The sequence below is a fragment of the Arvicola amphibius genome, chromosome 13, assembly GCF_903992535.2.
Source record: "Arvicola amphibius chromosome 13, mArvAmp1.2, whole genome shotgun sequence".
Classification (NCBI taxonomy): Eukaryota; Metazoa; Chordata; class Mammalia; order Rodentia; family Cricetidae; genus Arvicola; species Arvicola amphibius.
Window position 1 is genome coordinate 40,243,429 of NC_052059.1, and position 144,179 is coordinate 40,387,607.

At 42.7% G+C, this 144,179-nt stretch overlaps 1 protein-coding gene and 1 pseudogene across 1 annotated transcript; both read right to left on the reverse strand.

Moving 5' to 3' along the window:
- Positions 1-13,345: 13,345 nt before the first annotated feature.
- On the reverse strand, positions 13,346-69,433 carry Htr2a (5-hydroxytryptamine receptor 2A). The gene is made up of 3 exons (XM_038310687.1): positions 69,022-69,433; positions 65,868-66,068; positions 13,346-14,148 (listed from the first exon to the last, which is right to left on the reverse strand). Exons 1-3 carry the CDS (start codon positions 69,431-69,433, stop codon positions 13,346-13,348), a joined length of 1,416 nt encoding a protein of 471 aa, XP_038166615.1.
- A 49,365-nt stretch (positions 69,434-118,798) lies between these two features.
- LOC119799798 lies at positions 118,799-120,533 on the reverse strand (annotated as a pseudogene).
- Between the last annotated feature and the right edge of the window lie 23,646 nt (positions 120,534-144,179).

Sequence of the window (144,179 nt, forward strand, 5' to 3'; positions counted from 1 at the left end):
TCTGTGCATCTCTCTGACAACTTTGGATGTGGAATGAAGTAGGTTGTGTCTCTCTATGTCTGCAAGGCCTGTTAGATGTTATTGATCCCTCGTTACTCATTTCCATTTGCATCCTGATGGTAAATTCTACATTCTCTGAAGGAAGTAGAGGTTTTGCAATTTCTCTGACTAGCATGTCTAACACGTTTAAAATATGAATTGTCCACTTAAAATTCCTTTTTTCCCCCCTTGGTGCATGGAGTCCAAAGAACATATCAGAAAGTTATTTTTGAACCTACCCACTAAGATGATCCATAGAGTTTATGCATTTCCACTTTGTTTGAGAGGAACTTATATTGAGTATGCTTTCTGGGCAAAAAGCCAAGTCAAAAGGAGAGACAACAAGAGTATGCTACCATCCTGTCTATCCAGTCAAGCAATTTTTTTTTTTTTTTGGTTTTTCGAGACAGGGTTTCTCTGTAGCTTTGGAGCCTGTCCTGGAACTAGCTCTTGTAGACCAGGCTCGCAGAGATCCGCCTGCCTCTGCCTCCCGAGTGCTGGGATTAAAGGCGAGCGCCAACACCGCCCAGCTTCAAGCAATTCTTTGTGTAGAGAATTACTCACATTGATAACTAAATGGTGTTTCTTTAGCAAGATCTCTTTACCCTGAACAGGAAGTTAGAGTCACTAGGAAGAATTGTATCCTGCCCAAAGTTGGAACTTGGTGAAGCTTCACTCCATCAAATCAAACAAACAAATAAAATCAAGATCTGGTGTGGGAAATCCTTCTGTCTATGTGTTGCTTTTATTGGTTAATAAATAAATCTGTTTTGGCCATTGGCTTATCAGAATAGAGCTAGACAGGAAAGCTAAACTGAATGCTGGGAGAAGAAGGCAGAGTCAGAGAGACGCCATGTAGCCGCCAGAGGGGAAGATGTAAGCTGCCAACTGGAACCTTGCCAGTAGGCCACGAGCCTCATGGTAAAATATAAAATAATAGAAATGGGTTAGTTTAAGCTATAAGAGTAAGCCAGAAATATGCTTAAGCTATTGACCAAACAACATTGCAAATAATATAGTTTCTGTGTGATTATTTCAGTTCTCAGCAGCCAGGAACAAAGAAGTGGCCTCCACCAACAGAGATTATTTTGTGCTGCACAAATATTATTTGATGTGCACACTTGTACAGAAGAGTGGTCAACTTACCAGGGACTATACTCTTAAAAAAACTACTTCTCTCTCTCCTAGCAGCTGTCACTCGCCAATGGCTCCATGTCTTGAGGTAGGAGTGTGTGCCCAACTCTTCTGTTTGCTGGGATTTGGTCTTGTTTGGGCTTGCACAGGTTTTGAATGTGCTATTACAACTGCCTTGAGTTCATAAGTGCAGCTGCTATGCCCAGGAGATAATTTTTTTTTTATTTTTGCAATCACACGTCACCTCAGGATTTGACATTCTTTCCGGCACCTCTCCTGTAATGATCCCTGAATCTTGGAAAGGGAATTTTCAGTATGTATGTTCCTTTTAGTGTTGAGCACTCTTTTGTCTCTTATTCCTTGGCTAATTGTGGGTCACCGTGTTAATCACCATCAACTGCAGATAGAAGCTTCTCAGATGAGGACTGAGAGATGCAATGATCTATGTGTCTACCAATAGGGCATCAGCAGTCAATTTAATACTCTGTCCAATTAGAAGCATAATAGTAGTAGGTTCTCCCTTAGGTCTATGACCTCTCCGGCCATAGGATCTTAGTCCAGAAGTGGTATCAGGCTTGGGTTTCTCCTGTGCCGTGGTACTTAGATACAATGATAAAGCAGTTGGTTACTCCCATGACAGTTGCCTCACGATTGCACTCATGGGTAAGTCTTTCCAGGCTGGTCATCAGAGCTCTAGGGGTTCTTTGCTGGGTCTGACTGATGAATACTGTTATCCTATAGTGCTTCTTTGGAATCTTCCAGCACTCTGAAAAGCTATCCTGTATGGAATAAAACTGGTTAGTACCAGCTTGATTTCTCCATGTTCTATGATGATGCAAGCATGTGGTGTCTTCAGAATTAGGGTCTTATTGTCAACTTATGGAGGGTAACTAAAAGCATTGACAATAGTCTGTGATGTTTGGGGGCTATGGGACCTCACTGGCCGACAGCTCCAGCAGAAGTGTCATAGTTACCTTTCTGTTGTTGTAAAGAGATACCATGACCAAAGAAAGAAAGCGCTTAATTTGGAGATTGCTTACCTTTTCAGAGGACAGGTCCATGACCATTGTGGGAGGGATCATGGTGGCAGGCAAGCATGGTGCTAGAGTAGTAACTGAGACTTTCATCTGATCCTCAAGCTGCAGCTGAAGGGGGACTGGGCCTAGCATGGACTTTTGAAACCTCAAAGACCACCTTCAGTGACATGTCTCCTCCAACAATGCCACACCTTCTAATCCCTCCTAAACAGTTCCACCAGCTGGAACCAAGCATTAGATATATAAACCTATGGGGGCCATTTTCATTCAACTAGCACAAGTTGTAACTCATACTTGGTACTGTGTTTTGTTTGGTTTTGTTAGCCTTGAGTATCAACTAGGGGTACTATAACCCTGTTATAGGGTGACTCCAATTTAACTCTTTGTGTATGTGTGTCTCCCCCCCACTTCCTCTTCTACTCTGCCTTCCATTTCTGATGCCTTCTTGTTCCATCATTCCCTTTTAGTACTTTATGCCAGTGCATTCTATCTCCCTTCCCTTCCACGGGGACAGTCTTCTATCTACTCTTCAGCTTGGAAAAGTTGGTCAAACTGCCTTCCGAGACCATTTATTCATTGGCCGCCTTATTGTGATGGCATACGTGAGCTCTGCACAAAATTCTTGCTCAACAGATTTTGGCATCCATGTCTTGCTCCTGTGTGTTTCCTACTCTCCCTCTTACTGTAAGGGAAATAGACTGGGTGGTACTGAGCTTCCTATCTGCACTGCAAGAAAAGGTCAAAGCACTGCTAATTTCTACTGTTGATATCCATTATTTGCCCACCTACAGGTGACTATAACTTACCCAAATTCTTAGAATCTAGTCAGATCACTCCACATTTTGAACAACATAGTGATGGCCTCATCCAGATAGTAATATTCTTACCCAGGTGACTATCTAGTTCTCAGTCCTCAATGGGACATCTACATCAGCCCCCTTTATTCCCACCACAAGGCTGGGAACATGTGGAAGAGGGGCTAGAAAGGGCACAATAGCTGAGGGTTGGGGAGGGACGTTGTAAAATGCTGCCTTCGGGACAGGGCACTCATGAACTCACTGCAAATGTGTCACCCATACAAGATCAAGCCAATGAGACCAGACTACCTTCAAACAGACAGCATCAATTGGTCTCGGTGGGTTATTATTTATTTTTAAGGGGATGGCACAAATGGGGAATGGAAATGTTAGAAATGCCTACGATCAACATGCATTGTTTACAAATATAAAATTATCAAAGAATAAACTTTAAAAAATGTCCTATTTAAAAACTATCCGTACCCAAAGAACAAACAGTTCACTTATCTTTTGACAATCAGTAAGGCAAATTTCTCAAAGAATAATTATATTACTTTTCCTCTAACAGAAGTGTTTATCTCATCTTGTTATTGTTAAGATTATTTACATCATTATAGTGATTATGATTTCAGGTTTTTTTTTTTTTTTTGAGCTGAGGATAAAACCTAGGCCTTGGACATGTTAGGCAGATGATCTTCTGAGCTACACCCCCAGATTCAAGATTTATTCTTTTCGAGTAGTTCTAGTGAGTTCCTGAACATTGTCGGGCCTATCCTGTATATGGGAACAAGACGAAATGTGGGCCACAGCTTTTCATTCTGTGGAGAGAAGGTCAGAGACAATTTAGTCACAGTCGTGCTCTCTGTGTTCTGGTGGAAGCCTGAACAAACCATGACATTGCATGCAAATCATCCCAATTGCTCTCAGAAGCATTTGTTGTTTTAGTTTGTCAGACTCACATCACTCATATGCTAATGGCATATTTTCCTTCTAATTCATAAGAAAATCTTCTTCTAGAGATTAAATGCAAAACACATGTATCTCATTTTCAGAGCGCCAGAGAGACTGATGATTAAATATGTATGTGTTGGGAAAATTAGTTTTGGCTTGGTCACTGCTTTTTATGACTTTGTTATCTTATGAAATTCTTGTCTATGATGTTTCTAATTTTCTTTTTATATTTAAAATGCTTGTATGAATTCTATAACGATCTGAAGACTTTTGTCATTGGTCCATAAAACGCTGATTTTCACTACTGTCTAGGGTAGCTAAAGCAGTGATGGTCATCTTGTCTTGTGTACCCCTTCACCACGTATTACCTACATTAGTTTGTGACAAAGTTGGAGGACTGAATAAAATAAACACATATTCTGTAAAGTGCATCGAATAATCTCCCACACAAAGACCTCATTCCTTTTCTAAAAGGATACTGCTCTCCTCAGACTTCCCATATGTAATCCTGCTTTATGTAGAATAAACACACTGGGGTTTTCATTAAGAACTGCTGAGAGCCGGGCGGTGGTGGCGCACGCCTTTAATCCCAGCACTCGGGAGGCAGAGGCAGGCGGATTTCTGTGAGTTCGAGGCCAGCCTGGTCTACAAGAGCTAGTTCCAGGACAGGCTCTAAAAAAGCTGCAGAGAAACCCTGTCTCGAAAAACCAAAAAAAAAAAAAAAAAAAAAAAAAAAAAAAAGAAAAAAAAGTAAGAACTGCTGAGAGAATAAATGGTATCTTCAACTCAGCTTAGATCGATGGCTGCACGCCCAGCATCCACAGATATAATACACTTATGGACATTTTATTCTTCTCTCTCTAACCCCATTTTCTTCCTCTTATCTTGCACGTTGGCAATCTGAACCTCACTCTTGGCTCTGTTCTCAGAGTCACCCTAACTCAGACGTGATGAGTAATGGCATACATCACTTTTCAATATCAGAAAGAAATGTGGGACAGGAAGTACACACTGTGCTGTTCTCTAGGAGGCACAAAAAACACCATTTGAAGATCTCATAATTCTAATTATAAGTAAAGACCTAAGTGACCTTGGCTTCCTTTCAACAATAATCTAGTTTTAAAAAAATAAATAAAAAAGTTCTTTGTCACCCTGAGTTCTAAATCGATTTGGACTTTCAAACTTTAACCCTTCAAGGAAAATGATCTCAAATAAAAGGTTTAATTACTCTTTAGGAAGCTAGAAACTATTAAAAAGAGCAACTTTGTCTTATAGCAGCTATACAACTGTTCCCAGGAGGTCTGACTATGGGATAATGCCACAGCAAGACCCGCATATGCTGATATCTCACTTTTGGCTCCACAGCTGACAAATTCTTTTGATCATTGATTTGTCACAGGGTTGCCGCTATGAAAGTTAGCTGCCATTGCGTGAAGCTCATCTATAGAATGTAAGCATTCCAGAATGTTTTTTGCTTCGGTTCATTGAGGTCTGAAGGACTAGGCTTTCTAACATTCAGGTAAGTTCAGACCTACAACAGGCTCCTCTACCATTAGCTCTCAGTCTTCTATCCTACCTTCCAGGCAAAAGGAACATTTGCCCACAGTCAGACAAGAGAAGCAGAGCTGACCTGAATTTTCTGTCTGTTTCCTGGCGCAATTGGGCCATTTGAAGAGGCTCTAAGTGAGCAGGAAGCTTTCATGGTGTCCCGGGTCATGTGAACACAGGGGTGTTAAATTGCAAGGCTCTTGCCATTCCTCCTTGTTGCCCATCAGAACGAATTGATAAACCCTCTTGCTGAAGACTCCGTACACCATCATACGCCATCATTGGAGAATGCAGAGAAATCAAGCTCGAGCTGAACTGGATGATTTAGCCCCACTAGTTAGCTTTCATAGCCCCAGAAGGTGCTGCACAGAACACTGGGAGAATGTGATGGTTATTGTTGGTTGCCAACTTGACTGCTTATGGAATTAACTATAACCCAAGCATACCTGTGAGGACTTTCTGATTTACTGGAAGACCCACCTTAAATCCTAGTTCACTTGAGGATGGAGAACCTGCCTGAAATCTGGGCCACACCTTTGGGTGGCAGCCTATATAAAGGACAAGGACAAAAGAAGGTTTTGCTCTTGGCCTGCTCACCGTCAGTTTATTTAGCTGGTATTAAAGCCTACTTATTTAGGATTTCAACACACCGAAGACCAGCTGAGACATCAGCCCCGTGGACAGAACAATTACTGGCTTCTTAGGTTAAGGACTCTAATAATTCCCATATATGGGTGTATATTCCTTCTGTCTGCTCTGTTCCTCTAGAGAATCCTGATTAACACAGAGAGAAAAGGCATTAATAGTCTTAACCAACTGTGGACCCCATGAATTACGATGCCAACCTGGCAGTTCTTGTGTGCTCACTGGTGCCGTAGTGGCATGACGTTAGGGAGAGGGGAGAGAAAGTCTGGAGGGAGAAAGTGAGCCTTCAATGGAACCGTCAGCAACGATGATTACCAGACTACCTCTTCCATGACTGTGGAGAGGTCCAGAGCCAATAACATTTATCTTGGGTCATCTTTGGCCACCGAAACTGTTCCATTTCTGACCTTACATCGTATGACAAACAGATAAAACCTCATATTAACTTAATCCATAGTTTTCACTAATCAAAAGGCTGAGCATCATCAGAGAGCACATGAGGTCTATAGCTGAGATTTCTCTGCTGTTCTGTAACCACCTACTTAATGTTCTCGTCAACATATTTTAAAAATGCCTTGATTTATGATTTTCTTTGTCCCACTACTTTATAAAGTTCGTTACACTGTGACCACTGGGGTTTGGGGTAATCCAAATTAGTGTTCCCAGGTCAAAGTCATTTGCATTTGTTTAGCTTCGGGATAAACTACCTTTTATCCCCTTTGCAATAAAGGTTGTGTTTTTGTGTTAAAAAAGGTTAACCAACCAATCTCTGATTAGATTTGAGGCCCACTCCAAAGGAGGGAGTTCATGCTCCAGTACTGTAATCCCAGTAAAAATCTCATGACAACAGGTCTTAGGTCCAAGCTGGGAACTTCCTAGTGTGTAGCTAAATTGACATGGGTCTAAACTGTCTTCTAAATATTTAGTTCTAGAAATCAGTTATACCTATAGACAAATGCCAATCTTAGTCTCAATCAGAGAAACTTTTCTTTGTAGTGAACAAAATGCAATGCAATTGTGTGCTGGTTCATGTGAGTTGAGCTGGAAGCTTTAACCCTGCTTTGCATATGCAAATTATCACTGCTTTGCAGTGACCAAATGCAAGGATTTACAGCTGCTTCAGGTGCTGAGAATAAGCAAAGACTGAAGGCTTGGCCTTAAACTGACCTTATGTCATCCTTGGTAAGGCTCAGGGCACATTGGGGAAAGGGAGAAGGAAAGAATGTAAGAGCCAGGAGATGAGGCAAAAGGCTTTGAAATGTTACCTTCGGGACATGATAGCCATTGCTATCATGATCCCACAGTGGCTAAGGTTGGTTGCTTCCACTGGGCCTGCAAAAACTGGGTCAGCCATTAGTCCCTCATGGAGCAGGAAGGAACTTTCAGAATCCCATCCCTTCTGCTGAACTGTTGGCTACTTGCAAATTCTGGAGAAAAGACGGTCATTGGCTTCAGTGTTGTGACCATGGATGAGCCCACCAAGCTCCACCAAGTCCCAAGTGCATGATCATACAGAGGGGCTTGGTTAAAATCAGTGGGTTATAGAACAAAACAAAAAGACATGAATGTGAGAAAGGGCTTATAAACAAGAGGGGTTTAGCAGGGACAGGAGGGAAAGAAGACAAGAGAGCGGTAAGTGTAATCAGATTGTATATACTCATGTATGAAACTCAAAAAATTATATTATGAAAAGGAAAGTCAGAGTTTTTGTGTGTATATTATTAATATTATTCAGAAGATACCATTTGTTTTTTGCATATGCAATTAATCAGTCAATGACAAAAGGTGATGTAATTGTTGTGTATTTACTAGCGCAAATGACCATAAGTCATAAAACATGAGGAAGAATTTAGTAATATTTCTAATTTTCACAATTTACAATGAAATCTTAAGAGTTTTGGATTTTTCCAAGTCACTATGGATTAAAACTCAATGTCAGGTGATAATATTATTGAGATTCCATGGGGTGGGGCAGCTTCTGTGTCATATGTAGAAGACACTGTCTCACAGCAGACTAAGCAAGGCTTGCATAATGACAACAGCGGTTGACAAACCAGTGTGGACAGGGGAAATCTCAGAGAGGCCTCCTCTAGATGGAGAACTTCAGGCAAATGGTGGTTCCAAGAGGGAGATCCAGTCTTTGTCAGGGATGAGCTCACTGCCAGGTTATCCGGTCACAAGAGGTCATCATTTTACATATTCGTTTACAGTTGAGTAGTGCTACATGGACTCAGCAGGTCTCCTTAAGAGGAGTCCATTTATGTAAAATGAGCAAAACAAACAGCTTAACGCCTGGCATATTGCAGGTAGATGCTCAACACATGAGGCATGACAACCCGGGGAAAAAAAAACCACTCTCTCTGTAATTATCTCTGTACTTTCCTCATTTAAAATGTTTTGGAAACAGGGTATCATGTATCTCGGACTGGCCTTGTAATCTGGAGGCATCCCCCAGCCTCTATCTTTCAGCCTCCACCTCCTGAATGCTGGGGTGATAGGCATGCAGCTATGAAGCCATGCTCGGGGTGATAGGCATGCAGCTATGAAGCCATGCTCGGGGTGATAGGCATGCAGCTATGAAGCCATGCTCGGGGTGATAGGCATGCAGCTATGAAGCCATGCTCGGGGTGATAGGCATGCAGCTATGAAGCCATGCTCGGGGTGATAGGCATGCAGCTATGAAGCCATGCTCGGGGTGATAGGCATGCAGCTATGAAGCCATGCTCGGGGTGATAGGCATGCAGCTATGAAGCCATGCTCGGGGTGATAGGCATGCAGCTATGAAGCCATGCTCGGGGTGATAGGCATGCAGCTATGAAGCCATGCTCGGGGTGATAGGCATGCAGCTATGAAGCCATGCTCGGGGTGATAGGCATGCAGCTATGAAGCCATGCTCGGGGTTATAGGCATGCAGCTATGAAGCCATGCTCGGGGTTATAGGCATGCAGCTATGAAGCCATGCTCGGGGTTATAGGCATGCAGCTATGAAGCCATGCTCGGGGTGATAGGCATGCAGCTATGAAGCCATGCTCGGGGTTATAGGCATGCAGCTATGAAGCCATGCTCCGTTTCTGCTCTTAAAGGTGAAAAGATGAATCAGGTGACATTCTGGCCTATTTAATGATGCTATACATCCTTGATTAACTATGGTTCTTGTATAGGTGTATGTGTTTTCTCGGGCATATATGGGCATATATGTATCTGTACCTATGTACACCTGTGGGCATGCCTCTATATCTCTTAGTGGTATCAATAAGACACAGAGCATCCGTCCTCTGTATGTGGCTAGAAACTGACTCATGACCAATAAGCTGAAGACGTTGCTGTGGGACAATGGTCTTGTACCTTGTAAAGATGTATTATTTGTATTTTAATAAAACGCTGATTGGCCAGTAGCCAGGCAGGAAGTATAGGTGGGGCGACCAGGTAGGAAGAAGAGGTGGGGAGATGAGAATAGGAGAATTCTGGGAAGAGGAAAGGGTGAGTCTGCAGTTGTGACCCAGCTACAGAGGAAGGAAGATGTGACTGCCTCACGGATAAAGGTACCAAGCCAAGTGGCTAACGCAGACAAGAATTATGGGCTAATATAAGTTATAAGAGTGAATAAGAAGCCTGAGGTAATAGGCCAACCAGTTCATGGTTAATGTAGACCTCTGTGTGTTTCTTTGGGACTGAACGGCTGCGGGACTGGGCGGGTCAGAAACCTCTGTCAACAAGAAGTGAGGTTCTAGCTTTGTGATGTGGTGAAGTCAGAAGTCCAGGCTTTCTCTTTCCAACTGTCCTCATCTTGGAGAATCTGGAAGGGTTGGGCAATTCCTTTGAGCAAACACAGCTACCGACTCACTGTTTTTAATGTACTTTATTGGCAATTAGTCATTCATCCTTGAAATATTTTAGAATAGATTAAAATCAGTACATAAAATAAATCTTCACTATGTTTGTTACATATGGCACAGAATAACAACACTTTATAAATATGTTTCATCAGTGCACAAAATGGGAGAAGAACCCTTTTGCCAAAAGCATTACGGTTGCAATTTGATTGAACTATGGTGGCACTTCCCAAAACTGACCATGAGATGGCAATGTGGCCAAATAGATTATATAAGCTTTAACTGAGTTTTCCTTAACTATGGCATTAAACCCCTTAGGTCTAGAAGAAGCTATCATTCAACTTAAAGAAGAGTGACGTTTGTTACTCTTTTAATAGTATTGACTAGAAATGAATCCTTTCATCATGGATCCCTAAATCATTAGAGGGTCATTGCTCCCCCTACTGGAGAGAGGAGGGTATCTGAAAAGCCATAGAGGTCAGGAAGGACCCAGACTAAAGAGAGGCCTTACGCTACCATTCATTTTAAGATTAATTCATGGAACACAGATGATTGTTTTCAACACCCTGAAAGTACTGTGTGAAAATCTTTCCATAACATGAAAGTAACTTCCAGTTTATTTAAAGGGCATCTCTGTTACACAGTGACCTCCCTTGGCAGTCATGGAAGGTCATAGGAATAGTAGAACATGAATTCACATTTAGATCAACATGATTCAAACATGCACGTGTGTATGTTTTCACCGACTTGCTCTTCTTCCATATAAATATATAAATATTGAATAAAGTGCATGGGAACATGTCTGTACATATATACAGGCACACACATTTTCTTATATACACTTCAATAGATACTTACAGAGAGAAAACACACATACACACTGGTAATATATGTGTAGTCAAAAGACATCTGCCAGGCAGTATTTATGTTCATTCTGATGAATTAAGTCCGTGGATTTGAATCTGTAATCTTTTCCTTAATGCATATTGACACGTTTGAAACTAAGGCAAAACGCATTAGAGCAGACTTCTTCCGACTTCTATGTTTTAACAGTCATTGGGGTCTAGTCATTAAGGACTAACGCCTTTTAAATTCAACCTCCGTACAAGAGACGCACTATCAATTCTAAGTCTGAAGCAATGGCCGTCACCTGAAGTTCCTGTAAGGACAAACTTGGGAAAACCTTGATGCATTTCCAACTTACGCAATGAAGCTTCCTATATTCTTTAATTCGCCAAACCTGTAACATTTCCCAAAGACTTACAGCAAAACACCTTTACAGTCAATAAAAACCCTTCAGCATTTTATCCTGTATCTATCATCTGTCCCAACAGAAATGTGCAATTTACCCTTGGGCATCACAGTGTCAAGGTGGACTGACAGTGGCTGATTCTTGTTAGTCTGTAATAGCCATTTCTACAAACATTATGGTAACTGATATTTGCTTTTTTTTTTAAAAAAAATTAATTTATTTATTTTGGTTTTTCGAGACAGGGTTCCTCTGTAGCTTTGGAGCCTGTCCTGGAACTAGCTCTTATAGATTAGGCTGGTCTCAGAACTCACAGAGATCTGCCTGCCTCTGCCTCCCAAACACTGAGATTAAAGGCGTGCGCCACCACTGCCTGGCTGTATTTGCTTTTTCATTGGGAGCTAGTGTCTTTCAGAGGAAAATGAATGCAGTTTTAGAGGGAAGGAACAAAAATATTGCCTTAAGCCTTGATAGTCATGGACTGGATCCAGTATGAGGTGTTTATTTCTATACATCAGTTCAAATCCTTGATTCAATATTTTCCCCCCATTTCCTTGCCTGCTTGGCAAATGAGGAAAACTGAAATAAAACATTCTCTGGAGTGGATATAAACTCTTTTCTGAATCAGATAAAAAAAAGAAACTGAGCTGATTGATTCTCAAAACAAATCCGTTCATACTTTTGATAACAACCAATTAAGTTGTCCTTTGTTAAATGCAAAGATCTTATGCATTTCTTTTTATATCCTTAGCAACTAAGAAATTGCTCCACTCCTAAGATACACTCAGTAGATCACTGTCAAGCTAACCCGTTTTTAATAAATAATATAAATACATCAATCTCAAAGTATCATGTTTTTAAAGCCTATATTTATTTACTTACTTTTCGGAAACAGGGTTTCATGCTGTCCACACTGACCTCAAACTTGGTAAACAGTTGAGAATGACGTGGAAGTCCTGATTCTCTAACCTGCATCTCCCAAGGACTAGGATTACTGGCCTGTACCACGGTTTAACACAGCACTGGGGGTCCAAGGTAGGGCTTCCGGCGAGCTGGATGAGTGCTCATCATTGGAGCTACATCCCCTGCCCTTTGAAAACACCAGTTTTACCTGATTAAGTGTCAGTAGGAAAGTCACTTGATTTTTTATTTTTATTTTTTTAAATTTTTACAGAAATAGCCTAAGAAACTACTGCTAACAGCGAGAAACCTGAGTTTATTGCTTAGCTGGGACAGTCAACTCAATGTACTGGTCGCAGCTCAAAGGGCGCATGCGCAATGCAGTGGTTCCAGAGTGCGTGACCAAACACCTCCAGGATGCTTTTTTTTTTTCTGTTTTTGGAAGCAATTTCTAGAACTGTATTTCGAAAAGCGAAATTATCCTTTGATAGTTTACAGAGATGAAAATATAAGAAACAAGACCACATTGCAAATTCAGGTAAAGCCCAAGAAGTAGAAGAGAAAGCAGCGCGTCATCGAATAACATTAAAAACCCTTCCACATCTGAGAATTAAATGACAAACGCAGCAGATGCTAGCGATCTTGTGAGCATTTCAAAATGGCATCTATGAAAAGGCAATGAAAAATATTGTCAAGTATTTCAATTAATTGTATTAGCAGTACAAATTTCGTAATACTGTCTATTTTCTATTTTCAAAATATGCGTCATGGTGAATTTTAAACGCTTTTTTTTAAAAAGAGGCTATTCACTATTTTCATCATTTCTAGCTATTTTTATATACAATAATAGGTCACCAACTCACTCGCAAGCCACCCATCAACAACAGGGCTGCAAGGTTTCTATTTGATAATAGAAATTAGCTGGATTGATTTTATGCCTCATCATAATTGTACAGTAAAGGAAAATGGTTTTAAACATCTCACTGACAATGTTAAAAGGACAATGATAAAACCCCAACACTCCTAGCTCAGACGCTGTCAGGACATCGTCCCAGCGCACACTGTGACACGCTGCTCTTCGCACACAGAACACAATGAGGCATAGGCTGTTGAGTCACTGGGGTGGTCTCATTTGTCCCAGTCTCCTTACCCCTGCCCCCACATGCAAGGGTAAAACCTTGTTCAAGTGCAGTTGTCAGAGCAACCGGCCCATCACACACTGCTAATCTTTTCGTTCACGGTGTTGATATTGTCTGTACAGGTCTCTTCTGAGGGTTGTTTTCCTAGAGTAACCAGAGAGCAGTCGTTACCTGTTGGTTCAGCGTCTTCCTCTGAGTCCTTTTTCTGTCCTCCCTGGAGTTGACTAGACTTGTATGCCAATGTGGGTATAGTGTTCACTAAAATTAGCTGCAGGGGCTTTCTGTTCTCCTTGTACTGACACTGAATGTACCGCGAGAAAGCAGACCTGTAAGTCTTATTGAACAGTGTATAGACCAGTGGATTGACAGCGGAGGAGAGGTAACCAATCCAGACGAACACGTTGAGCAGGGCTCCGATGACATTCTCATTGCAGGACTCCTTGCAGATGACGGCCATGATGTTGGTGATGAAGAAGGGGCACCACATGACGACAAACAGAAAGAACACGATGCCCAGTACCTTGCACGCTTTTTGCTCATTGCTGATGGACTGCATCGTCCTCCTGCCTGCGTAGGAGCCCTGCTCCCTGTGGATGGACCGCTGGAAGAGCTTTTCGGAGGACATAGAACTCTGAGGGAGGAAGCTGAAGGACGCTAATTTGGCCCGGGTGCTGAGGTCGCTCACACACAAGGTGGCTTCTTTCTGAAGTGACTTGATAGTGAGGAAGTAGGTAATCACCATGATGGTTAAGGGGATGAAAAATGCCACGAAAGAACCTATGAGGACAAAGTTGTCATCAGCGAGCAGGCAGCTCCCCTCCTTAAAGACCTTCGAATCGTCCTGCAATCCAAAGACTGGGATCGGCATGGATATACCTGGAAGAGGACGGAAAGCAAAACACGTGATTAAGATACTGATAATGCTGGCTGGTCAAAGAATAAATACCAACTGACTGTAAGGGTTTAATAACGAGAGTTGGGCTAATTCTTACTCTATATGTACTTATTAAATAGCAAAAACATACACAGAGATAAAAGGTAGCAAATAAAAATGACCACTATCACCACTATTGGGAGATCAACAAACTGCCAGGGACAATTTCACGCGGTTTGTTTAAGCACATGTCACATATATCATGCATGCACTCACTGGGAGACAGAACAAGTTTCTACTTTAGCAACGATTTTGTAACTTTTCATTTCACATTATGTTATCAACATATCTTTCTTACTTTGTAAAGTTGCAAGCCTAATGTATTTTCTCCCAAAGGAGATAGAATAGTAAATTCTATTTACTATGACAGAGCAGGTGGCAATAATTTCTTGGTGGAATTACTCAGAAAAAAAAATCAACATTATTTTTTTCTAAACTATTTTGCTTAGTTTTTTAATGTTAGCTTTTATATAATAGAGTTCATGAACCAAAAGAGAGAAAAAAAAAAAAAAACCCAGTGCTTTGGCTGTTTACTATTGGCTATGTAAAAATGATGTAATTATTAGCTTCTGCCAGGGTCATGTGAGGTCTCAATCAATTTTAATTTGGTATGGCTAGCACTGTTGATTACTTTTCTAATGTGATGAATTACAGTCATTACTATTAGTCATGATGCATCTAAACAAAATATCAACTGTCCAAAAAGGTATATGATTTTGTTATTAAACTCTTGGGTGTTCATTTTATTGATTAATACGAAGGAAGTTCCCACCTTGAAAGTGTTTTGGCCTATTATTTATGACCCGGTAATTTATAATGAGTGGCTATGTTCAATGAACCAGAATGTAGGACAGTCTGAGACATCCAGTCCCTCAATCATTTGGAATTTGCTATTGTGTCTTGTGTTGATGAGACACACAAACTATACACATTCAGTGGGATGTTTTGATTTTTGCAACCTCGGAAGGAAAGGGTGATGGAACCATTCACATAGACACATAGATTCTCCCTCTAAAATGTCTGGGATAAGAAGCTTCCTCGGGAAGATACAGTAGAAGGTCATCGGCAGGGTTGTTGTGTGCTTGGAGAGGACACCTTGATTTAGATGGGGGACAATCACGTTCACAGGTCTTTAGATGGCCCATTTCTCTTCATGAGCAACAAAACTACCCTGATTACTGCTGATAACCATTTGTTTGTAGCGTTTCTTCCTGAAATGCTGGGGTCAGCAAATGTTTGTAAAATGCTGGTCAGAAAGTTAAAGCAATACTCTAGAAAGAAGGGAAGAAAGTTTTGTCAAAGAACTAAGGCATGTAGATAGGCTTTGTGCGCACAAAAAGGCACGCTAAAGCATGCTCCTACCAAGAGAAATAAAGAATGCTGGCTGACAGCCAAGAGTATGGTCACAGTCTTCTCAAGTGCATTCATTTTCTGGCTGCTTTGTTTGGTAATAGTGGGTTTTTTTGGAGACCTGACATCTCCTCTCACTGAAATTTCTGCAGATTAAGCATTTTGTTTTATGAACAAACAGTCAGTAGCTTGAACTATGTGACTCTGCATCTCGCTTAATAAGTTCTTCCCCCCGCCCCCAGGAGTAGAAAACAGCAATCAAAATTTACTAAAGGTATTGGATCTTCTGGGCACATTTTTTATTCCTCTGCACTAACATTCAGACAGTGACGTGAAAGGGGAACCACGGACACTGAGAACACAGAGGCTCCGGAGGGTGTTCTGTTTGAGCTCGGCTCTCTGCTTGCTTTGCAAGTAAAGTCCACATCGCTAGTTAGCGCCACATCGTGGACTAAAGAATCTTAATTCTGAGCTACTGGATGTGACAGGTGGGCTTCTCCTTTTAACCCTACACTTTTATGGTTTAGGGTCTTGCAACTAATGGTTCCTTTGTGGCAACTACTTTTCTTAAGATACAAGAAGTTTGAAGTACGAGGTAGTAAGGGTTTCATGGGATGTTGAGAGTTGGGAGGTGGGGCTTTCAGTGGATAGAGAGCAGAGATGATAGAGATGGGTATTTCAGGGATCCGAGGAATGTTTTGAGTCATGGGTTTCAATTTCCCTTAGATTGTTACCTTTTCTTTGCTTTTGAAAATCTGACTTTTTTTTTTTTTAATTAGGAGAGAGGATTTACTAGCAGTTTTGCAGAAAGTACCATCAACCAACACTACAGGGTAATCTTCAGGCTGCAGGTAAAAGGAAATTGAAGGTGGATGGGGAAACTGGAAATGGCACTCTTAAACCTGCCAGCTTCAGTTTGTGGTAACATTTCAAGATACTTTACACAATACATCCACTCTCCATTGGCTTTTTTTTTAACGATAAACACTACCCCAGACCACCCTAAGGGTTGATAAGAATTTTGCCATATGGAGATGAAAATTGGCCCTAGCCAGCTTATGCAACTTACTTAGAATTACACAGAAATTTAGAGACGAAATTAAGACTTCTACCAGTCTTTTAATTTTTATGGCTTGATATTTAAAAACCCGATTTTATAGTAGTTATAAAATCTATGACTATATCAGAGTTCATTAATGTTGGTTTGAGGAAGTTCCCAGTAATCCCAGAAAACCTTTAACTGGCACAGACACGTGTTTATATATAGTCTATGTTAAAGAGAGAACTTCAACAGGTTATCTGAAAACTTTTAGCAACCAACATCGTTAATTATCACTAAATCTCAAAATGTTGCATGTATAGCACACACGCACACACATACACACTTACATACCTACTCATATACCTACACACGTGTACATACATACATATATATATACCAACAATACAGACACATGTACACACACACACTTACATACCTACTCATATACCTACCTACACACGTACATATATACACACATACCTACAATACACACACACATACACACACACACACCCTTCTTCAGTGATTCTCTGAACTTTGAATCTTCACTCTTAATCTCAAAATAAGTTTCTTTTGGTGAGACATTGTGTTTTTGAGGCTAGAAATTAGGAAGACAATTTAAAATCCTCACTTGATCGCTGCCACTTATAACAGTTGTCTTCAACTTTGGTTGCACATTAGAGTCACCCAGGAAGCTTTTAAAAATGATGGTGCCTGGGCCTTCTTCCAGACTGATTTACAGAGTTTGAGAACTGTGAAGGCCCTGGCTCTGTCTTGACATTGAAGCAAAAACCATGCCAGTGACCTCTGAGAGCTAAGCGGTGTGCAATGCAGAGGCTGACTGCTCAGTTACCCCTTCACAGAGTCTTGGTCCAGTGGCTCCTGGTTCTGCTGGCCCTCTCTGTTTTGTAGCGAAGGGACCATGCTTGAAAACTGTGATGATCTCCCATGGGAAGGGCGGTAGAATTCTGACTTGGAGATGCAGATTGTCGGCTGCAACTCCAACTCCCAGAAGTCCATTCACATGCTTCTTGCTCCAGGCAAGCTTTATTTACATTTACCATTTTTGCCCCTTGAAAATATAAATCTCTGAATCATATCAAATAATCGAAATCATTAAAATTTATTCTTAAAAATTCCTATGTTACTATTGAGGGAAAGGCACATAGGCCACATCATGTGTGTGGTGGTCAGAGGATGATTCTGTGCAGTTGGTTCTCCCCTCCCTGCTGTCAGTTCTGAGGACCGAACTTAGGTCTCAGGCTTAGGTAGCAAGCACCTGATGAGCCATTCCACTGCCCCTGAAACAAATTATTATAACCTTGCTTTGCTGTTGAAACCACAAATCAGAAAAGAACTTTGGGTGATGGTTATGTAAATAAACCTGATTCAGTTATCCTATATCAGATATATCCATCAAAACTCATATTACAGTTATGATTGTCTAAGAAAATATTAATAAAAACTCTAATATATGATTTCTTTTAAATTAGCATATGACAGTGAGTGTTGTCCAGCATTACCAAGTGTTCTTTCCTCAGCTGAGTATCTAGCAAAATGCTCGTCAACAATGATTTATTCCGGCAAAGGTCATGTCTGGTCCAATATTATTGAACCCCCATCTTTTATTGCAGTTTCCCTGAATTTCTACTGGGGTCAGGTTTTTTTGAATAAATTTTACACGGGATACATCTCATTTTGGCAACTCCAGTCTGCAAGGTATGTGTAGAAACAGTCAAGGCGACTGGAAAACTAGACAGGTATGTGTGGCAGCTGTGTGCCCACAGAAAAGGTCTGATAGATGCCAAATCTGCCTATGGGTTAACACACCGGGATAACCAGACTACACAGTAGAGGACCCACAATGTTCCTAATGCTGAAGCAATTACCAATCACTCAGCTCACCCTAAGGCCTTTGCAATTTGACCTTCTTGTAATTCACAATTCTTAATTTTTTTTCCTAATCGTGTAGCCTTCTCGCTCTGGCTCTTGGTCTTCAAGTCTGGAGCTATTCAGAACAGCATTGCACCTGGTTTGTCTTTTAGGCTAGTTGCATAGTAATTCAAGATGTTCTAAGACCCATCTTTTTGCACATGCGTCTCCCCCCAGTGACTCAGCTGATATAATGTAGTACCCTGTTGCTAGTAAGAGACATTCCTTTTTGTGTACCTAGTGACATTGGAGGGTTGGCTTTAACACAAATTCAAGTGGCTTTGGATAGAGGTGGGTCCACGTGGACGTTGGTTATCATGAAAGAGGCCACAGGGAAAAGCTTAGGGGTGCTAGTCTGAGAGTAACGTGATACATATATCCTGGTATGCTCTTAAAAGTCTAGCATCAAGGGGCACTGCAAATAGGAATGAGTAAACAGACACTCACATCTCCTTTCTCCTCTGGACCAATTCTGATGCTCTCTACTTCTCCAAATGCTTCATAAATGACCAGGATTTCTGCTAAGCGGGATCTTGGGTAAGGCAGGAGGCTGGGTATCTGGGAGTGGGAAACCTGTCTCATGGATACATTTGCAAAGAAAGCAGACTTTTTATTTTGTATGGTTATCACATATGATATTGGGTTGCAGGTGGGGACTGTATTCCCAAGATGCAGCCAATCTCTTTCAAGACATTTCTCAAGGCATATCCCTTGTGAAACCTTTCCAAAATTATTTCTCTCTCTCCAATACAATCTCTTTCCTAACTTTGTATTCATCATTTACTCCCTAATTGTTTTCATGGTTCTTCCAACACCTTTGCATTTTTTTTTTCTTTAGAAGTTTCATTACACTCATGGGATGGTGACCTCATTAGCAGCAGAGAGGTTTTTCCGTAGAAACGAATTATAAATTCAGACCTCAGGTCTGGTGGGGTGGGGAACAAGCAAGAGAAGGGAGAGGGCATGGGTTGGGAAGCATAACACATTTGATAGACATATCTTAGAATTACTGAATAATTTCATAGTGTTTCCCCTCAGTTTTGCTGGGGAAGCACAATAATGAGGTTTTATTTAGTCCCAGTATTAGAAGAAAGCAAAAATGGACATTTATGTGAGGCGGAAGTCCTACCCATAGGATGAGGCAGCATGGACTAGACTACTCAGACAGCTAAAATCACAGGGGTACAGGGGTGTAGTAATAGGTGTTCCCCGTGCCATGTGGAAAGCAAGGACCTGGTTCAATTCCTTTCCACTCTGACTCCTGGGCTGGGAACTGGACCCTTATTTTCCTTAAATCTGTTTCTCAGATAAATTGATTAGTGGGAATTTAGGGAATCATATAATGGGGGAAAGGCAGGATTTAAGGTTTGTCTCCTGACGTTTATCACTAGCTGAGTGACCTCAGGCCATGAAATTTTAATGATTCTACCTGTAATGTAAGGAATGCGAGAGAGAGAGAGAGAGAGAGAGAGAGAGAGAGAGAGAGAGAGAGAGAGAGAGAGAGAGAGAGAGAAAGCTGATCTTCATGTGGCCTGTAATGGGGAAATAGTGATGTGTTGGTTCAGAATTATTGTGTAAACTTCTAAGATTTATTTAAATAAAAGTTACAATTCACTTCATGCTGGCAGGATCCTGTAGGTGACACAAAGGGCATATGAGAAGCTTCGGGAAACCTGGGATCTTATAGGGGAAATTAAATGTGCATACGTGATTTATTAAGGAGGTGGTGTAGCAGGAAATGAGATCAAGAGGCAGAGCAGGAGACCCGGGTAAGCACAGCTACATGGTGGCAGACTGCAATGCTCATAGTGGGTTCGCATTTTGGGGGGTGGGGAGTCATGGAGGAGACAGCCCCTGAGCTGGCCCTGTGGCTGAGTAACATCTGGATGGGTTTCGGGTCTGAAGGCAGGATCCAAAAGGTGATCTGTATGCACCCTGACTGAGGAATACCTGGCCTCATGCATCCCAGGAGGCAAGCGCCTGACCCTGTGTATTTTGGCATAGGTGTGCCTGGCCTCACTGTGGGTTAATGCAATCTCCAGTTCATTGTGAAACAGCAGGCTCAGAAGAAAGCACACATATTTCCTTTGTCTTGTTTCTGTTGTCTTTTTTTTTTCTTTCCTTTTTTGTGCTAAACTGAAACCCAAGGCCCTGCCTATACTCACCAAGGACGTCCCTACTGAGCTACAAACTAAGTTCCTCACGCACGCATATAGGGCCTCCATCTGGGTCAGCAATCAGTTTGGGCCATTTAGCCATCAATCAACTATTTAATGGAATCTCCACTGAATGAGGTACTTAGGAATGAAAGAGGAAGAAGGGGCTTTACTATAAAACGGTTATTTTATAATCTAAGACCTTTCCTGGTCATCAGATCATCAGTCCCAGAGAAGACTGGGAGGGGGGAGAGGGAGGGGGAAGCAGGCACACCCAGGGCTACCATCAGCATCACACGGCTATAAACATGACGCGTTCAGGAAAATCTGCTTTTACTTTGGACTTTGTCGTTGCTGTTGGAGAGTACTATAATGAATACTAGCACATTCGATCTTAAGACTTGTTTACACATTTAAAATTCATTAAAGAGTCCAGGAAGCTTTTTGTTTTAGGAGGTTTTAAGTATCTATTGTTTCAGAAATTCAAAAGAGTGCTTTATAAGCAATCATTCATTGATTCATTTAATAATAAAATATCTTATATTAACATGATAGCATATTTTAAACAAAGAAGCTCCTGTTTTTTTCCCAAACACATGGGAAGAGATGCTGTTTTGTAAATGAACATCTCTTCACCATTGGGTTTAATAGAAGATGGTGGATTGCCATGACTCCATCTGCTTTCAGCGTGGTGTTATCACACACCCCTGTAGCTGGAGACTGCACGCTGTCCTCATAAGAGGATGAGAAGGAAGGAGGCAAATGACATCTTGAAAATATCACTGATCCCTTTGAACTTCCTGTGAGTCTCTTGGATTCCCAAAGAGCTACGCAGCCCACTTAAAGCCACCGATGTGAAAGAGACAGGCAATTAGCTTACATCTGAAAAGCCCAGTTTGGATCCCCTGTTATTTGAAGAAAGCTTCTTCCCTTCTCCGAGTTTCCTCTGTAAAACGAGGGTTGCTCAGTAATGTCCCTTGAAAGGATTGTCCTCAGGAACAGAAATGAGCCTCTCTGTACCATTAGTGGCCATTGTGGCACTATTTAACAGCTGGCAAAGAGAAAAATGCTCTGTAACCCCCCTTAATGCTTAGAGTTAGTTCGTTCTGTCTGAAATCCCCGCTGTAGCCCAAACCTCCAGCCACCCTTGTCTGGTTCTAACAGAATGCTACCATCCTTACAACTTTGGAGACGTGTGCATGACTTCACTCTCTGCACAAATGTTTCTACTAACATTAGATATTAACTTCTCAGGATAGGGACTCAGCAGAGCAAGACTGTGTCATAGGATGGCCTGTAACAGAAGTGTTGAACATGACCTCTGGGGAGGGAACATTGGAGTCATCCATGAACACTGAATATGGGTGCAAATGCAAAAAATATGAGCATGACTTAAGAGAAGACATGAGGATTCAGATGTGCAGAATGAGGAGAAAAGAGATGCTCACTATGGCTTTTGTCTCTGGACCTTCTGATAGGTGGGATTTCTTAGCTGGCGTTAGGGCTCCTGGGAATTAGTACGAGTGACCCTCTTCCTAAGAAGCCCCCAATGAAAGGTCTGCCTTGCTTTCTTTGTTAGTGGAAGTCTTCGGATTTAAAAAAGGGTAGCTGATTCTGGCTGATGTAGCAGAAACTGAGCCTCATAAAGTGATACTGAGCCTATCAAGGAATGCGGGAAAGGGCTGGGCTCCGGGATAAAAATCTCAGGGATGAAAGTGTACTGCAAATGCAAGGGTTGGTTTAGAACATTAGCTAATTTGCCCACTCAGTGCTCATGAGACCACGGAAGTGTCCCTTCTGTACTTGGGCCTTAGGGGCTATCTGAACCAACACCGGGTAACTGCTTCATCCTGTCTATTTATTTTCCTCCTTCCAAAGTCAGAGTCTGACCGGTGCATTTCTCCTGGCTCTAAGTCTAGGTCCTAGGAAGATCTAGGAAGTAAGAATTCTGAGAAGCTCTGGAGTTCCCAGGAACCTCTTCCAAATATTGAAATCATGGTGAGAACAGTCGTAGCTCTGGAGTGCAGTGGCTGGCACCCACTTTCCACAACATGAAGTAAGAGAGGCTGTTGTGGAAATTAACTATGTAAAGTGTGTAACATTGGCTTGTACTGTGGACTATCACTTTAAGTGTGTAAAGGTGTGTTGCATTTGTTCACGCTGCCTTTGTTTAGTGCTGTAAGGATGCGTTACATTTGTTTGTGCTGCATTTGTTTGAACATGGTTAGATGTGTTGCTATTTCACTTTGCCTGCCTAAAGAACTTGATTGGTCTAATAAAAAGCTGAACAGTCAACAGCTAGGCAGGAGAAAAATAGGTGGGGCTGGTAGGCAGAGATAATAAACAGGAGGAGAAATCAAAGCTCCAGAGAGAAGAAGGAGAAGAGGACGAGGGAGAAAGAGAGGGACATGCCCTGGGGCAGAAGTTAAGCAGCTGCCAGCAGATACAAGAAGCAATGAAAGTAAGATATATAGAAGGAAAGAAAGGTAAAAAGCCTTCAGGCAAAATGTAGCTGAAGAGAAACAGGTTCATTTAAGTTACAGAAAAAATAAAAAGAGCCAGAGATGAGCCTAAGCTAGGCCGGGCATTCATAAGTGATAAGAAGTGTCCTTGTCATGATTTGAGATCTGGTTGGTGGCCTAAAAAAAGCCTGGTACAATAGACAACTGCTGTAATGGTCTATTTCAGAGGTGCTGATGGTAAAATTTCTGTTCCCCCCCCCACTCCCCACTTCTCTTGGATTTTATTCTTTTACAGTGGCCGCTGCAGTTAGCATAGGGTCAAGTAGTTAATACTTAAAAAAAAAAATAGGACTAGCAAGATGACACAGTTGATAAAATATGCCTCCCATACAAACACAAGGCCTAAGTCTCAGAGTCTGCTAAGAACTAGGCTCAGCTGCACACATCTGTAACCCAGAACTCCAAGATGGTGCAGAGATGGTAAGAGCCTTGGTGCTTGTTGGCAGCCAGCCTAGCTGAATTAATGGAATCCATGTTCTGCGAGAGACTCTGGCGGAGCTGGGGAGATGGCTTAGTGGGTAGGAGCCTCTTCTGGATGAAGACCTCAGTTCAAATTCCCAGCCCCCACCTGAAAAGCAGGGCTTGGTCACGCATGTCTGAAACGCTCGCACAATATTGAGGATGGAGACGAGAGGATCACAGGGACTTTCTGGACACCAGCCTAGCTTCAGGCTCAGTGAGAGAGTGATAAAGCAAGATGTCCAAGGTCCTCCTCCGACTTCTCCACATTCCCATGGCATATATACCTGTAGACATGCGCATGTGTGCATGCATACACATACATACATACACACACACACACAATCAAAGAGGACACTTGACATTGACCTCTGGCCTCCACAGGCACGTTCACACACATCTACAGCACCTCCATTCCTACATGCATGCACACATAAATAGATTTATAGACACACACGCACACATACACCAGTCAATCTGGAAACACAAACCACTTCCTGAGAGCTGTGAATGCAAACATATGTGGAGCCAGCATTTATAACTCAGGAACATATCTAGGCTCTGAGGTACAATGGGAGATGGCTGGTAGATGGGAATATCTGTGGCCAATAATTTCTGTGTTCAATTAAAAGGAAAACCGAGACACACGGTACAAGCAAAACAAAATGAATCTGTAGGCTAGAGACACTTTCCCATTTTGTTATTAGCTTGGTGAGCTTAGAGCTTTAGAGAATTTTTTCTCTTGAGTTCTTTTTAGGTCACATCTTTCATGGGTTTTTCCCCTTGGCCTTACTCTTGGGGTCACTGTCCCTGTACTGATAAACTGACACCATTTCTACCACCAGGCTCAAAGTAACTTATTATTTGGTTCCCAAATTTTGAGATCTCTGGGCTTGTTCTTGGCTTCATTTCAGATTCACGCCCTTGGGCTCAGAAAAGACCATTTTTACCCGGACAGGCAAGGTCTCAATTTGACAGTGCCCCTGGGCACTGTTTGGGGGCATGAAAAGTCCTTAACTAGTTTTCATTTTCTAACCCCAGCTACACTTCAGTTCCCTGCTGTCTTAGTTGTGCTTGAGCTCCTGGAATTCTAGAAGCTTCTCTACGGTTTTGTCTTTCAACACCTAGTTAGCTCAGACCCTCACATTTTTAATCCATCTAAGGGAGGCTCAGGATGAAGAGGTCGGGGCTCTGCTTTCTCTCAAGTTGCATTTGCTATGAGCTGAACAACAGGAACGCCAGTGAAGAGTTTATCATACTACTCTTGTCTTCTGTAAAGTTACTCACACCCTGACATGTTAGCTCAGGGATACGGAGGGAGAATTATTTACTCCTATATCTGAGCTCTAATCCCTACTTGTACATGCTCCATCTTCTCCAGTCTAAGTATGCCTTTGAGTTTGCAGGAAGAGGCACCGTCTTCAAATCAAAAATCACCGTTGATAGAATCTATCTGGTTGTTACCGAGAAGATCGTATATCGCTTTCTTGTGAAGAGCTTCAGTAGGGCTTAATGGCCATCAACGGAAGCGGCTTTTCTTTATATTCACTGCCTCATGCAAATAGACACGCAAAGGCAGCAAGCAGGGAGAAATGATCTCCCAGGGTCAGGCTCCGTGTAGGTCACCACAGATGTTCTACCCCACAAGGAACTGATGGGGCAGCAGGCGTTCTTCTCAGCCTTGGAGCGAATGAATGACTGAGTTAGGACAGGAAGTTAGATTTGAGCTATTTTCTTCCATAACTCGAATGTTCCAGGACCTTGGCCTGCTGGATGGGTGTTAGTCTTGTCTGGTTTAACTAGGCTGTTGTGTTTATAGACCAGTGGGAAGGAACTTTCATAGATCCCTTGGCGGTGAGAGGTTTATTAGCATTTTCATGACTTTCATTTTGAAGCCAGTGCTGCTGGGCTCTGCGGAGCAAGTGCATTCACTCCCGGGAGCATTGAGAGGCATATGGAAATTATTCAATATCTCAGAATACTTAAACATGGGCAAAGAAGGAACAGAAGGAAGAGTTAGGAAATAGAAACAGACAAAACCTCCACCCCAAGGGCAGGGCATTATCACAATCAGTAAGAGACAAGTGTGAGCGGCCTGCTTGGCCTCTCCATCCTGCACCTCTCTCATGGGCATTCCTACCTTCGCACGACCATAGCAGTGCTCTGGGCTGCACCCCATCCCTAGTGCCCTTAGCCCAGGAAACGGCACTGCACTCTGTGAACACTCAAGATCTTAGGAGAAACATCTTCATTATGCTCCCTCTGAGCATGCCAGTAATGTTAGGAACCTGTACACTTTCTACCCTGGAGTGCTCTTAATGGCCAAATTGATCTCTATTCCCGTTGCTATATCTCCACGGAAAGCTCTTTGGATGCATGTTTGATCTTCCCCATTGTTCTTACCACTTCAAGTCCTACCTATGTCTCCTTGAGTCTCCATGGCATGCGCTGGCCTTCCTCTCTCGCTCAGTTACCACCACTCACTGCCTTTCGTAGGATATCAGACCGGCACTGATGGTCTCACTGGTTCTTCAGTCCGTAAACTGCTTACCTCTTTATGGTCATGAGACTTGTTGATCTCCCCGCCCGGACACTTTCTCCGCCGGCAGCCACACAGGCATGTCCTCCCCATTCCGCATCCTCATACATCCCCTGTCATCAGAGGTCCCCTCCTGACCACTTAGTCTAAACCGGCCCGAGTCACCGGGGACCTTGCTTTCTGCTTGGCTTCCCCTTTAGCTTGTGCCACATTCTGAGGTCGCTCTCCTGGTTTATTTGCTTGGTGGGTGTCTGCACCATGAACGCGAGCTCCACTGAAGCAGAGGCTCTTCCTGAGTTCATGCCTAGCACCCAGTGCTAAAATCAAGTTTCTGGAGTAAGTGACCAAGAAAACGCAGCAAAGCAGTTATATGACGAAATGTAAACCTCATTATCTGAGGGACAGAGCTAAGAGATTGCCCAAATATAGGTCATTTGATGGTTAACAATTTGGGAAGCTTGGGCTTTGTAGAAGATTCAGTAAAGATTGAGAACCCTCTGTTGGTGTTGCTCCTAATGTCCCAATTGATAAAATTCCCTTCATACTTCTGACCTAGAACTACTCTGGAGAACTGTGTGGTAGAGGGGTGGTTATAAAACCACAAATATTCATGAAAGCCAAATGGGGAGAGAGGATGACGGACGGACAGGGTAATGGGGGTGAATACGAGCAAAGTACAAAGTTATACACACGTTTATGTACAAAAATGTCATAACAAAAATTATTTTATATAACTAAAAATTAGTTTAAAAAATCAGACTAGTAGCAACTATTTATGCAAAACTTACGCTGTTCCAGGCTCATCCTAAATGCTTTCTACAAATTAGCTCACTCATTCCTCCTAGTATCCCCGTGATAGCGCTATCTCTATTCGCTGCTGAGAAAATGGAGAGGCGGGTTAATCAGTTTGCCCAAGGTCACACATTAAGTGCTAGAACTAGAATAGAACTAGAATTTTGATCCACACTCAATACGCCTCTGTGGTCTTTGTTTTCCATGCTGTGTGACCTCAGCACGACAGTGTAGATATTAGGTGTACAGGTTCAGGGGCCAAATTCCCTCACTTTGAAGAGTTAGGTGATCAAGCCGGCTCTTGGGTGCTGAATCTCCAGGCTGTGAGGGATCTAGAAGTCACACGGAACCCTGTGCCATGTTTCTATGAGCTCACGTCGTCTTTTATGTGTGCTTGTGCCGTGGGGGCGATCGTTTCAAATGTAGAGCCATTAAGATGAAGTTGAGGTGAAAGCAGATCATGGCTTCCCAGAGGAGACAGATAAAGGTGATGTGGGGTGACTTCTGGAACTTGGTTTGAAGGGATACTTGTCTTTTACTATAAGCCTTTAATGCACATCTTCCAGGCCAACTTTTTTTTAAATTACCACTTCCTCCACTCTTGCAATGTTTAATGTGTGCCATTGGATTCCTGAGAACTGATGTCTCTATCTCCTCCAACTTCACCTATGGAGGATGTCAGAGGGCATGGTGAGCAGGTGCCCTTAAAGAGGGGGACCAAAAAGCGTTTACATGTTTATGTGTCCAAGTTTAGAAGAGGTGGATTCCACACGCACTCTAACACATAAGACATTCTGACTCACTGGACCTAGACGAACAGTGGCCTTTCTGATGGAGCTGCACGTGTGTGTGTGTGTGTGTGTGTGTGTGTGTGTGTGTGTGTTGTGTACACACATACTCATGCCTGGGCTCTGGGCTTCCCAGCTGCATTTTTTCTGGAGAGTCCTTTCCTGAGAGGAGGAAAACAATTTATAATTGGGCAACACTGTAAGAAACAAAAGTCACAGTCAAAAGGGAATGGGACAGGCGTTTATAAGAAAACGCAGAGGAATGATGATAAGCCTCTGGGGGGAATATGGCACCCCGACATCCCGGAAGAGGATAATTTGCTCACACGTTAACACAGAAGATGGAAATGTGTCAGGCAGGGAGGGCTCTGCAAGATGGGAAGCTTGTAGGATGGAAAAAGGAAGCTCTAGAAAGTTGCTGGAGCTTTCCACTTCATGGGGGCAGGTTTAGAATAATGAAACAATGCTTCTGGCAATATTGTCAGTATTGTGTGTGTGTGTGTGCGTGCGCGCACACGTGCGTGTGTGTGTGTGTGTGCACGTGCGTGTGTGTGCATGCATGTGTAGATCCAGCTGACCAAGCTGCCCACTTCTCTGTAATGCAAGCTAACTTTTAGATTTTGTGAGAGTAATAGAAAGTTGTTTAGTTTTCTTGCAGCCCGTTGAACACTTGCACCTGATGTATAATAATGTATTGCAATAAATGTATTGCAGAATAATGGTGGTCCAAAGATGCCCTCATCCAATTCCTGGAGCCTGTGACTATGTTATGTTACGCTCCATAGTAAAGAGGAATTAAAGTGACTGGCGGGAATAAGGCATCCAGATCAGTTGATCTTAAAAATAGGTTGCAAGCTCTGGACCCCCCAGGTGGGCCCAATGTAATCACAGGAGTCTTTGGAAGTGGGAGAGGCAGGAACGTTTGATCAGGGCTGCTTAGGGAAAGGAAGGCCCACCCGGTCCTGATTGGCTTTGCAGATGGAACAAGCACACAGGCCTAGCTTGTGTCTCTCCTGGGTGTTTAAAGGCAGAAGCCCCACCGCCAGGAAGAGCAATTCTAACGTTATTGTTGGCTACAAGGTATTATTTAGCCATATCCTGCCTGGGTATCTCCATTGACACGTGCCATGGCTCTCGCTCAAAGTCCTCTAACTCCTGTGCTTAGAAGCAGAAGAGAGAGTTCAGAGACTGGTGAGTGGCGCTTGCTCCTCTCTGTACTATCATTGCTTACTGGATACACATTGAGACCACCGACCAAGTTAAAAAACCTGAACATCTGGCTGATTCCATGTGGTCCGACCTTACATCCCAGGTAAGGCTGAGGGTGTGGACATTGGAATGTTCCACAGAGCCCCCTGAATGACTCTTATGTAGCATGAATTAAGCTCGTTATTCTTAAAGGCCAGAGAAGATTCTGGACCTCCACTGCTCTCTTTGCCTTGGGCAAAAGGTGGGCAGGCCCTGGCCAGGCACAGTATGGGACACAGTGCCAGGGCACTGATTACATCGTAGCTTTTTATCCGTTCTCCCCTCTGGTCTGCTTATGGGTCCTGCAGGATTAATGAGCTCTGGTCTGTAGACAATCTTTAGTTTTTCTGTTGGTTTTGAGTCTCTCATCTTCTTCCAGTCTATAGTCCTACCTAGTGTTCCTTCAGAGTAGGACAAGGAAGCCCCCCTTTACCTTTTTAATTTATTTTTGATTTTATGTGATGAGTGTTTGGTAGCATGTATGTCTGTGCACCATCTGTGTGCCTGATATCTGTGGAGGCCAGAAGAGGGCATTGTGTCCCCTGGTGCTGGGGTTACAGAGGGTTCAATGTCAACATGTGGGTTTTGGAATTGAACCCAGGACCTCTGGAAGAACAGCAGTGCTCTTAGCTGCTGATCCCTCTCTCCAGGTTTTCCTCTTTACTTGTAATTCTGAGAGAAGGGGAATCTAGCCTGATTCAGTCAGGTGGCTGTGGTTATTAGCACTCCTTAATCCCACCGTGGGCCTAGAAATTCCTCTGTTCACTGAGCCACGCCTCCTGCTCCTTCCCACTAGGCTGTTTTAGTAGATTTGGTCAGAATTGGCTTTATCAGAACTTTCTTCCATTATGTGACAGAAGAGGCACAAGGCTAGGTGCATCCAGGCAGTTCCTTTATGGGCTGGACCAGTGTGGTACCGATGGTTATAGGAAAGCCTTCTAAGAGGGGTTTGGGGCTGACACTGAAGAAAATACATCACTCCAGGACTGGACCTACCTGACTTCAGCTCTTTCTAGATTAAAAGTTGCCCCCTAGGCTTTTATGGTATACAAGGCTGATGGCCCGAGTGGGGAAAGGCCCTGGGCATGGAGATATGGAACTCTTGGTTGTCAGCCTGACATACCTGGGAAGAGGCAGCCTCAGCTGACTAATTGCCTCTATCAGATTTGCCTGTGGGGGAATTTCTCTATTAATGATTGATTTGGAAGGGCCTCGCCAACTGTGGGCAGTACGGCAGGTGGCCCTGGATGGCATAAAAAAACCAAGCTGAGCCAGCCCATAGTAGCATGGCTCTGTGGTCTGTTTCAGTTCCTACCTTGCTTTCCGTCAGTGGTGGGCTGTACCCTATAAAACAAATAAACCCTTTCCTATAAATTGATTTGGATCATTGTGTTTTCCAGGGATTATAGGATCAGAAGCAAATTAGAACAGTAGTAATGTAATTAACATTTTTTAAAAATCCCATTCAAGGTAGCAACAGAATAGTGCTTGTGGCTAGAGCATCAGTCTCTAAAGCCTGTTGTGGGCTGGGGCTGGTAGGCTTTCTACAACATGCTCCAAGTACTAAGAGTCCTAATCTCCAGCAGTGAGTATGATCTTACTTGGATATAAACTATCTGCAGATGATCAAAGTAAAGTCAGATTCTGGGGTAGGGGGTGGCCCCAGTCAAGTATTACTGATGACCTTATAAAAAGGGGGTTGATTAGAACCCAGAGGAAGACCTGCACACAGGGGTAATGCTTTATGAAAGTGAAGGCAGAGATTAAGCGATAACTTAAAAGCCAAGGGACACCAAGGATCACCAATATCCCAGCAGAATCTAAGACCAGGGCATCGCGAGGACCCCAGAGGGAAGAGGACCAGCTGGTACCCTGATCCTAGTCTCCTGCTGTGCAGAGGGAGGCGAGGACAGTGATGCAGCAGCCCTCGGACTCAGTATCACCCTTCTCTGCCTTTCAGAAGGGATGCTGTAGATTGGTCAGACACAGGAACGCCTACTCACTTCACAGGCTGAGATACAGAAAGACTGACAATAATTCTTATCTAGAGAAACAGAAATTCCACAGGACTGAACCTAGAATGTCTTTCAGCAAGAAGAGCTTTGTAGAGATCCCTCTGGAGCCAGGTATGGGCATGTCCCTTCTGTTGGCAGCTCCTCAGAGAGAGAGGTAAAGCGGTGGAGGTATCCCCAAATGGATACATATTTTCCGTTGCTTTTCCTTATGCTTTTCAGATGCTCTTCATCCCATGTATTCAGCAAACACATAAACAGAGGCAGAATCCCCAAACTCCTCTCCCTAATGAAGGTGGCAGGCAGGCAGGCAGGTGGGAATCTATGAGAACTTTAAAACCTGGAAAAAAGTATTGTCCAAAATGCAAAAAAAAATGCAGTCTCAGAATTAATACATTGAAATCTCTGTTAAAATATTCCTACCCACTGGGCAGATCAGTTCTAGTAGATGAATAGCTAAGGTATTTAGCATGACACATTAATGCATACAATAGGGTACAAGTGAACTCTCCATAAGGAAGAGGGGGCAAAGGTCTGAAGTGGCCATGGGCACCAGGAGAACTGCTTTCCTCTGCTCCTACCGGCTCACACCTAGACCTTCTTACAAGAGGACCTGCTTCCCAGCCTTCAATAGGGTGGAATGATGGCTTGGCTCTATGTGAGCCAATGACAAAGGGGGAGAGGAAAGCAGTCCCCTCCGGGGCTTTGTCTCTGCTCATGCACTTTGTCTTAGAAAACCGAGCAATTTAGCAGTGGGCTGAGAACAAGACTCGGACATTCTTGGACCCCTGCCAATACCCTCACATCTCTTGTGAGAGTACCCAGTTGAAATTTTTCTCTGTAGAAACTCATTAAAATAAAAGCAAAGCAGCAGTCCTTCATAGATTTATAATCAAACTAATATCCCATTTAGAAAAGACGAAGCCGAAGCTTAGGCACAGATTTCTGTCTTTCCAATGAAACTTCAATAAATCTAATTACTTTCACACACTCTTAACGGAGGCAGGTGGGAAAGGACAATGTTTAAGATACGTTGCTGGGAACGCTATAGGCTTCAAAAAATTAATGTGGTAGGGAAACACAGCAAAGAGAAATAGCAAAAGAGGTTTTAAAATGGATATGAGGATAAGTTGTCCCCAAGGGGGGTGGGTCTTTTAAATGGACATGGACACTGTGGTAGTTCGAATGAAAATGGTCCCGTAGTCTCATAGGGAATGACACTATCAGAACCATGTAGCATTGTTGGAGGATGTGTGTCACTGGGGGTGGGCTTTGCAATTTCAAATACTCAAACCAGCCCCAGTCTCTTCTCTCTCTCTCTCTCTCTCTCTCTCTCTCTCTTTTTCTCTCTCTCTCTTTCTCGTTGCCTGCCAATCCAGATGTAGAACTGTCAACTACCTCTCCAGCACCATGTCTGCCTGCAGGCCACCACGCTTCCCACCATGATGATAATGGACTAAATTTAACTGTAAGCCAGTCCTAATTAAATGTTGTCCTTTATAAGAGTTGCCTTGGTCATGGTGTCTCTTCACAGCAATGAAACTTTAACTAAGATAGACCCTTCAATTTTGTGGCAGTGAATTCAGCAAGGCCCATTAGGCTTCCTGAAGAAAATCCTAGGCAGGATAGATCATTAATGCAATCGAGGGTGGTGGTTATGTATGGTTTCACCCTTGAATTACATTTTTCGTAAGACTTAGACTAAAAGCCATACTGTTATTCAATTCCATGACTGATTCCTGGCTATATTTTACCCATGGGTATATTTTACTGAACATGTAAGGGTCAGACATGAGGTTAAATCCTGAGAAGTATAACCTTTGTCCAATATAGCAATGGTCCCTATTACTAAGCACCTCGTAGGTCAGCAGGAGGCATCTACGTCAGCAGAGTAAATACTAGCATGAGGATTGTGCAAGGTGTGAGACACACTGGATGTTACACCCAATAGGCTGCACTAACAAAATAACACCAACAAGGTCGTTTATGATTCATAGAAATGTGGTTCTTACAGCTCTGAAGACTAGAAAAGCAAAGATGGAGGCAATAACAATTGGATGTCTGATGTAGGCTCACTTCTACACACACACACACACACACACACACACACACACACAACTATATTCAGGGTATCTTCACACGGTGAAAGGACCAAGACAGCTCTCTGAAGCCCCTTGTACAAAGGCATTAATCCATTTGTAAGAGTTCTGCCCTCAGGATTTAACTGGCTCTCCCCAGCACATTGTTGATTAGGTTTCAGTCCACAGATCGGAGACACACTCACACATTCAGACCATAGCGTGCAGGGAGGGGCACTTGACTTGGATCTGAGAACTGATTAGGAAAGATTTCTGGGGAAAGTGATAGCCAAGCCTTCGAAAACACCAAGACTTTATCCAGACAAATTGGATAAATGCCCCAGAGGCAAGGAAGCCCAGCACATAATCAGCACTGAAAGGGATTCAATATGAGGTAAGGGTGCTCAAGAGAGACAGGGGCTCGGACTAAGATGCAAGAGGCACATCTCGAAGGGGCTTGCAAGCCATTTAGAGAAAAGATGACTTTATCCTCAGGGCAATGGGTAGCTTTCAGATGCTTTCAGGCAGAGACCAGAAAAGATGTAATGGGTGATTTGGCCGTATGGAGGATGGATTTGGACCAGAGCAGCAAAGAGGATGCTACTGCAAACAAGATGGGCAGAGACAGGGCGCTGGGGATAGGAAGCAGAGGGCTCCTCACATACTGGGAGATAGAACTTGCAGGACTTAGTGACTAACTAGGAATAGGTGCCAAGGAAAATACTGGGAGTTTCTAGCGTAAGGATCTGTGAAGGGAGAAGCTAGCTTTGAAGGGGAGGCAATGGCGCCACATGGTACATCCTGTGTTGGAGGTAAAGTGTACCTAAATGGATAGATGCTGTCTTAGTTAGGGTTTCTATCACTGTGACAAAATACCACGGGGGAAGCAAATTGGGGAGGCAAGAGTTCATTTGGCTTACACTCCCATATTGTTCATTACGGAAGGAAATCAGGACAGGAACTCAAACAGGGGAAGAACCTGGAGGCAGGAGCCTCTTATAGACTGCAGACTCACCAGCCCAGGGGTGGCACCATACACAATGGGCTGGACCCTGTTCCACCAATCACCAAGTCAGAAAATTCTTCATAGCTGGATCTAATGGAGGGATTTTTCCAACTGAAGTTCCTTCCTTTCAGACACTCTAGTGTGTGTCAAGTTGACATAAGACTTGCCCGCACACATGCTCGCTGAGTTCTGAGAAGGGAGCTGCTGGGAACGCATCTTAGAACAAGCAGCTCTGGGGCCCTCAAGAAGGGAGTGTGGAGCTGAGTCAGGAAGGATTAATGCTAGTGGATAGGAGGCAGAGGAAAGAAAACATGCTAGGAAGAAGTGGTACAGAGGGCTGGAGACACGGGGCAGGGCAGTCCTGATGGCCTTCTCCTTCACCTTTAATGTCTGGGCAAGCTAAAGAGCCAGAGACTTCAGACAAGAGAGAGATGACAACCTTTGTTTTAGAAATTAGACCAACACGGATGTGACCTGTCAGCGGGAAGAAAGCAGACCAATTTAGAGACTGTGGTATGAGCACATTCAAAAGATCAGCTCCCAAGCTGGGGCAAAGACCAGGCAGTAGAGAGGAAGGAACAGATTTGAGAAATGCAGTATTCAACTAGGTATGGCAGAAGTTGGCGAGGGTAGTGTTTGGGGTTCTGCTTTGGTGACCTGGAAGACAGAAAATACCACCTGGGGGCTAGGGAACCTTGGGTGCAAAAAGTCAGGGCAGACTGGTCCCAAACCTTGGTTTTTCATTTTAGTCTAAAGCCATCAGTCTCTAGAACAGTTGAACGTGTGTCCCTACAAGAAACAATGGCCACTGCTCCATCTGCACCAAGGACTGTGATGTCACCTAGCCCCTAGCCTTTCAGCAGTCTTCAGGCTTAGGAATTAGTTCCGCATTTGTGAAATGGTTTGGTCTTTAGACAGCAGCAGTGCGATTATTCAACATCCACGAGGCTGATGAAATCCCTCTGGGATTTAGCAGTTGCAGGGCATTGTTGTCAAACAGCCCAAAAGAACCAGGTGCTTCTCTGCAGCAGTCAGTGCCTTAAGTTTGCCCATGTCCCCAAGATGCCATATGTGGTGGTGGCTGCTCCTCCAAGTGTCTGCAGAGACAAAAAACGGGCAGCAAGGGCTTTCCTGAAGAATTTCTGCGCAGGTTCCATCCCTGAAGTCAGGGCATCATGCCCTGTTCACCCACAGCACCTCCCTTGCCACCATTCAAGGCTGTTTATTTACCCACTCATTGTCTTTCCACCCTACACAAGGTCCTGGGGGGGGGGGGAGCTTTTCAGCTTCTCCACTTGGGCCTAATCAATAGCAGCATTGTTTGCTGTGAAGCTGGGAATCCACTGTTCTGTCAATCTTGACTCTTGGAGATAGATCCCTGTTTGCAGGCTCTTTTAAGCCGGCACCCCTTTTATATGACCACATTGATGGTTAATGGTCCATTTCCTTTTGCTTTCCTTCCCAACCACCGCTCAGAGCCCTGGGATCCTTCCCTATTACCAATCCACATCTCTCCCTTCCCCTGGGAGTCTTTGATTCCCCCCCCCCCCCATAACCCACCACTTAAAGCTCAACAACTGGGTCAAGAGGCTCTTAACCCTGGTGCTAAAACTGATGTTTCCTCAAGTTGGTTGCTGTGCTGTACACGTTCATATTTTGACTACCATTCCCTCACTACCTTTAATTTGTTTTGCTAGGTAATGCATGGAAACTTTCACAGCAAGTAGATTACCGTAAGGAAGGATTCCTAATGTTAGCCATGAGCAAGCTTGTTTATGTGAAAGGGAACCCACAGGGTGGATTACTGCCAATAGATCTATGTATATAACTGGATCACTGCCAATAGATCTATGTATATAACTGTGACAGAGTCAAGAAATACAGGCTCTGGAAAGGGGTGGGGGACTGGAACCTCATCATGTTTACTCTATTTCGAATGGAATGCAATGTTTTTATTGCTTTCAAAGGAAGTTAAGGTTCATTGAAAGGAGTCTTAACTTGAAATGTGTTGATTCTGCGATACATTCTTAAGTGGACGATCTTGAAGGAACCTTCCTCTTTAGTTGGCTTCATTGGATTCCAACGGGGCAGAATAGATTCTTAATCAGAATGTATTTTATTTGCTTAAAATGAACACCACTGCGGTTGCCCCCTACTTATCAACAGAGGGGTCATTAAGAGCCATCAGCGGCTGACCTTGACAGATTCCATTAATGGAATAATGAAACCTGATGGCTTACTATTATTTGTTAATGGGTCTACATGGCAGAGAAAGCATGAAACCAGGGTGAAGTGAGAGCTCCTTCCTCAGGCAGGCTGACCCCGGGGAGGAGGTAAGGCAGGAATCAGTGAAAAGCACAGAGAACCTGATAAAACCAAATGCCTCTCCGGCAGAGTTTCTACAAATGAAACGCAAATTCGAATATCTATCTATCTTTTAATCACCGGACTGAAAAGGCTGATTACTTAAAATTCGAGTCTCCAGATGTGTTTGTGGGAGGCAGGAATGGGAGGCTGACGAAAGGGGGGAGGGGGAATGAGAAGGCAGCTTTGACAAAGCTCTGGCTACTTCATAACAGCTCCTGAGGGAATGCACGGATGCACTGAGGGTATCCAGGCTTAGGAGGGGAATGAAGGGCAAACCCCAAGAACCAGAAGGGAGGAAAAGCAAGTCGGACTCTTTTCAGCCTTATCAGAGCTTAGCAGTTCTCACATCTGGAAACCTGAGTTGGTAGGCAAAGGAAGTGATTTTCTTAGGCTTTTTTCTTCCCCAAAGGTATTCACAGGTTATTAGTGTTTTCCTCACTGACCTATTTTGAGCTCGTTAAAAATTCCCTTCAGAAGCACTCCGTGTTCATCAATTATAAATATCTGACCCACAGAAAACAACCTAGCTATTTTCATTTTTCTGGGCAGGACCAGCCGTGCGTACAGGAGCGTCTTTTCTTCTGTGACACAGCTCGGGGAACACCGGAAAGGCAGGCCTGTTCTAGCTCAGGTTCCGCCCCCCCCAGCCCCCCAACTCCCCCCTCCCCCCTCCCCCCCCCTCGCCTTTCTGAAATTTCCCATCAGGCATGCGTTTCTTCATGTCTCTCAAGCATTTTGATGTTTCTACCTTCTCACACAAAAGCATCGGAGGAGATAGTGCACCCCTTTGCTCTTAGCACGTGGAGTTCCAGCCTAAATGGAAGTCCTGTTGGGGCCGAATCCCGTGGAGTGGATCATTTTGGAGTAATTATCGATACTCGGAGGGAATGGCAGAAGCCACTTCCTCCCGTCTTATGGTTGGAAGAGGGAGGGACCAGCTCTGACTGCGCCAGTCTCTACCACCCAGACTTTGTGGCTCACAGATTCTCCAGCCAAAGTCAGCTTAGGCATTTCCATGCCTTTCGGTCATACCGGAGCCCACGGTAATGAATAATAAACACGTACAGGGGCAGGCACTTCATTTATCTCGAAGACAGAAATGGAGTCTGCGTGGCTACCCTTGTGTCCCTGAGTCGGTGGTCTAGGTTGCTGATGATTTCCTACACAAGACATTCGCTGTAGATCTCAGAATGACCTCTGTTTAAGAAGGCAAAACACCAGCTCTGACTAAACCCTTGGCCAGTGCTGACCAGCTGTAATCACATAAGTGCAGCAGCAGCCTTTGTAACTCTACTTGACCTTGATAATAGGGGCCCAGCATATGGGAAGTGCAGATGCAATTTTAGACACACACTTTAAAGCACGTAGCTCCTTTAAAAATACATTATTCTACCAGCCTCTAGTTCACAACCCCAGAGAACCTAGACAACAAAGGGGACCTTAAGAGAGATGTACCTGGATCTAATCTACATGGGAAGTAGAAAAAGATAAGATCTTCTGAGTAAATTGGGAGCAGAGGGATCATGGGAGAGGGGAGAAGGGGAGGAGGGAGGAAGAGGAGAGCAGAGAAAAATATATAGCTCAATAAAACAATAAAAATTCATACTCAAAATAATTTCAAAAAATACATTTTTCTGTATATCACTTTAAATACAGAGTATATAGCCTCTGTAGTTCTCACAACCTAAGACTACAAAAATGATCACCCTGCAGATGGTGGGCCTGAATGCAAATGGATGTGTTATTTGGGGATTTATGCTACATTGTATTACCAAGTTGATTGTTTTAATATTAAAATTTTATTTTAAGTATATGGGTGTTGGGGCTGCATGTATGTATGTACCATTCATAGGCCTGGTGCTAGTGGAGGCCCGAGAAGGTATCAATCCCCTAGAACAAAAGTTGTTTGTGAGCCACCATGTGGGTGCTGGGAATTGAACTCAGGTCCTCGGGAAGAGCAGCCAGTGATCTTAACCACTGAGCCATCTCCCCAACCCCCATACTATCAAATTTAATAAAACAAAGTAAATTTATTTGGCAGAAGAAAATTGTAGTATAATTCTTTTCAAGATAGATAAAATGACCTTGGGAACATAGTCCCCCACAGTGAGGAGCCTCAGAAACAGAAAAAAAACAGAAATTGACGACTCTTTCTCTGGTGATAATTAACAGCAACTTCCTAGTTCATAGAAAAACTCAGCTCTCACCTCAAAAGGGGTAACACAGTTTATTCTAGAGCCAAATGTAAATAATCTTGGCTTGGGGACACAGATCCAGGTCACCCCAAGTACCGTGTTCCAATGTGACAAAAGTTCCATCAAGATTTACAGAGTATCCGACCAAAGGCAGGTCGTCAAGCAAGATGCTTTTCAAACACGATGGGGAGCAGCGGCAAAAGGGGGACATCCCCACTCTAGGCTTAAGATCTTGCCTGAAGACACTCGCAGCCCGTGTATATTGGTTCCGTCTACATTAGTTCTGTTCCTGGTTATTTGAAAAGGATCTGCCTGATTATTTTCAGATGTTCGATCTAACAGAGGTGGCAATGAAGAGCTATTAAGGGGCTAATAATAATAATTAGGCCCTTGGGCCTGCACCATTACCAGCTCTCCCCGATTGTGACATCGTGATCACGTCAGCCTTTTACAGTCTTTCATTTTTCTTCCATGCAAACTACAGCTTACATATTAAATGAACTGTGAGGCAGAGTATAACTTGTGTTGTATGAGTTCACTTGGAAAATATCCTCGAGTTTCTAACAAACAGATCCAGTGCTAAACTGTGCCTATACATCCAGCTGGGAGCCCAGACCGGAAGGGAGAAGAGGAAACAAAGGGAGAGTGGGCATGAACAGGATATGAGTTTGGACCCCGGAAAGGGAATAACTGGTAACTGGGGGAAAGTCTCTGCCTGCTTTTCAGGGGGAAATGAGGAAGAAGGGTGCTGGGGCGGGGGATGGGGGGAAGCCAGGAAGACCTTTGAAAGCCATCCTAAGGGCAGTGAAAGACCACACTTCCAATAATAGAAACTAAGGAAATACACTCCCAGCTCGCATCTCGGAAGTCTGCAGCGTTGTCAAAAATAATGACAACTGCTTTGTTTGTTCAAGCATTTAAGGAATCAGATTAACTGGGTTAAGTGTATGTGTGTAGTGTATATATGCATGGTGTGTTTATATGAATATATATGTATAAAATATGATGTGTGCATATATGTAAGTTTCTCCTTCCTTCTCTTCTCCTCCTCTTGTATATTATATCCCGACTGCAGTTTCCTCTCCCTCTCCTCTCCCAGTCTCTCCCCATCTCCCTTATTCCTAGATCCATGTCTCCTCTGTCTTCCCCCCAGGAAAGAGCAGGCCTCCCAGGGACATCAACCAAACATGGCATAATATGTTACAAGAAGACAAAGTAGACCAGGTACATGCCATCACGTCAAGACTGAGTGCTCATTTTCCACCCAGTAGGAGGACAAGGGTCCCATATGTAGGCAAAAGTGTCCTTTTGTTTTTTTTGTTTGCTTTTTTTTGAGACAGCCCTAGCTATCCTGGAACTCACTCTGTAGACCAGGATGGTCTCGAACTCCCAGAGATCTGCTTGCCTCTGCCTCCCAAGTGCTGGGATTAAAGGGGTGCACCACCACCACCCCCCAGCGAGTCTTTTTTTCTAAATGCAGAGTTTTACTGTGTGGTCTTGTCCAGCCTAAACCTCACTATTTAGACCAAACAGACCTTGAAATTTTGACAGTCCTCCTGAGTGCTGGTATTACAAGGCATACATCACCATACCCAGCTGACTAATTGTGTCTTTTGTACGATTATTAAAAATCTTGGCAGTGCTCTGACCACTGAAGAATGAAATGAAGGAATAATACATGGACTGCAGCCAACTGGTCCTTGACATGAGTGATGGGCTTATTTTTTCAAATTAGAATCTTAATAAGGATTGAAATCAAATTTCTAAACCATGCGGTAGGGAGTTTCCCTAAGATGTAACAGAAGTCAGCAAGAGCGTAACATTGATATATGCAATATTTTTCGATAACTCAATGAAGGAGGCAAAAACCTTAAGCAAGGCAATGAATCCAAGACAAATTAAGTTCTCTAATTCACATGGTAAAAATTTATTTAAATATTAATTACTACTTCAAAACATACAAAGATAAATTTGCGCCACCTATAAAATGACACTTTAGAGACAAATAGCATAACTGAGCTTCGGGGAAAATAATCAGATGATTGGGTGGTTTTCAGGCACTTGCCTTCTGTTTCTAATACGTCAGCCATTAATTAAAAATGTTTCAATTCAGTCCTCATAGACGACACCGCAAGGACCTACCCACTGGTGTTTCTTTTGACAAACCAGCTCCTACATGCATCCGAAGGTGAAAAACCTCCAATTTTTCTAGAGTCTCCAATTTTTCTAGAGTCTCTCAAGGTTAGCTTTCTCAAAGATTAGTCAGGTGACACTACAGATGGCTGGACACACCTTGAGGGGACCTATTTTGTGATGTTCTTATGTGCGGATATGAGTGTGAAGTAAAGCAAGCCACGTGCCTGCCCTTTTGCTGACAGTGTTTTCCTTTGCATGCTTGTAATTACCAACTGCTTCTCTCCTCTTGGAAACATAATCTTTCTAAAACCCTCTTGCTGGTCTTAGAAGGTCTGAGTCTCTTTTTCCGGAGAGAATGGTGTGTGATCTCCAAAGGGACAGTATTTCTATCTTCTGTGTTTGAGGATGGGAGTGGAGCCCAGTCTCCTAGAGCTGCCTCTCTCCAAGTTACAATTACCTTATGCCATTCTGTGGTCCTGATCTTTTGCACGAAGCCAATTAGTTGGTACAGATGGTCACTCCGGTTTCTAGGAGAATTTAAAATGGCCTATGTGTGGCAGACGGAGCTGTCAGTCATCCTTCTTGAGGATGGTCTAGTTTTAATCTTGGAAATATGTGTGGCGCAGGTTGCATCGTCAAGGCTCTATAAAAAGATGAGATTTCTTCTTATCATTGCAATCTCTTATCTATTCCTATGTGTGTCAGCCCTGATTAACTGTGGGCCCAATGACAGCACTGTTTTCTGGACGATTCTTGAGGAGAAATTTTTTAGGTTGGAAGATGATTTTGTTTGACTCTCCCCTATGTGACCTTGTATTGATCATCTGGTTGGATCTCCATGCTCTTAAGACGCTCCCACAGCCGATGTTAGTGGTTTCAGTGTGTGGATTAACCACCGGTGTCAAACCACTTCCTCTCCCTAAACTCACTGAGATCATTTGGAACACACATTCTGCGGTTCTCCCTATCCTGTTCTGACCATATCCTTAATAATGTACTGAAACTTTAATTTAAATATGGAGGGTTAATTTTATATTACCAAGGAGTGAGCTGAAGAACAGGGTGGGTTATTGAAGCTTTGGGAGGCTGGGAACTCTCAGGCAGCTGAGCAAAAGGGGACTGATTACAACCAGGGGGGAAGGGGAGAGAGGCTCAGCTGTTGGCAGTTCAAGGTCAGTGAGGGGACGACAGGAAATAAAATATTTCATGATCCCCAACGGCATACTAGATGAAGCAATGACTTACAGTCACAGAGCGGAGAGAAGCAAAGAGGATACTGCCCTTCGTTCCTAGCAACAGAACGTGACGATGGAATTGCGGCTGTGCATGTCGAGGTCAGACCCGAACCAGCCCTTCGTGTTCACGCCATCCCGAGAGTGACATTGACCGATGACACTTTGCTTTCCATTCCTTTTGATAAGGTCATGCTGTGTGCTCCAGACCATCTGGCCTCAAACACCGAGTCTTCTTCCTCAGTCTCCTAAGTGCTGGGATTACAAGACCGCTCCCCCATTCCTCGATTTCTTGTGAACCTTCAGAAGTCAGGGACCCACGTGTGCCAGTTGGGTCATGTGACATGTGCATCACCACTGGATGTGACTAGTGTGACTGGAGAACGTTAAAGTTTTAAATTAAAAACTTAAGTTTTGAATCCACTGAGATGTATGTTGCGATATTCTACCTAGTTGTCCACTCTCCTGGACAGCACAGAATTAGGTGATTTAAGGGGGAAATGGAGGGGTCCTTCACTAAGAACCAGTTTTAGTGCAGCTGTGCTGTTAGAAGTAAGTCATACATGTGGGTGCTACCCATCACCCACCCCGACGGGGGCTGCTCAGGGCTGCTCAGGGCCGGAGCTCCTGAAGGGATGAGGTAAGCTCTCCTGGGCTCTTACAGCCTCTGCCTGAGACCTTTGCTGCCCGCTTTCATATGTTCCATTAGTCCCAAGTTCTGCTATCTTTATCTTGCCCACATCCTGGGACTCCTAAGAGGATTCATTTGCACAAGTTTTAGAAACAGCTTTGTAGATTAAAATTCCGCGGAAAGTGTCTATTACCACTGGCAGTCCTGGCTTAGAGAGATTAGGCTTCGGACAGTTCGTTGTTATAGGGCTCAGAGCCATGAATCTGTGTCATTAACCCAGGAGGCAGGCCCTTTTGGACACACCCTCAGAGAGAGGATGTTTACCCATAGAGCTAGCCATCTGCTCCTGCAGCCTTCCCACACTCCCTCATGTCTCTGCCCATCCTAGAGTCTCAGGCTCCTGACAGAACTGACTGACATCTGCCTGGGGGCTGTGCCAACAGGTCTGTCTGGGACCAGTGTTATCAGCTCTGTCTGAGGCAGGGAGAGGTTGGTCCCAGGGCTAAGCACCATCGCACAGTGAGAAGTACAGTCACCTGGAAGTCAGGAGACGCTGCCATGTTAGTTATGAAAGCATAACATAATCTCTTTGAGCCTCTGCTCTGTTGTTGGATGCATTTCAATGATCCATGACAGGCCACCTATTGTTTCATTGGGGACTGGAGTCATCACTGAACTGCTACTTCATGGCACGTATGTTCCCACTAGGAGATGTGAAAATAAAACATGAAAAATACTTTATAAACATGCTAGAAATCTAGGGAGAAAAATAAACCGCCAGAAAAGGGTGGGAGAGAATATCATTTCTGCAGTAGAATCAGGGTAGGTCTTACAGAGACACAGATCTTAGAGCAGGGGCTGGACGAAAAGAAGTATGTAACTCTATGGTCCAGATCTTCAGATAACAGAGTTGGCTTAGAACAAGATGGGGAACCCTGAAAGTACAATGTGGTGGCTCACTCTCACTGAGTGACAATAACAGCTACTGTGGAAGTGTCTAACATGTGCTAGATGCCAATAATTTAAAATTGTCTTTCCCTTTTCTTTCTCTTTCTCCCTATCTTCTCTGTCTGCTCCCGTCCCCATCCCAGTCTGTTTGTGTGTCACTGGAATTAACTCCAGCACTTTGAACATCTGTGTACACACTCTGCCACATGCCTCCCTCCAAATACTTTGCATCTGAAAGCTGGTATCAACCGGTCCCCCCCCCCCCCTTGGAAGATGAAGGTCAACAGTGAAGTTTCGAACTGTTAGTCTCAGGAATGAGGTATTTTCAACCTGAATCTGACTCTGCTCACCACTAGGGATTTATCTCGATATTAAGAACTGGCTAGCTATGCCGAGATGAGGAATGAAACACAGAACCAGCAAGAGCCGGTTCCCCCTGGGACCACAAGATCCAGCCTTTTCTGAGGATGCCTGAAGATTTAATAGCTTGAAGCCCAGATGGTGTCTATACCTGGAGTAAAGGGCACATTTGCTTTTTGTTCACGATGAAAGACCTGGTTTCCTTAAGCTTAGCTTCCTTTCCTGTTGTTTTCAAGCTGTGGGTCACCACCCCTTTGGGGGGGTCAAATGGCCCTTTCAGAGTGGTCACCTAAGGTCATCAGAAAAACAGATATTTACATTATGATTCATAACAATGGTAAGGGTACAGTTATAGAGTAGCAAGGAAAATAATTTTATAGTTGGTAGTCACCACAGCATGAGGAACTGTATTAAAGGGTCGCAGCACTGGGAAGGTTGAGAACCACGGCTCTAGTGTCATCAAGTGTTTGTAGCGGTGGGAAGTGACGGTCAGATGGCCAGTGGGAACACGTTACAGCAGTGTTATTACTGGTTGAATCTCTGACCCGAGAGTCCTATCCCTCGCTATCTAAGAAAGAGTGGCCGCCTAACTCACTAGTTGGCTAGCAGAGTATAATTTAAAGATCTAATCGGGGCACCTTTGCTCTGGATATCTGTGTGAGTTATTAGACTCTCAAGGAGAAAATAGAAGAGAATTCAAGGAGGGATGATAAAAAAGAACCTTCTTTTTGAGACAGGGTTTCTCTGTAGCTTTGGAGCCTGTCCTGGAGCTAGCTCTTGTAGACCAGGCTGGCCTTGAACTCACAGAGATCCGCCTGTCTCTGCCTACTGAGTGCTGGGATTAAAGGTGTGCACCACCACCATGTGGCTAAAAAGGATCTTCTAACCATAAGGTGTTGAACTCTTTGAGTAATGGTCCAGATTATAAAGCACACAAAGGAATGATGGCTCATTTGTTGTCCGGTAAAGTTGTAAAGAGATGGTTCTTAAGCAGCAGGTTTCTTTCGGCATTAGAAGAATAGATGATTTTGCGGTTGTATTAGGCCATTATTAGCTGTTCTGTTTCCATTTTCAAGCATTTACCTCAGTCCTGTCATCATACAGCTAGGGGAATGCTGTCTCCCTTCAAACACGAGACCTTGGGGAGCCCTGAACATTTGAATGAGAGCGCCCAACATCCTTGCTTTTGTGAGCTGTCAGAGCAGGATCAGAGGCAGGCTGGAAGGAGCAGGTGACCTGGAGTTGAGACAGACAGCAAAGCCCTGGGGCAGCACCTTAACATTTATTCAAGGTCCTGGAGGGTAACGGCCTGGGCAAGAACAAACACAACTGTCAAGATCATGGTTTCAAAGACTCCTCCACATGACTGAAAGCAAATGCCAGGACGAGGACTCACACACCACCCGGAATCCAGAAAATATCACTGCTGATTTTATTTTCTTTAAAACTATGGGATTAGCACCCTACAAATGATGGCTACTCCTAGCTCTTGGCAAGAACCTATTCATGGGGAGTTGGCTCTGTCTTTAACGGAGTCCCTGTTTTATCCTGTATGTGGCATGTGCCTGGTTTATCTTCATGTGATTTCAAAGGAGGTCTAAGGCAGATACTCATTTTTGAACAAACGTTTGTGTTGCAAGACTAGGGTACAGCTCACTTTCCCAACGTATGTGAGATTCTGGGCTCAATCTCCAAAAGCATCCTAAAGAATGTAGTATAAACCGTGTCCATGTTCTCCAGCTACTATTCCTAAGAGTGAGTGTGCTGGTTTGAATAAGAATGGCCCCCTAGGCTCATGGACTTGAATGCTTGGTCACCAGGGAGTGGCACTATTTAAAAGGATTAGGAGGTGTGGCCTTGTTGGAGTGGGTGTGGCTTGGTGGAGGAAGTGCGTCACTGGGTCTGGGCATTGGGGTTTCAGAAGCCCAAGTCAGGCTTGGACTTTCTCCAGAGGCTCTCTTTCTCTACAGCCTGCGGATCCGAATGTAGAACGCTCAGCAACTTCTCCAACACCATAGCTACAACATGCATGCTGCCATGGTCCCTGCCATTATGACAATGGACTAAAGCCATGAGACTATAAGCAAGCCCCAGTTCAATGTTTTGCTTTATTAGAGCTTTATTATTGCTGTGGTCATCTTTTCAGCAACAGAACACTAAGACAGTGAGCAAAATTTACTGCTATTATTGTCATACAGAAAACTGAAATAGTATATATATACATACATACATATACACACATCTATGAAATACATGCACACAATCATATGTATATATATACACACATATATGAAATACATGCATACACTCATATATGTATGTTTATATACATACACACATACATGAAATATACACACTCATATATGTATGTATATATACATACGCACATATATATGAAATACATGCACACACTCATTTATGTATGTATATACACACACATATGCTTAAGACAGGGGCAACTGTAATAGGAGAATTAAATGGAGAGGATGAGGGAAGAAAGGTGAAAGGGAAGGAATCTGAAGAGGGACAGATAACACTAAGGGCCATTTTGGGGGTTATATGTAAACCCACTACAGTAGAAACTTCTTAAAATATTTACATATATGAAAGAAATATAAAAGTACTCCTCAAATAATGGGGGAAACAAAGCTGCAACAAGACATCTCTTGTCAACAAGTGAAAGTCCTGTATCAGCAATGGGTTACATCTAATTGAGATGTTGGCCAATGGAAACTTCATGGAAACCCTCAAACAACACAGGCTATTGCCAAGGCTATTGATTGCTCTCCATAAGCTGATGGTAAGGCCTTATTGCTGAATGTTAACATATATCTTTAAACACGGGTAATTTGAGCTGATGCCTAAGCAGAGCCTTCACCCCTGCTGACTAGTGTGCACAGACCTGGAAGGGACTCTGTACACTGTCAGAGGAGAAAGGTAAGCACCAACCCTGCTACAAAATCTCTGATCTACAATGGTGACCTGTCTGCATGATATGCTCGTGCAAAAGGCGAAGATTTTGTGTTTTTGTAGGTTTTCTTTATGTGTGTGTCTTGGTGTGTATGTGTTTGGCGCTCTCTTTGTTTCCTTTTTGTGTGCTTCTCTATTTATTTTCGTTTTATTTTTAGTCATTTGTCTATTTTTACTTGCTTGTTTGTGTTCTTAACAGAGAGAGAAAGAAGGCCCGGCGTTGGAAGGCTGGGGAGGTGGGAAGAATCTGGGAGGAGAACTGTCATCAGAATATATTATATTGTATATATAAAAAAGCCCTTTTATTTTCAATTGAAAAGTTTAAACACAAAAAAAAGCAGACGTATTGGCCTCTTCAAAACTAGACCCATTTGTATATCAAAAGGTATTGCCAAGAACACGAAAAGAGCTTATAGAATAATGCATAGAATGCAAATCATATCGGCTAAGATCACACTTCCAGGCTAGATAAAGAGCACCCAACATTCGACAAGCTAACACCACCAACTAAAGATGGGCAAAGGGCTCAGACATTTCTGCAGAGAAGACATACAATTGGCTAATAAGCATATGAAATGATGCCAATTTCATTAATTAGTAGGAAAATACAAATTAGGACCACAAGGTCACAAGAGTTCACATGTAATTCAGTGGTCGGCATAGAAACAATGGGAAATATGAGTGTAGCTGAGGGCTGGGAAAATGAGAACCTTCTTCCATTGATGGTGGGGACCCAAAAAGATATAGGTGCTTTAGAAAAGACTTTGACACTGGATGGTGGTGGTGTATGTCTTTAATCCCAGAACCTGGGAGTCAGAGGCAGGCGAATCTCTGATTTCAAGGTCAGCCTGGTTTACAGAGTGAGTTCCAAGATGGCCATGGAAACACACACACACGCACACGCACACGCACACACGCACACACACACACTTTGGTAATTCTTTAAAAAAAAAAAAACAAAAAACTTAAAACCTATATCTACTAAAGAACCCAGTAATTCCATTCATGGGTACAAACCTGAAAGATGTAAAAACAAATCTAGATAGTTATTTGTGTACAAACTTTCACTGTAATGTTACTCACAACAAAGGACAGAAACAGCAGCTTAACCTTATCCATTCACCAATAAGCTGTACCTGCACAGAATATTACTCAGCAGTAAACAGCAATCTGAGGGAAATCGCTGAAAGGGAATGCATTGTGCAATCCCACTTACATAAAATGCTTAGGATACACAGATCATTAGAAAGTCAGTTAAGGATAACTGAGGAGCACGGCTGGAGAGAGGAAAAGGTTACTGATTAATGGAGACAGTTTCAATTCAGGTGCTGAGGGCTTGGAAACAGTGAAGACAGTAGATGGTACCCTTGGTGCCTTTAATGCTGTTTGACAATATGCTGAAGAGTGGTTAAAATAGCAAATTCAGTGTTTGATATTTCACCATGTGGTATATATTTTTTTTAAATTATACTTCTATCTTTGTGATTTTCAAGGATGTAAATTCTAAATTCATCAAATACAGGTAATGAAATTATTGCCACCCAAACACATATACCTGAGCTAATGATACAAAGGCAAAACCGAACAGGCCGGTGTAGACTTCTGTGGGGTGGAGGTGGCTGAAACCAGACCAAAGATGCTCCCTGAACACACTACTTTATTTCCCTTTTGCCAGGTGGTCAGGAGTGGGTTGGGGAAGGACAGTTAATAGAATGTGCTAGACCAACATGAGGGAAGAATCCACAGGACTGGAGTCATTGTGACCCCGAGGTGGAGAAACAAGGGCATTAGTGATGCCAGTTACATAGAAGGAGCCGAGCATAGACGGCAGGTGATGTTATTGCGACTGTAAGCTACACCACATGCGGCAGACAACACGTAAAATGGAAATCGCTGTGCTAGAGTTAAAATATTTCGAGTGCTGTTGTAATGGTCAGTTTTTTAAGAGAGAGAGAAGATAAAAGGAAAAAGGTTGACTTAATACATTGCAGCTCAGTGATGACTCGGTGCCCAATTAGATAGCTTGGGGGCTTCGGGATAGATTTCCTCTGTCCTAGAGTTGTATTGGGAATGTAAAATCTTAGTCCACAGATCAGGTCTAATTGTGGTGGCGACGTTGGAGTGAAGCCAACGGGTTTAGTTACAGATTTTAGAAATTCTACATTGTTTGCTACTTGAGAGCGCCCTAAATATTCTAACTGGTAAGACCTCAAGGTTCGGTTTCTGCAGCTAAGATTATGGGATTGGAGATGAGCTTTGGGCTTTGGTAGCCTGCAGAAGTCCAGGTCACTGGGTACTAAATCTCATCAAGGCAGTGTGATGGCTGATCTGTTCTCAAATTCTGCACCCGTGGTACAGACGCATGACAGTGAACTTGGCACTTGAGGACAACATTGAATGATGTCAGCGTGTGGCTATAAACCTGTACTAAACTAACGAAATTGAGCTGGGGGCTTTTCTTTCTCAGCCAGGAAAGCTGTATGCATGTGAGGACCTTTATTCGATCCTCATGTAAATGCCAGGCATGGTGGCACATGCTTATAATGCCAGTGCTGGGGAGGCAGAGACAGGTGGATCCTGTCAGCCAGCCGCTTAGTCAAATCAGGGAGACCCAGGCCAGTGAACATCTCTGGATGAGAGGTAAGGTGACCAGTTTCTGAAGAATAAGAACCACAGTTGTCCTCCTGCCGCCACATGGACCTGTGTACATACGTGCATTTCCCACAAATAGCATGTACACATGCACACACATACACAAGATAGACTATATATATCAATATTATATATTATATTATTAATATTATATATTAATCTAACTTATTATTATTATTAACCCATTGTGCCTTCTCATGTCCTAAGAGTGATATCAACTTAGCTATTCTTCGACTCTGACAAGAGAGGGGAGCCGACAGTATACAAATACAGTCCTACAAATACAGTCTAATTCAGTTTCCTTGTATCTTGCATCCCAGAAAAATATGTTCCTAGCACATAATTATTTGGGTCAATTCTAACTCCAAACACACCAGACAAAGCAGAAGGAAATCGGTGTGGAGACCCGCCGCCTCCAGGACTGCTCTCTAGGTTCACTTGGAGCAGGAGGTTGGGGAAGAGTAGAACCTCTCTGGCCCTCCAGTCTTTTCCTAGTCTAATGCCATGGCTGTTCTGTTAATTCAGTTTGATGAGCCCTGCCAGGCTGTCAAAGAGTCCATTTTCTGCTCTGCATTCAACTCTCTTGAAAAAGAAATGAAAATCGTCTTGAAAATGGACTCAGCATCACTCATTCAATAGGGTCTAACTATTGAATGAACTATTGAAGAACTAACCCCACTTGAGGATAACCCCGTGTTCATAACCTCTATAGTTAGAGAGCCAAAGGTGAAGCTGCCGTTAGTCAGACCTCTGAGAGGTTTTAGCATCCTCCCATGTACTGGGTCGCCTAGCTACCTTTGAACATGACTCTGAAAATTGCATGGAGACTTGAGATCCCATGCTACTGATGCCAAACATCCCTCATGAAGCTTGCTGACAGGCTGAGGTGTTGACGCCGGACGCTGTAACGAGAATCCTGGGAAGGATTACCAAAATGTAGCTTGAATTGAGACGAATTCCATGTAAGAAAACCTTGTGGTTTTCTGAGCTGATTCTAGTTTTCCTTCTGTTTCTCTGTTTCTGCCTGGAAGTAGTTACTAATGGACGGTGTTGTCTTTCAAATATTGTGGTACCATTAAGATGGGAGGAGACACCTTCCCACCTTCTCCCCAGCTTGCCATGAAAATTGCCCCTGGGTACAGACTTCAGTTCCAAGGTAACAGGAGAGGAGATTCTAAAAGAATCAAGGCCAGCACACAGGCTTGAAGAAATCATGATGGGCTTCTCAAAAGACATCTGTAGTATTGATTAAGCGTCTCTAGGTCACTGAGAGAAGCCCAGCCAGACCTATCCACGTCACCGTAGTGGTTGAAGGCACGTGAAGGGAGAAATTATTTCCTTCTGGTCGAGAGAATGGAAATCTCTAGCCTGGATAAAGACCTAATATTCCAGAGGCCAGTCACCTGGCTAAAGGCACCCCCAAGGAAGGTGGATCCACCTTCAGAGTATGCTAAGCAGGAAGGAGGTGGAACTATCTCCTTAATGAAGCAATGTCCTTTTCCTTTCCAGAATTCCCACCCCCCAGTGCAGTTGCTATGGGGCTGCTGGGAGACTCTTTTGGGTCTGCCACATCCTTTGGGCCCCTGAGTAACTTTCCTTTCTCTCCCTCCCTCCCTCCCTCCCTCCCTCCCTCCCTCCCTCCCTCCCTCCCTCCCTCCCTCCTTCCTTCCCTCCCCTTCCCTTCCCCCTTCCTCTCTGATGCTCCCAGGAGCCTAAGTATGCCTTGCCTTTCCTGTACTTTGGCTTCCTTCTCTTTCTCTGACCTCCATGCCTGGTTCAAAACACAGGGCTTTCTTTCTTTTTCTTACCCATCTCTGTGCACGGGACACCTGCCGAGATTGACAGCTTGCCTGCTTTGAGTTTCCCTTTTAAGCTGTGAGAAAACTGTCATAAAGCTTTCTTCTGAGCCTGTTCTTAAATTATTTTATTAACTAGACTCAAATCCCCAACACTGTACCCTGGTTTCTCGTAATTTGTGGCAATTCTGGCCAGGGCACTCCCCTCCCCACAATTTTCAGTAACATCTCTCGGCCCCCAGAGCCTAAAACTCTCTTAGGCTCTATGTCGTGGTTAACTCGACCACTCTGCATATTGCTGCTGGAGGTGCTTGCATATGAAACACATGGATAGGACAGAAACCCTGTGAGTTTAGAAAGAAGTGTATATCCCGTGTGGCTCATGCAGTTGGCCTAAATCTCTAAGCAAACATTTAAGGAGTGCATCCGAGTCTTCTCAATCCCAGATTGCTCCTCAGCTCCTATTGAATCAGATTCTCCGGGAATGGCCTTTAAGAAAATGCATTTTTCAGAAATTGCTATGCGCTTTGCGGAAAAGTCATGCTTCTCGGAGATAAAGGTTTTCACCAAAGGTCCAGAGGTCCTCAGAGGCTGTCATTTTTGCTTCTATGTCCTGTTAAGATTCATCTGGATCTTGAGCAAGCACTTGCTTATATAGGTCAGTCATATTCTCCCCATAGAGTCCCTCCTTAGAACAGTTTATCCAAACTTAATACAAAAATGCTTTGAAGCAGGCAGGTGTGAGCCTGGCCACAGATTCATTGTGGAAAGGGCTTGAGGCCAGGAACTGTGAAGGCTGTGGCAGGAGTCTAAGTTCTCTATTGCCCCACCCTCCAGGAACGTTCCCCATGAACATAGTTCCTTTAATTTCTTTCACTCAGAGGAGAAGCTGAAACGGTCCGAAATATCACCTCGTGAACACAGGGGAAAACATTCCTTGGTAGAATTAACGTGCTGCTCTCCTGAGTGTAAAGTTCCGGGTTACTGAACGGGCAGTGCAAGAGAAGCAGCAGCATGTACACACTTCCCAGGCTCCGTGCAAACTCCTGGTGCTATATGATTTTCATTCTTGGCTTCTGCCCGCATCCAGCATTGCCAAAACCATCTCTAAGGAAACCAACATCAAATCTGGGAAAATACTGGAAAAGCCACCGTGGAGATGTTCATCCAAACTCATTTGTTGTACTTTTCCAAGTATGGGCCCCTATGCACCCAGGCAGGCACAGGCAGACATTCGACTGTAGAAACCACTTCCTTATCAGGCAAACGCACAAGGGCCTCTGGGGAAACATTCTCTTCTGTCAGCTCTTGGTCGGCCCTCCTTATTTTCTCTCCCTTCTCTTCTCATTTGTCATTTATTCAACCTCATAGATGTGCTCCAATTTGTGGCTAAATATGTAATGTGCATATACTTCTATTTCTTCCTGTCTAGTTCTGGCCTGTGATACATAGCTTTAAGGGGAGCCAACCAACAAAGCTAGCATGTTTGAGTGTTTGTAGGGAAGCTGTTTATTAAACAGATAAGGATACAAAGGAACACTTGCTGTTGATGTCACTAACATCTAACACCTAATCATGCTGTATATATATTTTCAGGGTGACAGTTGAATAGGATGGCAGGTAGAGTGGGGTAGAGCTGCATTAGGGGTGAGGAGCAGTGGAGAATACAAAAGGCTCCTTGGTAGAGCTGTAGTTGACAGTGGCCTAGCTCCCTGCCCTCTTCAGGTGGACTCAATAAACTATTAAAAAAAACAACAAAAGGATCTTTGATTAACTGAAGATGCCTCCAGCATCATGTTAGGGATGGGGATGTGGCCAGATATTTCAAAATGTCATGCCTAAGGTAAAAGCAGGAAACTCAAAGTCACCATGCTTCCAGCACTCCTGGTAACTGGAGACTATCTCTCTTTATTTAAGACAAGCTTGAATATCTCTTTTCAGATGAAACAAATTTTAGTAAGGACCGTTTCCTATAACAGATGAATGAGTCGATCTATTAGTAAGTAGACTGTAAGTAGGCTGTCCTTTGGCTCCTGTAACAAGCTGTATATGATCAACCCAGTGATGTGTTCAGCCTGGGAATGTACTCTGTTAAACATGATCAACTATGCGAATTTTTAGAGTGGGTGAGTTGGAACTTTAAAAAGGGCAGGGATATGGAAAGGTGTCATAATGGATCTGCTCCACAGAAGAGAATCAATTCACATTTTAAAGAGACTTTAGTAAGCTAAACATAGGGCATGGGAGATGGCTCAGAGGTAAAACGCTCGCCACACAAACATGACCTGAATTTCAGCTGGACATTGCAATCGCATCCCTAATCCCAGCATTCTTAAATTGAGAAGGGGAGGTGGAGAGAGAAGGTCCCCTTGGATGCTCACTGGCTAGCTGGCCTGGGGTACATAGTAGTGTCCACCAAGAGACCCTGTCTCAAACAAGGTGGGAGGCAAGGAGCATTACTCAAGGTCAAACCCATGAAATCATTCACACACACTTAACCATCATATACTCTCCCCGCCATAATCACACAACCTGGTAACCTGGAGAGTGGCAAGCATGAGTGGTTTGGACCCTAAAGGTTCTTAAGGACATATTTAATATGTTAGGCACCAAGGTTCTCCTCGTCTCTGTACCTCACCACAGCCAAACGCCCTAACTCTGGGCGTCAGACGTTAGTATGAAACGAGAAAGGTAATTTCATAATTCACTTCCTAGAAACCACTTTTTAAACATGCCATGGTCATCTCACACTTCTTATAACAACACAAAAGACAGAGGTCCCAAACTGGGGACCTAGAATGCTCCAGAAAATTGCTTCATTATGAGAAGAAATCCAGGTTTGTCATAAGCCAGTGAAAATGTTCATCGGCTGACGTTTTCCTAGAATGGCTTGTCCAGAAGAATTTTGCAAGCTTCCTGATAAAAATATTTCCCTTTCTAGATGTCACCAAACAGGAATTTACAATGTGACTGGTATGAGCTGGGGTTAATCCTGGAACTTTGATATAAAAATAGCAGAGGGTTGATGCCTGAGTAGGACAAGTCTGGCAAGTTGGGTACCATCCCTGTGCTGCCAGGGGAACAATGTTCTGGTTATAGATAACTGGGTTTACATAACCAACCACTGATACCTCATGGCAGCAGGCTATAGAATGTTGGGGTTATAAAAATCTTGGAGAAAGTTTGATTTTTTTCATGCAATACATATTCTGATTACAATTCTTCTCCCCCAACTCCTCCCAGATCCTCCCAGAACCCAAATTCCCAACCTTCCTTTCTCACTTCCATTAGAAAACAAGCAAGTATCTAATAAAAGTAAAGTAAGATAAAGTAAAAAGAAACAGCACAGAATAAGACAAAACAGAGAAAAGAGACAAAGAAGCACAAAAACCACGTATAGGTTCAGAGAAATACATTTTTGCACACCCAGAAATCCCATAAAAACACATAGCCAGAGACCATACGATGTAAGCCAAACCAGTAAGTTAAAAAAACAAAATGCACAGATAACACAGTATGAGACTGAAAACTTACCCAATATCATTGAGCCCACTTTGTGTTGACCGTCTATTGCTGGGCATGGGGCGTGCCTTCATTGTGCTTTGTGGACCAGTGAGACTCCTTTGCAGAGAAGGAACTTTTCTTTTTCGAGCATCCTAACCCTTTGTTTTTGAGCCCTCTCTCCCACAGCACTCTTCTCTTGGAAGTTCTCCCTCTTATTTCTCTTGCTAATAATCTGTTCGTCATTCAAGATTCAATTTTTAACCTTTCCCTATTCAACCAGCTTCTCCGATGCCCAATGCTTCCATGGTTCTCTACACGTCAATCATAATGGTAAATTCTGTATGGAATTGTTTTTTCGTTAGCTATATTTAGTGTGTTTATATATTTACTTTAATTTTTTTAAATGAAAAAATGAGGTTTTTTTGGCAACTTTATACATAAATGCAGTATTTTGTGAACATCCACCGCATGTCCTCTCAGCTCCTGCTTCCACAGCTGATTTAAAAAAAAAAACCAGTCTGTGGGCACTTCCACGTCAACCTGCTGAGCTCTCAGTTGTGCCCTCTCATGCTTGTGCAGTCCCTGGCCCATTGTGGCCTCTCACTTCTCCTGCAAGGCTCTTTAATATGGCCTGTGAGAGGTTTCCCCTCTAGGAGGGAGGGCCTCGTGGAGCTGAAAGGAGCCAGGAAAATGTGTCCCTGGAAATCCACATTCCAACTAAAGAAATTTAATTGCAATTAGATACGTGACTTTCCTCAGAAGGTGACAATCCCCGAATAAAGGAAACAAGCATCCAGGAAGTGGACTAGACTTGGACCGTTGATGCCAGGGCTGTGAGCTGTGGACAATGCCCTAAGCAGTAGCCAGTTGTTGAGATCCTACCTAGGCAAATATAGTCTGCCTGCTTGCTTTTTTTCTTCTCTTTTCTGCTTCTCCCCTTACCTCTTTGCCCACCTGAAAAATTAACAACCCTTAGAGGGTACTTTGATTCCAAAGTGGGAAGTCCCACTTTTGAAAGGAATGATTCCCAAATGCTTGCTGAAGAAATTTCAAGATCTCAAACGAAAGCTTCGCAACGAGTGGGGAGCCCAACCTGGCAAAGCCCACGGAGAGTCCTTTCTTACAGCCTCCACTAATTAGCACTGTTAATAACTCTACCAGGCGGATGCTAAGTGGAACAATAAAACAAGTCCTTTCTTGCATAACTATTAGTCTTTATTACTTGAAGTATGGGGAGACAGTCTAAAAATAGCTTTGAAACGGGGCACAGAAATACAATTTCTTTTAAAGGTGTCTCAATGTCAGATTGAAGAAATTAGTTTTTGGATGAGTGCTTGGTTAGGCATTTTCTATTATCATGTGGATTGGGAGCAAGAGGGAGTACATTTTATTTCTGTTTGTTTTGCTTTCCCTTTCTTGTTCTCTGGAAACTTGTGACCTAGCAGGGAAATAGATTATTATCACATAAATGGAATAGGCGAGGAGATAGATTGTCAAAAGCAGGGCAATACTTAATTTCTGGAGAGAAGAGAAATTTGAAGAAGTGTTCTTAGAGGTGGTGGATTAAAAATCATCTAAGCAAGGGGAAGGGAGGGCTTGGCAGACAGATGTTTATTAGATACTGTGAGCATAACGGTGAGTCACTGTGTCTGGGGAGTGACGAGCAAGCTGGGGTGCCCTAGGAGAAACACCCCCGGCCAAGGTTTATGGAAATTTTCTTGAAAATGTGAACACTTGGTCCCCAGGTGGTTGCTAAGCCAAAATGAACACTTTGTTCCTTAAATTGCTTTTGGTTGTTGTCTTAGGAATTGTCAATGATATTCAGTTACCAGACCATCTTGGAGGTATTTTCAGATTCAACTTCCCTATGAGAGTCCCATGAACACAAAGGGCAACACTTGGCTGGTTTTCTTTTTAAATTGAAATTCTTAGCTCATATGTAAAGATGTACAGAAGTCCATATTCGTGGGGGGCCATGAAATCGGAATGCATGTATACGTTGTATGGTTAAGTATGAAAAGATAATGAAAGTCTGGCATGAAAATAGTTATAAATTAAAACAGCTGTATCATTCTCCCCATCCCTGTGTGTGCATCCTGGGAAGGAAGGTTCTCCACCTGCATAAAGGAAGAGGTTTGATCCAGGGACTGAAGCTTTTGGTTTAGGATTCCATGCATGAGTCACAGCTTCTGAGGATAAAGAGCATGAATAGATGTGACCCAGCTTACCTCTTCATCTATTACAGAAGTAATAACACAGAGAATGGGTGCTTAGCCTTGAGGGGCAAATCTTTCTATTTAGATGCACTGCAGAATTACCCTATACATTGCAGATGCATTTCTGGAATGATTCCAGAATGTTTTGGAATATTTATGGAAAAAGGATTTGAAGGGGTGTATTGGCTTGTCATCATATGACTTTGTGCAAACACCATTTTAACCTTTTTATCCTATGCTTGTCTGACTCATGACAGTCAGGAAATAAAGGAACATGTATTTCTTTTCCCATGGCATCAGCAAGGCAATCAAGGATAGAGTTTGCTCATTTTAAGCATTAGAGTGAAGTCAGTTAGCTCTGGTAATGGAAATTAGATCTGAGAAGGAAACTATAATCGGCAGGCAATCCCGGGATCATTCTTAATCGAATGCCTCATTCACTGATTGTCGCTTCTGTGCCTCGAGAAGCTCACAAATGGGGCACAGGATTGATTTGTCATTATGCTTGTTTTCCTTAGAAGTCGATGGAAGCCTAGGCAAGCAAGAACATGGCCATGCTGGTAGCGATAAATGGAAGAAAACAGGAGGTGTTAGAATTTGCCGAGAGCAAAGAAACCCAAATCCTCTGCAAGCAGAGAGCTGCAGCTGCCATTTGTGATAGAAGCCCTCAAGCTTGCCCCCGCCTCCAGGAAGTCTGTTCTGACTCACCATGGGATTGTGACCTTCCATTCTTGGTTGTCTAGATGCTGTGGAAGTGATGTTTGTGGTGATTACAACTGTATAGAAGTGTGAGAGGCAAGAGATGACCGTCCTGTCCTTTGGGGTTTCAGTCTTTGTAAAATGTGAAGCCACAGCTCCCTAGTTTTGCCAACTCTGTCTCCCTACGATTATGATTAACAGCCCGAGCCTTTCTAAAATCAGAAGTGGCTCATGCCATACCTGCCACCCCCACAACTTGCCGTCTGCACGTAACCCCATAGACACATTTCCTCTGCTTGAACGTCCAGTGTCCTAACTCACCACTTTTCAGAGCTTCAAATTGTTGTGAAACAGAAAATCAATCAGCCCAGTCTTAGCCGATCTTCTATCTTGATGCTAATTTAAAAACTGAGGTGCTGAATACTCCTACACATACTTTTATTTTTCTGTAGGGAAAAAAATGTCAAGTAGGATGAATGTCGCCTTTAATAGCCATGTTAGCTGTCAAAGAACTAACACCTCACACCATCACACGGAATAGGGGTGTACATATGGTACCATGGTCACCATAGCACGTGTGAGGGTAGGGGTTGGTGGGGGCATCTTTAGCCACTGAATCTGGCTGACCAGCAAGTGAAAAGCCATGCTACAGTGTTGCTTTAAATCATGGCCCTATGAACCCCCCCCCCACACACACACCACCAAGCAAAGATTTCACATGCCTTAGTGTGTATTTTAAGTTATGTTTCTGAAAATTGCCTATTGATTTGGTTTATATCTTTCCTTACTGGGTTATTTGTCCTTAAAAATTAAGAGGCAGGAGCACCTGGCCTCTTAAAAAGTCTATTTCTTGGCCTGTTATTCTCATAAGTATTTTTTGAGTTCACTCGTGACTGTTTTAGCCATACCAAACATTTTCCAAGGAATTTGCTAAGTCTGTATTTATCTTTACAGTTCCTATACTCTGTGGCCTGTGTTAAAAGACTTGGCACACCACCAGGTGAGCTAAAAATACTAGAAAAATAACAAAGCTATGACCTGGAGATACCAGGCGGCTGAGGGAAATTAAGACTCTTGGTTACTTTATGTTCACTCGTGGAAAGATCGGAGCAATAATTACGAGGGATGAAATTTTAATTAGGAGACGAATGAAAAGAAAAAAATCCTGTTGAAATTTAAGTAAGTGGGAAGAGGTAGAGGAAGTGAAGAAGGAAATTGCGGTTCAGTGAAAATGGGGACAGCTTAGGAGAGAAGTATGGGAAAAACAAATGGCAGCCATGGCATAAGACAGGTAACAGGAAACTAATTGTACCAAGCGTCACAGTGGATGGAGACGGGATGCAGTTCAGGATTAAAGAGAGACTGTCAGGTCCTGAGGAAAAATAAAATGCACCTATACATGGCGGAATGCACAGAAGGTGAAGAAAGAAATTATGTTAAAGTCAAAGGAGAAAGATACACTGGAGAGGGTCAAACTAGATGAGGCATGGCAGTAGTAATAAAGAGTAAAGTAGGATTCATGTGTCTGTGGGTGCTGCCAAGGCAGAAAGGGGAGGGCAAGAGCATCAGGTGATGGGGTGACCTCATTTCTCGAGCACCCACTGCTTTGTCTGAGGCTGAATGAGCTTGCAGCCATGTTGGGGGCTGAAAGAAATGAGAGCTGAGGTCAGAGCTCCTATAGTTGAGAATGCACCACGCTTTTGCCTGGAGCCATAGAGGAATACAGCAGGGAATGAAAGCCACAACTAGAAATCAGTTCTTATGAGATCACTGCTTAAAAGAAACAGTGTGACTGGGCTAGGGGTGCCTGCCCCTGAGTGCATTTACGTGCACATGTGCACACACATACAAGATATGTTAGAGCTCATGGATTCTCCACCGGTGAAAGCTAATATCAACACACTGCCTACTAGATTTTCACACAAGGATGGCCAGGGAGAAAATCAGGACTGAATCAACAGATAACAGAGATACCCAGAAAACAGTGATTGACCTTTGAGAGATGAATAACAGAGAACTAGCCCAGACAACCGAAATTGGTTAAATACTCAACTGGGAAAACCGAAGAACCTAGGAGCTGAAATACAATCTGTGAGAATATACTAGATGGGTTTGGCAGTCGATTAGAAGTGGCTGATGGGAGAAGAATGGGTGACACAGGTTGGAGGGAGAAGAGAGCAGGAGGAAGAGAGTATACAAACCGAGCCCTAAGGCGCGCCGGTCAAAGCTCTTATTACGCATGAGTTGGAACCCCAGAGTGAGGGCGACAGGGAATGATGCAGGTGCCATAACGGAAAAGATGACGGCTAAGGAATTTTCCAAAGGGACGACAAGGTGACATTGACCATCAAATTTAAGAACCTATACCAATCAGGTCTAGGACGAAGACGACACTGACCCATAGCTAGGTAGCACCTTAGAAAATTCATCACAGAACAAGATACTATCTGAAGCCAGGTGACATGGTGGCCTTTGTGGACTCTGACAGCTGTACTCTTACAAACAACAAACTAATCTAGAGACCCAAAAGGCCATGGAGAAAGTTCTGGAAAAGAGACTGCTCAATTTTATTTTTGTACTAGGGATTGAACCGGAGAGTCTCACACATGCTGAGAAAATGCTTGTCTATCGGGCTACCCACCAAGCCTCTTTTTACTTTTATTTCATGACAAGGTCTCACTAAGTTGCTCACGTTACCCCCGAATTTGGGGTTTTCCGGAAACAGAGTCTCATGCAGCTGGCATCACGAGTCTGCATCACCAGGTCTGTTTGGGTTCTATGCTATGCAAAAGCGTGCTTTAAAAGAAGGTAAACTCGAGTGGTCCAGAGTCACGAACATGGAGAGGAAACAGCAAGCATGGCATTGCAAGGAAGTTGTTCAGGAGTGGGGACTGCACACCCAGGCCCAACTGTAGAAGTGAAGAAAGCAGAGCACAGAAACAGAGAGTTCATATGTAGGAAACACACGCCAAGTTCAGAGCACAGCAACAGAGAGTTCGTATGTAGGAAACACACACCAAGTTCAGAGCACAGCAACAGAGAGTTCGTATGTAGGAAACACACGCCAAGTTCAGAGCACAGCAACAGAGAGTTCGTATGTAGGAAACACACGCCAAGTTCAGAGCACAGCAACAGAGAGTTCGTATGTAGGAAACACACGCCAAGTTCAGAGGGCAGCAACAGAGAGTTCATATGTAGGAAACACACGCCAAGTTCAAAGGGCAGCTGGAAGGATGCCTTGGGTTTTGTGAACCTACGTGTACAAAACAGGAAAGGAAACACAAAGGACTGAGGGACAAATGGGGTTAAAACGTTCTCAAATTGCTGCATTTCCAAGAGGTGTAAAGGAATTTGTTTTAGGTTCTTTATGATTAAAAAAAAATATAAGGCATCTTGATAGAGCTAAAAGAATAGCTAATTAATAAGCATAAAGAGGAAGATAAATTACAATTTATTTAAATTACAGTCATCAGATCAGTCTACAAGTAAAACAGAAAGAAATGGACTGATACCAACTGTAAAAGAGATAAATAATCCAATTAAAAGATAAAAATGGGGCCTGGCGTGATGGCTCAGCTGGTAAGAGCATTTGCTGCTCTTCCCGAGGACCTGTCCCCCCCAGCTTCCACATCAGGTCTCTAACAATTATCTGCCATTCCAGCTCCAGAGGAGTCCACACCTCCCGCCTCCACAGGCACCTGGACTCGCGTGCACATATCTACAAGTAGACACAAGCACGGCATAAATAAAAACATTCTTTTAAAAAAAAATACAAAGACTGGATTAAAAAAAACAGGTATGCTTCCATTCAGGTGACGCATTTAAAATACAAAGTCACTGCCCAATGGTTATAGGTGAGAGTAAAATATAGCCTGAAGAATGATAACCAAAAAGTCTGGCATAAATACAGTGTCTATGGAGTTGAGTTTTAAGTCAAGAAGCCTCACTAAAAATGAAGAGAGCATTTGATAATGATTACAAACCAACATGAAAGAGAAAATCTATATGTAGCTAATAACCCACGAAGGGGCAGAAAGTATAAATGGAGGTTAAAGATAGATTTAAAAAAAAATTTTTTTAATGGGACCAGAGAGTTAGTAATAAGATCTCTATAACTCTTCAAAAATACATACTTCTTCCTTATGTAAAGATGTCAGGAAGAAAGTGGCAATCACTGAACTTCATTTAAGGATTATTGGAAAAGAAACTGCAGAAATCCAAGTTTGGCTCTGTGTTCTTCAGCCTACCGAGAAAGCTGAATATATCAGTAAACTAACGAAAAATTCTACGCTACTTGCTGTAAAAGCTTTAAACTGTTAAATCAAAGTAGGCCATTCACAAATAGAATTCCTTATTATGCAGTCACAGGAAAGAAACCTGCCCGTTTCCAACAGTGTGAATTATTCTTGAAGGAATAGTGAGGATATATGATTTCACTCCTATATGGAGTCTAAGGAAGGTTAATGTAGAGAAACAACGTTACTGCAATGGGGATTTTAGGGTACAATCTGTGCCTCAGCAGCTCCCGACAAGAGATACGGCAGTTAAAGGGAACAACTCCAAGAGGCAGAGGAAGGGAATTTAATCAGTCTAGATGCCTCGTGAAGGACAAAGTTGTCCAGTGACTCCCAAGCCCATCTTTGGGGTCCTGACATGAGGTTTATGTTTCAATAGAAGGTGAACTGTCTAATTAAACAGTGCCAGGCAAGACAGGGGATGTTCAGCACCGAGCATCAGTGTCTAGCTGTGGTCTGTCCTGAGAGGTTGTCTGATAAGATACCAGACTCGTGTGAGCTCTCTTCCCGACAGGCAAGTTCTTTCTCTGCCTGGCACCAGGATTTTGGTTTTTCCTTTCCCTCAGCATGGGGCTCCGGGAAATTTTGATTCATTGGGGCTCATTGTTTGGATAATCTGTCAACTGGAATTGAAGACACAACCATTTCTTTTAGACAATTTCTCTCTGACGAGAGTGGTTCTATTGCCAGAGACAGATGACGCAGGGGGAGATGGGTTAGTTCAGGGGATCTAGTGTATGGTATGGTGTCTGCATTTACTAACTCCAAGTTTTATTCCTGTCATTTGCTCCATATTCTGACTGCAAAATAAAAGGCATTTTTGGTAAAAGGAAGCAGGAATTAAGTAATTTGTGGTGTTTCTTTTACAAAATATTTGTACATTCAATCACCACAGTGTGCACCTTAAAATCAGTTTCATTGGTTGACTAGACATGATTAAAAAAAAAAAAAAAAGAAGAAAAAAATTCCAGCTGGAATAAGGATCCACGCATGAAGTCACACACAGAGCAAAGTAAAACGTCAAGTCCAAGCCAAACAATAGAAACAGAAACCAGAGAAGACAAGTCAGGAAGAAGCTGGCGCTGAGCCTTTTCAGGACCCAGGGTAGAACCGACTTCTTAATTTTAGCACTTCTTACCCGACTGTTCCTCAGAACTCCACCTCCCAGGTGGTTACAAGGTGTGTGACCTTGACTTCTCTATATTGAACTGTCTTCTACCACACTGGGAGAGCCATTCGAACACACACTATTCATCTGGCTTACTTTAGAAAATCTGCAGAACAGATAGACGGTAACTTCTGAATGACTGTCAGCATCCCCACAACCCGTCCAACCTGCCTCCGTCCTGGGATGACAGCCAGAAAGAGCTAGGAAAGACAGCCTTATTAGGTGGTAGATGAAGTACAGACTGGGGCTGGGTGGCCTTGGGTTGTCTCTTGCTTCTAAGTGCTGCCACCTGGTGTGACGGACTGATCTACAAGGTGACATGGATATGACTGTGGCAGTGCTCAGAATCTCTTAGCTTTTGCTAATGGTGTCATCACGAAGCTTGTCAGAGACGGGGCATTGTTTCGGCTGAGGGTAAAAGAGAACGGACTCTGGGACTGGAGCAATGGCTCAGTGGGTACAAGTCCTTTCTGTCATGCGAAGACCAGCGTTAGATTCTTGGAACTCATGTAAATGTCCGGTGGGCTACCTTCAACCCTAGCCCTCAGGAGGCAGAGGAAGGATCCCTGGAACAAACTAGCTGGCTTGACCAGTCAACTTGGCAAGCTCTGGACTCAAGCAGGAGTCCCTGTATCATAAAGTAGAAATAAACCGTGAAAGATACTCGACATCTCAACCTTTGACCACTACATTGAATGTGCATACACGCAAACACCCACACACGCAAACACACATACACACCAGACACATGCAAAGAAAAAGGTGCTGAGTCATTCCAGTTTCTGCTTAGCCACTGGGACAGTCTGCCAAGTGAAGGCAGAGGACGTGGCTCCATGAATTGCACATGACCCCTCGTTCATCAGGCTTCCTTGTCTGATAACCTGGCTCCTGGTTCTCAGTCATGGGTCACTCTCAGCCAGCTGAATCTAAGGGCTCTCCAGAGTGGCTATGAGCCATTTGGATGGTTACCTGCTGGCCTCTTTCCCCTCCTGTTCTAGGTAGAACAAGTCCTAGGTGGCACAGCTCAATTCCAGTAGCATTTTCTTGGAGCAGAAGCCGCTGGCTAAGGAAGGTGGGGTACAGAAAGCGAAAGGGCTTGCTGCCAGCAGCCTAGAGTGCTAGTGAGTCAGACCTGTGACCCAGGGGACCCCAAGTCCAGTGTCCCGAGGTTCCCCACCTTATCAAACAAACACAATGCAATTGTCTGTGCTGCTGACCTCAAGTGATAACGTAAGATTCAAAATGGAAAACAGGTATTTTTTTTTCTGAAAAGCATGAAAGTGCTTTTTAACGTGTAACTCCTCATTGTTAACCTCAGAAGAGGACGCTTAGTGTGCCCATGCCCGCTGCATGCCCATGCCCGCTGCATGTGTATACCTTATTTTCCAACTTGAATACTAGTTTTCCCATCTACAAAATTCCTGTTATCAGCAGGAAAGGAGGCAATGGACACAAACTGTGCTTGCTATTTCTGATAGCTCTTTTAAAAATTCCTTTTATATGTATGGGTGTTTCGTCCGGTCGGCCTGTGTGTCTGCAACACAGGTGTGTTCCCGCTGCCCTCAGAGGCCAGAAGAGGGTGCTAGATCTCTTGGAACTGGGTTGTGAGCCACCATGTAGGTGCTGGAAAGCCAAGTGGGTCCTCCGCAAGAGTAACAGATGCTCTTAATGCTAAGCCATCTCTCCGGCCCCACTGAGAGGTTTATTGTTATTACAGAGTTGTCAGTAGTATCAAATGAGTTCTGGAACTTTAACCTACCATCAAACTCTACAGTCTCTCTCCTAGAAGCAGCTACCACACCCCACGGGTCTTAACAAATACAGTAGTTCCACCTAAAGCTTTGAGATGTTATGGCAGGTCTCAGGGAGTCTTTGATTACAAACCATGTCTCCTGAGGTGGCAGGTACAATTGACTTTGCTGCCCGAGAGCTGCCACTTCAGATCCTATTATGGTGGCAGAAGATCAATACCAGCAAGAGGTGAGTGCACATAGTCGGCCTAACGGAAGTCAGTTGGAATTCTTTAATATAGATGCCACAGGAGGAAGAAGAAAAGAGAAAGAAGAAAGAAAGGCCACAGAGGCACCAGGCATCTGGAATGCCCAGCCCTTAAGCAATTGTTGCTACTTCCCTCTGTCCTTGCTTCTGCCTCTTTCTGGATCTCCCCCCAACTCACTTCTAGGCCTGCATTATCTAGGACACGTGACTGTATCCTTCAGCAACCGCAAGTCCAGTAACGACAAGACTCGGATTTCAGGGAGACCCAAGACTTGGAGGACTGAGGTTGGATGTGCGAAAGAACACAGTCATTCCTGACTTGCGCTCTGCTAGCGTGCCTATTCTTCTGCGTGTGAAACAGTACATACAGTTGCCCGTCAGCCCCTGACTTCCACAGATTTCCCTTTTCTCAAATGACTCCAATAATCATGAGGTTTGGGACATCCCTAGCAACACACCAAAAACGACAGACCCAGAGTGCCAAGTCTCGGCGCAACACAACAGAACATGTCTCCAGGGAGAGGATGAACTCCAGTTTCAAATGTGACCCCGACGGATGTTCCGGCTTACCTACGGATATGGTCCACACAGCGATGATCTTCAGGAAGGCCTTGGTTCTGGAGTTGAAGCGGCTGTGGTGGATGGGGTTCTGGATCGCCACGTAGCGGTCCAGAGAGATGGCGCAGAGGTGCATGATAGAGGCGGTGGAGAAGAGGACGTCCAGGTAAATCCAGACTGCACAGAGCTTGCTGGGCAAAGGCCACCGGTACCCTGTGGTACACAAGTTTAGCATCAGCAAGGAGCTTCATGCTTCCTCCGGAATGGGCATGTGATCACTATACCCTGGGACAATGGTTCACAACTTGGGGACAGGCATTGGTGACAGCAAGGGGGATTACAGGACTTTTGACATTTGAATAAGCAGCAGTATACACTTTACACTATAAAGGCACTAATAGAGTGGGCGTGAATGTTTCTGGCTTATGGAATTGTGTTGGCAAAAAAAGGAACCTGCTTGTTCCTCTTGAACCAATCCCTTTCCCACTCTGCCCAGTTAGTTATAAGTCCCTTGAGCCATACAGTGGCCAGGCCCCTTCCCTGAGGACCTTTAATGGCCAGGCTATACCTACAGCTGGGAAGGGAAAGATAGAGGTTCTGGGGGTGGGGGAGGCCTGGCCACCTTGTGGCTCAGGGGGCTCACACTGGCAAAGCTATTTTTATTTAACCACTTCCCCGAAGTTATGTTCTGAGCCCCTTAACTGAAGAACCACTCACATCCATCCATCGTTTATCCATATGATTTTCTCTAGTGTTAAGGTCCTTGTGGTTAATCTAATCTTAGTTACAATTAGATCTGTCCAGCCTCACACAGGTAGGCAGTTAGAGACGGTGTGACGAAATGACTTCAAATACACCCCCTGAATGTCTTATGATACACAGTTCCCTAATGTTTCAAATACACCCCTTGAATGTCTTTACTTACGATACACAGTCCCCTAATGTTTCATTAAACTCAAATTTGGGGCACATGAGAACCACTGAGGATGGCAAAGACAATCAAGAGTGCCTAGTCTTGGAGCGTTGTCTCAGGGTGGTGCTCACATTGTAGGTGACAGCTGGCTTTCTCAGTTGGCTCCTTAAAATGGGGACCTACCCCTGGCCATTCTGATCCAGTATGGCTGGAAAATGTGCATAAAAAAACCCCTCAGAACTCACACTGCTGATGCTAAACATTGGGAGCCTCTCTCAGCAGCAGCTGCTTGGGGGCCAAGATACCCCTCCTCCCCCCAGCATCACCACCAGCCAGTGGAACTTTGGGTCCAGTTAATCATTCTTTCTGGAGAGTGGTTAGAGATGGACTTTCAATATCCAAGGGTCTTTAACACTTCCCACAGTCCAATGCAGGAAGCCTATCAGATTCTCTGCCATCTGAGAAAGACAACAGATGCCATACGAAGTTTATCCTGTTCCTCTCGCGTGTTTTGGAGAGTATCAAGCACTTGAGTAAACCGTTATTTAGTTTTGCTAACAGAATGAGCAATGATACATCTGCCTGTGGATGGAAAGGAATATTAGAGGGATCAGTACTCTCTTTGGACCAGTAGAGCTCCAACAGAACAAGCCCTCATTTATGCACAAGTCTTATCTCTATCATGCTACCCCTGGGGGTATTCAGAAAAGGAAAGGATGCGGGACCTAAACCTAATCCCAGGCTTTCTAGTTCTAGTCTCAGCAAATAGGATCTTACACTCTTGGCAGCCCTGAACCCAGAAACCAGCTCTGCTGTTGGGAACTGATGTTGGCTCTTACTTGGTGGGGGAGAGGGGCATACGGCGGGGTTAGGGGGAGGGACCTTCCCTGAAAGAGAGCAGGCCCTTTTTCCCTCAAAGTTTCCTCCAAGGTGTCAGAAGAGAATACTTGTGCAAGACAGATTTGTGACTTGCCTGCTGGGGAAGGCGCAGGACCAACCCAGTAGTGTCTAGTAGACTCTGCGTGGGTGCAGACTGTACACCCAGAAGCTGTCACTAGGGGGCAGCTTTGAGCCGAGACCAAGGGACCTGCCGCACTTCCTACGTGGTCAGGGCTGCCCCTGCTGCCCAGCAGCTCACCCCGCCCTCCTGCTGTGGTTTGGGTTCTTGCACAGTCACCCCTCCTACCCGCAGTGGAGTTTGCCCCCAGAGGTGGCCAGTTTTAGGAAGTGAGAGCCCCTCCCCAGTGGCTGAGAAATGATAAGCAAAAAAAGTAAGAGAATTATTCAGATGTGTCATTTGAACGGTCAAGCCAGGACTGGCTTTTACAAAGGGATGCTGACTATTCCTGGCTTGTCTCCTTCCTTCGTGAAGCTTTTCAGGACTAGGTGGACATGTTCATATTGTAGCCTCTAGGACTTGGCCAGAAAACCCTGTACAAGTACCTCTAAAACTGCCTGCATATCTGTGACTCTTGAGCAAATGTGCCCATAGTCTGAATATTATTTCCTTTGCTCGTTGTTAGGAGGACTCTGGCTGTATTAACTCATAATTTGAAAGACTATCACGTTCTGCTCCCCTATGGAAGCCGTCCTAGTGTTTGCCGACTTCCTGAGAAGTTTGACACCGTCAAGCCGGCTTGAGAAGAAAGCAGGATTAAAAGCTCTCTGTTTTCCATCCTCCACCACAGCCAGACAGGAGGAGTTGATGTGTATACATTTTTAAAGAGTTGAGGGTATAACTCAAAGGCTTTCTTCCATAGTGGCTTCTCTGCGCAAAGGGGACAATTAAAACCAGAGTAATTTATTTATTCTAATGGAGATTCTGAATATTTTAACATTAACCCTACTCCAGTGCTAATGCTCTCTCTGCAAATGTTCCAAGGTACTTGGGAAGGTTTTACCATTCCATTAGAAATGCTGAGAACTCTGTGATAAAGATAAAACCATTCTGTCCTGAGGCTGGCAAAAGAAAGCAAAAATCACATGGACACAGAATGCCAGATAAATTACATTCATGGAGTTTTGGAATACAGATAATAATTTCTCTACAACATTTATTTTAAAGCTTAAAACTCACCAAGGATCAGGTATTAGGTTGTCCATTTTTTTCTCTCTCTCTCAAGTAAAATAGAATTTTAAGGCTAAAGCAAAGCGCCTCCTCTATTCTCTCCTGAGCCCCCGTCTCTCTGCGGATGGCATGCACATGCTCTCTGGGACTACTCTGGGGGCCGCTGGCATGCTAATACCACTCACCATACAAGATGGTTAACATGGACACAGGCATGACAAGGAAGCCCAGCAGCATATCAGCTATGGCAAGTGACATCAGGAAATAGTTGGTGGCATTCTGTAGCTTTTTCTCTAGGGACACAGCCATGATGACCAGTATGTTTCCAGCAATGGTCAGAATAATCACTACAGTTGTCAATAGAGCAGACCAGTTTTTCCCCTGGAGATGAAGGATGGAGAGGCATGTCGGTGGGAGGTACCCTTCGCAGGACAGGTTGGTTCGGTTTTCAGCATCAATTGTCCAGTTCAATGCATCAGAACCGTTAGCGTCTCTGGAGTTGAAGTCGTTATGGTAGAGCCTGGAGTCACCGTCTAATTGCATTAAGGAGTTTGGAATCGAGCTCAGAGAAGTATTGTCTTCACAGAGAATTTCCATGTCTGAGCCGGAAGTTGTAGCAGATGAAGTATGGAGAGACTCGCAAGTCACAGGCTTGGCTCACCATTAATCTTCGGGTCTTGGCTCTAGGACGTGTTGAAGTGGAGCCCATGTGTGGCTCCTCCGGCTGCCTTTTCCTCTCCCATCGTAAGAGTTACAGAAGTGTGACAGCTCTTGATAGTGCCTCCTCCCTTCACAGCGCTAGGAGGAGTCCACGGTAGAGCCGTAAGTTATCAATGAAGCAAAGGCAAAAAAAGCAGTTTTGAACATCTGGGGACACAAACGTGTTCCTGGTTAAGGAAGAAAAGTTTTGTAACCGGTGGGAATCCGCTTCAGCTGATTCTCGGGTTAAATGAGCTGGTTTCACGAGTTCAGCCATCACAAAGTTAAAACAGCATGCAATCCGAAATCGGTAGGGAGGGCTGTGTGCCCTCTGTATTAAGGAAGTCCGTTAAAAACCCATGCAGTGTTAATCCCATAGTAACTGGAAATACTTGGGTTACCCTTCTCTGGCTCAGGCAGAATTGCCGCAGCTGCATCAGGAATTTCAGCTCGTGTCTGTGGCTTGGTTAATGAAAGGAAAACGCGTCTCGTAGAGCGGCAGAGAACTTTCCACTTCAGAAATTCTCATGGCAATGACGGCATCGTGGCCAAGTGTGACTTCAACCAGAAAGCAAACCCCACAGCAGTAAAAGGCAGCCGCCAGAGAACTTACATTCGTTGTCGCCAGGGTCCACTATCCTGTGACTCGCCTGTCGCATGGTGGTGACTGAGCTGTTGCGGAATCCCCTCTCCTTGAGCTTCCAGCAGCATAAAATGATAGTAATTTGATTTCTGATTCTGCTGACTTCAAAAACTGCAAGCCAGATCCAGCAGTTGAGGTCTGCGCTGGCTGCCTCTGGCTACCGCTCTGCTCCGCTAGGGTCCCTCCCTCCCAGAGCTGGCTGCTCGGCTCAGCAGGCGCCCAGTGAGGAATCAGTCACCGGGGAGCCCCTCTCAAAGTCACACAAAAGAGCCGCAGGGAAAGTGGGAGGGCTGTCTGCACCAAGTGGCTCCCGGGTTTCCAGGAGAATTAAGCAGCTCCCGTCTGTCTCCTTCCTCAGACCTCCTTCTGTTGCTGTCATAACCTGGAAGGTGGCGACAGCCAGGAAGGGCGGACCAAAAAAGCCCCCTCCCCCTAGTCTTTCTGCTACAGGTTAACGTTGAGAACTTTTGCTTTAAAGAGAGAATGGAGACACGGGCTAGTGGATACATTCTGAATAAGGCGGGCTATGTGGCACTAATATTTTAGACTGAGGGGTGAAGAGTGAGGAGAGACGATAAATAAATAAATACGGTTAGAAAACGCCGTGTCCCAGAACCTGGGAGCATCCAGCACTTCTATCCAAGCCAGCGGTGCTGCGTCCAGGAGGGATGGCTGACATCGGCAATATAAGTTCCCAGGAGCCCGGAAGTCTGTGACAATAAGCGATAAACTATTAGTACAATGGTTAGTTAGTCAAATGTATTTAAGCACACATTATTTATTGTTATGTGTGTGCCCCATCTAACTAGCTCATTTTTCTTCATCTGACAAATGTCACCAGGAGGTAATGAAAACTTCGTTAGAAAATGAAAGGTTTCATTTTATTTTCATTTTTTTCCAGAAGTGACAGTAATGGCAAGGTGCCTCAACTGCAAAGAAGACTCTCTCAAGTGGTTCTAAGGGAAGGCAGACATAGATCATTACTTCTACAGATAAGACAGTGACTTATTTCCCCAACACGGGGGCCTTTCTGGGGGTCCTGTCCACCACATTCTTCTCTTGTCCTTTATACTCCCCACTCAGCCACTCCCAGGCCTTCGATGTGTTGCTAATCACCCAATCCTCAGGGCAGTACCTCAGCTAAATGTCCAGCCTTTCATCTGTGACCCAGGTCACCTTGTCATTGTCCATTCTGAGTCTCTTTCTTAGGGCTCCTTGCTACACACCCTCTTGGTTTATGGAATCTTCATAATTATGTCCCACCCCCCCCCCAGTCCTTCCATCTCCCTGCCTATCCCTCTAGACTCCCAGCATCCCCTCCCATCTAAGGAACTTGCTCAACTCTTCTCTGTTCAGCCCACAGTGAGCCTCTTTCTGTTCTTCCTGGCCAGGCATGTTACTCCCCAGGTGGCCTACCTGTCACTAGGCTGCTGGTCTTCTGCGTCCAAGGCATGGTCTGTGGGGGCAGGACTGGAGGGAGTAGGCATGGGAGTCAGAGTCCCTTGGTTCAGAATTCCAGCTTTGCAACTCATACAGCCTAACTAACTCAGCTGTCTTGAGAGCCCAGTATTCTAGTTAACCAGGATGATATTAGCTTTATCACTGGGTTGCAGAGAGGCATCAAATGACAGGCATGCATGGCTAATAGGATGCTCTACACTGTAACTAGCCATTTAATTTCTATTGCTATTATCATTATTACTATTGTTATTATTGTTTTGTTTTTTTGAGACAACGTTTCTCTGTGTAACAGCCCTGGCTGTCCTTGAACTCACTCTGTAGACCAGGCTGGCCTCGAACTCACGGAGATCTGCCTGCCTCTGCCTCCTGAGTGCTGGGATTAAAGGTGTGTGCCACCACTGCCCAGCTAAAATTATGATTGATTGCAGGAAAAATCATTATCTCTCTCCTGCCTACATTCCTTATCACTTCTTCGAGGGGTACACAACTCCTTTCTTAGCTTGCTCATTCTCTGGAGTCCCCTACTTTTAGGCCCAGACTCTGACGACTTTTCCATGGCCAGCCTGGCTGTAGCCTGAACCTTCACGCTTCTGACAAGTTCATCTTTGTGTTTGCAGTTCCTTGAGGCTGGGATGCTCTTACTGCTTCTCTTTCTGTATCCACCTTGTGAATGTCCAAGGTGCAACTCCCACGCAGAAAGCCCCAGGTTGGCCACTTGTTATTTCTGAGACCCTGAGTAAGCCCTTTGATTTTCACATTGGCTTTCCTCACCGGATGAAAAGGAGTAGGATTAGCCATCCATCGATTTCAGAGGGTTAATTTGAGAGCTAAGTAAGTTTATAGATTTGCCTAGAATATTATAGGCCCACATGTTTTTAATCGTATTGCTGTTATTGAATTTCCTTTTACGGAGTTTGCTGTGAACTGCCCTTCCCCACTAGAGGCAATGGCTTGCATAGCCTTTGCAGTCTTTCATTTGAACACTAATCCACGGAGTTCAAGCCACATAAAGGCAAGAGGTGTGTACATCTCCTTCATGGTTGGGTGAATGATTTGTCCTTTAAATACCCATGAAATAAATGTGTTAGTCAATGTCTAATGTTCTTCGAAGACTTGGTGGCACAGGCCTGTAATCTCAGCTATTTTACGGGTTTGGGGAGTAGGGTAGCAGGTTCAAGACCAGCCTGGGAAAAGATATTAAAAAGGATTAATTGCAATTTTTGCACAGTTTTATGGACAAAGCAACATAGACAGGCTCTATCTAGGTTGTTGACCCCTGATAATAGAATGTCAGTCAGATGGGGGAGGAAGATATTTATATCCCTATATATTGGACATGGCAATGGGACTTTTGTGCGACATTTAAGCATATGTACAAATACGGAGTGTTTTGATTATATTCAACTCTAGCTATTTTAAGTCCATCCGTCTTTTTGAGTTTGCAGTGTGTCGGCAGCTGTGGTAGATACTGGAATGTACAGTCCAGCGCCCCCTGCAGGACTGTAGTGCTCAGCCTTGCTACTGAGAGCAGGATTAGTACCTGGCTCTCGGTTATGAAAATTGCCCTCATCCAATGAGGCCCCTTCACATGTGGCCATACTATTTCCCCGAGGGCAGTTCCCATGTGGTGACAGCAATGACACTGGTCTCACCTCTGCCTGAAGGCTGGATTGTGGTCTGTCAGGGGTCTCCTTAGAGGAGCTTCTCACATGTACCGAGGCCTTTATCGTATGAGTCGTAAACACCTTCCCCCTCAAAACCTTTATTGTATGGAGTCACCCCCCCCCACACACACACTGCTCCCCTATAGGTGCTGATCTGGGAGTCCTCTTTAGTAAACCCTCCTACACAAGCCTGCCTGATTTGGCTTCCTGGGAACTCAGCCTAAGACTTAACTTTTCCAGCTGTGTTTTCATGTTTATTCCACCCATGGATAAGGCTGTCCTACAGAGAGCAGGATGAGAATTGTTGCTTAAGTTAGCGAATGCCTCTTTGGCAATAAGCTTCCGGTTACGCATGGACAGCGGCTGCCTTGTTATTGACAGAGGAGTTTGAGGCCAACAACTCGAATCAATTTATTATTCGAGGTTGAATTCTAAAATGATTGGGCTTTACATATGGGGTGCCTCTTATATCTAGTTTATTTTGAACAGGCCAACAGAAATTATTGCTTAAAATTGCTTTACAAAGTTGCTGGAGTAGTATTGGAAGCTTTTGCTGGACTTTGTTTGTTTTTCCCCATGCTAAAGGTCTTTGGCTCCTGAAATATTAATGCTTTATAGATGCTAAAATATGTGAAGAAAAAGTTCTGTGAGTAAATAAATCGGGCACATATTGCATCTTTATAGCCGCCTCTTTAGCATTTTAAATGCTGTAGGAGATCTCGTAATAGCGGAATTTGCTTTTGTTTATCTCTTTTCTCCCCTCTTCCAAAACATTCACTGTAGGTCAATTTTATTTTCTTTCAAAGAATTGAGTTATATTTTGCATTCATCAAAATGTAAAGACCTTAAATAAGTAATTCATGAATTTTGAAGAAATTTATATACCCACACAACTGTAATCCAAATAAACAAACCTACTATTTCTATGACTCCATTATTTTTGAAAGCTCCTTCATACCCATTTTGAGCTCTGCTTAAGCCAGAAGCACTTGGTTTTTTTTTATTCTGTAGTATGTCTGTGAGTTCTATCCAGTTTGCTACCATAAAACTGGTACATGTGTGCTTGTGTGTGCATGTGTGAGTGTGTGTATGTGTGTGTGCATGTGTGTGTTCCGACAAGGCCAAAGGAGGACAGCTGTTGTCCTGCTCTGTCATTTTTTTCCCTATTCTCTTTAGATAGGGTCTAATACTAACTACACCTAGTGCTCACTGTTTATTGACTTGGGCTGGTTGACCAGAAGGCTCTAATGGTACTTCTGAGCCATGTCATACCAGCCACAGGGTTAAAGGTCAGGGAGGCTATGCCCAGCTTTTATGTGTGTGTTGGGAATCTAAACTGAGGCATTCATGTTTTCTCAGCAAGTGATCTTAACTACTGAGCCATCTCTCCAGAATATCCCCCTCTAATCTTTGTTTAAAAATAGGTGGTAATTCAGTAAAATCTTCAAGAATCTAGGCATGAATATAGACTGGATCTGTAGTCTGTCTATCCTTTTTAAAAATGTTACCTTTTCCAGATGCTGCCAACACCAACCTCTATTCAATCAACTGAATCCAATCTTGTCCTGAATTGGCAGCATGGAATTCTTTTACTCCATGTCCTCCTTTAAGAACATGTCCTGGGGGCTGGAGAGATGGCTCAGTGGTTAAGAGCACTGACTGCTCTTCCAGAGGACCCGGGTTCAATTCCCAGCACCCACATGGCAGCTCACAACTGTCTGAAGATCCAGTTGCAGGGGATCTGACACCTTCACACCAATGCACATAAAATAAAGTTAAATAAACCATAAAATATTAAAATAAAAGAACGTGTCCTGAATTTTCTGTGACACAGATTTTAGCAATGGTCTGAGGATGAAAGAGCAGTAACCACAGGCCATTTCTTAGGGCATTTAATCCGTCACTTCCCTTGGATGCTGCAGTTCTCAGGTTGGAAATGAGCTAGCCTTCTTGGAACATTTTTCTCTTATTTATTTAAATTTTTTTCATATAGCATGTTTTGATTATAGTTTCTCCTCCCCATATTCCTCCCAGTTCTTCTCCACTTGCCCTCCTATATGGATCCATAAGCTTTCTGTATCTTGTTAGAAAACAATCAGGTATATAAGGAATAATAAAATAAAAAATAAACAAGGTAGAATATGACAGAGCAACAAAATAAGATAATGGATCAAAGAAAAAAAACCACAAGAAATGCACAGAGACACGTATGTTTGCACACAGAGGATCCCATAAAAAAAAACTCCAAGCTGGAAACCATAGCATACATGCAAAGGACCTGTAAGGTTAAAAATAATGCCCTGATATAACATGAGACAAAGAACCTCCAAAGGTACTTTTGAGTTTGCTTCTTGTTGGCCATTTACCACTAGTCATGGGCCTATCCTTAAGAGTATTTTGTTCCCCCAGTGAGACTCCTTTGGAGAAAATTAATTTTTCATTTGCAAGTAGTTATCTGTTGGAGCTAGCTTCTGTGTTAGGGATGAGGCATGTCTCCACTTCTCCTTTTAGCTCCATGACCCCATCTGGTCCAGACCTGTGCAGGCCCTGTGCATGCTGCCACATTCTCAGTGAGTTCCTATGTAAAACCTAGCATACTTGACCGCTGTGTATCCAGACCATGCAACTACCACTGCCTTTATCAAAAGAAACAAGTGTTTGAAATTAGTGAATGACTGTCAGATTTTGATTTTTTTAGTGAATGTTCAGTTTGCAATGTTTGTTAACTAGATAATTGTTGAGTATTGTGTTGAGCTGTTATTGATATTAAGTACACACTTGAAGAGAACCATCTTCTTGCTCAAATACTCAATTGCAGCATGGGTGAGTATTGGGTTTGGGGAAAAGAAATAAATTTGGCAATCCATGGCATATTGATGACATTTTAAATATGACACTGGGTGAGATCATAGCAGAAGCTAAAGGCAGGGAAGGAAAAAGGGCTGAGGATTGAGCTCTGGATTTTTCCAGTATGTTGAGTAAGGGAGGGGGAAAAGGCTAGTTAAGTAGAATGACTTTGAATATAACTAAGTCTTTGCATTCACCTAAAGTCAAGGAAAGTGCACAATGAGGTAACATGTTTTTGATGAGTTCAATATAATGAAGATGAAATACCAAAAAAAAAAAAAAAAAAAAAAAAAAACCTTGTGAGAATGACATTGTTCAGTGACCTTGCTCTAGTGGAGTGCTTAGAGTAGAAATTCATCTGAATGGGAACAAGCGAAAGTGGGAAGAGATGGAAAGATTGGCAATGAATGTAGACAGCCCGGTTAAAGATACCCGGAGAGCACAGCAGGGAATACAGAGGTAGGCAGAGGGATGTTGGAAGCCCAAAAACTTGGTGTGGTAGAGCGTACCTGTTATCCTGACATCCCAGAGATGCAGGCAAGAACATCAGGTATTTAAGGGAAGCCAAGAATATATAAGGAGATGGGGAATTGATACTGAAATGGTGGCAGGAGATACTTTTTATGACAAAGTTCTTGAGTGGTGAAGAGATTGACCACATGCAAAAATGTAGAGCAAGAAAGGTAGGACATGTGGAGGCTGTTGATAAAGATGGTAAAAGACCTTCCCAGTTCTTCATGAGCTTGGTGTTCTAGTTTGGGGAAAAAATACCAAATGACTGTTTTTACATACTGCAAGCATTCTGTGAAGGTAGTTAACAGGGTGATGTAATCAAGCATTAAGAGGGAGGAACAGCTTTGGGTAGGATGGTCTGAGATCATCTTCCATGAAGGTCGCATCTGAGATGAAGTCAGAACAAAAAAGACACTGGATGTAGGGTTTTCCAAGCAAAAGGAGTCAGATGTGGGCTTCCCCAAGGCTAGGCTGGTCTGGAGGAAAGACGAGACTGATTCTGGGAGCTGGGTAGGAATAGAAATAGGGAAACTGGAGAGGGTATGAGGCTTGCGAGGTTGTTGATCATCAATCATGTCAGCCTTGCTAGGCCATGATAAGTGGCTGGATTCTACTTGAAGTGCAATGGGAAGCCACTCAATTCTTATTGTCTATTATCATCCCTAAACCCCACAAGGTTATTGTGTTTATGCTATGGAGAGAAGGTGAGGGTAGGAAGAATAAAAGCAGAGAAAATGCTAAAAGATACTGCGTGCTCACAGAAGAGATGTTATGGGTTTGCCTCTAATCCTGGGGATGGCTAGGACAGAAATATTGGGAACAAGAATCGCCACAATCCTGACTACCTGTGGTAGGAGGTAGGGTGGTTAAGATAAGAGCAGGGAGGTTGGTTGGTGAGATAGTAAGGGCAGGATCAAGAACCATTTTCTAGGATTTGGATTAATCAACTAGGTCAATAGTAGTATCATTTATGGAAAGAGGAAGTCTAAAGAGTTGAGTTTTAGGGGAAAACCACACTCTTCTGTGGGTATTCTAATTTTATCATCCTGATTAGGCTGAAGTTTAGCTGCAGGTAGTACAAGTCTCCAGATAATAGCATCATAAACAGGGAAGCATTCTGTGTTTGAACTGTCTCCAGGACTGTCAATCACCCACAGAACTGAGGCTCTTCCTTCTCCCTGTTCTACTATCCCATGATGCTTTGGGAGGTAGTAGGGATGCTTGAGCTCCAGCATCTTGTCTGTATTCCAGTTAGAAGGAGGGAAAAAAAATAACAAGGTTTCCCTGCTCCTCCAGTGCCAGGCTGGGTACATGGGTAGGATGCATGGCCTAGATTAGCATTGATTAGGGATTTCATGATGATAGAAAAAGGGGAAGGATGTTGGAAGAAAGTCAGCAGGTTAGGTCACCAAGGCACAGTCACCCCAAGGGAGTTGAATCAACAGACACAGCAGCAGTCAGGGCGGGGGTATAACACATTGCAGACATCAACATACATTGTATGGAAGACTATAGGCATTCATGGTTTAGTCCTCTGACAAGTCACCACAAACTTGATTGCTTATAACCAAGTTTACTGTAATCTGTGGGTTGGAATTCCCCAAGGATCTCCCTGGCACAGGTCAAACTGTCTTCGAGGTGGAGTCCTTCTCTACAGACTCCTAGGGCCTTCAATCCCCCTTTCAGTTTCTACGATCATCCATAGTGCATGGAAGATTGTCCCTTCTTTCATCTCTAAGGCCACCCACTACAAAGGAGTCCCCAGGTGTCCACCTGCCTGTTGTCCTCCCAGGAAAGAGTTCTCTGTTTTAAAGACGTGCAGTTTTATGGCGCTGCCTTGGGAAACCCAGGATCTTCTTCCCATTTCAAGAGCCTTAATTCTAATCACATATGCGAAGTGGTACTTGCTTTGGATAGTAACACAGTAGCAGGTTTGAAGGATTAAGGCATAGGCATAGTAGTTTAAAAAGCAAAGTAGGAGAGATGGCTTAGCAGTTAAGAGCACCTGCTATTCTTGCAGAGGACCTGGATTTGGTTTCTAGCACTTACATGGCTCAGAGTAGCTTATAACTCCAGTTTCAGGGGACCATGCCCTCTGGCCTTCAGAGGTAGCTGCACTCACTTTGTGCACATAAACTCATGTAAGCACACATGTATACACATAAAGTGCATGCAAATTTAGATAAAGAAGCAAATTATGTCACCGTGACAAAGGAAGGGCATGGAGCATCACAGTGTTTGGATTGTGTTCTAAAGATGTGGTAGAGGAAGGGGATTTGCCAAATATTACAGCTTGTAAAAGAGGACTCAGCCTATTGATGACTTACCCTTTACTAGCAAGATTTGGCTGGACCTCTGGGGTCACATGCCCATCTCTGGCCTCCCAGAGAATAGGTTACTCAAACTGTCTGAGTCACTTGCCAACACCTGTGGGGAAGAGCCTGGGAAATGTGATCAACCAGCTCCATTGTAAGATTGTGGAACGGGCCTCTCTCCCACATAAAGATGCCTGCCCATGCTGAGATGAAGACTCATCACTCTGTTGGTGGAAGACACTGTTTGACTTATTTTTTCAGTGAGTGTTTTTCTTCAGCCATACTGTCTCTGGGATCTGAGTCATCCTTAAATCTTAGGAGAAGCATCACATTTATTTCCGGTCACAGTGAGAGCATTTGCCATGTTCTTCTGTTGGAAGTAAACAGCCCCTCCAGTCAGGCTTGACCTAAAAGTAGTGTAAGTATTTCCCCCCAAATATCTAGCTTATTATCAGCCATGACCTTGACTTGGGAGAAATTAAATATATTATCACTTAGCCGCTCATTATTTTCTGACATGAAAGCAAGAACTGTTTGAGGAAAAGATGTGTTCTAGTCTCAAGGTATGTCAATTGTTTCTTCAAAACTTGAGACTTTCTTGCAGGAAGATATATGGCCAGGATGCCAAATTTTGTTTTAGTACGGACTGTTGCACACCCCTCATGCACAACAGAGGGGTGGGTGTTTGAGGAGATTTGCTTCTCACTCCTAGCCAGGGTCTGGAGTGAGTGTTGTCTTCTGTTTTCTGTCCAGTCTCACTATAACCTTCGTTGAACTTGACCTCTGAGCCCCTCTGGTTCTCACTTACTGCTTAAGGGGTGTAGAGGGAAGCGGTGAGGCCGCGTCCCGCCACCCGGCCACCAGCTAGCTTTACACCCGAAATAATTACACGGAAACTGAATTCTTTTAAAACACTGCCTGGTCCATAGTTTTAGCCTCTTATTGGCTAATTCTCACATCTTCCTTTAACCCATATTTAGTAATCTGTGTAGCACCACGAGGTGTGGCTTACCAGGAGAGATCTTAACCTGCGTCCATCTCGGAGAGGAGAAGCATGGAGACTCACTATGGCGACTGCCTGAAGTGTCTCCCCAACTCTGCTTCCTTGTTCCCACAATTCTGTTCTGTCTACTCCGCCTACCTAATTTTCGGTCTCTTAAAGGGCGAAGGCAGTTTTCTTTATTAATTAACCAATGAAAGTAACAGACAGATAACTCTCCTCCATCAAAGGGGCTGCGAAGACTAAAGGCTGAAGTCCTCTCCAAGTGAGAAGAGCGCTCTGGACCAGCCTGATCAAACCAGCATCATGAGCAAAGCAGGCTAAGGGTAGAGAGAAATACACGCAAAGAGAAACATCTCAGTGTTCAGAGGAGAGATGGGTCATGTGTTTGCTTCTTCCTTAGAAGGTTGTTTCTTTCAGAAGTACGACCTTGACCTTGTCTTAATTTAATTTTCCTTCCTTTGTAGTAGGTGGCACTGTGGTTTAAAGGAAGTCTCAAACTTTTTATAGGATTAAATGGGTAGAACGTACCCTTAGTTTCCATGTTGTTCAATGGGTTTGCTAACGTGAGTTACTATGACTATGGAAGACACCAGGATACCAAAAAGGTCAAATCTGCACCTCATGAAGCTGCTTTTCAAATCCAAATGACTGTTCTTTCTGTCTACCTAATATTGATGATTCATGCAGTTAAGCCCTCGGGGCGTTTTATAAATATCTCAGATGGGGTACTGGAAACTACTGAGATGGGTCAGAACATTGCCTCAATTTAGTTGCTCATCTCAAATTAGCTCAGTTCCGCTCCCCAGGACAAGGTGGTAGGTTTTATTTCAGTGTTTCAGCTGCCTTCCAGGTCCTGGGGTTAATCTGCTGTGACAAAAATACCAGAGACACGCGACTTAGAAGCAAGGGACGTTTATGTTGGCTCAGGGTTTTAGATGATTTATCGGGGAGTCACTTGTTCTGCTGCTTTGGGCGTGTGGTGGCACAGAGCATCCTGGGAAGGGTGTGTGGTGGAGGGAACTTAAAACATCATGGTAGTTTCAAGAACATGTCACCAGGGACCTAAAGTCCTTGAATTAGTGTTCAGAGTCCTTCTTAGAGGATTCCCTACTTCCCAACAGTACAATGGCTAGGGACCAAGCCTTTAACACATTGTTCTCTGAGGGACACGGATCCAAATGACAGCAGCTTTTGGAGTAGGAAAAGAAGAGCCACATACTTATTTGTAAAAATGAATTATTTTTGATTAATATTCTTTTTTTTATTTTTTTTTATTTTTTTTTTTTCGGAGTCAAAGCACTTTATTCAGAGGATTGGAGAGGAAAGGCTGGAGAGTTCCACGCTGTCTGCTGTCCTCCACTGGGCAGAGCTTGCAGGTCTGCCGTCGCTAAAAGTTTGATTAATATTCTTAAGAACTTTGAAGCCCATCACTGTCTCTACATCTCCTGATGTCTATGAAGGATTCTAAAGCACTAGACCAAAGAGGTCCATCCCGCTCCAGGAATCACGGGGAGATTGGGGGTTACAACTGGTCAGTCTACTGCTTGATGCCACACGGTGTGTCTGTGGAAGCCTTTTCTACCCCTTGAGAAAAGCGAACTTTCAGTTATGGAACTGACCTTGCCCTGTGTTGGTCTGCAGTAGTATGGTGGCCAGAACCACTTTTAGTTTGTTTCCATGAGATGACCATTGTGCCTGGAATCAAGATTTGGATTTGGTGATTTATTTTAGGGATCCTCTTGGCAGAACCACATGCATTCACTTTGTCCCCAAGTGGTTGTGAGCTGTTAGGGTAGAGGGGTTCAAGAAGATGGAATTGTGCATTTAAGATGTTTTCAGGGAGATACATTCATAGAACACCAGTGGCCTTTGCTCTTATAGGTCCCTAGACACTCTCATATTGTTTAATTCTGTGAGTCTAAATAAATGCAAAAATGATTGTTGATACTATATATTAATTTTTTGATAATATATAATAATTTTGTGGACTGTTTTTGTAAATTCTTAACTATAGAATATATAATGCACATAAAAACCATGGCATTTCAAAGGATCTCTTTTCTGAACATAACCCTATATTTTATATCTCACTAGATATTTTCCTTGGACATGTGTCTGCATGTACGCAATTGTACCTATATATATGATTGGCACGTTATATGTACATTATACATAAAATTAGAAATACATATTAGGAATGGAATTTTCCTGGAAGATACTACATCATTCATTTACTTCATCTCATTTTGACAGCTAGACAAAATGTTAGTTTTGTAGGTAAAAAAAAAGTAGCCCCCTAAGGCTAATTTACATTCCCCCCCCCCAGCACCTCATTATTGTTCTCCTTGTACCCAATAAAAGGTTTCTTTGCAGGGCAACTCTGCCACCCTTAGATTTGCTTAATAACTAAGTTGCTACTAAAATTTGTTTCTCTGTAAATTAAAATTCTATTCATTTTCAATTGAGATATTCATGAAAATATACTTATGTTTGAACTTTCAAGGCATAAAATGTAGCAGGACTTTGGAAGTTATTGTTAGTGTTTGAGGCTAACAGATCCTTCCTTTTCGCAAGGGTCATCGCCACTCCCCGGTCAAGCTCTCTTCTGTTCTCTTCACCCAGCTCATTCTGACTACATATAGCCTGTTTCCAGACACTTTCTTGACAGAGATAAAGAGCTTCTTCCCATACTGCTTGCATTAAGAACACTCAGTCTTAATGTTGGGAGAAAATACAAATTGTCAATAGAATTCTTCTGATGGATATGCCATAATTTACTTATTCACATAATTCACTTAATCTGTTTTCTTTTAATATTTTTTAAATTATTTATTTATTTATTATGTATACAATATTCTGTCTGTGTGTCTGCCTGCAGCCAGAGAGGGCACCAGACCTCATTACAGATGGTTGTGAGCCACCATGTGGTTGCTGGAAATTGAACTCAGGACCTTTGGAAGAGCAGGCAATGCTCTTAACATCTGAGCCATCTCTCCAGCCCCTCCTTTTAATATTTAAGTTAATTAAATCAGCAGTTAGTTAAATACAGTTAAATAAATCGTGATAGTATAAAGTGCTAAATTAAAAATAATCATCAAATAGCTCTCAAAACTACTAATGTACGCTAATGTATGGTCCTGCCCACTGCCTAGACGGTGAATCGCTCTGACCTCTAGCAGATAGGACTGTCCAGAGCTGGGGCTGTCTGCAAGGTCTTTGTAGCCTTGTGGCATCTTAGGTGTGTGCATATGTTTAGCGTTTGCTTTGCCAGCTTTAAATGGTATCTATAAAGAGGAGGAGACTCTCTCATTATTAGTCTTTGCAGATCTGTAAGGTACCAGGTCTAATTTCTGCTCTGTGCTCAGAATCCCCATTTTGCCTCTAATCTTTGTCTGGCATTTGATGCTTACTGTCCATTTTGCTATGGGTGGCCTATGACTGATCAAAGAATGGTCTTCAGTGGTCTCTTCAAAAGCAATCATGTAACCATACTCCTTGAGCGCTCAAAAGCTAAGAGAAATTCTGTTGCCCATATGCACAGGAAAACTTGGATCAGGTTAAGACGCTTGTGTCCCACTCCCTTTCTGTAAGGATGCTGGAGCTGTTGAGTTAACCACTGGGCTTGCGTATTGCAGTGGAAAACATGAGTCTGATGAGGCCACTCAAGTTCACGTGTTGAAAACTTTCATCTAGATCAGTGGTTCTCAAACTTGGTTGCAACCCTTTGGGGGTCGAATGACCCTCCCGCAGGGGTCACATACCAGATATCTTTCATATCAGATATTTACATTACAATTCATAACAGTAGCAAAATGATAGTTATGAAGTAGCAATGAAAATAATTTCACGGTTGAGGGTCACTGTGACATGAGCAATTGAATTAAAGGGTTGCAGCATTAGGATGATGGAGAATCATTGATCTAGATTCTTAAAGGATTTGTTTTTATTTTGGCTTTGTATATTTAGATTACCAGAGTAAAAATACAGATGTAATACACACACACACACACACATACACACACACATACACACACACACACACACACACACACACCCCTTCATTGTCTGTCAGGCTTTCCTAAAACACTGTAAGACCTTTATAGTAATATGTTAATTTATTCCTGAGGGTTTCTAATGTTTTCTTGAGTTGTATTTTATTAAGTAAATTTACTAGTATTTGGATTGGAATAAAAAATAACGAGTTTTATTGTGACATTTCATATGTATGTCATAGTGCTGTGCTCACAGTCTCCCACCATTACATTTGATGATCATTCTCCCTCTGCTGTCCCCATTGCCCACATGGTCTTCCTTGTTTGTGTGTATCATCTATGTCTGTCTGTATGTCTGTCTGCCTGCCTATCTATCTACCTATCTACCTATCTATCTATCTCCTTTGTCTCTCTCCATATCCCATGTTGTGCTCCCTCCCCTTAGAACCATTTGTCCTCATATGATCCCCTCAGATTTTGATGTCACATATACACGCCTGTATATGTATAATTAAATCAAGATTCTAAATATGAGCCGGGCGGTGGTGGCGCACGCCTTTAATCCCAGCACTCGGGAGGCAGAGGCAGGCGGATCTCTGTGAGTTCGAGGCCAGCCTGGTCTACAAGAGCTAGGTCCAGGACAGGCTCTAAAAAAGCTGCAGAGAAACCCTGTCTCGAAAAACCAAAAAAAAAAAAAAAAAAAAAAAAAGATTCTAAATATGAGAGAAAACATAGTTTTCTTTGAATCTGGCTTATTTTACATAATGTGATTTCTAGTTTTCTTGTAAATGACACACTTTCCTTCTATTTATAGCTCAATGTAGGTTGGCCCCACAACTGGGCTACTGTGAATTGTGCCTGCTCAGAAACTAACGTGCAGGTGTCTTGTGATGTAGTGGCTTGGCATCCTTCTTGGCATCCTTCAGGTAAACACCTGGGAGAGGTATAGCTGGCACAGGAAAGATCGAGTTTTACTCTTTGGGAAGCCACCGTATTGACTTCCATAGTGGCCAGGCTAGTTTACAATCCCACCAACACCGTTTTGAGTGAGACTGGAGAGAGTTGGTGCTCTTTCTTCATTTCTGATTTTAGAGGAAAGGCTTTCATTTTTCCCCAGTTAGCATAGCAGAAGCTCCAGGTTTTTCATATGCACTCTATTATACTCATATTCAACTCTATTATACATTCCTTTGATTCATTTATCATAAAGGGACCCTTTCTGCCTGCAATTTGTTTCTGAGTCTATTGTGTCTGTGTGTCTGCATTACATTTACTGATTCATTCATTTATGCTGACCTGTCTTTGCATGCCTGTAATGAAATCAAGGAAACCAAGGCGATAATGTATATCATACCTTTAAAGAATGCCATTGAATTAGGTTTGTAAGGATTTTACTGAGGATTTTTATATCTTTGTTCCTTGGGCTCATTGGTATATAGGTTCCCCGCTCTCTTCCTCCCTCTCTTATCCCTTCTCTCCTTTGCTTCCTCTCTCCCCCAGTGTGTGTGTGTGTGTGTGTGTGTGTGTGTGTGTGTGTGTGTGTACATGCATGTGTGTATATGTTGTTCTTATTTGGTTTTGATGACAAGGTAAACTTGGTACCACGGAGTAACTTTGATAATGTTCCCCTCTATTTTCTATTTCATGGGGTCACTGAGGAGCCATGGTCCCAGTTCTTATTTCAAAGTCTGAGGGAATTTAGCAGTGAATCCATCCAGCACCAGGATTCTCTTCATTGGGAGGCACCTGTTACTGCCCCAGTGTTATTTTTTTTTTTAAAATTATATATCTATTTAAGTTGTTCCTGATCTCTTGTTTTGATTTTTGTAGGTCATATGTACCTTGGAATCTATTATTTCCGCTAGGTTTTCCATCTTTTTAGGACATGAATTTTTTTTCAGAGTACCTTCTAATGATCCCCTAGATTTCATTGACACCATTAAAAAAAAGTCTCTTTTCTTCATCTTTAGTTTTGTTATTTTGGGTTTTCTCTCTATCTTTTGGTTAGGTTGGCCAGTGTTTTGTTGTTTTAAAAAATATTTTTTATTAATTCACGTCACACATTTATATCATATGCACTCCATCTTCACATCTTCATCCCTCAACTCTTCCTTCCCAACATCCTCCACTTCTCATCATCTTTTGTTAGAGGACACCATCCCGCGGCCAGCGGTTGGTGTAGATGCTATGTTGTAAATGTATGTCGATATAGGATGGACACCCTGTGGTCAGTTCTCTGCATTTTGGCCACTTGTGACTTCTTTAATGGTTTTTTCTTTCTACTTCATAAAGAGGCTTCCTTAAGAGTCAAGAGCCATGCTTATCTGTGGATTTAAAGAGAAGTAGAGTGGAGTTAGCAATTAATACTGATCAAGGAAATTGGCAGTAGTGGGCTTACCTCTGGGCTCCCTGGCCTTACCAGTCATGAATAGTTGGTTAAGCCTACAGTACCAGATATGAATTTCTCTTCTAGTGAGCAGACCTTAAGTTCTATTAAGTGGCTATTGGTTACCCCAGGATATAAATGCCACTATTTCATCTTTCAGAATATCTTGCTGCTCTGGTCATTGTGGGTCATAGGCTTTACAACTGGATAGGACTATTGACTGACGGAACGTATTTAACTCCTTCTGATACTGTGAGAGCTAGTCTTCAGGGAGGAAGTTTCCAAGTCAGATCACATCTGGACTGACTCCTCCAGGTCCTATGTCTGAAGTGTGTGATATGTCAGCACAACGGTCTTGCCTGCAACAGCGAATACTTGCCTGTATTTGGGTCCTTTTGTACTCTGCTGACCAACAGTTTGAAAGAAGATTTCATATGCCTGATACAGGGGTTTTGTTAAATAGTCTATGGTGTTTGGGGGGAGCCTTATTACCCACAAGTGGTGTAACTTCGATGAAACTTTATGTATGTGCACATATTTCCTTACTGTATGAATTTTCAGTTAACATAAAATGTTCATTCCCTCTGACTTTTTCAAGTGTTATTTATCTCTCTTTCTTTTCTCTATCATTTTCCCCCATCCCTGTGTTTGTTGATATTTTTATCCTTTCAAAGTACCACTTTTTGTTGATTCTTCTTTCAGTGACTTTTTCTTCTTTCATTAACTTTTATTGTGATCTTTATTATTTATTTCCATCTACTCATTTTGGGTTTGGCTGCTCTTCTTTTCCTAAGAGCTTGAGTTGTATCATGGCTTCTTAGAATTCTCTCAATATATTTTGAAATTAAAATCAATGATGTGTTTATCACATTAAAATTGTATTCCCGCTGAGTCATTCAAGTTATTATTATTTTGTTGCTTATATTTTTTTGTTTTCCTATCAGTATATAGTGGATTATCTTTTCCATATACTTTCTGTAGTAATCTGGAGTCCATCTCCAAACACTTTTTCAGAGCCATAAAGCCTCCCAGTGGTCAGGTCAGTTCAGTTCCCTTTCTCCCTGGAGTCGTGCCTTCTTGTGGTCACTATGTTTCTGCACCAGCATGGGTATGATGAATAGCCAAACTGTGAGATGGGCAGAGTTGCGACTGGATCTCAGAAAGAGAACAAGGGGCTCTAACTGTACCAAGAGTTGTCTTCCCTGGCTTCTAATTAATCACCTGACTTTTAACTGATGAGCAGAAATTATGCATATTGACGACTGATACATAATGTTTTGGTACATTTATACATTTTATAATGGCTAAGTCAATTTAACCCAGAAGTCTTTTCAATTTTTTTTATCATTTTTTTTATTCTTGGAGGACTTCATACAATGTATTTTGATCATATTTACCCCTCACCCATCTCCTCCCATATCAATGTCCCCTTCCCTACCCAGACAACTTTGTGTTCTCTTTTTTTCTCTTTAACACACACACACACACACACACACACACACACACCCAACCAAACCTCATCAATTACAGTTGATCTTGCCTATATATGCTCAGATGTGTTCCATTCACTGGAGTGTGGCCAACATACTAGTGGCCACACACTTAAAGAAAATGGACTTTCCCCTCTTCTAGTAGCAATTTGTTGCCAATAGCTTGTTATCTATAGGTGGGACTCATGACCTTGCCTGCCTGCCTGCTTGCCTGCCTGCCTGCCTATCTATCTATCTATCTATCTATCTATCTATCTATCCTCTATCTATCTATCTATCTATCTATCTATCTATCTATCTATCTATCTATCTATCATCTATCTATCCTCTATCTATGTATCTATCCTCTATCTATCTATCTATCTATCTATCTATCTATCTATCTATCATCTATCTATCTATCTATCATCTATCTATCTATCATCTATCTATCTATTCTATTATTTTTATTTATTCTACATTGTGGTCATAGTTTCCCCTCCCTCCTCTTCTTTTAGTCCCTCCCCCTACTCTTTTCTATTCCCAACCCTCAATCTACTCCTCCTCCATTTCTTTTAGGAAAGATCCCATGAATATCCACAAAACATGGCGCATCAAGTTGTAGTACAGCTAAGTACTTTCCCCTGTATTAAGGCTGGGCAAGATGATCCAGTATGGGGAGTAGGGTCCCAAAAGTCAGCAAAAGAGTCAGAGATAGCCCTTGTTCCCACTGTTAGGAGCCCTACAAGAGGACCAAGCTACACAACTGTAACACATATGCAGAGGGCCTAGGTCAGTCCCATGCAAGCTCCCTGGTTGTTGGATCAGTCTCTATAAATCCCTGTGAGCCCAGGTTAGTCAATTCTGTAAGTTTTCTTGTGATTTCCTTGACCCCTCTGGCTCCTATACCTTTTTCGCCTTCTTCTGCAGGATTCCATGGGTTCTGCCTAATGTTTGGCCATGGGTCTGCATCTGTTTCCATCAGGTGCTGGGTGAATGCTCTCTGATGACAACTGGGCAAGCACATTGTCAATCCCTGCACATCCCAAAGGCAGGACACACTGTAGGTCAAAGGTTATGTGGCTGGGTTGGTTTTCCACTAACTCTACTTGAAGTCTTGCATGGTCACAGGAGATGGCCAGTTCAGGCTACATATCCACTATTGCTAGGAGTCTTAGCTAGAGTCATGCTTGGAGTTTCCTGGGAGATTCCCTTGTGCCAGGCTTTTACCTGACCCCCAAATGCCTCTCCTTTCTACTTGTCTCTTTCAGTACTCTCCCACCCTACTGTCCCAACCTGATCGCTCATGCTCACATCTCCACCCATCCTCAGTCTACTCACAAAATCTCTTCAATTTCACCTTACTAGGGAGATTCTGTGCCCTCCCCATGAACCTAGTCTCTCTGGATCTGAAGATTGTAGCATAGTTATCTTTTCTTTTATAGCTAATATCTACTCATGAGTAAGTACATGCCATGTTTGTCTTTCTCAGTCTGGGTTACTTCTATCCATTTGCCTTCAAATTTCCTGCTGTCAAAATAGCTAGATAGTGCTCCATTGTGTAAATGTACCACATTTTATCCATTCCTTGGTTGAGGAACATCTAGGTTTTTTCCAGGTTCTGGCTATTACAAATAAAGCTATGGACAAGTTAAGCAAGTTTCCTTGTGATATGATCGAGCATCCTTTGTGTATTTAATCAAAAATGGTATAGTTGGGTCTTGTGGTAGATTAATTCCTAGTTTTCTGGGAAACTGCTACACTGATGTCCAAGTTTGTACTTCTACCAGCAATGGATGAGTATTCCCTTGATCACATTCTCTCCAGCATGAATGGTCCCTTGTGTTTTTGATTATAGCCATTCAGAGAGGTGTAGCTATAAATATTTGTCACTCATATTGGTTTAATAAAACACTGCTTGGCCATTAGCCAGGCAGGAAGTATAGGAGATGTGACAAGATTAGGTGAATTCTGGGAAGAGGAAAGACAGAGACGCAGTCAGAAGCCAGATGCAGAGGAAGCAAGATGAGAATGCCTAATTGAGAAAAGATACCAAGCTACATAGCTGAAGATAGATAAGAATTATGAGTTGACTTAAGTTGTGCTAGTTAGCAATAAGCCTGAGTAATAAGCCTAACAGTTTATAATTAATTTAAGCCTCTGTGTGCTTATTTGGAACTGAATGGCTGCAGGACTGGGTGGGACAGAACATCTTCAGTAAGTAGAAAGTAGAAAAAGACAAGATCTCCTGAGTAAATTGGGAACACTGGGACCTTGGGGGAGGATTGAAGGGGGGAGGGGAGAAACAGGGAGGAGAGCAGAGAAAAATGTAGAGCTCAATAAATATCAATAAAAATGTATTAAAAAATAAAAAAGATGGAATCTCAGAGTAGTTTTGATTTCCATTTCCATGATGGCTAAGGATGTTGAACATCTCCTTAAGTGTTTCTTGGCCATTTGAAATTCTGTTGAGAATTCTCTGTTTAGATCTATATCTCATTTTAAATTTGACTATTTGGTTTATTGATGTCTAGCTTTTTGAGTTCTTTATATATTTTGGAGATAAGCCCTCTTTCAAATGTGGGGTTGTTTAAGATCCTTTCCTGTTCTGTAAGCTGCCATTTAGTCTCATTGACTGTGACCTTTGCCTTATAGAAACTTTTCAGTTTCATGAGGTCCCATTTATTAAGTGCTGACCTTAGTGTCTATGTTATTGATATCCTATTCAGCAAGTTGAATCCTGTGCCAATGTGCTCAAGACAATTTCTCATTTTCTCTTCTATCAGGTTCAGTATATGTATATTTATGTTGAGATCTTTGACCTTGAACTAGAGTTTATGTACGGATCTATTTGGATCTAGCTTGATTTTCTCCATGTTATCTGGTTCAAGTATGTAATGTGTTTAGCATTAGGGTCTTACTGTAAGGTTCTAGAAGGTAACTAAGAGCAGTGGCAATAGGCTCTTTTGTTGGGGGCCTTCTATGTGACTTGACAGGCCAGCAACTCCATTCCTGACACTAGCATTCTTATTTGTTAGCCTGTGGTGTCTAGTAGGGTCACTGTATGGTAACTCCCTTTAAACATTTTATAGAAGTCTAGGTATATGTTTTAGAAAGCTGTTATAGTAGTATATTTTCATATGGTTTAGTGTTTCTCTTATTTTTAATAATTTTAGATTTACTTTTGTTTTATGCGTGAGGGTTTTGCTTACTTTGATGAATATGCTATAAGCATGCCTGTCGCCCTTATAGGTCAGAAAAGGGCATCAGATCACCTGGACTGGAGTTGCACATAGCTGTGAGCCACCATGTGGGTGCTGGGGATGGAACTCTGCAAGAGTAACATGTGCTCCTAGCCACTGACTCATCTCTCTAGACCCACCTTACTTTTTACAGTAGGGACTCTTAGCTCTAAAATTTCCACCTTGGACTGCCTTTGCTGTGTTGAAGTATTCTGATTAATTATGCTTTCATTTTCATCAGTTTATAACTGTTTGATTTTCCTGCCAAATGTCTCTGACACACTGATCACTCTAAAGTATATTGTTCAAACTTCACATATTCGTATAGTTTTATTCCAATCTGACTTGACATGGAAGAAGAAATTAGTGTAATTATTTTGTATTTGTTAAGACTTCATTTATGACTATAATTTAATCTGTTTTAGAGAAAATTCCATGGACTTCTAGGAAGAATGTATTGGGGGAGTGCCATATAGTTATCGATCAAGTCCATTTGATCCATGGTGCAGTTTAATTATAAAATTAAAGTTACACACACACACACACACACACACACACACACACACATACACACATTCACAATTGATAGATTTTCTTGATTGATTCATTCTTTAGTAGTACATAGTGATGTTAGCTGTTACTGCTCTCTGCTTCAGGCTTTTTTTTTGTCAGATATGCATATCAGTAGGGCCAGAGAGATGGCTCAATTGACAAAGTGCTTGTCATCCAAGCATGAGAATTCGAATTCAATTCCAGCACCCCATGTAAAATGTGGGCATGGTCCATCCTGTTATCTCAGCACTAGGGAGGTAGAGACAGAGGGTTCCTGGGCTCTCAGGCCAATGATTCTAGCTGACTTGTTAAGTTCCATGTTCAACAAGAGACCCTATCTAAAACAATAGTGTGGAGAGCAACTGAGGAAGACACCTGATGTTAAACTCTGGCCTCTAGACACACGTGAACACACAAGCATGGCATATGCACACACACAAGCACATACAAGTACACAGAAGAGATGAGAAGAGCCATGTTGGTTTGTGTTTAAGCTTCCATTTCCTTGGTCAATTGTTTGGTAATCTTGTTTTGTGTGCACCAAAGATGTGTTCCTGTAGACAATTTGTTCACTGAATCTTGAGACAGAGACCTGGTTTACAGCTTCCGTTTGGAAAATGTAGATGCTTGCCTTTAGCATTATCGACAGAAATTTTTTAATTCCTGTAATTTTGTTGATCGTTTCCCTGTTTAGTTAAAATACTTTCTTTTTCTTCCCCACTTAGATTTTCAGCTTGCTAGTTTACTGGTCTGGGCCGGATCGATTCCCAGTCCTCCTTTGTCCCTCTGTTCCTCTTCATCATCGCTGTGATTAAGACTCTTCCTTCAGTGTGTGTAGATTGACTTTAGGAGTCTTCTGCAGTCCTGGTTTGTTTGGGATGACTTGATTTTGTTTGTGCCTGTCCTGAAATGTCTCTGACAATTAAAAAACCAACCAACCAACCAAGCAACAAATATCATTGTACATAAGAATCTTGGCTGGCAATTGTTTTGTTTCCAAGCTTAAAATGTATCATTTAATGCTTTTCTGGATGTTAGGGTATCTTTTGGGATGTCTGATATTATTTTTGTAAGTTTGCTTTAGTAAGTTGATTTATATGTATTTGAGATAGGGTTTCATGTAGCTTAGACTGGCTCTGAACTCATTATATAGCTAACTATGACCTTGAACGCCTGAGCTCTCTACCTCCACCCACCAAGTGCTGGGATTTCAGAGTGTGTAGCACTGTCGCTGAGTGTTAGGGTTTTAATATTATAGCTTTTACTATTTTTTTTTTTTGGTTTTTCGAGACAGAGTTTCTCTGTGGCTTTGGAGCCTGTCCTGGAACTAGCTCTTGTAGACCAGGCTGGCCTCGAACTCACAGAGATCCGCCTGCCTCTGCCTCCCGAGTGCTGGGATTAAAGGCGTGCGCCACCACCGCCCGGCTCGCTTTTACTATTTTTGTTCTGTTTTTTTTTTTGATATGTTGACTATAAGATGCCACTGAGAGATTCTTCTCTAGCCTTGTCTACTTGAGGTTCTAAATGCCTCTTGTGCTTGGTAGCAGTTTCTTTCCATAAATTTAGGGGGAGTTTTGTTATTTGGGGAAGTATTGTTATAATTTCCCTGAATTTGTTTCCCTGTCATTCATAACTCCTTCTATCCCTTGGGTTCCTAGGTGGTCATGCTTAGTTGCTGATTTTTCCTTATTAATATATAAACATAGCAGTTCATCAACCTTCCCTCCTTTGCTGCTCGCTCTAGTCTGCTAGGGATACTTTCTACTCTGGCTTTGCACTTTATAAGTTTTTCATTTTCAACATTTGCTTTCTCAGGATCTCAATTTTTCTCCCAATTTTCCCATTAGTGTTGCTGCTTTCTCCTTCTGTTTCTGATTTTTGTATTTGTAAACTGCACTGAGCTCCTTATTTTATTCTTCTGCTTATTCCTCTTTGAAAGGATGACTTTCAACAGTACACTTGGAATTGTTATTTCAACCAGAATCTTTGGATCTTTAGTTTTGGTAATTGATTTGATTTCTTCTTTTCCTCCTCGTTCTCCTCCTCCTCCTCCTCCTCCTCCTCCTCCTCCTCCTCCTCCTCCTCCTCCTCCTCCTTCTCCTCTTCCTATTCCTCCTCCTCCTCCTCCTCCTCCTCTTCCTATTCTTCCTCCTCCTTCTCCTCCTCCCCCTTCTCCTTTTCCTTCTTCATCTCCTTCTTCTTCCTCTCCTCCTCCTCCCTCCTCCCTCTCCTTCTTTCCTCGTCCTTCTCCTTCTTTTCTTCTTCTTTTTTGCCTTTTTTTTTTGGTTTTTTTTTTTTTTCGAGACAGGGTTTCTCTGTAGCTTTGGAGCCTGTCCTGGAACTAGCTCTTGTAGACCAGGCTGGTCTCGAACTCACAGAGATCCGCCTGCCTCTGCCTCCCGAGTGCTGGGATTAAAGGCATGCGCCACCACCGCCCGGCTCTTTTTTGCCTTTTAAGATATTGTTTCTTAGTATATACCTGGCTGTACTGGCTGCCCCAGAACTTTCTCTGTAGACCAGACTGGCCTCAAAGTAGAGACTGGCCTGCCTCTGCCTCTCAAGTGCTAGGAGTTCTGGTATCTTGAAACCATCATGTTACTTCTTTTTTTGCAGTTTTTTTGTGGTGATTGATGCCTCTGTTAGTTTGGGTATTATATTTGGTTTTATTGGGGAATCATCTTAGTAAACCTCTTTTTTTCTTTTTCCTATTAATTTATAAGGTTAGCTTACAAGGTAATATGTTTAATAATAGGCTTTATTCATATGTGTCATGCTGTGTCCTTCCCCATATCTTCTTCCCTCTTTCTACTGACTCCCTACCCCATGATCCTCTGGTCTTCTGCTTTCTTAGCAGACATGTTCCACTGCCCTTTCTATTTACCACTTCCTCCATCCTCACAATCCCCTTTATGTGCTCATGATCCTATACATACAGAAACACACATACACACACGCATCATTTTGTATCTAGGTAAGAGGAAACATAGGTTGAATCTTTGAATCTGGATAATTTCATTTACCACATTGATTTCCAGTTGTATTCATTTTCTTGTGAATGTTATTATCTCAGTTTTCTTTGTGGCTGCACAAAATCTCATTGTGTGTGCACACATGCTTTCTATCTTCTTCAGGCGTTCATTCGTTGATAGTTTTCTAGGCTGGTTCCATTTTCTGGCTATTTAGGAATAGTGGGGTGGTAAACACAGATGTGCAAGTATCTTTGGGGGATGTTAGCAGACTCAGTCCTTCACCTACATACCCAGGAATAGTTTAGTGAGCAGTATTTGAAAGGTCTCAATTCCCAGTCTCCTCAGAGAGGAGAAAGAAAATGCTGTAACAATGGCACAACTCAACCAGAAAGATACAGAAATACATTTACGATTGTTTGAATCCAAGTAACACCCTACCAATGACTACAGAACAACAGCAAGTGAAAAAACAAGATGTTGAGTGCTAGGAAGCTAAAAAGTATTTAGTCTGTGGAGAACTAGATGTGAATAGGATAGAGGGTGCTGACGAGATGGCTCAGTGGTTAGGAATACTGTCTGCTCCTCCCGAGGACCCAGGTTCAATTTTCCCAGGACCCACATAGAAGCTCAAAACTGTTTGCAACTCCAGTTCCAGGGATTCAATCCATCATACAGATATACAAGCAGGGAAAAAGTACACATAAAAGAAAGACAAATAAGTAGCTAGCCGGTTAGCTCAGCTGGTTAGAGTGTGGTGCTGATAAATTACTTTAAAAAGACAGAGATAGGTGGCAGGAAAAGTGGGGGAAGCAAGAGCCAGTAAGGGTAAATAAGGGGAGGAAAAAAATGAGACTGGAGAACGATAAAAAGAGGGAGATTAAATGTGATTACAAGAGATTAAATGTGATTGTCCTGTAAAAATGTGCCAACAGAAATGTAAAGACAGGAATAGAAGAAAGGAGGTGCTGGGTCACCTTCTCTCAGTATCTTCCAAAACTGGAGTCTTTGAAGAGGCTGTGTGGTTGGTCAGAAGACTCAGGCCAACCTGGAGACTTGTCTCCTATGGCCTAGTACCCTCTGTCATACTGTTTCCACTTTAGTGGCTTCCCTTTGCACACCAGGGGCCCCTGCTGGCCACAGTTAGCTTTGTACTCTGTCGGCTTGTCAGGTTATCCGTACCCTGGGGACTCATCAGTTTGTGCACACACTGATGAGGCTCATGTTCTAGTAAGGGGTGTCCCAGAAGGCACACGGAAGGGGAAGAAGGAAACATAGCACCAGGATCTATAAGGGTGAGTTGATTTCAGTTCTTTAAAGCCCAGTCATCATTGAATAAATGTCCTCAGGGTGACACAGTCTTAAACAACGGCTTCCCTATGACTATTAATAATAACCAGAAAATAAAACCCGGCTTCTGAGACATAAGGGATGACCAAGTGGTCCAGTCTCCACTGCTGTCCCATGATGCTAAAGGAGTCCCAGTCTGACCAAAGTTCAGGCCGCAGCTGGCCTGTTGTTAGGGATACCCATCTCCTTTCACCAGGGTCACCTGGATGGCATTTTGGATGAGGCTTCTGTCTCCTTTCTCCTACTGGTGAACAGTGTGTTGGGGCCATATGATACTTTCTCCTCTCTCTGCTGTATAACCGTGTTGTTTTCCACAACACCTTCCATCCCTTGTGATTTTGGATCTTGTGGCATTCTAGTTCTCTTTGGAATTGAGCCTTTTACCACCATACATGGAGGTGGCCTCTTCTCAGATTCTTACTCTTCAAACATGATTTTGATTGTCTTTCTTCAAGACTTCAGCTATGAGTAGTTCCTCTCTTCTCCTCCTCCTGTCTCTCCCTGTGTTTGGGGGCGGGGGGAAGCTGTGTCTGCTCTTACAGCTTCAGTATGGTGTGCACTTCTGGGACTCCTCTCTTTCAGAGCTGTATTCTCTTAGGTCTCCTGAGGTCTCTTTAATCCTGATTGAGATGTAGACCCAAGCTTGCAGCTCTTGTTTACATGGGAGAGTGCTTTGTAAAGACTTTGGTGGCCACATAATGTTTGATCAAAATTCTAATCTCCATGGAATTGTTTTTGGGAGCATAAAATATTCTTGGTATTCAACTTTTCTTCCTTCCTTCCTTCCTTCCTTCCTTCCTTCCTTCCTTTCTTTCTTTCTTTCTTTCTTTCTTTCTTTCTTTCTTTCTTTCTTTCTTAAAAATCATGTTTTTATTTTTATCATGTTTCTTTCTATTACTTACAGAAGCTCTCCACAGGACCAGAGCGCATGGTCTTATCCAGTGGATGTAAACCTGGTTTTGACCAATTCCTTATACCTCCCTCCTCCTTTCCTCTCCTCTCCCTCCTCTTCTTTTTCATCTTCCACCCCTGTCTCTTCTTTCTCTCTGCTCACTCTTGCTCTGGCTTTTACCCGTGTCCCTGGCTTCAGTCTCCCTAGCCAGCAGACACTGACGCCGGAAGACAGTGATCAAGGCACATGCTGTCCTGTAACCACTCAGTACCACTTATCAATAATGCCTTTCAAAGCATTTTCTGTCTCAAATGGGACGAGAAAGCTCATGCCTTCCTCAGACCTACTCACTTCGTTTCAAAAAAAGGGCTGTCAGCCTTCCTTTCTTCCATTTTCAGCCTTGGGGAGAGATGGATGCTGACAGTTGCATGTGAGATCTGCAGCGATAAGCGTGTTCTCTGTCTCATCCCTCACCGCTCTCTGACCTCCTCTGAATTTTGGAGCTCTTTATTGTACGTGGCAGGTCCTGAATAGCAGCGTTGGAAATAAAGATGGAATTTCTTTCTAACTCATAGCCTTTTAAAAACGGTACCGCTGAAGGAAGGAAGAAGCACAATGTTCTTGTTTACATGTTTTATATCGGAAGTGTTATTGCGCTGGAGTGAATCACGCTGGAATTAGTTGCACAGAGCAGTCATTCTTCCCCTAAGAGTCAGACTCTGTATCAAGGCTCCCTTTCATTATTTTAAGATTTTGACATCATAGTTTTAAAGCCTATGAAAATAGGTGAGATCCATGTTCAAACGTCAAGAATCAGAGTCTTTAAAAATTTAAATGGGACAAATAATAAATTTCAATATTGTCTTGAGGGCAGATACCTTCCTGAGACCAGGATCAATGTGTATTCTCTACCGTAGGGGTCAGAACACGATGTCCCACAGACTACACTTGCTGTCTCTTTTCTGTGATGTTTTTGTTAGAACCCAGCCACATGTGCTCACGTACACATTGCCTTCTTTTTTTTTTTATGCCACAATGGCATGGCTGAGTCACTGTGTGTTGTGTGGCAATTTTCTTCAAGATAAAACCTTCCAGCTTGGAGGGAGGCTCATTAAGACACAGGAGGTGAAATGCCGCGCCAGCGCAGGCTGGAACCAAGAATCTCGGTGGAGGGTGTCCGGATTGAATGAATGCACAGAGCCCGAGGTTGAGGTGAAACAGCTTCTTTATTGTCCTGCTGGGGCTGGCTTTATACCATGGCACCAAATGAGGAGGGGGCTGCGGAGGGACTGTAACCTGACCCTGGCAGGGATCAAGGAACGGTCACCATGCACTCAAAATTCCTTTCTTCCCCTGCTCCAGGAGCAGAGGGAATTTATTATGTTTTCTTTGCAGATAAGCACCTCAAATGGGGGCAGGGATCTCAACTCGGGGCTGTAGTTCCCACAATTCCCCCTACTTTATTTTATAATGAGGGGTCCTGCTGTAGTTCCCACAGTGAAACATCCCAGCCCACGGGGAAACTTGTTAAACTTCAGGAAATCCCTGAAACTGACAAGACATGCTAAGTGTTCTCCCTCCCCAAGCATATATAAGCAAGAAGGACTTCTGAAGGACCCTGCCAGACCAGTGCAACTCTGGAGAAAACAGAGATCAGCTGAACAGCCTGGAAAGGAACTCCCCAAACTGCTGAGCTGCCTGCAGGCTCTGTGAGTGCTCCAGGTCCCCAGCTCGGCAAGGGTGGGCTTTAGTGATAAAACTCTAAGTCATCCTGCTCAAAGTAAGTAAGCCCTCACCCATATTCCTGCAAGTAGCCACACTAGAACTCGCTGTCATCAAGCTGGACTTTAATGGCATTTTCCTTTGATAGGTTGTTTGCTTCTTATGTGGGGTAGGGGCACCTATTTGTCCATGTCTCCACAGGAAAAGGGGCACACTGTGTTGTGACAGCAATCATGTGGCATTAAGCTTCTTACAGAAAAAGTAGTTACTGAACTCTGATTTACAATAATTCCCTATCACCTTGTAATTCTTTGTATTCCTTTCTATCAAGATCACTCTGGAGTAAGCCAGAAAACCCTCTACTTCTGGTCTTTCCTCCCAGGAAGTAGCATGTGGGCTTAACACATAAACAAATCTCCTTTGCTATTTCTTAGATATAGACCAGACACTCTTTGTAGTAAATTGTTACTTTTTGGAGAATGACAAGAGACTTAGTAGAAATCTGTAAGATACTTTTCTGTGCCCCCTCATTTTTTTTTGGCTTTTTAGAAGACTCGCCTGTAATATAGTCATCTTTCATGGTTGTATGGCTGTCTGCAAATTTTGTTATCACCTATTTCGAGGGTGATAACACAGTCCATGACTTCTAGAATCATTTACTATTGACCCTAGCAGCCAAAGACCGTAAAGGAAGAGTGTAGTGTATAAAACAATTTTATTTATCTGCACACTCTTCTCTCTTCCATTCTGTTCATTGCTTTTATTACTAGATGTGTTTTCCTCTATAATAATAAGTTATAGCCGTTGTATACCAACTGTATGTACTATTCTCAAAACTGAAAAAAAAAGCCAGTGAAGGAGGCATAAATTTTGCCCAGAGAAGCAGTAATACAGCCGATAGACTGTGGGTGAAATGTTCAAGGATTGCTGTGCTTCGTTTTTTTTCAACTATGGACTCATGATATTTTACCTTTTAGTCCTTGATCTTTTGACTCAAACACAAAGACTGTTGCTGAGTGTCCCCTGTTTTAAGTTTTGCTTATGTGTCTCCGATTTCAACCTCTGTTTCTTGGAAATCGTATCTGAATCTTGTCTTTTCTGGAGCCTAGAGGAGAAATGAGGAGTTGTAGCAGAAGCTTCTACTCAGTAAATTCTTCACCGCAGTGTTACAGGCGCTAATGCATCAGCTCCTCCGGCAGAAACCAGTAATGGGAAGCTTGTAAACGGAAACACGCCCTTCTGGTCCCCGGTCAGCATGAAACCCTTCAATACCTTGGCAGGAGTTCTTTTCTCCTGTCATAGTTGACTCCGGCAACTGGAGTCTGATCATCCTCTACTCCAGTGACACGTATGTTAGTGACACCCCACCGAGGCGAGAGCACAGCTCGGGATTGTCAGCCAACGCAGCACAGCCAGGCTTCTTTGAGATGTCACATGGTGCATTATTGTTATGGTTTCTGGAGATGCTTGGCTGTCCGGTAGCTCATTTACCACCCGCCATTGCTTGTCTGTCCCAGAAAAGCATGCAAAATTGGAAATGTCTGAAAGCTCTCTGAACTTTTCTAACTCTGAAATGTTACAGACATTTCGTTGTAATGTTTTCCTATTGGATGATGCAATCTTTTTTTATTATTATTATTTTATATACCAATCCCAGTCCCCCTTCCCTCTTTTCCTCCCACTCCCACCACCTTCTTCTCATCCCACCCCCCATCCACTCCTCAAGAGAGGATAAGGCCTCCTATGGGGAATCACCAAAGTCTGTTATATCACACTGAGGCAGAACCAAGGCCCTTCCCTTGTATCTAGGCTGAGCACAGTATCCCTCCATAGGAAATGGAGTCTAAAAATCCAGTTCATACATTAGGGATAAATCCTGGTCCCACTGCCACTGGGCCCACAAATTGCTCAAGGCACACATCTGTCACCCACATTCAGAGGGTTCTGTCCTATGCAGGTTCCCCAGCTGTCAGTCTGGAGTTGGTGAGCTCTCACTAGCTCAGGTCAGCTGTTTCTGTGGGTTTCCCCGTCATGGTCTTGACCTCTTTGCTCATATTCTCAATCCTTCCTCTCTTGGACTGGACTCTGGAAGCTCAGCCTCATGCATGGCTGTGGATCTCTGCATCTGCTTCCATCAGTTACTGGATGAAGATTCTATGATGACAATTAAGGTAGTCACCAATCTGATTAAAAGGGAAGGTCAGTTCAGGCACCCTCTCCACTATTGCTTAGAGTCTTAGCTGGGGTCATCCTTGTGGATTCCTGGGAATTTCCTTAGTGCCAGGTTTCTCCCTAACCCCATAATGACTCCCTCTATCAAGACAGCTCTTTCCTTGATCTCCCTCTCTGTATTTCCCCCAATACAACCATCCCATTCCCTCATGCTCTCCTCTGCTCTGCTCTGCTCCCCTCCCCTTCCCTCTCCTCCCCTCTTCTCCCCTCCCCTCCTCTCCTCTCTTCTTCTCTCCCATTTTTACTCAGGAGGTCTTGTCTATTTCTTCTTACCAGGGGGATCCATGTATGTCTCTCTTAGGTTCTTCCTTGTTACCTAGCTTCTCTGGGGTTGTGAACTGTAGATTGGTTATCCTTTGCTTTATGTCTAATATTCACTTATGAGTGCGTACATACCATGTTTGTCTTTCTCAGTCTGGTTACCTCACTCAGGATGTTTTTTTTTTTTAGTTCCATCCATTCGCTCAAAATTTCAAGATGTCTTTTTTTTTAATTGCAGAGTAGCACTCCACTGTGTAAATGTACCACATTTCTTTTATTCATTCTTCAGTTGAGAGGCATCTATATTGTTTCCAGGTTCTGGCTATTACAAATAATGCTGCTATGAACACAGCTGAGCAAATGACTTTGTAGTGTGAGTGTGCATCCTTTGGTTATATGCCCAAGAGTGGTATTGCTGGCTCTTGAGATCTGATTCCCAATTTTAATGAGAAACTGCCATACTGATTTCCAAAGCAGTTGTATAAGTTTGTACTCCCAACAGCAGGGCAGGAGTGTTCTCCTTACTCCATGTTCTCTCCAGCATAAGCTGTCATCAGTGTTTTTGATCCAGCCATTCTGACAGGTGTAAAATGGTATCTCAAAGTTGTTTGATTTGCATTTCCCTGATGGTTAAGGATATTAGCAGTTCCTTAAGTGTCTTTCAGCCATTTGAGACTCTTCTGTTGAGAATTCTCTGTTTAGATCTGTACCCCATTTTTAATTGATTATTTGGTATTTTGATGACTAGTTTCTTGAGTTATTTATATATTTTGGAGATTAGCCTTCTGTCAGATGTGGAATTGGTGAAACTCTTTTCCCATTCTATGGGTTGCAATTTTGTCTTGTTGACCATGTCCTTTGCCTTATAGAAGTGTCTCTTTATCAGGAGGCTCCATTTATTGAATGTTGCTCTCAGTGTCTGTGCTACTGGTGTTATATTGAGGAGTGTGGTCTTCTGTGTCAATGAGTTCAAGGCTACTTCCCACTTTATCTTCTATGAGGTTCAGTGTGGCAAGATTTATATTGAGGTCTTTGATCCATTTGGACTTGAGTTTTGTGCATGGGCATAGACATGGATCTATTTGAATTCTTCTACATGTTGACATCCAGTTGTGTCAGCACTGTTTGTTGAAGGTGATTTTTTTTTCTGAGACAGGGGTTCTCTGTAGCTTTGGAGCCTGTCCTAGAACTAACTCTTGTAGACCAGGCTAGCCTCGAACTCACAGAGATCCATCTGCCTTTGCCTCCCAAGTGCTGGGATTAAAGGCATGTACCACCACTGCCCAGCTCAAAGGTGATGTCTTTTTTCCCATTGTATAATTTTAACTTCTTCATCAAAACTCAGGTGTTCATAGGTGTGTGGATTAATATTGGGGTCTTTGATTCAATTCCATTGGTCCTTCTGCCTTTTTAATGCCATTAACAGGTTGTTTTCATTACTATAGCTTTATAGTAGAACTTGAAGTCAGGAATGGTGATGCCTCTGGAAGTTCCTTTATTATACAGGATTGTTTTAGCTGTCCTTTTTTTATATATGAAGTTGAGTATTGTTCTTTCGACATCTGTGCAGATTTGTACTGGGATTTTGATGGAGATTACATTGAATCTGTACATTGCTTTTACTAGGATTGCCATTTTCACTATGTTGATCCTGCCTATCCAAGAGCATGGGAGAACTTTTTCATTTTATAATACCTTCTTCAATTTTTTTCCTCAAAGACTTAAAGTTCTCGTCATACAGGTCTTTCACTTGTTTGGTTAGAGTTACCCCAAGATATTTTTTTTGTTGTTTGTATCTATTGTGAAGGGTGATGTTTCTCTGATTTCTCTCTCAGCCTGGATATCATCTGTGTATAGGAGGGCTACTGATTTTTTTGAGTTAATTTTGTTTTATGCCACATTACTGAAGGTGTTGATCAGCTATACTAGTTCCCTGGTAGATTTTTTTGGGGTCATTTATGTATACTACCATATCATTTGCAAATAACAAAAGTTTGACTTCTTCCTTTCCAATTTGTATCCCCTTAATCTTTTGTTGTCTTAATTGCTCTAGCTAGAACTTCAAGTGCTATATTAAATATCGATATGGAGAGAGTAGACAGGCTTTTCTTGTTCCTGATTTCAGTGGAATCATTTTGAGTTTCTCTCCATTTAGTTTGATGCTGGCTTTTTCTGTCAGCTTGCTGTATATTGCCTTTATTATGCTTAGGTTTGTTCCTTGTATGCCTACTCTCTCCAAAACCTTTATCATGAAGGGGTGTTGGATTTTTGTCAAAGACTTTTGCAGCAGGATTATACATTCTTATGTTTTTTCACTGCATTAAGAATAGAGCAGTTGGTTTTATATGAAACATATTCTTATTTTAGGGACAAGGAAGGGAGATACATGGATGCCAATGTCATCATGTGTGTCACATTTACATTACACAATGCTGGTGACAGCTCTGCATGTCAGGGAAGGTGGAACCCATGACAAAGATGCCTCTTGGAAAGCAAAGAGATGTGCCCAAGTTCATGTCATGGCCCAGTGCTTGTACTAGATCTCAGTGCTTCTGTTCCTCTTTTCCTATTATATTATCCTTTATTTGCTATGCACCTTTACATTTGATTTTGTCTTGGTCTAAAATTTTATTAATTGACTAATAACCACTGTGTGTTTTGTTACAGATGTATTAGGTTTTCTTTAGGTTTTAATTATGTCATACACACACACCACAGATACACACATATGCAGACACACACACACAGTAGGCTTTTAGCTACCAACCAGCTTTCAAATCATGATATGTACACTTCTTATTAGTTATTAATGCTTGGCCTAGCTTAAGCTCATTTCTGGCTAGCTTTCTTCAACTTAAATTAACCCGTTTCTCTTTATCTTCTTTTGGCCTTAGGGCTTTTTCCTTTTCTTTCCTTCTGTATGTCTTACTTTCCTGCGTCCTCCAATGTCTCTGTCTGTCTAGCAGTTGCCTGACTTCTGACCCTGGGCTTGTACCTTTCTTTCTCACTCATTCTTCTCTCCTTCTTTCTCGAGTCTAGATTTCTCCTCCTACTTATTCTCTCTGCCTCCAGCCCCCTCTATCCCTCTTCTTCCTAGCTATTGGTCATTCAGTTTTTTTTTTGTTTTTTTTTTTTGGTTTTTTCGAGACAGGGTTTCCTGTAGTTTCTAGAGCCTGTCCTGGAACTAGCTCTTGTAGACCAGGCTGGCCTCGAACTCAGAGATCCGCCTGCCTCTGCCTCCTGAGTGCTGGGATTAAAGGCCTGCGCCACCACCGCCCGGCTGGTCATTCAGTTTTTTATAAGTTAATTAAGTACCGTAGGCAGGCAAGGTGAAACAAATGCAGTCCAGCCTTACTTTGTTAAACAAATGTAGCACAACTTTACATAGTTAACATAGTATTCCACAACACACACACACACACACACACACACACACACACACACACACACACACACAATCTCCTTTAAGGTTATAGTACAATTAGCACAACTGAATTTACCTGAGCTTATCAGCACTGAGCTGAGAAACTGAAATATACAAACATCAAAGAAAGCTCTTTAACCTCCCATTTAGTCCTTCCACTTTAACCCTAAGGGTAGCCCCTGCCTTGACTTCCAACAGCAAAGATGGTTTTAACTGTTATCCAGTTTCATATCGGGAGACTCACATAGTAATACCCTTTGTATCTGGCTACGTCTGTTCATTACTTCGTTGCTGAGATTGCAAGTTATTGATACATCAAGTGGTTGATAGTTGACAGTACCCCATTATGGGAATATCCCATAATGTTCTGGGCTAGGGAGATGCTTCTGGGTGTTCTTTAGTTTTATACTGGATAATGTTCCTCCTCTCTAACAAGCCTTTTTAAAGGCTTCGGTCAGTCACCCAGACTAGGGCCAAGTTTTCTTCATTAAACAAAGTTGGTATTACTTTTGAGCATGTTGGCCCATGTAAGCAACATAGACCATGTGCCTGTAAAATTCACCTCAGGTTACAAGAACTGAAGCCACAAGTTATGCCATCCCAACCACAATAGAACTAAAGCAGAAATGAAAGGCAGAAAGATAGCAGAGAAATCTGCATTCTTCTAAACAGTTCAGTGGCCGAGGGAGTCATCTGAACCACCATCCAGCATACACATAAGCAATACTCAAAACCCAGTAATTTGAAGAAAATCAAATTTTGAAATGGGCAAAATACTTAAAGACAGTTCAGTTAACATATAGGATGGTAAATAAATATGGAAAAGGTGACCAGAATCACTATTAGGGAACGGGAAATTAAAAGCACAAAGAGATGCCACTGTATACCTGTCCAGCTAAAATGAAAAGCTCTGATTCTTATACTTTCTCTTGGGTCTCTTTTCCCTCGGTTTGCCTTGCCCAACTTTGATGTGATTATTTTTGTTTTATCTTATATAAAAAGTAAAATTTAAAAAATTAAATAATGTGTCTGCATAATTAATTATAAAGTGCCTCTGAGTAATATCTGTGCTTGTTTATATGCTCATCCTTATATGAAATGCAGAAAGGATATTTAAACAATATTGAATTGTTGAGTCACAAGAATAACAGCTGTGAGTGGCGCTCATTTATGCTACATACGTGAGCATCCATGGAACGTCCATTTTTTTTTCTTACAAGCAAGGCCATGCACTTCTCAGTGGCTTTTGTTAGAGCTGCTCTGGTGTATCATGGTGGAGATATTTTTGCGTTTTTTTTATTTGGGATGTACTTCTTGAATTACAAAACTTCTACCAAACTTGGGAAACTTGTAATCATTGTTTCTTAGATTTTTTTTCTTTATAAACTGGGAACTGTTGTTTGTACATTTGATTATGAGATTCTAGGTCTTATTCATGTATCCTGTTGTTGGCTTCTATGAAGTTTTCCTATAGTGGAAGGTATTTATGTGCTACTTTCTTATTTTCATGTGGGAAGGAAATGACCAGGCTTTCCAATGGACCACCACTGACCATTAGGGCCAAGGCTCCTACTGGAGATGATGGGGTGAGATTTCTGACTGCCCTGTCAACTTCCATTGGCTTCTCCTTGTGTTGCAGCCCATCCATTTGCCCACCTGCCCATCCATCCACCCACCCATTCGTTCATCCAACCATCCACCCATCCACCCATCCATCCATCCATCCATCCATCCATCCATCCATCCATCCATCCATGCTGTTCCTTACTTACCTGCACTGGGCCATGGGAAGATAGCCTCCCTGCAGGCAGCAGTGAATTTGACTACTCCCTGGACCCCCTTTGATATCATGCATTGGAGAGTGCTGGTTAGAAGCTCCCCTTGCATTTTCATGGAAACTGAGGTGGGTCACTTATTATCCTGGAAATTTTTTAGACCTTCTTGTGGCCTACCCAGATAGGGCTTTTGGTGTTTCGGTTTTCCCAAGGGTAGTAGTATAGGTTCCCCATTCAGTGTTTTCCTAGTGGTGGTAGGGGGAACCAAGGTTGATTCATTGGTATTTAACTGGAAAAGAGTTGTTATTAAGATTTTTGCTTTCCTAGTGTCTTTGTTACTTTTCCCATTGCCATACTAACATACCTGACAAAGGGCACATAAAGGGAAAAGGCTCATGTTGGACACATAGTTCAAGGGTGTGGTCTATCCTGGCAGAGGGGCTTGAAGCAGCTGATCATATCACAAGTACAGTCAGACAGAAGAGCAGGGAAGTCTAGCTTTCTCCTTTTTATACAGACTGGGACTCAAGCCCAGTGAATGGTGCCACCTCTTAGTGCGAGTCTCCCCACCTGAGCAAACCCGCCCAATACAATCTCCACAGGCGCTCTCAGAAGCTCGCCTTCTTGGCGATTTCAGACAGATGCAGTTTAACAGAAAACACTATTACACCCAGACTGTACTTTTTCTGGCCTTTTGGCTAGGGAGCTTTTAAGGGGATTGCTTGTTTGTTTGCTCTTCTTGGGGTTTCTCAGTTGTCTTTTGAAGTACCCATTCAGAGATATATGATGCCAGAATAAACCCTAGAGAAATCACCATTATGCTGTCCGTTGAGAGAAGACAACTCAACCTGGTTTTGAATCTCTCATCACCTTCCTGCGTTATTTCATTCTATGTACACACACACACACACACACACACACACACACACAGAGAGAGAGAGAGAGAGAGAGAGAGAGAGAGAGAGAGAGAGAGAGAGAGAAGGGAGATAGGATAAAGTACATCTTCACTCTGTTTCTGAAAGTACACGTTATTATGCTATTGGTGTGTGAAGACCCATTTCAAAATCAAGGACAGGGCCTGAGGAATCCATTTAGGGATTAGGGACTGGTCCACCACTTGTCTACAAGGAGGGCATCAGGGCTATGGCTGTTAGTCAAGTCAGCTGGGACGGTAGAAGCAGAGCCTTTAAGAGAGAGTTTGCCAGGCAGGGCTTCCAGGTGATGGCTTAGTATGTAGACTCACAGTTTTTAAAGAACTGTTTCCTAGTTCTGATTCATTTGTGAAACAAAAATGCTAGGGATTTATTTCTATAATATTTAGGTAGTTTGAACACCATATGAATGAACAAATTATATATCAGCAGAAATAGGAAAATAGAGTGAATGCTTCTCATAAGTTTATGACAAAAATTGGAATTATAAATAGTGAATAATCTTTCATAATAAGTGAGGAGAGGAGAAATATCGTTTAACTTGAATTTATAAAGAAGATAACCAAAAACATTTAAATTCCATACGCATTGCTTACATGGTAATTTGAGGTACAATTTATTAATTGCAGTCAACTTAGTGGTAAGATGTTCATTACATATTCCTGACGAACTTTCAACTGTCATTTTCTTGTCAAAAATCTTGACATCCCCTACAGTGTTGGCTGTACCTTTTAACAGTAGTTAAAAAATATCAGGTTCTTGCGAACATAATTGGGTTAGAAATGTTCTGCCTCTGATAAAAATTTCTCAAATTGAGCAGAGGGCGATTTTCTGTATGGCATTTCTAGTTACCCTGACAGTTTGCTTTTTTTTTTTTTAATAGCACCACCCCTACCTCACTAGTTCCTCTTAAACTGCCCCTGGCATTTCTTCATTCATCAACAATTCATTTAGGGTCTCCCATTATCCAGGCTAGGGGCTGGGTAGACAGATATGGGCCGTGTGGAGTTAAGTATCCTCCATGCAGTTCCAACCTATTTGCATAGATAGATCATAAACAAATGTATGAAGAAATATCCAAGATTTAGCCAAATAACCAAATGATGCCACGTCCTTAGCGAGGCAATGGCAGAGGGGAAGAGGTTAGAGAGTGACAGGTGCTGAGGGATAGGCAGAAGCCAAGACGGTTGAGAAAGGCCTTTCTGAGCAGTTAACATTGCAACTATTTCTGATGGCCAGGAGCCCCTGGGAACCAGAGTAGGGCTTTTCCAGGCAGAGTCAAAATGAAATGCAAAGGTGTTTATGGTAAGCTTGGGATATTTGAGGAAAAGCAGACAGCTATCTAGGTAGCTAGATTGAGTAGGCAAAGGTGTGTGGTGGATGAGGTTGGCCAGTAGCCCATCACTCACGCAGGGCAGCGAGCTTTGCTCTGTAGCATGGGGATTCAGCAGAGTGTTTTGACCCGCTTCTGGAAAACTGAGCAGAGAAGCAGAAGTACTAGGAAGAATTCCAGTGGACTGGGATTAGCTGACGAGGAAAGACACACTCCAAACACGAGCACTGTCATCCCAAGAGCTGAGGCCCTGGAGTGAACAGAAAGGAGAAAGTGAACTGAGTCCCAGCCTTCATCTTGGGCTTCATATTGAGCATAGGTGCAATATGGCCAGCTGCCTCCCTTGCCCGCTACCATGCCTCGCTGCCATGATGGGTGCACCCTCAAAACTGTGGCCAAAAATAAACGCTTTTCTGAAGTTGATTTTGTCACGGCAGCAAGACCAGTGACCAATTCAGAGTCAAACAGACCTGGGCTGTTCAATTCCTATTTCTTCTGCTTACCAGATAGGGGGGAAATCACTTGCCCTTGGGAGTCATTCAGTGTTCGTCTAGGGATAATTAAGTAATTAAGATTGCTTTCCTTATACAGTTATTATGAAAGTCAAAGTCACATAAAGATGTTCTTCACTGTTCCAAAATTGTGGCGAAGGACATTATGTACTTTGGGAACATCTTCAAGACGCATTGCTTAAAATGGAAAAAAAGTAGCCGGGCGGTGGTGGCGCACGGCTTTAATCCCAGCACTCGGGAGGCAGAGGCAGGCGGATCTCTGTTAGTTCGAGACCAGCCTGGTCTACAAGAGCTAGTTCCAGGACAGGCTCCAAAGCTACAGAGAAACCCTGTCTCGAAAAACAAACAAACAAACAAACAAAAAAACAAACAAAATGGAGAAAAAGTGATATACCACTCCCTGTATGTCTTTGTTTTGTTTTGTTTTGTTTTGTTTGGCACTAGCATAAGACAGTGCCTTAGAGACGAGGCCTAACCCACTGACCGTGGAGGTATATTCTGCACATAGAGCCCAGTGGGGTTCAGGTGTGGAGTGGGAATGCCTGAGCTCAGCTTCTGGTCACTCTCATACAAACTCGAGGCAAACAGCTAATTGAGAAGTGTTTATTTTGGCTTGGTTTCTGTCATTCTGGTCTGTGGTGGTTTGTGCTTGAGAAAGTTCAGTGTGCCACAGCAGGAGTAATGCGCTGTTCTCCAAGGTTGACCAGGAAGACAAGAGGAAGAGGCATTGTCTCAATATGCTCTTCAAAGAATCCCCTAATTATACAGCTTCATTCCACTAGGTCACTTTTGAAAGGTTCTGTCACCTTTCAGTAGTGTCACAGGGTGACTCTTAACAGCTGTGGGGGACATTCCATATTCCAACTACAGCAGTGAGAAAAAAAGGAGTTGATGCCACATCTGGAGGGTTTTCCCCCAACACAACATTTTTTATTAAGTATTTGAGAATTTGATAATACTCACTTTGTGGAATGGACGCTTAAAAGAAATCCCAAACTAGCTCAGAACTGAGAAATAGATGGTTATTTATGTAGGGGTAAACTCACAAATCAAAATTCTCTGCTTGAATAGAGAACAGAGACTGAATCCAGCAACCTGAAGGAGCGGCCGGGGAAGAAGGGACAGATGCAGGCTTTGCATCAACATATATAGTATAAGAGGCCACACCCCAGTAGGTGGGTAACCACAAGCCATAAGACTTCCTACAGCACTCACTTCGCATTCCTCCAATGCCTATTCTCTCACCCTGTGACCTCTCCTCCCTGCCTCAGTGGGAAATAAAAAAACCCAGCACCTCCAGCTCATGTAGGTCCATACTCACTGGAGAATGGTCAAACTCCTAGTGAGATTTTTATTGGAACAATTAGAATTGTTATTTATTGAGTTGTCAAAGATTGTAGAGAATTTTTTTCTTTTTTCTTTTTGGAATCAAGCACTAAATTCCATTTTGGTCGTGTTAAGGGAGACAGGTTTCTAAGACATTCAAGTGGAGCTTGCAACTGGGGCTGGAGTGCAGATTCTGAAGGTCCTCAGCATCCGATGGTTTCCGAAGCAGAGAGATTAAAAGTGGTCCAAGTAGGAAGAGGGAGTGAAGGGAAGATGATGGAGCCCTGGGATGCTCTGATGTGCAAAGTGGTTCAGATGAAGGCAGCAGGCGACAGCGAGGTGGGAAGACACCCAGGAAAGACACATTGAGAAATCCAAGGGGCCAGACTCCTCCAAGAGGGCTGGAATGCGCCAAACACTGCTTAACAAAACAAGGAAAAAAAGAGCGAACTGGTCACAAAAATGTGTAAAATAGAGCTTATTCTATGACCTTGTTGATGGCAAGTTTGGGGAGAAGCTGGGCTGAAACTCTCAGTGGGATAGGTTTAGAGCAGAGAAGAATGGAAGACTCAGCAAGTAAACGGGATTCTACTGTGAAGAACAATGCAGAAGCCAAGCAGTGGGTGGAGGGGGATTAAGTTGGGGGACAATGTTGCTGCTGTCCGTTAGGTGTCAGTGAGAGGGGCATGGACATACTGGGGCAGAAGAGATAACCAGCTACACTGGCATGTCATAGAGTAATTTACCAATGAGAATAGAAGAAAACAAAAAAAGACAGATAAAAGACTAGCATGACACAGAAAAAAAATTCCACTTTAAACTGTCAGCATTTTCCGAAGTCTCTTTCCTAACGTCTCTTTGAATGCATAGTTTCCAGCTTATTCCAGCATAGGGTGTGCTGTGTGAGGGGTGCATTCATTGTCCCACCCGCTCAGCTCAAACCCTGTCAGTGAAGGATCTGTTCTCTGAGAGCCTAGGGATTCTAATGGACCTGTTTTTATTCAACGCCCGTAAGGTGAGCAAGGAACCCATACAGGCCAAGGCAGCGGGAGCCCCCATCTCTCTCACTCCCGTGTCTGGTCCAGCTGTGCACACAGACTATAAGAAGACAGAGATATCCTGTGAAATTTTAAATGTAGATGCTACATGGTAGAAGAACTCTTCTCCGGAAAGTGACCTAGAAGCATCAAGGAAAGGACACACGAACACACGAAGAGAAGCAAAGGCGGCAAGATTGCAGCACGGAGACAGAGAGCAATGTTCAAATTCTGCGGCTGTTTATCCTCCCCATGCATCTCTCTTTAAACGTGCTAACTCTCTGAGCAGGTCACTCCCTCTTGCTTTTCTCTGAGCCTCTGTTAATGGTGCCTGCAAGGGTCATCACGTGATTTTATATCACACAGTTAGCAAAATGACAAGAGTTAAAGGAGTTACTGCATAACACGATGCTCGTATGGAAAAACGTTGGGCTTTCTGTGTGGCGCCTGCACCACCTGGAACCGCGATCGAGCAAGGGTCTGGGGATTAAAAAACACACAGAGACATGGGTCACTCTTGAAACAAGAATGCCAGTTTTATTGTGTTCCAGGGTAGCTTATACATTGCTCTCCTTAACTAATGGCCACGCCCTAGCTCTCAGGATTTTTCAGCTGCAAGCACACCAGAAACCACTTCCTTGTTATCAGGAGCTCATGAGGGTCTCGTGCTCAGAGCAGCTGCAAGCATAGAAAAACAAGTTGTTTACTCTGGCAGGCAAGGGGTCATAGAAAGTTCAGGGTCTGGGGGTCTGCAGTCCCCAACATTTCTGATGGGTTCTGATTTCTGTGTGGCGTGGGGGCAGATAACCTACAAAAGGAGAGTAGTAAGGGAACTTGTTGCCTGCATTTCCCCTCCTGACTTCCCTCCCCTCAGATTGCCGTATATACCCACTTCTAATAAAGGACTCTACAGGCTTACTGGCTGTCTTCTGTATTTTGACCTTATGGCTTGAATGTACATAAAATAATTGGGTCTGTGGGACTCTACGTTCGGGTTGTGTTGGCTTGCTGAGTGTGCTGGTATTCATCTTAGCAGCCCACCCTGATATTTTCTCATGAAACTAGAGGGAAATCTTCTGCCATGAGAACAAGACATTCTTTATTCCCAGCATTAGCCAGTGGTGTTGGAATGCGCACACACCAGCAGCAACATGAATGTGCAAATGTGCACCTAAGGACAAACTTCCCTCTGCTTTGTCCACGGGAGAAGAACTCCATGATGACGTGGCTCTAAGTCCTGGGACCTTTTCCCTGGAGGAAGAGGGAATCCACAGGCCAGGAGTGGAGATTTTATTTTTAACATAAGGAATCATGAAGGCCCTGGAATGTTTTTCGAGAGGCCTTGGGGTTGGGAAGAGCTTATATATATCAGGGGCTGTGGTAGCCATGCGAGGTGACCATTCCCAGCTTCTCTTTGCCGCTGCAATGCAGAACGGAAGCTCAGAGCCCCAATTGCTCCAGAATTTTACATGAAGCCTCGATGAGACAATCGACTCCAGCTTGTTAGTCTGTGTCTTAAACCTATCTGGCTTTTCCTCCAGACACTGACAGACTTTCTAGGTCCATTTGCCACGGCAGTGACCCCTCTTCCTGAAAACCAGTCCATGTGGCCAGGATCTGGGGCAATTTCAATAGCACGTACCTATTTGTTTTCTTTTCAAAAATATACATAACTGTCTTTGGAATTAAATTTGTTTTCATGGCTGGTTAAAAGGGCCTCATTGAGTCTGAACTGTCAGATGCAGTCTGTGAAATGATTGCTATGTCAGTTCTGGGTCTGGCCACTAGGGGGCTGCAACTCCTGCTTGTTGTCTCCCTGAACCGGTGGTTCACAACCTTCCTAGGCTGGGACCCTTTAGTAAGATTCCTCGTGGCTGTGACCCCCAACCATAAAATTATTTTCATTACCACTTCATAATTGTGATTTTACTACTGTTGTAAATCATAATGTAAATATGTATGTTTGTTTTTCCTATGGTCTTTTGAAGGTCGCCATTCACAGGTTGAGAACAGCTGCTAGTCTTAGATTATTTTACAGCCTGGGGCCACCTTGTAGAGCCTGACCACCCTACTGAGAGGACCCTGGAGAGAGGGAGGGCTCTGAGACTATGTGGAGAAACCAAACTGCATCCAGCTGTCCAACCACCCTTACCAAAGCCACAGGGAGTTGAGTATAGACATTCAGGAACTCTCATCCTGAAGCAGACCCTCAGCTAACTGAGACTGAGGGATCAAGGCAACAGAGCATGGGGCATACAAGAGATCCCCGTGAAGCTGACTGTGGCCATATGAATCCGTAATCCTAGCAAGCAGCGGGTGGGCATGGAATTAGCATGAAGTCGAGCCCAGACAAGGGTTATACAGTGAGATCTAGAATCAATTTTTCTTTAACACCTGCAACCTGTTGCTTTAAAAGACAAGCCTACAGAAAAGAATGAAAAGCAGCACAAGAAGCCATTTGAAGCCTCTATGTGTTAGGTATAATTGTTATCCAGTGGTCAGTAGATAAGTAAATAGTTCTCATGTCTTTGCGGAAACTACTTTCCTCTTGAGACCCTTGGGTTTTCAGGGCAAGCAGACTTTTAGAAGGCCCTGGTGTCAGTGGCCCTGCCATCCTCTGCAGGTGCCTGAAGTTACCGGCATACTGAAAGGTCTTCAGAAGGGTTCAAAAGGACAGAGATGGATTGCTCGGGGTAAGGAGTTTGAAGGCTTAAAGCCGCGGATGGGCAGACAGAATTCCTCTGAAGAGAGGAATCTGAGGTCACAGGGTAGTGTCCGGATCTTTTCTTTAGGCTGGCTGAAGAAAGTGGGGGTGGGGTGGTAGGGGATGGGGAGCTGAGTTTTGCAGTCTCAGCCTGTGTTAAGAGGCAGGGAAGAGGGTGGGAATCAAGATATGTGACCCCCACTTTTGCTGTAAACTGGCTTCCTGAAATCTGATGTGATGGCCTGTCCTGTTGTGTCTCCTCCCCACATGCCCCCCCCCCCTGCATACCCTGCTTCCCATTACTGTCTTTTGGAAAGACTTGGCACTACCTCACACCAACACCCCACAGTCCCCAGAATAACTCTTTGTCCCATTTATTTTTTGTGTGTGTGGATATATTTTATCATTTCTTAAAAAAACTATCTTTTCTCATTTTATATACCAATCCCAGTTCCCACTTCCTCCCCTCCTCCCGCTCCCACCCCTTCCCACCCATTCATTGCTCAGAGAGGGTAAGGTTTTTCATGGGGAGTCAACAAAGTCTAGCACATTGCTTTGAGGCAGGACCAGGACCCTCCCTACTATATCTAGGCTGAGCAAGGTATCCCTCCAAATGTTCCAAAAAGCCCGTAAAAGTGGTGGGGATAAATTCTGTCTCACTACCAGTGGCCCCATAGTTTGCCCCAGCCATTCAATGATCACCAACATTCAGAGGGCCTAGTCTGTTCCTATGCTGGTTTCCTCGCTGTCAGGCCGGAGTTGGTGAGCTCCCATTAGCTCAGGTAAGCTGTTTCAGTGGGTGTCTCCATCATGGTCTTGACCTCTTTGCTCATATTCTCACTCCTTCCTCTCTTCATCTGGACTTTGGGAGCTCAGTCCAGTGCTCCGCTGTGAATCTCTGCCTCTGTTTCCATCAGTTGCTAGATGAAGGTTCTATGATGACAATTGTGGTTGTCATCAATCTGACTACAGGGCAAGGCTAGTTCAGGCACCCTCTCCATTATTACTTAGGGTCTTAGTTGGGATCATCCGTGTGGATTCCTGGGAATTTCTCTAAGGCCAGGTTTCTTGCTAGCCCCATAACGTCTCCCTCAATCAAAATATCTCTTTCCTTGCTTTCCTTTTCTGTCCTTCCCCCATCTCAACCATTCCATTCCCTCAAGTTTTCCTCCCCCTCCTCTTTTCCTTTCCTCCCCTTTCACCCTCCCTTCTCCTCCCACCCCCATGCTCCCAATTTTCTCAGGAGATCTTGTCTATTTCCCTGTTTCTCCTAGGGTTCTCCTTGCTACTTAGCTTCTCTGGGGTTGTGGAATATAGGCTCCTTATCCTTGCTTTACAAATAATATCCACTTATAAGTGAGTGTATACCTCTTTCATATTTCTGGGTCTGGGTTACCTCACTCAGGATGTTTTTTCTAGTTACAATCATTTGCATACAAGTTTCAAGATGTCGTTGTTATTTTACCACTGCATAGTACTCCATTGTGTAAATGCACTACATTTTCTTTATCCATTTTTCGGCTGAGGGACATCTAGGTTGTGTCCAGGTTCTGGCTATTATGAATAATGCTGTTATGAACATAGTTGAACAAATGTCCTTGAGGGAGGTAGAACTGAACGAGAGGATCACAGCATGTCCAGCATGGCCCCGGCTAACAAGCATTTCTGTCCTCATACCCACCCTAACCCCAGCACCTTTCTATAATTATTGCTTTACATAGAGTTCAGCTATTTCCCTGAGCACTGAACCACTGGGCTCCCAGACAAATAACTCAGTCTTAACATGGACCATGCAAGGAAATAGGCAAGAAGGGGAGTGCTTAAGGACTGCCACATCTACTATATTTTTTTTAGGACTTCTCTTTTGACTTAGATTTATAGTTCAGCTTCCCTTACTCCTTTCCATCCATGTCCCTGGTTCCTTCAGGGCCAACTGTGGCTAAGCTAAAGCAATCTTTCAGGTGATGTTCACATGCCCTTGACACTGAGACCTCCTGGAACAGCATAGGCAGACCAGCGTCCTTGGGTAAGTCAACACATTGGGATACTTGAGAGACGAGGGGTTTGTAAATAAGTGATTCATTTGAACCAGCAAGTGAACAGTACCCTGTCTGGACTGCCTTTTTTATTTTCATCAAAGTTCAGTTCAGCCTAATGCATCTGACTTCTCTGTTATGGTCCAAATATATCTGCTTATCCCCGAAGTTCATAAGATGATATTTTACACCCCCCACAAAGTGATATTGAGAGACGGAGTTTGTTGTGTGGAGACTTGATTCCCAGTTCCCACATGGCTGTTCAAAGCCATCTGTAACACTGGTTCTAGGAGATCTAACTCCTTCTTCTGGCCTCCACAGTCATCAGGAAGGCATGTGGTACATATGCATCCATGCTGGTCAAACACTCATACCTGATTACTCTGGCAAGCAAACGGCATGTTGGGTAGGTCGGTTCTGTGCTAGCGTTCTTTAGAGGAATAGAACCAGTAGAATGTGTATATGTATAAAATAAAGAGGGATCTCTTAGATTGGCTTACAGGATAGGAACTGGATAGCCCAACAGTGACTGACTATCTGCACCATAGAGAGGCTGAGAACACAGGAGCAGCTCACTCCACAAAGCTGGATACCCAAGCAGTAGCGGGCTGGTGCTAAAAGCATCTCTGATTCCAGGAGAGTCACTGGTTCCCAGTCTGTATTGTGGACTGCGGCACTGTCAACAAAGGATGGCTGTAGCATTTGGGATAGACACACCTTCAAACCACAGTAAAGGAAGACAGACAAGTGAGGTGAAATGCTGTTTCCTTGGACCTCTCTATAATGGGGTAACTCAGTGGAAGGTGCCATCTACCGAGAGCGTGACTTCTCCCCTTTCTTATTACTTCCTGGATATGCCTCACAGACCTGCTTAGAGGCATATCTATTATTTGATTGTGGATCCCATCAAATTGAGAATCATGGCAAATTATGACAGTCTGCACTGAACATCCTCAGTGCGCCACCCAGAACATTCTGCCAGGAAAAACAACCCATCAGTTCACTGACTAGATTCTACGTTTTGACCGTCCTATTATATAGTCCTCGTTACAATGAAGACAGATGTCTCTACATTCTAGCCCTGATCCAGAGTTGGTTGGTCCCACATTAATGAGTTTAGGCTGTCACCAAGTTTGCCCTTTTTTTTTTTTTTGGTTTTCTTTCTTTTTATTTTGCTGTTTGTCATCAGCCATGTCACAATGGAGCCCCTCATATCCTCTCTGACTCTACGTAGGTCTTGGGGGCTATTGTTGCTAGAAAGTTGGCAGTAAAGGGTTGAGTCATTTCTGCTGCATCTCTGCTTCTCTAAGGCCTCATACGTCTTGCCTGGTTTCCCGAGACAGACAGTTCTTCCCTTTGCTTTTCTGAGTGCTTCCATGGTGTCTTTGCAAGTGCGCTCCTGTGTCCTTCCATAGTCTGCAGGCTCTGATCTTGTCGGTACTTCCTCTTTCATGAAGCCTAAAGGGAACTCCCGGCATTGTAAAAGAACTATTTCATGTATGCACTGTTTGTCTGCTTGCCAGGGACATGGATGTTTGGTGGATCTGAGACAGCTTTTAATTTCGAATGTCTAAATTGTAATGCTCTTAATAACGAGGCAAAGGCACTCACGAAGCTCAGCTTCCTTTCTTATGTCTGGTCGTGGTTATACTGAGATAATTTAACTATTAGTATTTTTAGAGGTGCTATGTCTTTCTCAGCATCTTAGACTTTCAGTCCTGCCTCCGCCACCCTCGTGCTAGAGTTACATGTGGATAGGACCACGAGCAGCTTCCATGTGGCTTCTGAATGCTCACATCCTTGCCAGTGGTCCCTATGGTTGTTTGCTACAAACCCCACACATTAGTTACTGTTGCTGCTGCGATAAAGCACCATGAGTAAGGCATCGTATACAGAAGGAGTTGGTTTTGCTTGTGGCTCCAGAGGGATAAGAGTCCATCCTGGCAGGGAGGTGTGGCAACAGGACAGGATGCCGAGAGAACAAGTAGGAATTCGGACAAGACTATCACACTTGAAGCCTGCCCCCAGTGATGTACTTCCTCCAGCAAGGTTTCCCTTCTCAAAGGCTCTATAACCTCCTCAAACAGTGCCACCCACTGGAGACCAGTTGTATCTCCCCCTCCCAAGCCTGTGGGGGACATGTCTCAGACTATCACATTCTACAGTGGTTTTCTCTTTGAGAAATTCCATCTTGGCTGGGTTAAAGTGCTGGGGACCATGATTTAACCAAGATCCTTGTCAGGTATTTCTTCAGTGCTTAAAGAAACAGTCCATTTCCTGTGCCTGTTGAAGTGGGTTGCGTAGAGATGTATAAGGAGTCTCTAAGATGTTGCCAATATGGCAGCTTGCACCATGCATGTGACTTTCTGTATCTGGAATACTTAATATTTGCAGCATATTGCTCACAATTTTAATGTTGTTGATTAATTAGTTTCAACAGTTCCATCTGACTTGGAAGTGACATTCCAGGAGTCATCATGACTTGGAGGTCACATTGATTTCTGGTTATTCTAGACTTGTCTGCTTGGCAGTTAAAGTGGAGATTTGTTTTTGGCTTAAGTGAGATCTGCCTAGATCATATCCTACTGACCCATGGACATATCCATGGTTGAAAATAATATTCTCTTTTTTTAAACAGACTTAATTCACTTTTATTTTCCTTGTATAAAAACCCTTATGTGGTGGCCACAACTGGAGCCTGGGTCCTCTGAACAGAGACTCTGGTGTGGGTTTTCACAAGATGGTCAGTGAATTCCTGATAAGGAGACTTGGTGAACACAGTCTCCTTCCAGAGGTCAGGGGTCAGGTAGCTGTAGGTCTTAGAGATGGCATCAAAGGTGGCCTTGGCAAAGTTGCCCAGGGTGGCAGTGCAGCCCCTGACTGATGTGTAGCAGTCATCAATGCCAGCCATCATCAGTAGCTTCTTGGGCACAGGAGCGGAGACTATGCCAGTGCCTCTGGGGTCAGGGATGAGACGCACCAGCACAGAACCACAGCGGCCTGTCACTTTGCACTGAACAGTGTGGGACTTGCCAATCTTGTTCCCCCAGTAGCCTCTCCGCACAGGGACAATGGAAAGCTTGGCCAAGATGATGGCCCCTCGGATGGCAGTGGCTACCTCCTTGGAGCACTTGACGCTGAGATCTACGTGACCATTGTAGTCCTCAATAGCGACAAAAGCCTTGAACCTGGTCCGCTGGCCTGCCCTAGTCTGCTTCTGCGCTGGCATGATCTTCAGAACCTCATCCTTTAGGGAAGCTCCCAGGACAAAGTCAATGATCTCGGACTCCTTAATGGGCAGGGAGAACAGGTAGATCTCCTCTAGCGACTTGATTTTCATGTCCTTAACCAGGCGGCCCAGTTTGGTGACAGGAATCCACTCCTTGTCTTCAGCTTTACCTCCACGAGCCCCGCGGCCTCGGACTCGGCCATGGCCGCAGCCCCTAAGACCACTGCTGAATCCTCCGCAGAAGCCGCCTTGGCCTCCTAATCCTGGGCCCCCCGGGTCCTCCAGGCCCTCCGGCTGCACCGGTGTTATCCACCAATTGGTGTTTTCCAGAAGAAGAAGAAGAAGAAGCGAAAATAATATTCTTATAAATAAGAACTGAGAGACCCAACACAAAGAAACTTAAAGACAGTCTGGGACCCGTTCAGAATAGAAAATTTTCGGAAAAGGAGAGACAAGAAATGTATGGTTAAAGAAGAAGCATAAAATATGCATGAATATAGTTCTGGAAAATGAGAAAAGCAGAATGGGAAATTCCCAGATGTTGCTCCATCCATAACCAGAAGCACAGGAGGGCTGACTGTTGTTTGGAAAAGCACTGCCAAAGGCTAAAGGAAAAACCTTCATCTCCTCTCTGTGATGCTTCTGGGAGGTGGTGGGATATTTAAGAGGAGGACCCTACTGTGATGCCTTTTGGTCACTGAGGGTGTACCCTCGAGATGGGCCTCTGGCCTCTTCCACAATGACTGAATGAAAGGGCCTTCCTTCATAAAACACTCTCCCCCACCTGCCACCAGTTTATGAGTTTCTCCAAGTCCCACAGCAATAAAACAAATCAGTTAAGATTTGAAACCTCCAAAATAGTGAGTCCACAGCAAACCTTTCTTCTTTGTAAGGTGACTATTTCAAGAGTTCCGCTAAAGTAACAGGGAGTTAGTAGGCAAAAAAATTGGAACCCCAAGCTTTTGAGTTATATGGCTATGCAGTGGAAATTGAGCTCTATTACTGAGTCTTTTAACGCTTTGGCGTTGAGGGAATTAAGTAAGATGAGGATTGTTGAGGACATTGTCTGGTGCCTGGCATATGGTTCCTGCCCAGCTTGAGTTCCTGTCCTGATGAACTGTGGCAGGGAAGTGTAGGCTGAATAAACCCTTTCCTCCCCAGGTTGCTTTTTGGTCCTCATGTTTCCTCACAGCAATAGTAACCCTAACTGAGACACGTTGGTACCAGGAGAGGGGTATTGTGTGCAGACCTGACCATATTGTTTTCGGGAGGCTTGTGGAAGGACTTTGGAACTTTGTGCCAGAAAAGCCATTGAGTGTTGAGAGCTTGGTGGGGTGTTGAGTAGAAAACTGGAAGGTGAGAATGTTGAGTAGAGTGCAGAAGATGTGGTGGCCTGGCTTGTGGAGTTGCAGAGGAAATGAATACAAAGATTGTGCCACTTTTGTGAAGAATCTGTGGTGTCTGGTTAGCTGGAACTGAAGAATCAGCTGTGATTATTACGAGACCAGAACCACTAAAGTAAAACCTTTGTCTTACTAGGACAATTGGTGCTGGTCCACTGGAATAGAAGAATCCACTGTGATTAAAAAGAGTTCATCATTGTTGAGGTGAAAGCTTCTGGGAAGTGTTTCATGAGAGTACACAGGAGTTGTGTTCCAGAGGTGGCCAAGGTTGTACCTTGTGCTGATAGCTGAACTTGGTTATGTAAGATTCATGTAGGCGGTACTGGTTTTGAAGACATTAATAAATAAGTCATGGAGAGAAATTGGTGTTTGGTGCCATAAAGAGAGGCCAGGAAAGGATATTTGTGAAAGTGCAGCCATTTGCAGGATAAGACCCCAGAAGTTTTGGAAGTGCCAGTTCCATGGGATGATTACCAAGAACAGCAGTAGTGGAAGAGTCAAGCCAGCCTGAGCCTAGAAGACAATTTATGTGTGCTCCTGAAGGCAGAGCTCGACAAGGGACCCAAGCCCTTAGGAGGAGCCCAGAAGATTATGAGTAAATCTCAGATATTGGACATATCTTTGATATGATTATAACTATTCCCTAGTATTTTCATCTTGAAGTAAGGAAGGATTTAACTTTTTTATAGGCGCCCACAATTGGGAGATTTAATTTTAAAGGGGGATTTTAGCTTTTAAAATAAACTTTGGATCATTAAAGTGATTGAATTTTAAAGTGTTTAAATCTGTAAAGACTGGGAATTTTTAAGTTTGTAAAATATTTTTATATTAGGGTGTTATTAATGTGTGATTTTGGGGATGAACAGGAAAGAAAAGGTTGTGGTTTGACAGTGATGTGTTTGTGTGTCAAGTTGGCAAGGGGTCAACTATGCTAGATAGCTTTATGTCAGCTGGACACAAACTAGAGTTTTTCTGGAAGGAGGAGATCTCAGTTGAGAAGTAAGACCCTGTAAGCTATTTTTCTCAGTGAAAGAAAGTGAAAAGGTGATTGCCTTTGGAGCCTATACCTGAGGGAATTCTAACTCATGCCATTTGCTAGCCATGGATGTAGACATAGTGGCCTGTGAAGTACTTTTTCTTCTATAAAATGAATATTATAATAATATCCAGACATAAAAATAAAATAAGCATTGATTAGATTTCATACATCAAAAGATAAAATGATTTATCATGGAAAGATATAAAATGAATAAGCAGGCAAAGACCTTTTTTGGAAAGGCTATTGAAGAACAAAGTTTATATTCCTGGCTAAAATGGTTTCCTTTTGAAGTTCTTAGAGAGAGTGCTGGGGGAGAACACTGTCAGCTACTGTGTGGAAGTCAAATGAAGACCTTAAGCTCCGTGGAAAAGCAAATGCTGCCATGCTAAGCTGAACAAACTAGGGGAAAATCTGATAGCTTACTTGTAGCTCATGTCGGAAAACACGACTAAAGTAATCACATATGAGTTAATATGAACTCAGAATTGAGTATAATAAGGGGTTTCTTACTCAGGGGGGACTCACAGACCACAGTCTTCTGCACAAATGGAGACCAGGAACGAAATCCAGCATCCAGGAGAGAGAGGAGAGAGAGGGTGTGTGAGTGTGTACCTTTTTGATACCCAAGGCCATGCCTAATCTGGTCCAGCCTCCCAAAGGCCATTGGTTGAAGGAGGTTCCCCATCACCTTCCCCTTTTGTCTAAATAAGGGAGCTTTAAACCCAACACCCAACCTGGTAGGTGCAGGCTCATATCCATGTTGGGCGCCAGATGTAGGAGGACATGAACAAAGTAATCCCACACTAACTCAGAATTGAGTATAATAAGGGTTTTTTTTTTTTTTTTATTTAGGGGTGACTCACAGATCACAGTCCTCTGCACAAACAGGGAACAGAACCGAATCTAGCATTCAGGTGAGAGAGGATGAAGAAAGAGAGGACATGTGAGTATGAACTTTTTGGTATCCAAGGCCGTACCCAATCAGGTTCTCTCAAAGGCCATTGATAGAAGGAGATTCCTCAGCAAACACATGTACATTTTGTTCATTCAACCAAAATGTAATATACTAGTATGACTCATGGCCACCGTCTGTAAGGGGTATGTCTATATTTCTGGCATATTATTCAAAGAACTGCAAAAGAAGACCACCCAGATTGCAAAGTGGTAAGGAAGCTTCATTAGAAACAAAGGATACTGCAGGTCAGTCATGCTGCAAATCTGCAAGGGGCACCTGAGAGTACTTGTGGTCCTGGCTATTATTTGGGGCTTTCTTGTATGGAGTCTAGAAGACTGTGTTTCTGAGCGTTATCTACCCTTCCACTCCCATCTTATATTCCTCTCTAGGGCTGGAATTAAAGGTGCATGGCACTGTGGCTACTGGGATTAAATGTGTGTGTTACCATAACCTGGTCTATAAAGCTGATTAGTGGGAGTGATTTGCTCTCAGATCTTCAGGCAGTCTTTATTTATTAAAAACATTTGAAATGCTACAACATAAGGATGTTGAACATTTCTTTAAATGCTTCTTAGCCATTTGTGTTTCCTCTATTAAGAATTCTGTTTAGATGGGTATCCCATTTTAAATTTGGGTTATTTGCTTTCTTGATATCCAGTTTTTTGAGTTCTTTACAAATTCTGGATATTAGCCTTCATCCACTATATAGTTGATAAAAATCCTTTCTAATTATGTAGGCTGCTGCTTTGACTGACTGATGATATGTCATTTACAGAACAGCAATGGTCTAAATTCCTGAAATTTCAAAACTGAATAAAAGTCTTTTGTTGACAGAGATTTCTGTCCTACACAGTCATGCAGCTGTTCAGTTCCAAAGAAACACACAGAGGCTTACATTAATTATAAACTGCTTGGCCTATTATCTCAGACTTCTTATTAACTCCTATAACTTACATTAAGCCATAATCCTTGTCTGTGTTAACCATGTGGCTTGGTACCTTTTATCAGTGAGACAATTCTCATTTTGCTTCCTCTATATCTGGGTGATGACTGCAGACTCAGCCTTTCCTCTTCCCAGAATTCTCCTGTTCTGGTTGACCCACCCATACTTCCTGCCTGGCTACTGGCCAATCAGCATTTTATTAAAACAATATAAGTGACAGGTCTTTTCAGAGTACAAGACCATTGTCCCATAGCACTTCTCCCCCTCTTTTTTTTCAAACTAAGAACCTGAATCTAATCTCCTTTATTTGTTTTTTTTTCCTGGCCATTATCTATAATAACTTGTAACCAACACTCTAAACAAAAACAAATATCCATAATCCATTTTCTTGGAATGTGGGCATAGTTTTCTAGGCTACTTCCTGCTGACTGGGGTACTGATAATCTTATGGGGACCTAAAGAAAATTTAGAATCATGGTCAAGTTCTGACTGGAATATTCTGTGAGGCTTGATAATCTCAACCAGCAGTCTTGAGGCCGTTCTGGATGTAGAACACAGAGGAAACTCCAACAGAGGTCCTCTGAAATATTGAATCATCTGGGCCATCTACTCCTATTGGAGAATTCTCAGGGGTCTTCCTTGATCAAACCTGATTTTCCTTAACCCAGAATGAATCCACAGCCTCTTAATTCCTGTGTAAACAAGAGAAAAACCTATTCTTCAAAGTAACATATCTTTTGACTCAAATTTGAAGTAAAGAAATTTTTAAAATATATATGTTGGATTAATCCATCAGCATTTACAATCAAATGTCTTTTTAGCAGCTGTTTCTCCTTCCTAAGCCACCAAAGAATTAAAAAACAATACAATAACATATAGTATCCAGATACTCTATGTAATTTCCATTTTTACATGGCTTTATTTTAAACTCTATTTCTTTCATTTTCATTTTTAATATTTTGCTTTTTGAGACAGGGTTTCTCTGTGTATCTTTGACTGTCCTAAAATTCACTCTGTAGAGCAGGCTGCCCTTGAACTCACAGAGATCAGCCCTTATATTACAAATTGGTGCTCTAATGTGTGGTGTTGGACAATTGTCTGTATCTGTCAATTATATTTTAAATAAACATTTATTGGTTAGTAGCCAGGCAGGAAGTATAGGTGGGACAACTAGACAGGAAGTAGAGACAGGTCAATGAGAACAGGATAATTCTGGGAAGAGGAAAGCTTGATCCGCAGTCCTGGCCCAGCCACAGATGAAGCAAGATGTGACTGCCTCACTGAAAAAGTACTGAGCCATGTGGGTAGCATAGAAAAGAATAATGGGCTAATATAAATTGTAAGAGTTAATAAGAAGCCTGAGATACTAGGCCAATCAGTGTATAACTAATGTAGACCTCTGTGTGATTTCTTTGGGATTTAATGATTGTGGGAACTGGGCAGCACAGAAACCTCAGACAACAAACATGTGCTCAATAAATCCACATAAAACCTGAAAGGGTTAGGAAAGGAATTCTAGACACTAAAAAAACAAAGTTTAGCTGCATTTTTTTTCAGATGGGCTCTGCTTGCTGACAGCATCTGCAGCTCCTTTAAGAGATGTCTTCTTGATTCAGCAATAGCAGAAAAAGGGAAAAAAATGCTGTTTCAAAATGGGGGCTTCCTGGTCCGTGTTGCCAGCATGAACTCTGGCTCTTTCAGGAGGCCAAGTACTTGAATGGGGTTTGTGAGCAGAGTGCTACATAGACCCACTGTGTGCCTGAAAATGGGGCTGTGAGAATGGCTAGTGCTAAACAGACCTCCAACCCACCATGTTGGACTGGGTAGAGCCAAAAGGCAAAGCAGTCTTAGTCTTAGTACTAATGCCTTTTAACATTTTAAGAAGTCCTCTGGGACAGAAAAGGATTTCAGATACACAATAGGACAGATTCAGACATAAAAGACCTCTAAACGAGACATAGTGTGTTTGAAAAATGTACATAGGCTTGGGACAGAGAAGAAAAAGAATATAGAGAGCTATAAAAGGAAGTAAATTATTCATTAAAAAAAAACAAAGTCTTTAAAGAGACAGAGTACAGAGAGTAATAGATTAAAGGAGTAAAAATAAGTAAATATTAAAAAATAATAGAGTAAAAACAAATAAGCCACGCAAAGATGGAATACACAGAGGGAGTCTAGTATATGTGTATTATTGTGTTTTCTTTAAATTTTTGACTTTGGAGGAGCTAATTACAGAGAGACATTTTATTGTATGGGCTGCTAAGCTAAACCAGTTCATCTTTATATTAAATATTTAATTATATATAATATAAATTAATTATATACAATATAAATTATTATATAATAATATAATTATAATTATATATAAAATATTATATATATTATCATGACTTCAGAATTTGGGTCTAAGGATATGTTACTTTGGAAAACAGATTCTTCTTTTGTTTCCACAAAGGATTAGAACCTGTGGAATTCTTCCAGACTAATGTGGTTTGATGGACCAAGATCCCCTGAAAGGTTGCTGTGAACACCCTCAAAGTACTTCACCCAACAAACAGCGGAAGCAGTTTGGAGAGAACTATGCCCAAATTCCCAAAATTGTTTATAAATGTTTGTTTACATTTGGAGAGGGATATGCTATAGAGGTTTGCATTGGTATGGATCTTGGCTTATTGATACAAACTTAAGGTTAATTTTATAATATGTATATTTCTGCTCCTGATTAAGGTATTGTGTTTGTGCAGTTCATTTAAAAATGTAATGCATAATTAAGAAATATAGGTTAATAGATAACCATCTATAGTAGTTAAGCTTGTAGTCATGTTAGTTTGGTTTTCTAGATAAATAGAGTTATATTTCAGTTAGATAGGGATTCTTCAAATCTTTTAGAGACCTTCAGAATATGACATTTAAAATGTTTTAATAACTTAGGACTTTTCATGACACATCTGCTCCTGGCAGGACTACTTCAAGAGGATGATGGGCAGATAATCTAGCTATCTTATCTAGTGGAGAAAGCTGGGTGACGAAATCACCTGAGATTATTGGGTTTGTGTTCATCTAAGTCTTTATTTCTGTTATAGACCTTTCATCAAATTGGGTAAACCAGAGCTTGGTGAATGTTGTCCTTATTAACTGATCCCCTGATTAGAATTAAGTACCTTTTTGTCTCTTCAGATTAGTTTTAATTTTAAGTCTATTTCACCAGATATTTGGATGGCAATGCCTGCTTGCTTTATCATCCCATTTTCTTGGAATACTTTTTTCCATATTTTGATGATCAGCCCTCTGTGAAATGTGTAATTTACAAGCGATTTTCCCATTTGTTACATTACTTTTTACTCTATTGCTTTTTTTCTTTTGTTTTTGTAAGACACTTTTCAGTTTGACACATATAGTTTTTGATGGCACAATCATCACCAAGGCCAATATCATGGGACTTCCACTCTATGCTTTCTTGCAGGAATTGGAGACTTCTGTGTCTTAAGCCTTGAATTGGATTTAAGACTCGAATGTTTTTTAGTTCATTTTCATGCATAAGAAAGTATGGTCTTGCTCCAAAGATCTTTTAAGTACTGATTAAGATCTTGTCCATATGCTTATCTCATAGGTAAATCCAAAAGTTGTGGGGGTTGCTTTTACAAGTCTATGTCTTCAAACTCTTTAGTGCCTTACAGTTTCCTTTAGGTACCTCTATTTTCCCTTTAATCCCCTTGTCCAGAATCGCCAGACCTCGGCATATTGCTCTGCTTTGAGCTTCTACAGCAGTAACCATATGAAGGGTTAAATGATAGGAGTCCTAATAGTGGGAAGAAAACAGTAAAATAGGCCCTGGCACTTCTAGGCAAGGTGTACGTATAACTTAGGGAGCTGATGCAGAGAGATCATTGAGAATTTGAGGCCAGGCTGAGATACAAAGGAAGAAAGAGCAAGAGTGAGAACAAGTGTGAGAGAATTGTATTGTTGATCCTTATTCATCTGTCACTATTTGTTTTTCAGAATCCTCCAATAGTTTCCACATTCTTTCTGTACATTTTTTTTAACTAAATTTAGTGGCCGAGACAGCAGGAAGTATGTTTATTAATCTTACCTACAATTAGAAACTTTGGCTCAAAATATAAATCACCAGTTGGCATTTTTCCCCCCATGAAGAGCCAGAGAGTAAATATTTTAGCACTGTGGGGTCTCCGGTTTCTGATGAAATCACTCAACTCTGTTGTATTAGTTTGAAAGCAGGTGTTAGCAGCGTATAGATGGCTGAGTCCCTGTTTTGGAAAACAGGTGGCTGGCCTGTGGAGAATGGTTTGCCAACCTCTGTTTGAGACCATGAGTGCCATGCTTACTGAAGGAAGGAGCAGGTATGTAGGAAGGCAGCAGGGGATTGACAAAGGCTGTTCATTTTTTCCTTGTGATAAAAATGTAGCCAGGGTGAGAACACCAGTAACTTTGCTGTGTTTCAGCCAGGCACGATGAAGCTCCTTCCAATTACAAACGACTCTGCATCTAAACACCAGGGGTTTACTTTCTAAATTGGAGGCTGTTGTCGTTTTACACTTTTTCTACTGATTAGTGTTTTGCTTTGTTCTTATGTGACAATACTTCTTTAACTCAAACTTTGTCACATATGTCTTTGTCGGTGTTGAGTTTTTGACAGAACCGGGGAAGGAGAGCTACCAGGCTCATTATCCAGCCTGGATGCATAAGCATACTTGAAAGTGTTGCTTTCTCTTCAGGTGTCAGCCAAGATGATGATGGATGAGGAGAAAGCATTAATAATGGAAGGCTGACATTTCTAACTGACTCATGTGGGCACAGGAACAGAATATTTGCTGTTTATCATAGGAAAGGTTGCTGCGATTAGTCCAGGGTAAATAGAACTGTTCTCTTTCACATTGTCCCCAGGCCGCACAAATCAATTAGAAGTCTGTCTTATCAAAGACTCTACAAATGTAGAAACAGCCGTGTATGGTGACTTGACCTGGGGGAACACTCAGGGCCGAGATGTATTCTAGTGATTTCATTTTCTTTGCTTCCTGGAAACACAAAGAAACATTTTTTTTTCTTTCTCAGAAATTGCAAAAAGAAAGAGTTGGCTATCTATTGTTTTGATTTCAAGAGGAATTGGTAACTTCACAGTGTACTGTGAAATGTGGTTACTCTTGTGCAAAGCCCTGAAGGATTTGTGACCTCCTAAGATTTCACATCTGTTGGGGGCTGAAAGAGGCTGGTGTTTTCTGGAGTTCTTATGCATATCGCTAATGGATCTTCTCCAACACTGTTTTCTACAGTTGTCACGTAGACAACAGTATGTTTGCCCATAATCTCTTTGCAGGAACTAGTAGTAAGAAGGAAGAATGGAGAAAAAGGGGGAAAAACAAGAGAGAAGGAATTGGAAAACAAAATGTCTGGAAGACATTCTGCAGAACACAGCAGATAGTGACTCAACTGCCTTTGAAATTTCCTACTTCATGGAAATGTCTCCTGGAAACTATGGGCCTGTAGGCCGAAGATGGATCCCCAACGGTACAGAGGAACTTTGGGTGACTGTCCAGGCAGTGAGTTGTCTCTGTCATTTCTAGAGTTTGGAAGTTGCTTACTTCTTGTTTGCTTAGGTAATATTATATCCTTCTGGAGACTTTGATGGAGTTGAAGAATGGATAGATAGTTATAGTTTTCTTTAGTTATGATAAAGATAAAATAGATATAAATATTGTAACTGTAATTCTTACTTGATAACTGTTTTGTTTATATAATTTTTTTGTTTTTTTTTTGTTTTTCAAGACAGGGTTTTGCTATGTTAAAGTTAGCCTTCTTTTTTTGTTTAAACCGAAAAAGGGAAAATGATGGAGGACTCTCATTGGTTAATAAAGAAACTGCCTTGGCCCATTTGATAGGCCAGCCCTTTGGTGGGTGGAGTAGACAGAACAGAATGTTGGGAAGAAGGGAAGTTAGTATGCCTCTTCTCTCTGGGTCAAATGAGATGGAGCCAGCCGCCAGGTCAGACATGCTGAATCTTTCCCGGTAAGACACCACTTGTGGTGTTACAAAGATTATTAAATATGGGTTAAAGCAAAATGTGAGAATTAGCCAATAAGAGGCTGAAACTAATGGGCTAGGCAGTGTGTTTTGAAGTTTCTCAGAAACCCAGAACAACAGGGGCAGGAAGGGTCACCAACAGGGGAGGTGAGTAGAAGGCCGGGACTCCATTGGGTCCCAACAAGAAGAAGAAGGATGGCCGGACCAAGGCATGTCCTGTGTGGGTGAGGTTAATGGCAGGTCCCCAAAGGCTTCTATTGACAGAGAAAAGAGCCACAGTCCAGAAAGAATACAAGCATCCTTGTCAATTACAAATTGTAGAATACAATTTGTAGAATACAGTTTGTGTGTTGTTATTTTGGGGCATAAGCTAGCCAGGCGGCCAGGAACTGGGCAGGATGAAAAGCAGGCCTGCCTGCCACTCTTTCTACAATGAACAGCCGGTTGCTGGACAAGGGAGAAGAGGATCTGGTTCACAGAGATAATACTTGTGCAGGAACACAAAATGTGCAGAAGCAGAAGGAGAACCTCAGAGGCAGAGTCATCAACAGAGTGGATGACCTGCACCAGCTTCCCCCATAACTTGGGGAGCCCTTAAAGTTGTGATCTAGCTGCCCTCACTCCCACAGACCGACAGCAGAACTTCCTTGTGGTTTGTAATTGACAAGGATGTTTGTGTTCTTTCTGGACTGTGGTTTTTTTCTCTGTCAATAGAAGCCTTTGGAGACCTGCTGTTAACCTCACCTACACAGGACATGCCTTGGTCTGGCCATCCTTCTTCTTCTTGTTGGGACCTAATGGAGTCCTGGCCTTCCTGTTCACCTCCCCTGTTGGTGACCTTTCTTGCCCTTGTTGTTCTGGGTTTCTGAGAAACTTGCAAGTTCCATGCTCTCAGAGTTGTTTACCAACCAATCTTCATGAGTATGCATTGCCTTGGCCCTAACCCAAGGATCCAGAGATGAGGTCTCCATCCTTTGACGCACCTGTCTGGCTTAGGTATAAACCCACTTGGTGGGGGCTGGAGAGATGGCTCAGTGGTTAAGAACACTGCTTGCTCTTCCAAAGGTCCTGAGTTCAATTCCCAGCAACCACATGGTGGCTCACAATCATCTGTAATAAGATCTGGTGCCCTCTTCTGGTTTGCAGTCATACATGCAGACAGAATACTGAGAATACTGTATACATAATTAATAAATAAATCTTTATTTAAAAAACCCTTGGTAATGTACAATAAAGCCTTTTGATTCTACAAAAAAAAAAAAAACAAAATGTATTGTAAATGAGTTCCTTATTTCTGTCATAGGTTGTTTACCATTTAGCCTCTATGAACACTCAGTGGACCATCCATGCTGAAGAAATGGGTCCAAGAGGAATTCTTGAAGTTTGGAGCTGGTGATCTCAAATGTTAGGTGGGAACTAAGAGGGAAGACTCATGAGACTACTAAGCTCATAGAAGAGAGCTTAAATAGAGTTGGGTCTGTGTGTCTGAGTCTTGGAGATGAGGGAATATTCTCGAGCAGTGAGCACAGAACACTCGCCAGGCTCACATGTTTGGTGGTATCTGGAATAAGAATGGCTGCCACAGGTTCATATATTTAAATGCTTTGAGGGTGGCCCTGTTCGATAGTATTAGGAGGGGTGGCTTTGCTGGAGGAAGTGTATCTCTGGAGGTGGGCTTTGAGGGTTCAAAGCCCAAGCCAGGCCTAATGGCTCTCTCTTCCTGCTACCTGTGGACCTAAACTCTCAGATACTTCTCCAGCACCATGTCTACCTACATGCCATTGCTTTCCACCATGCTGGCAATGGACTAAACCTCTGAAACTGCAAGCCAGCCTCAACTAAATGTTTGCTTTTATAAGAGCTGCTGAGGTCATGGTGTCCCTTCACAGCAATAGGACACTGGCTAAGACAGTGAGTAGACGGGTGAAGCTTGGGTTGGCAGAAGCTTGTATCTACAAGGCAGGTGTAGATCCAGGGAGAATGACACTGAGGCTTAACAATGATGGGAGTTGCTAGGAAAACTCTGTGCAAGCAGACCAGATGGGTTCCATGGGCTTTGTATCCTGAGAGAGAACTAACTCTATGACAGACTCAATTCTTAGGGCAGGCATTAAGGTGTCTTATTTGTATGAGGAGGGATCTATTTTAAGGCTATAAGGAATTTGATAATCATTGGCAGTTTTGATGGTTAGCCCTAGACTTGTAACAGACTGGGCAGAGTCTAGTCAAAGGGCTATCTGAAAGAATGGCTTTCGGTATAAGACCTCAAATGTGCTAAGCTGTGCCTCAAGCTTGGGAAGGACACAAGACCTCTAGAGTGCCCGGGGAAGATCATTGTCCTGGCCAGGTCTGTTGTGTTCCTGGAATTAATTTAGTAAGGGGCCTCATTAACATCTGACTGGCTTTCTTTCCCCTTCCTGATGACTGTAGAGAGCACGCAGAATGTAAGTCCTAAGGACTTGCTCCAGTCTTTATTTATAAGCAACAGACTTCCCCAAATTAGGCAATCAACTTCTTGATTCTATTCGGCCATCTTCCATGTAAAGGCAGAAGTGGTATACCTATACCAACCTCCTCCATTTATCCGATCCATTCTAAGATGAGGAGCCTTGCCAGCAGGGGACTGACAGATTTCACTCACATGCCTTATACATATCTTTGTGGACTCTTTTTTTCCTAGTTAGATTGAAAAGTCCTCAGAGGGTATTATGATACTTCATAAAGACTAGCTTGCTTTTTGCCTTTCTGTCTGGAGTTAGGTAGCAACCCAGCTTTTATCTTGCAAAGAACCGAAGGAGTGAGTGGAGGCCTAAAAATATTTGGAGTATCCGAGAAAGGAGTCAATATTTTTTGAGAAAATATTTACCAGGATTGCAGACATTGTTCATACAGGGAGAGAGATTCTGGATTTTAGGGGAAACTTGTTGAGCAATAGAAGAGTTTATCCTAGAGGATATCTGGGTGTGGAGACAGGACTGCTAATGGGAGTGTTGAGCTTGTAGTTTGAATAGCAGTGTTAGAACCGAGTTCTGGCAAGGTAGCTTTCCCTGGAAGTAAGGTCGTTTATTTAGGTAATAAGGAATGAAGGGGGATAGATAATGTTTTTTCTATGGTATGTACTTGAGGGGATGCAGAGTGACTTTGTTAAGATTTCCAGTCAATCCCAACACCCAACAAGGAGAATCAAGACCCAAAAGGTGACTCCAGGAAGCTGGTTAAGGCAGAATAAGTTTCCCAAATTCAACATTACATGGGTTTTTCCATGGAGATTGGAGATAGGCACCTGAACAGCTTTCCCACCTGCCCACGGGCAAGATTTCCCTCATTCATGGGGCTGTTCATCATCCAGAGTCAAAGGTAACTGTTGAACCTCACAGGTAGAGTTCCCTGGTACTTTTGGGATTGACTCTCCCATTTGAGAAAAATAAGAAACAGCCTTGCTTCTATTGTCTCTTTTGTTTTCAAAGTTGGCACATTCCAGATGGTGGGTGCTGGGGTTTGACAGTCATGGCAACGTCTTGGTCACTTACTGATGAAGTTTACACAGAGTCTCTGTGATTGGGGCGAGAGTGTCTTATTTGACTCTGGTCTCCTCATCTAGGATATAGAACTTTAGGGTGTATCATGGAGAGAGGAACCGAGGATACTCCAGGATGGAAATGGAACCAGCTGTGCCAGCTGCCAACTATCTGTTCTATTGTTTTTCACAACCCCTTTCTTTTCCTTCCTTCTTTCTTTGGCTTCTGTGCCTCCTCTTAGGTTTTAAGCTTAGAAGAATATACATCTTTTAAGGTGGAAAAAGGATTTGGGTTTCTGGTTTAACTTTTCTTTCGGCTAATGTTTAGAGGGGTCTGGCTCATAAAATAGATTCTGAGAATAGCAAACCTGTCTTTGGATCAAAGCTGGGGTATGTTTATCGTCAATCCATCTGGATGTCTCAGAGCTGCACTTGGAATGGAACTTTGGATGATCTCTCTAAGCTTGGTGGAATGAACGCATTCGATTACTGCTATTCTCATACCTCTCATTAAGAATGTGAATATGGAATTATGGCACCCTCTCTCCAAACCTGTATCCTACTGGGCCCACCTAGGTCTTTTTAAGGAACTGCATCTTCCCTCGCCTGGTTTTCAGGTATGGACCTTGTCAGGCCATTGCTTAGCCAGCAACCAAACGCAGGGCTTTTCTTCATGTGTACAGCAGGCAGTAAAAAGAATAAAAGAGCTGCCAGGTTAGCACAGGAGGTGGTGAGATCCTACTGTGTTTTAGTGAAGATGAAAGAGTACTCGCTAAAAGCTGAGTTTGGCTTCTGGCTTGAGCAGAGATTTTTCTGTTTGAGTATACTTTCTAGAGTAGGCTTGATTTCAGATTCATTTTCTTTCTGGTCTCTCAGTCATGGATGTCCATAAATACCTATTTTACATAGTTATATGTGTTTATTAACAAACACATTAGGTATAATGCCTAGCATATAGTTATATGTTTTACCTACCTGGTAAACAGGTTTTGTGCATGGACAACCTTCTGGGAATCCTAAGGGTATCCATAGACAGGGAAAATGATTTTGGAAGCCAACAGATAGTCAGAATTTATAAATCTGATTTATATAATTTTCTGGGATGATGGGAGAGATGTGGAATATGATATAACTTTTCTTCAAGTATCTTCCAGAGAAAATTTTATGAAAAAAAATCATACTGGGTGGTAAATACTGGGGGCTCTAATGAGCAATATTAAGGAACTATGTATAATCTTAGGGCCATGTTGGTGCTTTAGAGCGTAAGATTGTAATATACTGTTAGTTGATATGGACTTTGACTCACATGAGGCTTAGGATTTTATATGGATGCAAAAACATGAGAAGTTGGAAAAAGTGGTGTTTTGTTAAGAAAGATTACTGACTGGTTAACCCCCTACCCAAACAAGACTCCTAAATCATTGAACTTTCCTTAGAAAATGATTTCTGTCATAGAAGTATCTTTTATTATTTATAACATTATCCTTTAATATGCACCAAGTTTATGTTAGCGAGGTGATTTCTGGTAGAGCTTTAGATGACTTCAGAAAGATCTTGATTAGAAGCTTGAAACACAAAGCTCCACACCCCCAACCTCTGGGGAAACCAGAGGAGATGGGTGGTGAGTTCAGTCAGCAATGATAAGTGATTGTAAGCAATCGTGTCTATGTGGTGATACCTTGTGGTGATACCTTAGCATCAAAGCACAGGTCAGGGAAGCTTCCAGGTAGATGAACATGCTGAAGTTATAGTGGCAGTTCTTCAGAAATGTGTCTCCTTTCACACCTTGCCCTAGGGATCTAAGTTGTCCATATCTTGCCTTTTTTTAAATAGAGAAGTATTATCAACTCTGCTGTAGAATATTATTTTAACTAGGCAAAGATGTACTAGATTTGTTTATGTTGTGGAATATTACTTTAACTGTGTAAAGGTGTGTTACATGTGTTTCTGCTGCCTTTGTTAAGGATGTAAAGATATATTGCATTTTACATCCTTAGATATGTTTCATCTTGCCAGCCTAAGGCACCTGATTCGTCTAATAAAAAGCTGAATGGCCAATAGCTAGGCAGGTGAGGAATAGGCGGGGCTGGTGGGAGAGCGAATAAATAGGAGAGAATGAGAGAATAAGAGGGAGAGAAGAGAATAAGGGAGAGGGAGAGAGAGGGACAAGTCTGGTAGCCAGAAGCTAGGCAGCTACCAGCCAGATATGGAGACAGCAGAAAAGTAAGATATACAGAATGAAAGTAAGGTAAAAAGCGCCAAAGCAAAACATAGATACAGAGAAACAGGTTCAGTTATAAGAGCTAGCAAGAAACAAGTCTAGGCTAAGGTTGAACATTATAATTAATAAGTCTGAATGTTGTGATTTGGGAGCTGGTTGGTGGTTCAAAGGAAACAGCCTGGTACATAAGCGAGTCAGCTGAGTCCTATGGACCACTACTCTCCTCACTGATGGGATGACATCACTTTTGTAGCTTGCTGAGCAACCTTGGAGTAGACTGACCCTCCTTTGCACGTGATGTTTGAAGTGATGAGACTCTCGAGTGACAGAACCCTTATCCTGTGTGCTTGCGCACTCCAGGAGTGGGTGTCAGAGTTTCAATGTGAGTTTCCAATACTCAGTTGATGGTGGTCAGGAGAGAAACACTTACCATGGGAACAGGAGCTACTCCTGTGGTCAGGGGAGCTGACTCTCTTTGACCAAGACACAGAGCTCCTGATGGTCTCTCAGAGATCTGACTGTTCAAGGTATGTGCCCAATTATTGTAAATATTAAAAGAAAGGGAATGCTTGTGATTTGACATTATTATAACAAGAGTTAAGGATCCCAGACAGAGTCAGCAATGACTTTTGGGCTCAGTTTTCCACATTCATGCCCATTATTCGTTTTTTTATTCATTTTGTAAAACATACCACTTTTTAAAAATAGAGCAATGCTAGAGAGACCGCTAACTTTAGCTGCATATCATTCAGCAAAATAGGAGAGACGCCGAGCAAAGAGTGGAACAAACGAAGATCTGGTGAGAACTAAGAACTGCTTTTTAAATTGAAAACGTGACAGACCCTGTTACGAACTTCTAAGAGGGAGATTAAATTTTCAAGTTAGAAAGGTTTGTGATGTACAGCGACTCAACGGTCCTGCATTTTGTGATGTATGTCCCTCATGAATGGTTTAAATTCTCTCACTAATATAATCCTTTTGAAAGAGACAGAAAAGGAGCAAGTGAGAGTCTTTAAAAGTCTTGGCAGAAGTACCCGATCCCCTGAGCGAGGCCAGAGTTAACAGTCTCTCGTGGGGTACATTGTAGGAGAGAAGCCTTGATGCCACGTAGTTGAGTGCTATTGTTAGAAATATTTTCGTGATGGAAATTCACAGTGTATAGTTTACTTTAAATGTGCAGTATGTCACTATGATAAAGTTTAGTTTCTGAGATATTGCAAAGCATTGTCGATTTCAGGAATGGGCTTTTTTCTTCACGACCATTCTTATTTTTATTGAACAAAGTTTCATCCAGTACGTTTTGATTATTTCCCCTCCATTACTCCTCTCAGATCCTTTCTACCTCCTCCCCCAAATTTACGTTTCCTTTCTCTCTCTCAAAAACATCTTCCAAAAAAACAAGAAGCAAAAATGAAACAACCCTCTGAAACAAGAAACAAACACAAAGAATAATCCAGACACACAAAAGGAAAATCAGAACAAACAAGCAAAAGACCAATAAGATGAGAGAGAGAGAGAGAGAGAGAGAGAGAGAGAGAGAGAGAGAGAGAGAGTAAGGCAAACTCCACGGAGTTCATTTTTTGCATTGGACAGCTACTCCAACGCATACAGTTAGTCCTCGAGTGTCCTCGGTACACTCAGTGATAGCCCGAGAAAGCTGATTTTCTCTTTACCAGCAGGTAGCAATTGCAGATAGCTTCTTGGTGATAGCCAGTGTTCATTTCCCCCTCTCAGCCCTGAGACCTCCATCTGGCTTGAACCTGTGCAGGTTTTGAGTGCGTTTGCACAGTTCCTGTGAGTTTATAAATCGGTCCTGTTGTGTCTGGCAGACACTGTTTCCTTGGCCTCACCCATAACCTCTGGCTCTTATAATTTTCCTATCTTCTCTTTGCATTTATTAATTGTTGATTTTACTTCCTTTGGTTTTAGTGTCCTGTTCACTAATCCTGTCTAGATCAATGAGTTCAAACCCATTTCCAACTTTCTCATGTCGGTTTCAGAGTACCTAGTTTGATGTTGAGGTCCTTGATTCATTTGGGATTGAGTTTCCTGTGGTGTGACAAATATGGGTCTATTTGTATTCTTTTACATGCAGCTATCCAGTAGGACCTGCTCCATTTGCTGAAGATGCTTTCTTTACTACAGTATGTGTTTTTGGCTTATTTGTCCAAAATCAGGTGACCATAGGTGTGTGGACTCATATCTGGGTATACAATTCTTTTTTTTAAAGTATTTATTTATTTATTATGTATACAATATTCTGTCTGTGTGTATGCCTTCAGGTCAGAAGAGGGCACCAGACCTCATTACAGATACAGATGGTTGTGAGCCACCATGTGGTTGCTGGGAATTGAACTCAGGACCTTTGGAAGAGCAGGCAATGCTCTTAACCTCTGAGCCATCTCTCCAGCCCCTGGGTATACAATTCTATTTCACGGGTCAATGTGTCTGTTTTTATGCTCATACCCGCTGTTCTTACTGTAGCTTTGTGTACAATTTGAGATAGGAATAGTGATCCTTCCAGTAGTTCTTTTATTATTTAACATGGTTTTAGCTAGCATGTTAATTTTATATTCTGCTATTTCCCTGAAAGTGTTTAGTAGCTGTGGAAGTTTCCTGGGTTTTTAGCATCATTTGTGTATAAAATCATACCATCTGCCACTAAAGATACTTTGACTTTTCCACTCCCGTTTGTCTCCCCTTGATCTTCAGTTGTTTCATTTTTCTAAGTAAGGCTTCAAGTTCTACACTTGATAGGTAGAAAGAGAGTAGGTTTCCTTGGCTTGTTCTGGGTATTAGTCGAAACAATTGGAGTTTCTCTCTGTTTAGGTTGGTGTGGCCTGTGGACTTGCTGTATATTACCTTTGTTATGTTGTGTTATTTATCTTGTGTTCCCAGTCTCTCCAGGACTTTTATCATAAAGGTACATTGTATTTTGTCAAAGTCTCTTTCTGCATTCAATGAGATGATCATGTGGCATTTATCTTTTGGCCTGTTTATGAGCTGGGTAATGTTTATTGATTTCTTCATGTTGAATCAACCCTGAATCTCTGGGATGAAGCCACTTGATCATGGTGGGTAATCCTTTTTTCTTTTCTTCTTTTTTGTATTATTGATTTTTCTCAGCAAGTATTTTAATGAGAATTTATGCATTTTTGTTCATAAGGAAAATTGGTCTACAATTTTGTAATAATCACTTTATAAAATGAATTACAAAATATTCCTTCAGTTTCTCTTTTGTGGATTAATTTGAGAAGTATTGAAGTTAATTCTTTGAAGGTATGGAGTCTAGAATTCCAGGTTGAATCCATGTGGCCCTGGAATTTTTTGCTTGGCAGATCTTTAATGATTGTTTCAATTTCATAGGGGTTACGAGTGTGTTAAATTGTTTATCTGATCTTGATTTAACTTTTGTAGATCACATTCAATTCTTTTAGGTTTTCCAGTTTTGTGGAAGACAGATTTTTAAAGTATGTTTTTATGATCCTCCAAATTTCTTCATATTCTTTTGTAATTTACCCCTTTCATCTATAATGTTATTAATTTGGAACTTTTCTTTCTTTTTGTTACTTTGCTAAGGACTTACCAGTCTTGCTGGTCTCCTGAAGGAATCATTTCATCAGTACTTTGTATTTTTTGTTTCTGTTGTATTGATTTTAGCCCCAAGTTTGATTATTTCTTGGTATTGATTTCTTTTGGCTATTATTTCTTCTTGTTTTAGAGCTTTCGTGTGTGTTGTTAAGTCACCAATATGAGACTTATTATTGCTCCAGGTTTTTGAGGTAGGTACTTGTACTTAGTTCTATGACCTTGACTCCTAGAACTGTCTCCATTTTGTCCCATAGGTTTGAGTATGTTGTATTTTCACTTTTAGTTAACTATAAAATGTTTTAAATTCCTTATTGAGTTTTGTCTAAGCCCATTTGTCAATCAGTAGTGAATTGCTTACATTTCATGAGTTTATAAGATCTCTGGTGTTTGTATTGTTGTTGACGTCCAGCTTTAACCTATGGTAATCAGATATGATTCAGGGTATTATTTCAACTTTCTTTTATCTTTCAAGACTTGCTCTGTCCCCAAGGATGTGATTAATTTCAGAGCAAGTTCCACGAACTACTGAGAAGCAAGCATATTCTTTAGTGTTTGGGTAGAATGTTCTGTAGATATCTTTTAGGTCAATTTGAGTTTTGATGTCATTTAATTCCAGCATTTCTCTGTTTAGTTTTTGTCTGCATGATCCATCTACTGGTAAAAGTAGGGTATTGAAATCATCCACTATACTGTGTGGGAGACAACATGTGATATTAGCTGTAGTAGAGTTTCTCTTATAAACTAGGGTATCCTTGTGTTTGGCACATTAATTAATCTTTAGAATTACATTGTCCTCCTGGTAGATTATTCCCTTAATGAGTATGTCATGTCCTTCCCTATCTCTTCTGATTAGTTTTGCTTAGAAGTCTATTTTGTTAGATATTAAAATAGCTACATCTGCTTGCTTCATGGGTCAGTTTGTTTGGGATACCCATTTGCATTGTTTTATTTTGAGGATATGTCTATTCTTGATGGTGATGTCTATTCTTGGATACAAAGGAAAGATAAATCTGGTTTTCTAAAACAATCTGTTATTCTGTGTCTTTTTCTTGGGCGATTGAGACCATTAAATTTGAGAGTTATGAGCCGGGCGGTGGTGGCGCACGCCTTTAATCCCAGCACTCGGGAGGCAGAGGCAGGCGGATCTCTGTGAGTTCGAGACCAGCCTGGTCTACAAGAGCTAGTTCCAGGACATGCTCCAAAGCCACAGAGAAACCCTGTCTTGAAAAAAAAAAAAAAAAAAAAAAAAAAAAAAAAAAAAAAAAAAAAAAAAAAAAAAAAAAAATTTGAGAGTTATGGATGAGCAGTGTCTAATGATTCCTGTTACTTTATTGTTATGGTGTGAGTTTTTACCTCTTCTTTTGGTTTACTGTTCTTGAATTATTTATTCCTTGTGTCATCTAGAGTTTAGTTAACCTCTTCAGACTGAAGTTTACCTTCTAGTGCCTTCTGTAGAGCTGTATTGGTAGATAGATATTGGTTGAATTTGATTTTATGGTGGAATGCTATTCTTTTTCCATTGTTATTCTAATGGGCCTAATTTTATAAGTGATTTAGTCTTTACCCTTACAGTTTTTCATATTCATTCTATGTAGATTTTGTGCTGTGGGAAATTCCATTTTTGGTCCTGTCTGTTTGGTGCTCTGTATGCTTCTTGTATCTTGATAGTCATCTCCTTACTTAGGTTGAGGAATTTGTTTTACGACTTTCTTAACAATATTTTCTGTGCTTTTGACCTAGGTTTCTTCTTCCTTCTCTATACATATTATTCATACATTTGTTCTTTTCATTGTGTCATAGATATCTTGGATGTTTTGTGCCAGAATTTTTTTAGAATTGATAATTTCTTTGACTGAGTTATCTATTTCTTCTACCTTGTCTTCAGACTTGAAATTCTCCCTTTCAAGTCTTGTAATGTGTTGGTGAGACAATTCTCTGACTTTTTAAAAGAATATTTTTTATACCCTAAGTTTTCCATTTCCATTTTTTCAGTTGGGGTTTTATTAGTTATTTTTTTTTTACTTTTATGTATTGAAAAGTTTTCATTATTTATTGCAACTGTTTGTATTTTTACTTTCTTCATCAAGGTATTTATTTATATCATCTTTAAAGTTTTTAAACATATTCACAATGACTATTTTGTTCTTGTCTGTGCTTCGGCTCTATTGCAGCTACCAGGGCCTATTGTGGTTGGGCTCCTGTCTTGTGGAGGAGGTATGTTGTCTTGACTCTTCTTTGTGTTTAGTGCTGCATCTTGGAAGTTATGGCATTTTTTGGTGTATATATCTGGTCTTGGTTTTGTTGAGTGAACATTGTTTGGTGTTGACTACTCTATATCCTAGTTGAGTGTGGTGGCTGTGGAATCCCTGGTAGAGAGTGCTTCTGTGGGTCAACAGGTTAGATAATGAACTGGATATGGGCTAGAAGGAAAGGCTGAGAAGACCAGTGGGAAAGAGTTGCGGGGAGGGCAAGGTCCACCAGGGAATGGAGGTGGGATGGGAGGAGGGGTTCCTGCAGGCAGGCTGCAGCAGTACTATGACTAAGTTTTGAAAGGTTAGAATGGAGGGCAGTAAGGATAGCAAAATTACCGACCCAAATCTCAGCCCAGTGTGGCCACTGAGGGTCCCTGGTGGAAATGTTTCTGAGTAAAAGTGGCTGATAGAAAGGAATGGAGATGGCCTAGGAGGGAAGGCTGAGATGAAGGGTGGGGTGGGAAATAATGAGGGCGGAGCCTGGGATCTGCACCAAGAGGTAGACTACCCAGAGAATAGAGGAGGGGTGGGAAGAGGAGCTCCTGCAGGCTGGCTGCAGCAAGCCTAGAGGGTCTAGAATGAAAGAGCCAGGACCAAGGACCTGCTTTTGCATTTCACCCATGACTAAATTTCATCCAAAGCTTGTGAGTTTTGTTGACCTTCTGTCTGTAATTCTTGCAGTATAGTATTTCCATGAACAAGCCTGTGATCCATTAATATTCTTCAAAAATGATGAAAACAAAAGCAACCAGTCATGGCGTACTTGGGAAGTACGGCCTGCTGCTCATAATCATCCCGGATTCTTCACTGTTTCAAACACCCTGGAGTAGAAAAGAAACTATAGATTTGATTAGCTAGCAAAATCCAACTCTCAAAATGACAAAAAAAAATCCCCAAACAAACTCCAAATTGAAAACCCCAAATCCCCAGTCCTTATTGGACTTGTTAGTGAACTTAGTCATTCCTAAGATGAAGAGACTCGTTTTGATTTTGATTAATGCTTCTCCCAATTGCTTATATCTTCACCTGATAAACCTAGTTGCTCCTTTTGAATATAGTTTCCAAGCTGCAGAATTCTGTACCTGTGGCAATTTCTGGCTGTTTTTTAAAGAAGAAACTCTGGATTCAAAGATTTTTTAGAATTGCATGCTTTGCATGAAAATTTAAAATGCCCCATGCAGTCTTGGATTAAACACAGGAAAAATGAAGACAAATTAAGTAGTAAATATTAAAATATGATAGCTCTTATATGGGTATAGACATACGAGGTCACAGAGACATTGGCTTAGTGTTCTATGCCCCAGATAAGCTTGTCTGTAATTACAGGCTTCTAGAATACTAATGCTGTGCATCAAGAATAACGAGGTCTCCTTGATTTAAAATTGTGGTTATCTATATTGGATTAAAGCAATGGCTTTTTTTTTCAATGACACCAATTAGAAGAGCTTCCTTTGGAACTGACTGTCCCATGTGGTCCTGTGGCAGGTTGTGTGTAGGAAGGAGAACCGTCCTTCCCTAGTACCAGCCTAGATGTGATACTTCATGCTCGTGTCTGAGTGCTTGCGCTGATGGATGCTGCCCTTTCCTGCCTTTTTTTCCTATTATCTGTATAACATGCTAAACTCATTTCAAAATAGTTTCTCTGTGCTTTTTTTTGGCATGGTGATCTGGCACGTACTTTCCAGCCATTTAAACAATTGGATCATAAAGAAGCCACATGGTCTGCATGCTCCCACTCTAAATCGAGGAAAGTAATTCAAAAACCTTCTATGACTGACTCCAAATGCCAAACTACATGTGAAATTTTGTGGCCATTCAGAACACTCTATGAAGTTAATGGAACTGTTGAAGTAGTCTTAAAGTCTGTCAACTCATTGACTCCCCATGCTCCCAAGCTCACTTGACAAATCCTCTAAAACTGTTTTCTGGTTATGCTGACCTTGACCCAGTGATGGGGCAGATGGCTCATCTTGTTTTTCTCTTTAGAAACATTAACTCGGTGTGAGGATGACTTCATTTCTTATCTGTATCTTTATATGAAGTTATTCCTAATGGGGAGGGAACTAGATGACTCTACTTCATGTCCCAAAGTCAATTCCACTGTTTCAGAGAGCATTCAAAGTGTGATGATTTACTTGCTAAGATTTCTCTGCTCTCTTGTCACGGTATTCTTGTCCTGTCAACTTGAATTTCTCTCCCAGCATTTCTTCCCTCAGAGTCTGGCTTCATCCAGGAAGGAAGCTATAGAGCATAGTCTTGAGGATTCTAGGAGCACAGATTGCTCCAGTGTCCTTGGTACTTATTCCAGAGCCCTATCCTCAGCCTGGAGTAACTGTGTAAATCCTTATCCTGTGTGGGCTTTCTTGATCACATTGCCCCTGTGAGCTTTCCAATGGGTTCCTGCTGGCTTTTTCAGGAGTCTTTGAATGACTCCATGTTTTCTGGTCCATTGTGCTCCCCCTGGCACAGACACTGTGCATGCTGTAGCCACTGGAGCTTTATCCACCCTCTGGGGTGTGTGGGTATAACTTATCACTGAATCTGACTGAGGATGTTGATCCCCTGTTTTTGCTTGTTCTTCTAGTTGTCTGCTTTTTCTTTTTAATGGCAAGAATTAAGGAGATCTGAAAGTTAATCTACCTCCGTCTTCATCTTCCCTATGTTATGTGGGAGTCCCCTCTGTGTGCTGTGATTATCATTAATGAATAAAGAAACTGCCTTGGCCTGTTGGTAGGGCAGGACTTAGGTAGGAGGGGAGGACTGAACTAAATGCTGGGAGAAAGAAGGGCGGAGTCAGGGGATGTCATGGAGCCACCATCAGATACTGCTGAAACTTTGCTGGTAGACCACGACTTCATGGTGATGCACA

Excerpts from the sequence above, each read along its gene's own strand:
- Htr2a (XM_038310687.1), bottom strand. The coding sequence starts at position 69,433 with ATGGAAATTCTCTGTGAAGACAATACTTCTCTGAGCTCGATTCCAAAC. Across the intron at positions 66,069-69,021 it reads CATGTTAACCATCTTGTATG|GGTACCGGTGGCCTTTGCCC; the intron begins GTGAGTGGTATT and ends TGTGTACCACAG. Across the intron at positions 14,149-65,867 it reads TGTGTGGACCATATCCGTAG|GTATATCCATGCCGATCCCA; the intron begins GTAAGCCGGAAC and ends GTCCTCTTCCAG.